This window comes from Erinaceus europaeus, chromosome 9, assembly GCF_950295315.1.
Source record: "Erinaceus europaeus chromosome 9, mEriEur2.1, whole genome shotgun sequence".
Lineage (NCBI taxonomy): Eukaryota > Metazoa > Chordata > Mammalia > Eulipotyphla > Erinaceidae > Erinaceus > Erinaceus europaeus.
This window is the reverse complement of record NC_080170.1, coordinates 18866038-19010216: the sequence shown is the minus strand read 5'-3', so window position 1 is coordinate 19010216 and position 144179 is coordinate 18866038.

Genomic DNA, 144179 nt, shown 5'->3' with positions numbered 1-144179 from the left:
TCCTTTTTCTTCTGTTATATTTTATATCACAGGACTGAGAGAAATAGGGAGGGGAAGGGAAAGAGAGAGAGGGAGAAGAGGAAAGGCAGGAGCAAGAAGGGAGGGGGTGAGAGAGAGCCAGAGAGAGAGAGAGAGGTACTACTTTCGGTGTTCTCTCTCTCCACCAGGTAGGGAGAAGGGACTTAACTTCCAGTCCTTATGCAGGTGCTTATGCACAGAAGTACACCTCCTGAATCAAGTTAATCACCACCCGGTTCCCCAGAAGTCTTTCCTACTAGATTCATGTTTATTTAGCATAAATAGAATGTGGGTCAGTAACCAAGAATTGGCATGATTCTCAGGTCTAATGCAACTCACCATATTTTCTTGGTAGTGAACCTTAAAACAAAGAAAAAGATAAATTAAATATTAGGAATTCAGGGTCAGATTGTGCTGTTGTTCATCTCACCAGAGATGCTTTCTTGATGCTGCAGGACAGACACAGGTTCTCAGACATCCCCCTTCTGATGTGGGAGGGGTTCTGAAATGACTTTGCTATGTAATATAGATCCAAATCTAGAGACAACTCAGTCAGGCAGGGATATTATGGTTGAAGGGTAACTAAGATTATACTTCTAATCAATTAAATGATGTTAATGATTTTTGCTTTCAGTGCACCCATCACAGATGATCTGTGAAGCACATTTATGATAAAAGCTATTATTAGCCTTCATCATTCGGACAAGGATATCAAGCCCAAACATACCTAGTTTTCTTCTAGTTCGTACAAAGAGAACACCGAAGGCTGCGGCAACAGCCAGGAGACACAAGGGCACAGCAAATCCCACTATCCAGGGCTGGAGCCTGGGGAACATGGCGTCTGAAACACAGGAATTATCTTCCTTGAGACAGAGCTTGACATGAGTGACCTGGCTGCCATGAACAAGCCCAAGTGCTTTCTCCTGGGAGATATGTGAACAGGATTCTCACACTAGAGGACACTGACCTGCCATAGAAACATGTGCTTCCTTCTCCTCACCAAGGACTGGGTTCCTTATGGCACAGGACAAATCTCTTAACCTGGTATCTACAGTGACAGATGTTTGCACATGAAACAGACCATCTCCTGTCTTTGTCTCAGAGGCTGGCTTCAAATACCGCAGTTCTGATACCTGCCCCTGGATATGCAGGTCAGCTTCACCTCCCCAGTGCCTCCAGGCTCAATGTGAATCTGAGTAGTTGTGCCTGAGGCTGGGAAGGAAAAAAGAGACTGAAAAATAGATTCTTCCAGAGGCTTATTGCCACCTGACTTTGGCTGTCAGCTTGTGTTTCCTAGTTAAACTCTATGAATCTCAACTCTGCTTTGTAAATGTGGAGGTTAAGAAACCTTAAACACAGTTGTTGGGAACATAGGCCTTTGGTGGGGGGTACGGTGTGAAGGTATACCTGCTACTTTTATAATCCTGTAAATCACTATTAAATAAAAAATTTTCAAAAGTGAAAACAGAATAAACACCACAGTCAAATTAGAAAAGAATAAATTAATTGATAAAGTACACAAACACTAATCATGTTCTTTCATTTTTACTGTTTCTGCATAATATGTTATTACTCATTTAGCTGATGATTAATTTTTTCATTATTCAGAATGTCTTAAAAGAAATAGAGATTAACGAAATCCAAGCTTTCCCTAGGACTCTGGCTGCTGGGCTCAAACCTGGTCATGCACAGGGAGAAGCAGACACGCTCCCAGGTGAGCTGTCACATCCCTTGTCTGATGATCCTTCAAGTGAATAGCAGAATATTCTATCAATCCTGGTGCAGCCTGGTGAGTAAAGACAGGCAGAGTGGGTGTTTTCTGTGACAAATCTTGCTCTTCACCAAATATCCACTTCCCCTTTCAGCAATACTTTCCAGTATGAGCATCTGGCATGCTGGGAATGTTCTCACCATCCCGTGACCCTGATGAACAGCCACAGGGAATTACTGAGCCTTTGACTCATTGGTCTGGTCTGTGGACAACCTGACTTTCACATTGTACCTAATATCAACTCACTGGAGGTGGAGTATGAGGCTAGTAGTTACCTTGCTGGCCTCTGTAGTTGCTAAGGAGACAATCTTAAAAGTAGGTGTGTCAGTCACTTAAGGCTTTGCATTCCAGACTCCTCTGCATTTAGGAGGCATTTGTGAAGGTGATGTGAAATGGGAACAGTGTATGTTCTAGAATATTTTCTAAAAGAAAGAGGGTCATCCTTCCCTTTTTCTGTTTTCAGGTGATTCATCTTTGAAAGTTAGTAAAGGGGCCCGGGGTGCTGCACAATGTTGAGCACACACATCACAGAGAGTGAGGACACTGGTTCAAATCCTTAGGGTCAAGTTCCCCACTTGTAAAGAGGAAACTTCATGGGTGGTGAAGCAGTAATGCAGTTCTCTCTCTCTCACACTCTCTCTCTCTCTCTCTATTTTTCTTTCTCTCTCTCTTTCTCTCTCTCTTTCCCCATTACCTCTAAATTTCTCTCTCTTTCTACCAAAGTTAAGAAATGAAGTGAATTAAGAGGGGGCTGTGCAGTGGCACACCCAGTAGATCACACACTTTACTATGTGCACAGAACCAGGTCCAAGCCCACAGTCCCCACTTGTAGGGGTGGAGCTGTAGTGGTTGTAAACAGGGCTGCAGGTGCCTCTATTTATATCCCCAAGCCAGTTTCCTCCTACACTCTGAATTTCTTTCTGTCCAATTGAAATACAAAGAAAGAAATAATTAATTGTGGCTGAGAACAATGGCTTTGTTACACAGGCACCAAACCTCTGTAGTAAACCTTGTGGAAATAAAAATGAATTATCAGTGGTATGGTAGACCAGGATGCATTTCTGTTACTGTGCAGAGCAGAATTTCCTGGAAACTTCTTCTATGTTCTCATTAATCATTTATATTGATAAATAAAGGAGAGGAGTATAGAATTCTACTGCAACCTGAAGTGTCAGAATTAGTATTTGGATAAACATTCCTTAACATATTGGCCTATGATAATCATATCTTTACTGTTACTCTCTACTGTTCAGTTTCTTTGCCAACACTATAGATGCTATTACCTAGATATTATTGAAAAATCCTAGAAATACTTTGAGAGATTTCATTTCAAAGACTCACCTGTGACCAGCACCTCAACTTGAGCTTCACTTTCAAATGTGGGGCTTGCAAAGTTATACCTGTACTCTCCACCATCTGAAGGAAGGATGGGATGGATCCTCAGGGCCACCTGCCCTGTGTTGATGTTGTCCTTCAGTAACTCTGTCCTCCCTCGGTACTGTGGGTTTTGCTGCCAAAGCTGATCCTGGGAATCAGCATAATAATGCACTAGAGCTGGAGGATCCATTTATTCCCAGGTCACCTCCATGTTCTCAACATCTGTCTCTGGGCTGAGGTAACAAGACAGCACAGCTTCTTCCCCAACTGAGGCAATGACAGGTGCTTCTGGGCCTACTGCATAGAATTGTCCTGCATGGAAAGGAGAATATGGTGACTGTTGCCAAAAGTGTGCTATGAAGAGTTTTTTCAAAAATTGTATTAGATTGATAACCAGTAAGCTATGCAATATTCTAAACAGAAACTGATATTCCCAGAGCACATTTTAAAACGATTAATTAAAGCTCCTTTGTGAAAAAAAAAGAGAGAAAGGACAAAAGAAAAGAAGAACTCCTTTGAGACCTAGGTGGTGAGTCAGCTGTGGAGCTCAGGCTCTGCCTGCTTGAGGCCTTGGGAAAGAGGAAGAGACTGAGCTCACAGGCTGGATCAGAGCTGTGGCCTCTCCCTCTATATCTCACTCTCTACTATTCACTCTCTTTAAATAGGGAAATTCATATTAAAAAATACATCTTATAAAATTGCATTACAGTGTTGATCATTAAATCATGTATTTAACAGGAAAAGAAAGGTATTAAGTGAACATTTCCTCAACTCATCAAGCTGTCCCATGACTTGAATGTCAGTGTCTTCTGTTCTGTGATTATAGCCCTCCATTCCTCCTCCCATCTCCCAACCCAGTGTGACATAGTCAGTTATTAGACAAGACTTGAATGGTAATCAGCTAGTTTAGTACTTAATTCACAACCATAGAATTGTCTTTAGAATAGCATGAATCACACTTGTTTAGTAGTATTACTGTTAGTATTGTCACCAGAGTTTGCATTCCTTCACAGCTCCTGAAAGACTGTTTGAATTTTGGGGGTGTTTTATTATTTACTTTGGAGTGTAAATTTTATTAGTTTCATGCACACAACATAATGGTTAGCTGTTTCTATATCCAGCAGAATGATTGACATTCTTACTCTTGGTAACATCCATCTCAAACATCACCCCTGTGTTTTTTTCTTTCCTTCTAAAGGAAAACATGCTTGAGTGAAACCCTAGAGAAGTGCTGAGAAACACAGAGGGCAGGGAATCTGCATGAGGCTGATGGAGAGACAGTTACATTTCAGCTCCAGGAATAAACTGAATCAGGGATGTGGAAGATGTGGTGGGAATATCCTCTTGAAAGTAGGGCTGAGAGGGGACCTCAGTGAAGGAGATGCAATGAAAACATGCAGGTGAGAAGCTGAAGGTCAAGTCCAGCTCCAGGGGGAGGAAGGGCAAGTCAAGACAGGGACACAGTGTTGGGTAGTATGCCACCTCCCCCTGGCTTCTGCTTAACCATATGCCTATATAGGGATTTACTGATCATTCAGAGCTTTGGTCTATTTACATAAATCACTTTTACATTTACATAAAGCACTCCCTCCAGGGCATTGGTGGTTCAGTGATAGGATTCTCGCCTGTTCCGCCCCCTCCTTGTCACACTCTGATTTTCACCAGTCACTTTTCTCTCCACCCTCTCTATATCACATCCTGTTTCCACCCTACTTGGAGAGTATAAAAACAGCTGCTCTTCTGATTAAAGACGCTTGGAAATTGCTTTCCGGCTCCAAGAGTTCCAGAGTGTATCTCCTGCAGAAGTTAGTGCAGCACGAGTTCCTGATCCCTCTCCCATGCAGCAGCCTAGATCTTCTCCAGTTGAGTTCTCTCCAAGCCAGAGAGCACTAGCTCGGGAAGAAGTACCCTCAGGCTATCCCGGCATCTGGCGCCCGAACAGGGACACGTAAGCAGCAGATTTACAAGAAGACATCTTAGATAAGTACACACCTTTTGGGTATCTGCAATATTGTGTTAAGGCACTGTGATTGTTTTCTTTCTTATTGTTTTCCTGAGATTTTCCACCATGGAAAATCTTTTCCAAATTCTGCATTCTTTTTCCAGTATACAATTTTTATATATCTCGGACATTTTTCTCGGGGCTTCACCTTATATCCTGTTGATCATCATAGCAGCTTTTAAGGGATATATAGGGCAACCTCTCAAAACGCTTAAGGACCTAGAGGCTGAGGTCCAAGTGATAAAGGAAGTGATCATAGAACTTAACCAGCACCTTAACAACAAGAAGAAGCAAAGGCCTGTCGTGATCTTGACCCACCCTAATTCCTCTGCATCTTGCCCTGAAGCCCCTATTTTGGCATCTTGCCCTGAGGCCCCTATTTTGGCATCTTGTCCTGAGGCCCCTATTTTGGCAGAAACGTGTCCAAATTCCCCTTTGGACTACACAGCCACTTCTTCGGCCACCCCCATTTTGGCAGACACGTGTCCGGAACCTCCTGCTGCCTCCACGGCTGCTTCTTTGCCCACCCCTGTTTTGACAGACACATGTCTGAATTCTCCTGTAGCCTCCAAAACCACTTCTTCGGCCACTTGTCCGGAAGCTTCCACTTCGGTGACTCCTCCTACCGCTACACACTTATCAGAGCAAGTCCACACATTTCCGGTCAATGTTGCCCCCAATAGACAAAAACCTCAGGCCTGGTATCCATATTCCGCCACAGACCTGAAGGAACTACGCCAAGCTATCAAGGATGACGGTGTTCATGCCCCATAGACCAGGTCCATTTTACAAGGCCTGCTTCAGAACCATAATACCACCCAAGATTGGAGGGATGTGACTCGTGCTACGGTCCCAGGCCCCCTCTTCCTGCAATGGGAGGCATTCTTTCGCGACGAATGTTTACAACAATCGCGGAAAAATATTCAAAATCAGCCAGAGGGTAATTTTGATGCATTGTTTGGAATAGGCCAATTAGAAACAGGGATTCACCAGGTGGAAGCCAAGTTTCCACCAGGGTATTTTTATCAGGTACGCCTGTGTGCATTAAAAGCATGGGAGCGATTAACACCACCCATGGGAGCAGCCTCAGCCCCCATTCTCTCCCTGCAACAAGAACCTGATGAATCCCTCGCTAAATTCATTGCCAGGGTCCAGTCGAGTTTGGAAAGGAAGATTTATAATCCTGACGCTTGTTTTCTCCTCCTGCGATCCATAGTCTGGGATGGAATGCTTCCGCATTTTCGACAGGCCTGTATCACTCTTAAAAACGAACACCCAGATAATTGGATTCTAGCTACACAGGATCTCAGATCAAGCTCTTTTCAAGGACCTATGTTACAAGCCTATGCAGCTACCTTATATAAGCAAAAAGGGGCTTGCTTTCAGTGCGGTCGCCAAGGGCATTGGCATAACCAATGACCAGAAAATAGACCGCGACCCCGCCTCCAGTCAGGGCAACCCCGCCTCCAGACAGGGAATCAGAGACCACGAATGCCTTGTCCCAGATGCCAGAAAGGATTTCACTGGAGGAGAGATTGTTGGTCAAGGTTCCATAGGAACGGCACGCCTCTGCCAAATGTAAACAGGGATTTAAACTAGGTATGGGGCTTCCCTTAGCCCCGCCCCCAAGAGGGAAGGAAGCAGGTCGCCTGCTTGCTGCTGTGCCCTTCTTCCACAAACAGAAGCCCTTCTTCCAGAAACAGAAGCCCAGCTTGGGACCCAATCCATAGCTACACCCACCACGCCAATTAACAATAACAGAGGGTGAGCAGAAGGAGGAACCCGCAGTATGTGGGAACTTCCAGCATAGAAATAACCGGCTGGAGCAAGAGAACAGCTCAAATTCGGAGCCTGAGATTTTATGGAACACCCCTGTTTTAGAAAGGGGTCACCCAACTATGACAGTAAAGATTGGTAATATTCCTTTTAAGTGTTTGATTGACACGGGAGCAGATAAGACAATATTAAGACAAGAAGAGGTTCCCCAGAGTTGGGAACTCCTCCCAGGACCACGCTTACATGGTGTTGGAGGATTGACTCAGGCATTCCGCACACGAGATTCCCTTGTGTGGGAAGATCCAGAAGGGACTACTGGACGCTTTCAGCCTTTAACAGCTGATATAAGCACCAATTTATTGGGAAGAGACTTGCTGGAATCTTTAGATGTAGTGATATCCTCAGACACCTCTGCAGACACCACACTCACTCCTGTGAGAGTGCTAGACCCAACCAGCACCCCCAATACTAACTGCCACTGTTCATAACAGATCTCCCTGCTTAGATTGGCTTTCTAATGAGCCTGTCTGGGTGGAACAGTGGCCTTTGCCTAGGGAGAAGCTAGAAATTTTAAAAGAACTCGTCCAAGAGCAGTTATCTTTGGGAAACATTCGTCATTCTCGGAGCCCATGGAATACTCCAGTCTTTGTGATTAAAAAGCGTTCAGGAAAATGGCGCCTCCTCCAAGACCTTCGTGCAGTTAATAAAACCATGCAGGTTTGGGGCTCCCCCCAAAGGGGTTTGCCTCTTGCTTCCACAATTCCCATAGAAATTCCAATCATAGCTATTGATATACAGGATTGTTTTTTCTCTATTCCCTTACACCCACAAGATTGTAAAAGTTTGGATTTCTCTGTTCCTTCTATTAATAATGCCAGCCCTGCCGATAGATTTGAATGGGTGGTACTGCCCCAGGGCATGGCTATTAGTCCTACTATTTGTCAAGAGGTTGTTAAATCTGCCCTTTTTCCATATATTCATAAGGGCCTTAAGGTTTTTCATTATATGGATGACGTTTTAATATGGCGAGAATTAGATACAGATCTCTCCGCCCTACGTGATTTTCTAATCCCTGCCTTAAAGAGAAGTGGACTTAATGTAGCTCCTGAGAAGATACAGCCAATCCCTCCAATATCTTTCTTAGGCTCAGAGATTTCCCTAACACAGATTCGTCCTTTAAAACCTTGTGTTACTTTTCCTTCTAATCTCACTCTTGCTTCTTTACAAAGTTTTCTTGGAAATTAGAATTGGCTTAGGCAGTATCTTTATCTGCCTACGAGCTGCCTGCAACCACTGTTCGATCTGTTAAAAGGAAACAAACAGCCCTCCTCAAAGTGTATGTTAACCCCCGAAGCCTCATTGGCACTGGAAAAAGTTAACCAGGCTCTCCAGGACGTGCACCTTGTTCGGTTCTCCCCCTCCTCTCCAGTAAATCTTCTAATCTTTAACTCAACCCCCACGGTAGTGGGAGCATTGTGGCAGAAACATGGCATTCTCGAATGGCTTCATACGCCAGTAGGCGGAGCTCCAAGACTCCTTACCGAGATTGATGCCTTAGCATTTATGGTTCGCCAAGGAAGAAACAGATCGGTTCAGGTCTTAGGAAGGGAACCAGATTCAGTCATTCTTCCCTTTTTTCTCACAGATACAGAATGGCTCATACGCCACCATTCTCGTTTTGCCATAAGTTTACTGGGATTTCAAGGACAATTAGATAATCATTTTCCCTCTAATAATTTGATAGCTTCTTTACCTCTGTTGCCTCTACTAGTACCTAAACTTTTCTCTCGAGATCCCATCCCCTCTGCTCCTACAGTGTTCACTGATGGTGGAAAAAAGGGAGCTGCTGCCCTTATATATTATCCAGACCAGCAATACCCCAAACCTCTCTTTACTGAACTTCCTAATAATTCCCCTCAGTACAAAGAACTGTATGCTGTTTTCCTTGCATTAAAAGCTGTACCAGAATCCTTCAACCTTTTTTCTGACAGTGTGTATACTGTTCACTTACTTCCATGGCTTGCTAGATCTTATGTAAGAATTGATGACAACCCACTTTCTCCTCTTTTAATTCAAATTGCCTCTATGCTCTGTTCTCGAACCCATCCACTGTATGTTTAGCACCTACGTTCCCACAGCCCTCTTCCTGGTCCCCTGTCTGAAGGGAATGCTGCAGCTGACCACCTTGCCTCCACAGGAATTCTCCTAGCCTCTGTCTCTAATCCTGCTGACTTTCATTCCCTAACCAATGTTAATCTTAAAGGTCTTCGAGCTCGATTTCCTGATATTCCTCTGCCACAGTTAAAACGTATTCTTGATACATGTTCCTCCTGTGCAGGTCTAATCAAACACCTGCTATTCAGACTCTGGGGGTTAATCCTCGAGGTTTAAAAGCCAACGCTCTTTGGCAAATTGATGTTACCCACATACCAAACTTTGGCAAACAAAAATATGTGTTTGTCTCAATTGATACCTTCTCTAAGTTTATGTGGGCTACAGCTCAGACTGGAGAAAACTCAAAAAAGCTTATAAGCCATATGCTCTCCTGTTTTGCTGTAATGGGCTTACCTCTTCAACTTAAAGCGGATAATGGACCTGCTTTTACCAGCGAACAATTTAAAGATTTTTGTTCCCTCTGGAACATTACTCATACTACAGGCATTTTGTATAATCCACAGGGACAAGGCATTGTTGAGAGGGCCCATCAAACTCTTAAGGCTCAATTAAATAAAGAAAAAGGGGAAATGTACCCCCCTAATATCCAGCTGGCAAAAGCCTTAACTACATTAAATCTCTTTAATATTTACAAAAAACTCAGACCAACCTCCTATTATTCTTCATTGGCAAACACCACCCACCCTCCCAGCTATTAAAGTCAAATGGAAAGACCCACTTGATAAAATTTGGAAAGGACCTGACCCCCTGTTGACTATGGGGAGGGGTTTCGCATGTATTTTTCCACAAAATTACTCCAAGCCTGTTTGGGTTCCTGCCCGCCATGTCGGGCAATACCCACATGATGGCGCTGATATCCCTGAAGAACAAGAAACACTTCAAGAAGACTGGCTGCAAGAGGACTAGCTACAGGATGCACCCCAGGATCCATAATACAGCATGGCAGAATAAAAAAAAATCTGATTCACAGAACTCCCCCCCTACCCCGAATGAATGTCTTACGCTATGACTGGCCAGTTGTGTTTTGTGAGTGAGTGGAAAAAAAAAATGAGTGAGTTGAGTGACCAAAATTTTTGTTTGACCCATTGTGCTCAGAGTACTCTGAAAGTTAACTTACTTTATATAAAACGGCTGGACGCAGCCATGGTTTCTGGAGACATCCAGAAACAGTCCAAAAATTGTTCATTCCCCCTTTTGATTTCTTTTTTAAGTCTTGATATCAATATGAAATGTTTAGTCTTAAACTGTGTGAGTAAAGATGGTTCAACTATGACAGTAGATCTAAATTCACATTTGAAATAATATGTCTTATTTACAAGTTTTTCTTCTCCTGTGTGTTATAAACTATATGTTTAATATGCGTGTTTCAAGTTTGGTAAACATTAACTTAACAGTTAAATTGTAACTTCGAAGCTACATTTTTACTAGAAGAGGTAAAATCAATTCATTTATGTAACTGAGTGTTTAAGGTAAAACTCTAAATATTCAATGTGACAATTCATCATCTCCTAAGTTAAAATACAAATCCTCTATACAGGACATTTTTGGAGGGCCCCCAAAAATGTCCTGTAAGCTATCTTGTGGAAATTAATCCACAACAAATTTGGCATCAATCCGATATTGTAAATGTACCAAAAAAATTGTCACTAAAATGTGTTAACTCTAGTAACTTGAGTTTGCTTAAAAACCCAATGTAAAAATAGTTAAGAATCAATATATGTGACTTAAATTCGGTATGAAAATTTTGCTATATAGAGACTGCTACATGAGGTCACATAAGATGACCTTTACACGAAATTATAAAGATACCTAAACCAATTATAATCATTGAGTTATCAATTTAGTAAACTTCTAATTTGTTACAAAGTTTTTTCATAAGTAATTGACTACAGCTATGACAAGCCTTCGCATAAAGAAGCATCTGCTCATATAGAATCCCCAGAAATCCATCTTGGACCCCTGACTTCTGAGATCACCCACAATTACAGCCATCCCCTGAAACCCATGATGTGACCTGACACGATCTGGAGAACCTGATTCACAGACTCCAAAGGACAAGACTTTCCTCCTGCCTTTCTCTCAACCATCGGTGTCTGCTCTTCCTGCTTCTGTTTCGCCCACCATGTTTTGGCGGTTCCAGGTCACTTTCTACAGAGAAGAAAAGTTCCAGTGGCTGTCCTCCTCCATCAAGATAGACGTGTGGCATTTATTTCCTGGCCATTGACATTGGACTGATGCTTCTATAGAACTTGCTGGACACTCCTTTTATACTGCTGGGCTTCTTGAAGAATAACTGTAGCAGTTCATAGAACTTTCCGCCAGCTGACTTGGGATTTTGCAATGCTAGATCACTAGCCCCTCGGCTTATCAGGCTCCCACTCCTCCACCCATCAGGCTCACTCTGTCTCTTGCTACTCTTACTTATCCCTCCCTGTCTTGTGCTAGTTCTTTTTGAAGACACTTACACACTATCATTCTGCTTTCTTCCCAACAGGTTTCTGTTCACCCCTACACTGCTATTCCCCTGACAGAGATGAAGCCTTTTACAGACATTGACCCAGTTATATATGGCCATTAAGTAAGAGGAAGATGTTGGGGAATTGTGAGGATATGGTTGAGCTTGGAAGGGCTTGAGCCTGAGGGGTGTGTCAATCCTGTTAGGCTCTCTCTCCACGGAGAGGTTGAGCAAGGAGGGACAGTAGAACCCCCAAAAAGGTGAGCCTCTTATCAGTCTCCCTGCCTCACAAAGTGCCCCGCACTCCTGATACTATGGCAAATAGTTAAAAAGAAAGGGGGAGATGTTGGGTAGTATGCCAGCTCCCCCTGGCTTCTGCTTAACCATATGCCTATATAGGGATTTACTGATCATTCAGAGCTTTGGTCTATTTACATAAATCACTTTTACATTTACATAAAGCACTCCCTCCAGGGCATTGGTGGTTCAGTGATAGGATTCTTGCCTGTTCTGCCCCCTCCTTGTCACACTCTGATTTTCACCAGTCACTTTTCTCTCCACCCTCTCTATATCACATCCTGTTTCCACCCTACTTGGAGAGTATAAAAACAGCTGCTCTTCTGATTAAAGACGCTTGGAAATTGCTTTCCGGCTCGAAGAGTTCCAGAGTGTATCTCCTGCGGAAGTTAGTGCGGCACGAGTTCCTGATCCCTCTCCCACGCAGCAGCCTAGATCTTCTCCAGTTGAGTTCTCTCCAAGCCAGAGAGCACTAGCTCGGGAAGAAGTACCCTCAGGCTATCCCGGCAACACAGGACACAGATCCTAGCTCAGCAGGGATGGCACTGAGACTCTCAGGGTGACAGGGGCCCAGGGCTGCTGAGTCCAGGTGCTTAGAGCAGTGGGCAGCACACACTGGCCTTTCCTTGTGCAGCTGTAGGAGGGGACATGGGACACTCAGCAAAATGAGCGAGTAAATTAGGAATTAACTCTAAGTTATTTAGTCACGTTAAACAAGATTTGCTTTAATTGGCTGGCTTTCTACTTAGAAATCCAAGTCAGACAATATAAAATGTAACAAGACTCAGCAATGCAAAGAAAAGCACAGCCTGGATGAGAAACAGCTTAAAGAATTCAGGAAACGACACAAAGCCCTGGGACCATCCCCTGTAACAGTGGCCCCCCCCTATCCCAGGCCTGGCCCCAGAGTCAAAGACAGTGAAGGCCCTTCCCACTCACCTGCACCTGGCCAGGGAAGCAGGGCTGACAGCAGTAGGGTGCTGATGCCCACGCACCAGGGCTGCATCTCACCTCAGGGCTCCTCTCAGTGTGCAGGGTCAGGTGCTCACAGCCCTGGGGGCTGCTCACTCCCTCCACACTCTTCCTGGAGCTCTGGGACCAGGAGTCCTGAGGAAAAAGCTGCCTGTCAGGACCACAGTCAGGACCCCCTCAGTGGGTGAGCAGTGAACAAACAGTGTGCATCCAACTACACAGTCATCACATAAGCTAATGGGATGGAATTACACACAGAGTGATTCAGATGAATTTCACTGGGATTGTACTGCAAGAAGGTGTCTGTGGCTCCTGTACCCGAAAATTTCATCAGACAGAAACAATGAATGTACTAATATTGCTTACTCTGTAATCTACTTACATAATACTTAAAAAATATATTGATTTATTGCAGAGTCAGCCAAACTTGAGAGGGAAAGGAATGAGAGAAGAGGGAGAGAGACACCTGCCATACTGCCTTCCCATTCACAAAGCTTTCAAACTGCAGGTGGGGACCGGGTCCCAAACTCAGGACCTTAAACATTTTAACATGTGTGCTCTACCAGGCACACCACCACCCCACCCTTCACACAGTACTGTAGAGACCAAAATTGGATGAAAGATAAGTTGTTGGTATCGGTTAGATGGTAACATCATTTTATTGTATTCAGAAAGGTGAACAGTAACATACATGCTAGAGAAAGGGATATTATAAACATTGGATATTTCCTGAGAAAATCTTGCATTGTAATTGGTGAGTTACTGGAAGGTGAGTGGGACGATCCTGAGCATCAGAAACTCTCAAGTGAACTTGCTTAATAGACCCACAGAGGGGGCCCACGTGGTGGTACACCTGTTAAGAGCACACAAAACAGTGCCTAGACCCAAGCCAAAAGCCATGATCTCTGCTGCAAGGGGAAAAATTAACAAGTGATGAAGAATTTTCTCTATCTCCCTTGCTCTCTCAATTTTTCTCTATATTTCCAATATTAAAATTAAAATTTTTTTTATAAAAATGTAGAATGCACAAACATCACAGAAGGCAAATTCTTACAGATCGTAATGGAGATAGGAAAATCTCTCTAAATCCTCAAAGACTAAGAATGGGAAACAGAAAGTGTTTACTGTGAAGTATCCTCTCTGAAAGGCTTAGAGCCAAAAGAAACACTTAGGAAAGCATAACAAATGGGGTCTTCCAATCCCTCAGTGACCTGAAGGATGGAGGTGGCTCTTTGTCATTAGTACAGTCCCCTGAGCAGTAGCCTGGATCTTTGCACAGCTATTTTTTCCTCTTTTGCTGCCCTTGTTGTTATTGTTACTATTATTATTGATGTTGATGTTGTTGTTGGATAAGACAGAAGGAAATCCATAGTGGAGGGGAACAAAGAAAGGGGTAGAGAAAGATAGACACCTGCAGACCTGCTTCACCACTTGTGAAGCGACTTCCCTGCTGGTGGGGAGCCTGGGGCTCGAACTGGGATCCTTATGCTGGTCCTTGTGCTTTGTGCCACCTGCACTTACCCTGACATGCTACCTTCCTGCACCCTATATTTTGGTATTTTTTATCTATTTGTTTATGAAATTGAAAGAAGAGAACCAAGAAAAAGAAGAGTGAGAACACTGGCATATGTAAGGATGGAGACTGAATCAAGACCTCATGTTTAGAGTTCAAAGCTTTAAGGGTGGGGTGTCTGATGGTCTCATGGCCCATGAGGATGCTCTGTGGTGTCTCAGCTATGTCCCCACAGTGATAATAGGAACTATCACTGACAGCTGGGGAGGTGGAGGCCCCTAGTTTCTTCCCGCAATGAAATATTCATGGTAGAAATATGGCTTCAGGGGTTCGATGAAAGTGCTTTTGAAAGTATAAAGCAGGCTGTACTCTCTCACATTGTAGAAAGAAATTAGACCTTTCTCATACTGCAGAAAAATACCCACGATTTGAATGTGTTTTGAAACTTAAGAATGGAAGGGGGAGTGGTAAGTTCCCTGAGTTCAGAATACCTTAAAGAAAGTGCCCAGAACCCATTTTCAGGACAAACAGTGATGTCTCCTTTCTGCTTAACTGACTCCACACACAGTCCTGTTTCGCACCTGGTGTTCGAAGACACATCCACCTCCCAGTAATGGTCACCAGCAGAGAAGCTGTTCTCCCCCAGAACAGCACGGAGAGTGTCAAACCGCTCAGGATTGTCAGGAACATCTTGTTGTTCATCAACATGTCTCACATATTTTCTGTTCTCTGACACCTTAAGGTAACGGTAAGCAATGTCCCGATCCAGGGTTATGTTGGCTGCAGAAGAAATACATCAGGAACACTGATAAGGGGAGAATGACATGTCACCACATGCTCCTGAGAGGCCTCAGCAACCATCCAAATCTTGGATCATTCTCTCTCTCTCTCTCTTTCTGTATCTCTGTCTCTCTGTCTCCCTATGCCCTCTGGCTCTCTGCCTCTCTGGTCCTATAAAATAACAAATTTTTCAGCAGGAGCCTAGAGCCTTGTGCCTACCATGAAAGCAGAGCAGAGGGCAGCACGGCCAGGTGAGCCCCATCTGCAGATACAGAAACTAAAGCATCCCAGAGCTTCAGGAGAGGACAGTGTCCAGATCAGCCAGAGGAGAGGAGGAGGGGAAGGGGTGGGGCCAGAGAAGCCCAGGGGAAGAGGGTGGGGGCATCACTGAGCCCCTGAGACCACTGGGGATTCTGCCCTTTCTCTGGGCAGATGGACACACAGGAGAACAGGGAAAGATTATTATGAACTAGTTCGCAGAATTCTGAGTATAAAAGAAAATAATGTTATAATCACACTTAGATTAAGTGTGGCTGCTATGGAGATCTGTCCAGGAGAGAGATTTGACAGCATATGTGCAGGCTGATGGCAACAACAGAAAGATGTGAGCAAATTGATTGTGGGGGGAGAGAACTGACAACAAATCTCATATTTTACCAGTCTTGTTTAGTCTCTGGAGCACTATTGATGCGAATTTGGGATTACTGTAGACTGAGGTCTACAGTACTTAATTGCCAGTACAGGCAATTAAGGAAACAATGCAGGAAATCGATAGGGTGAGACTTCCAATACACTGTGGTCCTATGCACCAGTACCAGGAGTCCAGGAGTGCAATGGTGCTTAGGGTAGGTCTCAGTTTTCTTTCGTGGAGAAAGAATAGTTTGGTGGGAGGTGAGGTGCACTGGCACTTCTCTCAGTGATGGGCAACACTGTCTTCATGACAAAGACTTTCTACTTTTAAAAAAGTTTTTTTTCTTCTTTTTATTGCCACCAGGATAATTGCTGAGCTCAGTATCTACATACATCTTAAATCCACCACTCCTGGCAGAGAAGGTCGTGCTGCATCCCGTGAGTACCCATTCATTGGGGAAACTGAGGATCCTTCCTAGCCGACTGAATCCTCATGGATCCCAGTCACTTTCAAAGCCAACAACAAGCAGCTCCTGACAGATTTCAACCTGACGCTGTTGACTGGCTATGGAAGAAGGGCAATGCTAGAAGAAGAAGAAGAGTGAGGGCAGGGTAGAGGGAGAGAAAGAGAGACAGCTTCAACACTGCTTTAGCACAGAGGAAGATTCCCTCCTGCAGGTGGAGACTGGGGACTCGAACCTGGGACCTCGCATACAGTAACCTGTGCACTCAACTGAGTATGTCACCACCCAGCCCCACAAAAGTCAGTTTTCTAAATTAACACACATCCCAATAAAGTGATCTTACAAAATGGATTCAGTGATAGCTTGTTTTCTCCCCCTATGTCTTGCAATTATATTTCAGGCAAATGACTCAATTTTATCACTGTTATCCAAGGCTTTAACATTCATTTAAATTTTTTTTCTGAAACAACACTTTCATATTTCATGACTTGGTTCTTTTCACTTCAGGTACATGTATGCAGAATTAACTGATTTTAGCCATAAAATCTGGAAATGGCCTAACCCCCATTGACCATGGGATAGGGTTTTTTTTTTTTTTTTTTTTTGTATGAGTGTTTCCAGAGGATTACTCAAAATCTTTCTGGCTTCTGCCCACCATTTCCTGCAATGCATACATGATGGCGCTGCTATCCCTAAGGAACAAGAAACACTACAAGAGGACTGGTTGCAGAACACACCAGAGAACCCATAATAACACATGGCGGGATCTGAAAAATCTGGTTCACAGAGCGCTCTCCTCCCCACCTTCTCTGTATATCTTATGCTATGACTGGCCAGCTGTGTTTTGTGAGAGAGTGATTTGAATGACAGTTTTGTACGACCCATTTTGCTCGGAGTACTCTGAAACTTAACTTTATATAAAAATGCTGGACACATCCATGATTTCTGTAGATGTCCAGAAACAATGCTAATTTTTTTTTCTTTTTAATTTTTTTTAAGTCTTGGTATAAATGTGAAACTTTTAGTCTTAAACTGTGTAAGTAAAAATGGTTCAACTATGACAGTACAGATCTAAATTTGTGTTTGACATCATATGTCTCCATAACAAAAGTGTTTCTCCTCCTGTTTGTTAAAGACTACATGTTTATGTGTGTGTTTGAAGTTTGGTAAACATTAACTTTTAGGTTAAAAGTGTAAGTTTGAAGCTAAATTCTTACCAGGGAAAGTTAAATGAAGGAGTTTTCAACACGATTCTTATAAAGGTAAAATTAATTTGCTAAAGTAACTTAGTATTTAAAGTAAAAGTCTAAATATTTAATATGACAATTCATCATCTCCAAAATCAAAATACAAATTGTCTATACAGGACACCTTTGGAGGGCCCTCAAAAGTGCCCTGTGAGCTATCTTGTGGAAATAAATCCATAACAAATCTGACATTGTAAATTGTTGCTGAGGAGTTATTCTGATGCAGTCTCTGCCCCCAGGTTTTTCTACGCCCCGCAAAATCCTAGAGTGCCCCCTTCAACCAATCCTGGTCCTACACGTCACCCCTGGTTGTCTCCCAATAAAAAGCCTCTCACCCCCCCCCCTTACTCTGCAGCTCTCCAACTCTGCAACTCTCGAACTCTGGCACTCTGGCGGGGTTCCTACGAGCGGGGCCAAGCGGGCCCACGAAATTAACAGGACTGATCCAATTCTCTTGGCGGGGGAGAACTAGAACCCAATGTAAAGCATACGACAATTCCCCCTTTTCTTTTAACTAAATGGCTACAGTATCAAGGGTGTGGGGTGAACAGAAACCTATATCATACAGGCATTTTTATAAAAAGAAACTGGCACAAACATGGAGAAACATGCAAGCAAGTAACAAGAACCAGTGTGCTGCTAAGGGAAGGCCTGAGGGGGCCATATCTGTCTCTGTGGGCTAAACTTTATCAGCTTAAAAAAAACATTTTTTGCCTCTGGGGGGCTACTTGCCTCGACGGGCATTTGTATGGGGCGGGGAATGGCCTAGAGTCCCAAAGGCAGCTGGCTGCAATTTACTTACTATGAAACAAAACTTGTTATTAGCAATAATAGAGAAGGAATTTGAGGCTTTTACATAGCAACAACGTCTTTTTAACCTTTTGTTACACCCATTCAAGATGGAGTCAGGAAAGGAAACCTCAGGCATAAGCATAATTAGCATAGCCATTGTGAGGATCTACCATTTCTAATAGAGAAGGTAATCGAGAGTTTTACACATCAACAAGTCTATTTAACCTTTTGTTTAGACCAACTTAGTTAAAATATATTGATTGTTAACTAATTTTTACCTCAGACTTTAAATGTAAGTTAATTTTATCTTTATGAGAATTACATTGAAAACCTTTTTTCATTTAACTTTGTCTAGTAAGAATTTAGCCTTAAAGTTATTGTTTACCAAACTTTAGAAGGTGTGGGCCTAGGTGCCCAGGGGTGGCGGCCATGATAGGCCGCCGCGGCCCTCCCCCATGGCCCTGCCATGTCTGCTGCCCTGCTCGCAGTGGCCAAGCAGCGTGGAGGGATCATGCATCCAGTGCCCTGCGCCACGCTGTGGAGAGCCAGCTCCTGTGGGCTGGCCTCAGGCTCTTGCGTGTTGGCATTGGGCTCCAGCGTGTTGGCATCGGGCTCCAGTGTGTTGGCATCGGGCTCCAGCGTGCTGGCATCGGACTCCAGCGTGTTGGCATCGGGCTCCAGCGTGTTGGCATCGGGCTCTTGCGTGCTCGTGTCGGCCTCCTGCGGGCTGCAGGGCTGTGGGGCTGCGGGCGCGGTGTGCGGGGTTGTCTGGGTGCAGCGGCTGGCTGGCTGTTTAACCAGGTGGAAACAGCAGCTCCATGCCTCGCCTCCGCCCGCTGGCTCTTCCCGCTGGCTGTTCTGAGTTCACCCGAGTGAGTGGAAACCACAGAGTGGTCCAGAGATAAATGTTCCAGAAACAGCAAAACAGTCTTATGAAGAAAGGGCAGAGGCCTTTGGAGATCTCTTCACAAGCAGAAGAGAAGGCCATAGTACACAGGTAGCCAAATTGTCTTCACTTATCTGAGAGATGCACAGGTCAGGTCCACGTGGGCGCCATTTGTTTAAAAAAAAAAACAAAAACATTGTCACTAACATATGTTAACTCTCTAAGTAACCTGAGTGTTCAAAGTCTAAGGTAAAAATGAGTTTAAAATCAATATATTTTAACTAAATCTAGTCTGAAGATCCTGCACATCTGGGGTGTGCCTCCATCTTAAATGAGTATAACAAAAGGAAGAAAAGACACCATTGATATGTAAAGCTTCATATACCTTCTCAATTAAAAAGCTAGCACCAGCCCCGGTGAATAATAGGTCACACAATGGTTATGCTAATGGTCCTCAAGCTTGAGGCTTCTAAGAATATTTCTTCTTTTTAACTGACCACATTTTATTGTGCTTAAATTATTTAAACAGCCTTAAAATCATACTAGAAAGGCCTTCCAAACTTATAAAGATACTTAAACTAATTCTAATAATTGAATTATTATAGTAAACTTCTAACTTGTTATAAGTTTTATTTTTCACAAATAAGTGAATTACAGCTGTCAAGTCTTCACATGAAAAAGCATTTGCTCATATAGTAAGATATTAAAGTATATAAGAAGTTCCCCCATATAAAACTTATGTAAATTAACAACATTCACATATTTTTTCTACACTTAACTGGTGTATATCATTTTGCCACTATAGGCCTGCCTTTGTCAGCCAACAATTTAAAGACTTTTTTCCTTTATAACGTCACCCAACCAGAGAAATCCGTTACAACCCCCAAGGACAAATGGTTGTTGAGAAGGCCCGCAAAACACCTATGCGCAATTAAGTAAAAAATATTCAGTTGTCTAAGGTACTAACTACATTAAACCTCTTTTAATATTTATAAAAATTTGATTCAGATGCCCTGCTAAACATGGGAAGCACATTTGTTTGTGTTTCTCTCACAGGAATCCCAGGAAAACCATCTGGACCCATGCACATTCTGACATCGCCACTAGATTGCATGACTACAGTGCCCCCCACCCAAAACCAATGATGTGACCTATCATGATTCACAGACTCCAAGGACATAACTTTCTTACTATCTTTCTCTCACCAATTGCCAGGATATCCTGAGGGTGCTTCTGCCTGAGCTAGTGATCTCTGGGTTGGAGAGAACTCAACTGGAGCCGATCTAGGCTGCTGCGTGGGAGAGGGATCAGGAACTCATGCCGCACTAACTTCACAGGAGATACACTCTGGAACTCTCAGAGCCGGAAAGCAATTTCCAAGTGTCTTTAATCAGAAGAGCAGCTGTTTTTATACTCTCCAAGTAGGGTGGAAACAGGATGTGACATAGATAGGGTGAAGCAAAAAGTGATTAGTGGAAGATCAGGGTGTGAGAAGGAGAGGATCAGGGTGTGACAAGGAGAGGGGGTGGAGCAGGTGAGAATTCTACCAGTAAACCACCAATGCCCTGGAAGGAGTGTGGTGCTTTATGTAAATGTAAAAGTGATTTATGTAAATAGACCAAAGCTTTGAATGGGATCAAATCTATCCCTATATAGGTATATGGTTAAGCAGAAGCCAGGGGGAGCTGGCATACTATCCAACATCTCCCCCTTTCTTTTTAACTTTTTGCCATAGTATCAGGAGTGCGGGGCACTTTGTGAGGCAGGGAGACTGATAAGAGGCACACTTTTGGGGGTTCTACTGTCCCTCCTTGCTCAACCTCTCCGTGGAGAGAGAGCCTAACAGGATTGACACACCCCTCAGGCTCAAGCCCTTCCAAGCTCAACCATATCCTCACAATTCCCCAACATCTCCCTCTTACTTAATGGCCATATATAACTGGGTCAATGTCTGTAAAAGGCTTCATCTCTGTCAGGGGAATAGCAGTGTAGGCGTGAACAGAGAAACCTGTTGAGAAGAAAGCAGAATAATAGCGTGTAAGTGTCTTCAAAAAGAACTAGCACAAGACAGGGAGGGATAAGTAAGAGTAGCAAGAGACAGAGTGAACCTGATGGGTGGAGGAGTGGGGGCCTGAAAAGCCAAGTGGCTAGAGGGTTGATCTGGCATTGCAAAATCCCAATTCAGCTGGTGGAAAGTTCTATGAACTGCTGAGTCATTCTTCAAGAAGTCCAGCAGTATAAAGGGAGTGTCCAGCAAGTTCTATAGAAACATCATTCCAATGTCAACAGCCAGGAAATAAATGCCACATGTCTATCTTGATGGAGGAGGATAGCCACTGGAACTTTTCTTCTCTGTAGAGAGTGACCTGGAACCACCAAAACATGATGGGCGAAACAGAAGCAGGAAGAGCAGACACCGATGGTTGAGAGAAAGGCAGGAGGAAAGTCTTGTCCTTTGGAGTCTGTGAATCAGGTTCTCCAGATCGTGTCAGGTCACATCATGGGTTTTGGGGGATGGCTGTAATTGTGGGTGATGTCAGAAGTCAGGGGTCCAAGATGGATTTCTGGGGATTCTATATGAGCAGATGCTTCTTTATGCGAAGGCTTGCCATAGCTGTAGTCAATTACTTATGAAAAAAAACTTTGTAACAAACTAGAAGTTTACTACAATTGATAACTCAATGATTATAATTGATTTTGGTATCTTTATAATTTTGTGTGAAGGTCATCTTATGTGACTTCATGTAGCATTCTCTATATAGCAAAATTTTCATACCGAATTTAAGTCACATATATTGATTCTTACCTTTTGTTTTATAGTTTTTTAAAAATATTTTATTTTATTTATTTATTCCCTTTTGTTGCCCTTGGTGTTTTATTGTTGTAGTTATTATTATTGTTGTTGTCGTTGGATAGGACAGAGAGAAATGGAGAGAGGAGGGGAAGACAGAGAGGAGGAGAGAAAGATAGACAACCTGCAGACCTGCTTCACCGCCTGTGAAGAGACTCCCCTGCAGGGGGGGGGAGCCAGGGTTCGAACCGGGATCCTTATGCAAGTCCATGTGCTTTGCACCACCTGCACTTGACCTGCTGTGCTACAGCCCGACTCCCGATTTTTAACTATTTTTACATTGGGTTTTTAAGCAAACTCAGGTTACTAGAGAGTTAACACATTTTAGTGACAATTTTTTTATATATATACATTTACAATGTCAGATTGATGCCAAATTTGTTGTGGATTAATTTCCACAAGATAGTTTACAGGACATTTTTGGGAGGCCTCCAAAAATGTCCTGTATAGAGAACTTTAACTTAGGAGATGATGAACTATCAAATTGAATATTTAGAGTTTTACCTTAAACACTCAGTTACTTTAATGAATTGATTTTACCTCTTCTCGTAAGAATGTAGCTTCAAAGTTACAATTTAACCGTTAAGTTAATGTTTACCAAACTTGAAACATGCATATTAAACATATAGTTTATAACACACAGGAGGAGAAAAGAAATCTAAATAAGACATATCATTTCAAATGCAAATTTAGATCTACTGTCATAGTTGAACCATCTTTACTCACACAGTTTAATACTAAACATTTCGTATTTATATCAACACTTAAAAAAGAAATAAAAAAAGGGGAATGAACAATTTCTGGACTGTTTCTGGACGTCTCCAGAAACCATGGCTGCATCCAGCCATTTTATATAAAGTCAGTTAACTTTCAGAGTACTCTGAGCACAATGGGTTGTACAAAAATTTTGGTCACTCAACGCACTCAATTTTTTTTTTTACTCACTCACAAAACACAACTGGCCAGTCATAGCATAAGACATTCGGGGGGGGGGGAGTTCTGTGAATCAGATTTTTTTCTTTGATTCTGCCATGCTGTATTATGGATCCTAGGGTGCATCCTGCAACCAGTACTCTTGCAGCCAGTCTTCTTGCAGTGTTTCTTGTTCTTCAGGGATATCAGCGCCATCATGTGGGTATTGCCGGACATGGCGGGCAGGAACCCAAACAGGCTTGAAGTAATTTTGTGGAAAAATGCATGCAAACCCCCTCCCCATAGTCAACAGGGGGTCAGGTCCTTTCCAAATTTTATCAAGTGGGTCTTTCCATTTGACTTTAATAGCTGGGAGGGTGGGTGGTGTTTGCCAATGAAGAATAATAGGAGGTTGGTCTGAGTTTTTGTAAATATTAAAGAGACTTAATGTAGTTAAGACTTTTGCCAGCTGGATATTGGTGGGGTACATTTCCCCTTTTTCTTTATTTAATTGAGCCTTAAGAGTTTGATGGGCCCTCTCAACAATGCCTTGTCCCTGTGGATTATACGGAATGCCTGTAGTATGAGTAATGATCCAGAGGGAACAAAAATCTTTAAATTGTTTGCTGGTAAAAGCATTTACATTATCCATTTTAAGTTGAAGAGGTAAGCCCATTACAACAAAACAGGAGAGCATATGGCTTATAAGCTTTTTTGAGTTTTCTCCAGTCTGAGCTGTAGCCCACATAAACTTAGAGAAGGTATCAATTGAGACGAACACATATTTTTGTTTGCCAAAGTTGGGTATGTGGGTAACATCAATTTGCCAAAGAGCATTGGCTTTTAAACCTCAAGGATTAACCCCCAGAGTTTGACTAGCAGGTGTTTTGATTAGACCTGCACAGGAGGAACATGTAGCAAGAATACATTTTAACTGTGGCAGAGGAATATCAGGAAATCGAGCTCAAAGACCTTTAAGATTAACATGGATTAGGGAATGAAAGTCAGCAGGATTAGAGACAGAGGCTAGGAGAATTCCTGTGGAGGCAAGGTGGTCGGCTGCAGCATTCCCTGCGGACAGGGGACCAGGAAGAGGGCTGTGGGAACGTAGTTGTTGAACATACAGTGGTTGGGTTCGAGAACAGAGCATAGAGGCAATTTGAATTAAAAGAGGAGAAAATGGGTTGTCATCAATTCTTACATAAGATCGAGCAAGCCATGGAAGTAAGTTAACAGTATACACACTGTCAGAAAAAAGGTTGAAGGATTCTGGTACAGCTTTTAATGCAAGGAAAACAGCATAAAGTTCTTTGTACTGAGGGGAATTATCAGGAAGCTCAGTAAAGAGAGGTTTGGTGTATTGCTGGTCTGGATAATATATAAGGGCAGCAGCTCCCTTTTTTCCACCTTCAGTGAACACTGTAGGAGTAGAGGGGATAGGATCTCGAGAGAAAAGTTTAGGTACTAGTAGAGGCAACGGAGGTAAAGAAGCTATCAATATTAGAGGGAAAATGATTATCTAAGTGTCCTGGAAAACCCATTAAATGTATGGCAAAAGGAGAATGGTGGCGTATGAACCATTCTGCATCTGTGAGAGAAAAGGGAAGAATGATTGAATCTGGTTCCCTTCCTAAGACCTGAACCGATCTGTTTCTTCCTTGGTGAACCATAAATGCTAAGGCATCAATCTCGATAAGGAGTCTTGGATCTCCACCTACTGGCATATGAAGCCATTCGAGAACGCCATGTTTCTGCCACAATGCCCCCACTACCGTGGGGGTGGAGTTAAAGATTAGAAGATTTACTGGAGAGGAAGGGGAGAACCAAATGAGGTGCATGTCCTGGAAAGTCTGGTTAACTTTTTCCAGTGCCAAGGAGGCTTCGGAGGTTAACATACGCTTTGAGGAGGGCTGTTTGTTTCCTTTTAACAGATCGAACAGTGGTTGCAGGCAGCTCATAGACAGATAAAGATACTGCCTAAGCCAATTCAAATTTCCAAGAAAACGTTGTAAAGAAGAAAGAGTGAGATTAGAAGGAAAAGTAACACAAGGTTTTAAAGGACAAATTTGCGTTAGGGAAATCTCTGAGCCTAAGAAAGATATTGGAGGGATTAGCTGTATCTTCTCAGGAGCTACATTAAGTCCACTTCTCTTTAAGGCAGGGATTAGAAAATCACGTAGGGTGGAGAGATCTGTATCTAATTCTCCCCATATTAACACGTCATCCATATAATGAAAAACCTTAAGGCCCTTATGAATATATTGAAAAAGGGCAGATTTAACAGCCTCTTGACATATAGTAGGACTATTATCCATGCCCTGGGGCAGTACCACCCATTCAAATCTATCGGCAGGGCTGGGATTATTAATAGAAGGAACAGAGAAAGCAAAACGTTTACAATCTTGTGGGTGTAAGGGAATAGAGAAAAAGCAATCCTGTATATCAATAGCTATGATTGGAATTCCTGTGGGAATTGCAGAAGCAAGAGGCAAACCCCTTTGGGGGGAGCCCCAAACCTGCATGGTTTTATTAACTGCACGAAGATCTTGGAGGAAGCGCCATTTTCCTGAGTCCTTTTTAATCACAAAGACTGGAGTATTCCATGGGCTCCAAGAATGACAAATGTGTCCCAAAGATAACTGCTCTTGGACGAGTTCTTTTAAAATTTCTAGCTTCTTCCTAGGCAAAGGCCACTGTTCAACCCAGACAGGCTCATTAGAAAGCCAATCTAAGTGGGGAGTTCTGTTACAAACAGTGGCAGTTGAGGGTGCTTCTTCCCAAGCTAGTGCTCTCTGGGCTGGAGAGAACTCAACTGGAGCTGATCTAGACTGCTGCGTGGGAGAGGGATCAGGAACTCGTGCCACACTAACTTCGCAGGAGATACACTCTGGAACTCTCGGAGCCGGAAAGCAATTTCCAAGTGTCTTTAATCAGAAGAGAAGTTGTTTTTATACTCTCCAAGTTGGTGGAAACAGCATGTGACATAGATAGGGTGGAGCAAAAAGTGGTTGGTGGAAGATCAGAGTGTGACAAGGAGAGGATCAGGGTGTGACAAGGAGAGGGGGTGGAGCAGGTGAGAATTCTACCACTAAACCACCAATGCCCTGGAGGGAGTATGGTGCTTTATGTAAATGTAAAAATGATTTATGTAAATAGACCAAAGCTTTGAATGGAATCAAATCTATCCCTATATAGGCATATGATTAAGCAGAAGCCAGGGGGAGCTGGCATACTATCCAACAATCAATCGCTGTTTGCCCCTCTTTCTTCTTCTTCTCTTGTCACATTTTTGCAGTTTCAGAGCACTCTCTACAGAGAAACAAAGTTCCAGTTGCTGTCCTCCCCCATCAAGATAGAGGTGTGGCATTACTTCCCCAGGTCATTGGCATTGTACTGACACTTGTAGGGGACTTGCTGGTACACTTTTGGATACTCATGTTACACTGCTAAACATCTTGATGATTGACTATAGCAGTCCATGGACTTTGTCTTGGTACTCTGCAATGCCAGATCACCCCTCTCAGCCCTCAGCCTATCAGGCTCCCACTCCTCTGCCTATCAGACAGCACTCCCTTCAACTCATCAGGCAGCCTCTATCCACCTACCAGGCCTCTCTTCAGTTTCACACTGTCCCTTGTTACTCTTACTTACCACTCCCTGTCTTATTCCAGTTCTTTTAAAAATGCCTGCATGATATCACTCAGGTTTCTGCCCAAAATGGTTCTGTTCACCCCTACACTGCTAATCCCCTGACAGAAATGGAGTGTTTTACAGGCATTCACCCATTTATATATGGCCATTAAGAAAGAGGGAGATGTGGGAAACTGTAAAGTTGTGGTTGAGCTTGGCAGGGCTTGAACGTGAGGGATGTGTCTATACTGTCAGTATCTCTCTCAACTGAGAGGTTGAGTAAGGAGGAACAGTAGTAACCCAAAGGTGTGCCTTGTCCTATCAGACTCCCTGCCTCACAAAGCACCACACATTACTGATACTATGGCCATTAGATAAAAATAAAGTGGGAGATACTATGGCCTATTTACATAATCGTTGTTTTGCCTGATGTATCTTCTTTCTCCCTCGAGACCCGCCCAGCCTGCAGGGTACATTAAGCCTGCCAGTTAATAAAAAGCCCTGGTAACCACTGCTATGTAAGCTTTCTACCTTCCCACTCATTCTTTTCTCTACCCCCTTTTCTAGCCATCTCCTTTCCCAACTTGCTACGACCGATTTTGCCCTATAAAGCACTTTTTTTTCCTGGTTTTGCTCTCTTCTTCTCTTTCTCTCTTTTCTCTCCCATGTCCCAACCTGGAGAAGAGCTGGTGTGCAGATTGGGAGGTGGCTATAGTGGTTTGGTACCACGTGGTTTAACCCACTGCACTCACGCCAGACTCTGGGATGCCTGCATGAATAAAGATTTGTATTGCTATCATCATGAGCTGTTTCCTGGATCCTCTCTCCTGATTGTGAAGCTAGCCTGGCAGTACAGAATATTATATAGTTTACTTGGGCAAAGCCTTTATTCTAAAAAGAGTTCCAGAAAGACACACAGAGAAAAAAAAAGTGCATGACACCAAAGTTTTCTTTAATGCAACGGGGGCCGGGCTTGAACCTGGGTTGCACACAAAGCTGAGGCTGCGCACCATCCTAGTGAGCTATTTACCAGCCAAAATATAGAATTTTAAAGTGATTCCTACTGAATTACCAGGGGTTGAGGAAATGGAAGCTCTCTGAGCATTTATACGTAACTGTGACATACACCAGACATCTTTTATTCCTCTACTTTTATTTATTTATATATTTTACTAAAGCACTGCTCAGCTCTGGGATATGCTTATCTGCATTATTGGACATTATTTGAGCTGCAGGCATGAGTCTATCTATTTGCATAATAGTTCATGGCAGTCATAAATCACACTTAATACTCATCACATTTGTACTTACCAGCAAATCTTCTGATGACACTTAGTCCTATAAGCAAACAAGAAAATGTAAAGTTAACTGAAAAGCTAGCAGGGCAGGAACTGGTATGAATAATGACATGTGGATGTCAATGTAGAGAATTCAGACTTTACTCACCCTCTGCTCTCAGGGCTTTGCTTTGGGCTGCAAGCAAACAGAGAAAGAGAGAGATCAGCATTCTGAGGGGACAATGGCTGTGTTTTCAACCAAGCATGAGGAGGAGAGACAGAACTTTCAAATGTGAAAATTTAGAGTCTAGTCTATTTTTCACTCAGATACAAGCTCAGAGAGGAAGAGTAAGCTAGATCAAGGAGGAAACCTAGAGCACAGAAATTTACATATTTGTACTGACACCTCCCACTTTTGCCAGGCTTCAGACTGGATTCCCAAACCAATGCAGGAAACCTACCTGGGGAGTTGTCTGTCTGGTCCTGGTTGTCTTATTAATGTGAATTACTGATATTTTTAGAAAACATTTAATAATAATCTAAATAGTGTTTGAAATTAAAACACATTTTCTCTAGTGACCTAAAATAGATTTTTTTTTTGTCTTTGTTTTTCCAAAGTTTTACAGTGATGTATTGTGTTGTGGGCCATTTTGACTTATAAACTCTGGCTGTTCTTTTGGCTTTCTTAATTCTTATACTTCTAGCAATTCCAAGGTGTGTGACAGGTTTACTCTATGACGTATTCAAATATCAACTCTGCTCCCTCTCCATCTCCTCAACTTCTGGAATTCAAGTTACTGTGATGTTAATATTTTTCTGCTGGCACCTGCTATTTCACCCAGAATTACCCCATTGTTCTGGATCCTCACTGTTAAGGAGCTTCAGACTAAGGAAAGTCGTGATTTTCTGTACTAACCATGCTGTCTAGTTTTAGAGCTCAAATATTCTATTTACAATGCCTCTAATACTCGCTCTAATTCCCTCCCCAGCCTCTTTAACTTCTTGAATTTCCATTTGAAGTTTTCTTTGTGAATTTTGTAGTTCTTTGCTGAAATAATAATTTGGATCATCAATTAGTGTTTGTAAGTTGTGCCTGGAGCCTTGAATTGCCTTTCTAAGAAGTTTTCAGATTTAAAGTCTCACAAATTCTCTAATTATTTCACAGCATTCATAATATGTTATCTGCTTGTCAGCCAAAAGTGGCACTGTGTCTATTTTTAAATTATTATTATTATTTCAATTTTTGTATCCTTGGATAATGTATGACACAGAGGTATAGAATTAGAAATACAAAGCAAGAACCATCAGACTATCTGCAGAGTTCTTATCACAGACACTAGAAACCAGAAGAGAGTGTAATGAAATATTCATTATACTAAAGGAATAGATTACCAGGCACAAATTCTCTCTACTGCTAAGCCATCTTTCATGTATGTAGGATAACTGAAAACATACAGTAACCAAGAATACAGAAACCAAAGGAATTAACCACCACCTGTCCACTCAGACAAGAATTTCTGAAAGGAGTCCTAAACTAATAGAAACAAACTCCTACTTTAAATGAGTTAATCTGTGACACCATACCATGGACATCTAATCTTTGACAAAGCTACTCAGACTATGAATTGGAGAAAGGAGTGCCTTTTCAACACATAAAGAATTCACCAAACTCAGCAACAAGAAAACTAATGACTGGGAGATGGGTGGTAACACAGTGGATTAAACTTATGTGGTGACAAGCACAAGGACAATAAAGAAGCCATTTGAGCCCCTGGATCCCCAAAGGCAGGAGACCCACTTCACAAGTGGTGAAGCATGTCTGCAGATGTCTATCTTTCTGTCCCCCTTTCTGTCTTCCCCTGTCTCCATTTCTCTCTGTCCTATCCAGGAATGAATAAGTCAATAACAACAATAACTACAACAATAAAACAACAAGGGCAACAGAAGGGAAAATTAATAAATATAAAAAACTTTAAAAAAGTAAACAAATGACCCCATCCAAAAATGGTGAGAGGATATGAACAAAATATTAAATAAAAAATATCTAAAGGTCAAGAAACATATGAAAACATGCTCCAATTCATTGATTATCAGAAAAATGCAAATAGAGACAACTATGAGATAGCACTTCACTCCTGTGAGAATGGTCTACATCAGAAACCATAGCAACACTAAATGCTGGAGAGGCTGTACAGAAAGAAGAACCTTCCTGCTCTTCTGTTGGGAGTAGAAGTTGTTCTGGCTCCCACATGTATCCATAACGTAGGGCAAATATATACTTGAAAGCAGAAGTACACTAGAGTTTGCACTGGGTACCCCCCAACACTTCATCTCCACTATTCCAACCCTTGGGTCCACGATTCTTCAACAATTTTCTTGGCTTTATATGTTAACAATCTTTTCAGCCACCAGGTTCCAGATGCCATCAGGATGCCAGCCAGGCTTCCTTGGACTGAAGACCCTTCCAAATCGTTCTGCAGCTCGGCTTCCCCAGAGACTCACCCTACTAAGGAAAGAGAGAGGCAGAGTGGGAGTATAGACCGACCATTCAATGCCCATGTTCAGTGTGGAAGCAGTTACAGAAGCCAGACCTTCCACCTTCTGCAACCCACAACGACCCTGGGTCCATGCTCCCAGAGGGATAGAGAATGGGAAAGCTATCGGGGAGGGGATGGGATATGGAGATTGAGTGGCGGGAATTGTGTAGAGTTGTAACCACCCCAAATCCTATGATTTTGTTAATGTCTCCTTTCTTAAATAAAAATAAGTAAAAAAAAAAAAAAGGCACGGGCTTTGAGCAGGGCGCTCTCTTTAGCTGCTGCTGCTTCTCCAGGTTAGATGCATCTCAACAGAGATGTGTCAGGTATCCGCCATGGCTACTTCTTCTTGGAACTGAACGTGTCTGACTCTGCTAGCTGGTAAACTTTTAGACCCCTCTATAGCCATGAGCAACCTTCACCAAGCAGATAATTGTTTATCTTATGGGACTAAACTTTTCATAACTATACTCAACCCTTAATGATAATTACTTATGTTGCCTCTAACTTGTTTCACACTAATAAACCTTGTGTTGGTTAAACCTAAAAAAAAAAAAAAAGAAGAAATTTTTCCGGCTCCTGTGGAGAGTAGACTGGAGAACTTTCAAAGGCTAGAAGTGGACCAACCTTATGACCCCAAAATTCCTCTTCTGGGGATACATGTTTAGGAACCAAACACACTCATCCAAAAAGATCTGTGTATATCTTAGTTTATAGCATCGCAATTTATGATAGTTTAAACCTGGAAGCAACTGAGGTGTCCAACATCAACAAGTAGTTGAGCAAGGTGTGGGTTATATACACAATGGAATACTATTAAGTTCCATGGTGCTGGCATTACCAACATACTGGTCACAATGCTATTTTTTCTTTTTTCTTCATTTCTATTTTATATGACAGGACAGAGAGAACTTGAGAGGGGAATGGAAAGAGAGAGGGAGCGATGAGGGAGAGAGATGTTGAGAGAGATAGACAGAGAGAATGAGAGAGATAGAGAGAGAGAAAGAGTGATATATATATATATATAGAGAGAGAGATATGTACTGCCTTCAGTGTTCTCCCTTTCCACCAGGTAAGGAGAAGGGGCTCAAATTCCAGTCCTTATGCAGGTGCTTATGCAAAGAACTACACCTGCTGAACCAAGTGGACCACCACCCGGCTCCCCTGAAGTCTTTCCTACTAGATTCATGTTTATTTAGCATAACTCGAATGTGGGTCAGTAACCAAGAATTGGCATGATTCTCTGGTCTAATGCATCTCACCATATTCTCTTGTTAGTGAGCCTGAAAATAAAGAAAAACATAAATTAATTATTAAGAAATCAGGGTCAGATTGAGCTGCTGTTCATCTCACTAGAGATACTCTCTTGATGCTGCAAGATAGACACAGGTTCCCAGACATCCCCCTTCTGATGTGGGAGGGGTTCTGAAATGACTCTGCTCTGTAATATAGATCCCAATCTAGAGACAACTCAACCAGGCATGGATATTATGGCTGAAGGGATAAACTAAGAGTTATATTTCTAATCAATTAACTGATGTTAACTATTTCTGCTTTCAATGCACCCATCATAGATATCTGTGAAGTACATTTATGTTAAAAACTATTATTAGGACAAGGACAAGAGTATCAAGCCCAAACATACCATGTTTTCTTCTAGTTTGTACAAAGAGAGCACCGAAGACTGTGGCAACAGCCAGGAGACATAGGGGCACAGTGAATCCCACTACGCAGGGCCAGAGCCTGGAGAACATGGCGTCTGAAACATAGGAATTTCATTCTTTGTGACTGAGCATGACATCAGTGACCTAGCCGCTGTGGACAAAACCAAGGGATTTCTCCTGGGAGGCATGTGAGCAGGGACAGCGATTATAAGCCTCACCCTTCCTCACTGCAATTCACAGTGACGCAGGAATCCCTGAGAGCTTCATGTTCTCTTGTACTTCCAAAGGGAGAGAGAGAAAATCACTTCTTATAGACCCACAATTAAAGCTGATGCATCAAATACCATTGTATTTTCATTCAGGAATGTCAAGCCTTGGTGTATGGATGCTTTCAACTATAATTCTCTTATAATCCCTAAAATGGTATGAATGCTCCAAAAGATTCCCTTATACTTAATTCTCCTCCCTCCCTTCTCAGTTTCCTCAATCAGACTTTGCCACTGTCCTCTCTACTCAGTGACCTTCCTAATGCCTTAATGGAAGTCTGACAAGCAAGCAATAGGCAGTACAGTCTAAGAGTGTGTGGGACTGTGAGATGCAGGAATTCAGAGTCTAGGTCAGGAAGGTTACTAGTTGCCTCAAATCACAAAGGTGGTAGGTGGAACTCACCAGATTGGCTTCATTTGACAGATGGGAAACATCAAATTATCTAAAAGGATGATTTCCCTTGGCAGTAGGAATAAGAGTGGTTTCGGAAAAAAAATGTAGATTACTCAAAATAATTAAATGTTCTTTGATACCTTGTGCAACCATAAAATCATTACTATAAAATAATGTAATGTAACCCGCTGTCACAAAGAAGTACAGAACAGACAAAAGATGAGTTTTCAAAAAGCCCTCCAATAACAATTACAGTGGATGGGGTAGAGCATCCTCCAGGCCCTTTACCCTCAGGTCTTGGATGCTGTCCCCTCCTTGCTCAGCAGAGATATCTCCGGATTCTCACACTGGAGGACACTGAAATGACATAGAAACGTGTGCTTCCTTTTCCTCACCGAGGACTGGGTTCCTTATCGCACAGGACACATCTCTTGACCTGGTGTTTACAGTGACAGATGTTTGCACATGAAACAGGCCATCTCCTGCCACTGTCTTTGTCTCAGAGGCCGGCTCCAAATACCGCAGTCCTTGTAGGTCCCTCTATTGCACCTCAGGCTCTGGGTACCAGCCCCAGGATGTGCAGGTCAGCTTCACCTCCCCTGTGCCTCCAGGCTCAACGTCAAACTGAGGAGCTGTGCCTGAGGCTGGGAAGGAAAAAAGAGTCTGAAAAAGTAGATTCTTCCACAAGTTTATTGCCACCTGACTTTGGCTATCTTCTTGTGTTTCCTAGTTAAACTCTATGAATCTCAGCTCTGCTTTATAAATGTGGTGGTTAAGAAGCCTTAAACACAGTTGTTGGGAACACAGGCCTTTGGTGGGAGTACAGTGTGAAGCTATACCTGCTACTTTTATAATCCTGTAAGTCACTATTAAATAAAGAATTTCCAAAAGTGAAAAGAGAATAAACACCACAGTCAAATTTAGAAAAGAATAAATTAATTGATAAGTCCACAAACACTAATCATGTTGTTTCTTTTTTACTGTTTCTGCATAATATGTTATTACTCATTTAGCTGATGATTAATTTTTTTCATTATTCAAAATGTCTTAATAGAAATAGAGATTAATGAAATCCAAGATTTCCCTAGGACCCTGTCTACTGGGCTCAAACCTGGTCATGCACATGGAGAAGCAGACACACTCCCAGTTGAGCTGTCACACCCCCTATCTGATGATCCTTCAAGTGAATAGCAGAATATTCTATCAATCCAGGTGCAGCCTGGTGAGTAAAGACAGGCAGAGTTGGCATTTACTGTGACAAATATCTTATTCTTTCCCAAATATCCACCTCCCCTTTCTGCAGTACTTTCTAGTACGACCTTCCTGGCATGCTGGGAATGTTCTCACCATCCCATGGCCCTGATGAATAGCCACAGGGAACTACTGAGCCTTTGACTCATTGGTCTGGACTGTGGACAACCTGACTTTCACATTGTACCTAATATCAACTCACTGGAGGTGGAGTATGAGGCTAGTAGTTACCTTGCTGGCCTGTGTAGTTGCTAAGGAGACAATCTTAAAAGTGGGTGTGCCAGTCACTTAAGGCTTTGCATTCCAAACTCCTCTGCATTTAGGAGGTGTTTGTGAAGGTGATGTGAAATGGGAACAATGTATGTCCTAGAATATTTCCTAAAAGGAAGAGAGCCATCCTTCCCTTTTTTGGTTTTCAGGTGATTCATCTTTGAAAGTGAATAAAGGGGCCCGTGGTGCTGCACCTGTTTGAGCACACACATCACAGAGAGTGAGGACACTGGTTCAAATCCTTAGGGGCAAGTACCCCAATTACAGAGAGGAAGCTTCATGGGTGGTGAAGCAGCTTTGCAATTCTCTCTCTCTCTCTCTCTCTCTCTTTCTCTCTCTCTCCCTATTTACTCCCTCCCTCTAAATTTCTCTCTGTCTCTACCAAAATTAAGAAAAGAAGTGAATTAAGAGGAGGCTGTGCAATGACACACCCAGTAGATCTCACACTTTACTATGTGCACAGAACCAGGTCCAAGCCCCTAGTCCCCACTTGCAGGGGTGGAGCTGTAATGGTTGTAAACAGGGCTGCAGGTGTCTCTCTTTACTTCCCCATGCCAGTTTCCTCCTACACTCTGAATTTCTCTTTGTTCAATCAAAATATAAAGAAAAAAAACAAAAACTAATTGTGGCTGGGAACAATGAATTTTTCACAAAGGCACCAAACTTCTGTAGTAAACATTGTGGAAATAAAAATGAATTATGGGTATTATGGTAGACCAGGATGCATTTCTGTTACTGTGCAGAGCAGAAATTACTAGAAACCTTCTTCTCTGTTCTATTCAGTCATTTATATTGATAAGTAAAGGAGAGGTGTATAGAATTCTACTGCAACCTGAAGTGTCAGAATGTAATATTTGGATTAACATTCCTTAACATATTTGCCTATAATAATAATATATTTACTGTTTCTATCTACTGTGCAGTTTCTTTGCCAACACTATAATGCTGTTACCTAAATACTATTGAAAAATCCTAGAAATCTTTGAGAGAGTCCTAGAAAAAATGCTAGAAATATTTGAGAGAATTCATTTGAAATACTCACCTGTGACAAGCACCTCAACTTGAGCTTCACTTTCAAATGTAGAGCTTGCAAAGTTACACCTGTACTCTCCATCATCTGAAGGGAAGATGGGATGGATCCTCAGGGCCACCTGCCCTGTGTTGATGTTCTCCTTCAGGAACTCTGTCTTCCCTCGGTACTGTGAGCTCTGTTGCCACTGATGATCCTGGGAAGCAGCATAGTGATGCACCAGAGCTGGAAGATCCATTCGGTCCCAGGTCACCTCCATGTTCTCAGCATCTTTCTCTGGGCTGAGGTGACAGGACAGCACAGCTTCTTCCCCACTGAGGCAATGACAGCTGCTCCTGGGCCTACCACAGAGAATTGTCCTGGATGGAAAGGAGAAAATGGTGACTATTGCCAAGAGTGTGCTATGCAGAGTTCTTCAAACTGTTTGTGTTACATTCACAACCAGTAAGCCATGCAATATTCTAAAAGGAAACTTATATTCCCAGAGTACATTGCAAAATGATTAATTAAACCCCTCATAAAAAAAAGAAGGAAAGAAATAAGAGAAAAGAAAAAAGAACTCCTTTGAGTTCTAGTCAGTTGTGGAGCTCAGGCTCTGCCTTCTTGAGGCCTTGGGAAAGAGGAAGAGCCTGAGCTCCACAGACTGGATCTGAGCTCTGGCCTCTCCCTCTCTATCTCCTTCTCTGCTATTCACTCTCTTTAAATGGGGAGATTCATCTTTAAAGATACATCTTATAAAAAATGTTTTACACTGGTATTTGGGCAGTGGGTTAAGCGACCGTGGTGCAAAGCGCAAGGACAGGTGTAAGGATCATGGTTCGAGCCTCCATCTCCCCACCTGCAGGGGACTTGTGTCCCAGGCAGTGTAGCAGGTCTTCAGGTGTCTGTTTTTCTCTCCTCCTCTCTGTCTTCCCCTCCTCTCTCCATTTCTCTCTGTCCTATCCAACAACGAACGACAATAACCACAAAGAAACTGCAACAACAAGGGCAACAAAAGGGGTAAAAATGGCCTCCAGGAGCAGTGAATTCATGGTGCAGGCACTGAGCCCAGTAATAACCCTGGAGGAAAAAAAAAAGAAAGAAAAAAATGCATTACAGTGTTGATCATTAAATCATGTATTTAACAGGAAAAGCAAGGCATGAAGTGAACATTTCCTCAGCTAACCAAGCTGTCCCATGACTTGAAAGTCAGTGTCTGAACAATGAATATTTTGCCTGGTTCTGTTCTGTGATTCTAACCCTCCCTTCCTCCTTCCTCCTTCCTCCACCCTCCTCCCAACCTAGGGTGACATAACCAGTTATTAGACAAGACTTGAATAATAATCAGCTAGTTTAATTCACAACCATAGAATTGTCTTTGAATAGCATGAATCATACTTCTTTCGTACTATTACTGTTATTATTGTCACCAGAGTTTGCATTCCTTCACAGCTCCTGCAAGACCCTTTTGAATTTGGGGGATATTTTATTATTTACTTTGGGGTATAAATTTTATTAGTTTCATGCACACAACATAATGGTTAGCTATTTGTATATCCAGAAGAATGATTGACACTTTCATTCTTGGTAACGTCCATCTCAGGCAATATCCCTGTGTCTTTATTTTTATTTTATTTTATTTTATTTTGCTTCTAAAGGAAAACATGCTTCAGTGAAACCCTAGAGCAGTTCTGAGAAACACAGAGGGTAGGAATCTGCCTGAGGCTGATGGAGAGACGGTGGCAGTTCAGCTCCAGAAATAAACTGAACCAGGGATGTGGAAGATGTGGTGGGAAGATGCTATTGAAAATGGGGATGAGAGGGGACCTCAGTGAAGGAGATGCAGTGAAAACATGCAGGTGAGAAGCTGAAGGAAGTCCAGCTCAAGGGGGAGGAAGGACAAGTCAAGACAGAGACATAGGACACAGCTCCTAGCTCAGCAGGGATGGCACTGAGACTTTCTGGGTGACTGGGCCCAGGGCTGCTGAGTCCAGGGGCTGAGAGCAGTGGGCAGCACACACACTGGCCTTTCCTAGTGCATCTGTAGGAGAACACATGGGACACTCAGCAAAATGAGCAACAGAGTAAACTAGGACTTAATGGTTAGTTTTTTAGTCATTTTAAACAAGAGCTGCTTTAATTGGCTGGTTTTCTACTTATAAATCCAAGTCAGAAAATATAAAATGTAACAAGACTCAGCAATGCAAAAGAAAAGCCTAGCCTTTATGAGAACCAGCTTAAAACCTTCAGGAAAAGAGGAAAAGCCCTGGGACCATCCCCTGTAACAGAGGCCACCCACTCCCGTCCCCAGCAGTGCCCCAGCATCAGCAGACAGGAAGGGCTCTTCCCACTCACCTGTGCCTGTCCAGGGAAGTAGGGCTGAGAGCAGGAGGGTGCTGATGCCCACGCACCAGGGCTGCTCTCAGCTCAGGGCTCCTCTCAGGGTGCAGGGTCAGGCTAACAGGCCTGGGGGCTGCTCACTCCCTCCACACTCTTCCTGGAGCTCTGGGACCAGGAGTCCTGAGGAGAAAGCTGCCTGGTCAGGACCAGAGTCAGGAGCCCCTCAGTGGGTAACCAGTTATCAAACATGGTGCATCCAACTAGAGTCCACACATCAGCTAATGGATGGAATTACACACAGAGCAATTTGGATGGATTTCACTGGGGTTTTACTGCAAGAAGGAGTCTGTGGCTCCTGTAACTGAAAATTTCATCAGACAGAAACAATGACTGTACTAATATTGCTTACTCTATGATCTATCACATAATACTTTAAAAAAATCTTGATTTTTTGCAAACAGTCAGCCAAACTTGAGAGGGAAAGGGGTGATAGAAGAGGGAGAGAGACACCAGCCATACTGCCTCCCCATTCGCAAAGCTTTCCCACTGCAGGTGGGGACTGGGGACCCAAACTTGGGATCTTGCACATTGTAACGTGTGCTCTACCAGGTACACCACCACTCGACCCTTCACATAGTACTTTAGAGACAAATATTTGATGAAAAATAAGTGGTTGGTATTGGTTAGGTGGTAACATCATTTTATTGTGTTCAGAAAGGTGAACAGTAACATACAATGATAGAGCAAGGGATATTCTACATTGGGTATTTCCTGAGAAAATCTTACATTGTAATTGATTGGTTACTGGAAGGTGAGTGGGATGAGCCTGAGTATCAGAAACTCTCAAGTGAACTTGCTTAATAGACCCACAGAGGGGGCCATGTGGTGGCGCAATTGGTTAAGCGCACACACTACAGTGCACAGAGACCTGGCCTCAAGCCCCTGGTCCCTGCCTGCAGGGGGAATATTCACGAGTGCTGAAGAATTTTCTCTATCTCCCTTTTCTCTCAATCTTTTCTTTATATTTCCATTATTAAAATTAAGATTAAATTTTTTAATAAAAATGTAGAATGCAGAGACCTCACAAAATGCCAATTCTTAGATATTGTAGTGGAGATAGGGAAATCTCTTCAAATCCTCAAAGAAGGGGAGCCAGAAAGTGGTTACTCTGAAGTATCCTTTCTGAAAGGCTTAGAGCCAAGAGAAACACTTAGCAAAGCATAATGAAAAGGGTCAACCAACCCTCAGTGTCCTGAGGTGGCTGGTTCTCGGTCATTAGTAAAGTACCCTGAGCCTGTATCTTTGCACAGTCAGTGACATTACTCACTCCATGTCAGGTCCTGCAAAGGAAGGCAAATGAGTGACTCACAGGCAGCAGAGTACAGGCACAGATGCAGGAGGGAGAGGTCCAGCAGGAGGGTCTCTCTGGAGAGCAGATGCTCAGAGCAGGGCTGTGGGCTCAGCTAGCTGCAAGAGGTAGAGGCCTGGGTTCCAGCAGGGCTGGCAGCTCTGGTCTCAGCCACTGGCTCAGGGCCTACAGAGGCAGAAGGTAGGAGCCAGGAGCACAGAGCCCTGCTGGGCCTCAAATGCCATCCTCAGACCTGGGGCATAGAACCAGTGCAGCTTCTGCCACTTGGAGAGCAGAGGGTTGTGTGGACTGGTGCTCAGATAGTGACAGTCTAACACTGGTCACCACCCAAAACTTCCTATCCCTGGGCAAAATTCCAAGGTCCAACAGACATTTAGAAGTTGTAGACAATCATCTGCAGGGGATGGGCCATGGGCACAGAAGGCCCTAATCACTTTGGGCACTCACCACAGGCTCCTTTTTGGCAGTCTTCTATCTTCATTTCCATGTTGTCAGAAAGACAGGTTCTCACTATGGAGCAGTTTATTCTCTGTGCTTCTCTCTCTCTCTGGGCTCTCAGCTCTCTCTCTCCTTCTCCTTCCTGCCTGGTGGTGAGGTAGCGGGGACGGCCATTGTTGGCTGACTCCACGTGGCCTGAGCCACCCCCCCCATCCTATAATAAAGATTTGTGTACCCCAGTTGCTCTGGACCTCCTCCCTCTCTCTCTCTTCTCTGTGGCGCAGCAGCCTGACACCTGGCCACAACCTCACTGGTGCCCATCGTGTCCCACACTCACGCCCCGCTGGATGTCCCTGCCTGAGTTCCCCAAAAGCTGCCCAGACACAGGTAAGTGGCATCCTCCTGCCTCTGTGGCCCCGCATTCCCCCCCACCATGGGATTTTTTAAATGTTATGAGGAGGTGTCCCAGACATTATATCCTTCTCTACTGGGACTCTCGAAATCAGACACGCTTTAATTTTCACTACACCATGGGTTTTTATGGCTATATTTGCTACCTACAAGATATGTACAAGGTGTTCTGCCATGAGGGTAAGCAAACTTGAGGCTGAAATATGAGAGTTAAAGCATATGTGCGCAAAATTTAACCACCTTAACTGATCAGCAGTTAGCCCTAAAACTTTCATTCCCACAAACACGTGTTCGGCGGCTCCTCCTTTGACCCCGCCCCCAGCTGACCCAGTTGTTCTGGCTTCCCCTTCTCTAACCCCGCCCCCAGCTGACTCCGTGGTTCCAGCTTCCGCCTCTCTAAACCTGCCTTCTGTCATCCCAGTTCCAGCTTCTGCTTATCTAGACCCTCCACCTGCTAATACCTCATCCTTAAGAGACCCTGTGGTTTTTTCTCCTTCGACTCCTCCCCCTGCTGACACTTCATCATTAAGAGACCTTGTGGCTGAGATACGAGAGTTAAAAGATATTTTTTTCAGCATTTAGGGAACTTAAACCATTTGCAGTCAACCCCGAGAGCTCCATCCCTGTAGATATGTGTTCAGTTTTCCCTGCGGCCGCCATGGCAGCTTCCACGGCACCTTCCTCTTCTGTAGCTCTCTCCCCCTTGTCATCAAACCAAGTCCACACCTTCCCGGTAAACGTGGCTCCAACGAGACAAAACCCTCAGGTGTACTCTAAAGAGCTCAGAGCTCAAGTACCTTTGCAGTGCCCACTCATTCAAAGTTGTAACTGGTATCTGTGTGAAAGAGCATAACACACTGTGTGTGTAGGTCTCCAGTCAGGGCACAGCCACTGGGCAACCTGCTGGCTCCTCATGGTGCCCACTCCTGTTGTAAGTCACACTCATGAGAAGGGCTCTTAGTTCCTATAAATTTTTCTTTGTGATTAATAATGATCTATGTGTTTACAAGATACTGAGGTGTATAGTTCTAAAATTCCTGCTACTCAAAATTGAGTAGGTACCTGGACCCTCCAATGAACCAGTGGCCATTAGAAGGGAGTGAATGATGCTAAAAGGCCAGCTCAGTTGGTAAAGCATGAGACCCTGAATCTCAGGGTGTTGGCTTTGTGTCCCACATTGGGTGACAGATGTTATCTTATATGGAAAAGTTTTTTTTGTGTTGACTTATAAATGTGACAGATTTATTAGGTACTTAAACACCATGGTGCCAAAATAAGCAAAAGAAGAAGAGACTATTCAGTGACATGCCTGAATCATGATTTTCTAAACATTTTCCAGCATTTATCTTCTATCATGAATGAGTCCCAGGAGAAACTATGTCAAATGACCAGGAACCAAGGGCAAGCAAGAGGGATTGAAGAAAAGGTAAAAGGCAAAAAAGGGGAATTATTTCTGCCAAACTCCCTTTAAATCCCTTCAGTTACATCATGTATGATTTCTGCCATGTATAATGATGTTTGCTGGCCATGCCCACATGGCCTAGCCTTCCTCATGTTACAGGCTAAACACAAAATAAAGCAAACACAAAGAATAACATTTATTAAGCAGAAATTTTAATTACAGGCAGTTTAATGGCTGTGACATAAATCTATAAGCACAGTGTTTTATTTCTCAGTGCCATGCTGCAGATCCTCTCAAATCTCAGATTCGTGGACCAGCACTGATCACAACTGTGAGTGTTCTCTCAGGGTGTCTGTAGTCAGAACTTCAGGATCTGGGTCACATGGCTGTGACTCTGACTCTCATGAAGTCGCAGGCAATGCTGTCTAGACTGGGCTGGGTCATGCACTTCAAGGTAATTTGTCCACAAGTCTACTGGCAGGCAGTCTCAGATCCTGTTTCCTGGAACTCTCCACAGTACCTCCTGAGTTTCCTCATGTCTTGGTGGCTGTCTTCCCCCAATGTGAGAGAGCCAGAGGGAAAGTGGAAGCTTCAATGCCTTTAGGACCTGACTTGGGGCATCTAAATCCACTTACTCTGCTGGCTACATAGGTGACTATCATTCCATGAGGAGTGTCTAGAAAAGGGCTTCAGTAACTTGAGAAAGACAGTAACTAGTGAAACACAGCAACTTTCAGTTTGCAGCCAATGATTTTGAGCTTATATGTCTGTTGCCCATGAAATCTTGATACTCATTACAAAGCATAGAACACATCTTTCACTTAGGAATATAGCCTGTGTGGTCTGGGAATTATTATGGTGGATAAGACATTCAACTCTCAAGTATGAGGGCCTGAGCTTAGTCCTTGGCATTATCTATGCTAGAGTCATAGATAATGTTATTTCTATTATTTCTGTTATTTCTCTCTCTCTTTCTCCCCTGCCTTCTCTTTCTCTCATCTACTTCTCTATCTCTCATAGATATGTAATAATTATCAATTGCAAAAATATAATACAAGAAAAACTTTACTGTGTTCTTTCATAAAAAAAACTAACCCCAAAGCAATTAATTACCTGATTGTTTAATGATATGCTTATTTTGCCTTTTCATAATATTCATTTATAATATGGTATTTCCTTTTTTTTTTCTCCAGGGTTATCTCTAGGATTTGGTGCATGCAATATTAATACACTGTTCCTGGAGGCCATTTTTTTCTTTTGTTACCCTTGTTGTTATTGTTACTGTTATTTTATGTTGTTGTTGTTGTTGTTGGATAGGACAGAGGGAAATCCATAGTGGAGGGTAAGACAGAAAGGGGGAGAGAAAGATAGACACCTGCAGACCTGCTTCACCACTTGTAAAGTGACCTCCCTGTAGGTGGGGAGCCCGGGACTCGAACTGGGATCCTTATGCTGGTCCATGTGCTTTGTGCCAACTACAATTAACCTGCCATACTACCGTCCAGCACCCTATATTTTGGTATTTCTTTTTTATTTGTTTATGAAAGTGAAAGAAGAGAAGGGAGAAAAAGAAGAAGTCAGAACACTGACATATGTAAGGGTGGAGATTGAAATCAAGACCTCATGCTTTAGGGTTCAAAGCTTTATGCACCGTAACAATTTATGGCAGAAATATTTTCTTTCTTTCTTTCTTTCTTCCTTCCTTCCTTCCTTCCTTCCTTTCTTTCTTTATCCTTCCTTCCTTTATTTCTTCCCTTCTTATTAAAAACACTGCATTTCTAAGTTCATTCTCTGAATTCAGCATCAAATCTCTGAAAATTAATTAAGTGTGAGTACCCTGTAATGTGTATTAGATGCTGCAGTATACAGGAGACTCTAGCACATACTGCAATTCTAGATATACCATGTAGCAATATAAATTATCTCCACATATGATGCATTCATATTTTCTTGCTAAGTAATATTTCCCTTTAGGATTATAATCCAGTATAGAGCCATCTGAGTTAGCCAGGAGACTCACGAGACCTGACAATAGGACCATGGACAGTGATAGAAGCTACATTGGAAGCGTGAGTCTTTCAAAGTGTGAGTCAGTCTAGTTAGTGACTGGATTCAATTTCATTAAGTCTGTGCCATTCAATATTATGTTGAATACAAGGCACTGATCTCGACACATGGTCAATGAAATGAACAGCATGTAGCCTCTACCCTTGAGGAACCCCAGCTTTTGGTGAACTAGAAAAAGAGAGTTGGATGCAGATAGAAATATCTTAGAAGGTGGGCTAGAGAGGAAGAAGACACCAGCAGTACTGCATCAGCACTTGTGAAGCTCCCTTCTGTAGGTGGAGATGAGAGTCTTAAACCCAGGTCTTTGTGCTTGGTAACATGGGCATTCAAGGGGGTGTCAGTGCCCAGCCATCAAATCTGTGTTTTGAGGAAAGTAGATAAGTTGTTTCAGACTATCAACTAATATCTGGCAATGTATCATTATTATTATCATTATTATTTTGTTTTTACAGAATTTTGCTTTTTTTGTCACTAAAGCAAAAAAGTAATAAGAAATCAGATTCTAGGAGAATAGGGAATAGATATGGGCAGCACAGAGTGGACAATGCAAGGGGTCACTCTGAGTTTCCCCAAAGGTTGGAGGAGTCTGGGCCTGAGGCAGATCGTGGTTCCCCTGACTGCAATTTCCTGGGTGGGGTGTATGATGGTCTCATGGGCCATGAGGACACACTGTGGTGTCTCAGCTGTGTCCCCACAGTGATGACAGGATTGGTCACTGACAGCTGGGGAGGTAGAGGCCCCTGTTTCTTCCCCAAATGTAATAATCAGTGTAGAAATATGGCTTCAGGGGTTTGGTAAAGGTGCTTTTGAAAGTATAAAGCAGGCTGCACTCTGTCACATTGTAAAAAGAAATTAAACCTTTCTCATACTGCAGAAAAATACCCACAAGTTGAATGTCTTTTGAAATCTTAAGAATGGAAGGGGGAATGGTACATGCTTTGAGTTCAGAATACCTTAGAGAAAGTACCCAGAACCCATTTTCAGGACAAACTTGGATGTAACTTTTCTGCTTGACTGACTCCACACACAGTCCTGTTTCCCACCTGGTGTTTGAAGCCACATCCACCTCCCAGTAATGGTCACCAGCAGAGAAGCTGTTCTCCCCCAGAACAGCACTGAGAATGTCAAACCGCTCAGGATTGTCAGGAACATCTTGTTTTTCCAAAACAGGTCTCACATGTTTTCTGTCCTCAGATAATTTGAGGTAAGGGTGAGCAGTGTCCTGATCCAGGATTATGTTGGCTGCAGAAGAAGTACATCCATTAACTGTAGGACTGAAAGTAAGTCCTACCTTAATGCTCACAGGCTTTACATAAAGGTCTTTGATGCCTATAACACAGGGTCTGTAAGTGAAGGATGCAAATAAGAGTGAGAAACAAATGTGCCTGCCATGAAGCCAAGAAGAGTGCAGCACAGCCAGTTGAGCCCCATCTACAGATACAGAGGCTGAAGCCCTCTGGGTGCTCCAGGAGAGGACAGTGTCCAGTGCAGCCAGAGGAGAGGAGGAGGGGAAGGGGCGGGACCAGGGAAGCACAGGGGAAGAGGGCGGGGTCACTGAGACGCTGAGACCACTGGGGATTCTGCCCTTTCTCTGGGCAGATGGACACACAAGGGAGGACAGAAAGACTGTTATGGACTAGTTCACAGAATTCTGTGTATAAAAGAAAATAATTCTTTGTATAAAAGAAAATAATGTTATAATCACACTTAGATTAAGTGTGGCTGCTATGGAAATCTGTATTTTCCAGGAGGTAGATTAGACAGCATATATGCAGGCTGATGGCAACAACAGAAAGATGTGAGCAAATTGATTGTGATGGCGAGAAAATTGATAAAAAAATCTCATATTTTCCAGTCTGTTTAGTCTCTGGAGTGCTGTTACTGTGAATGTGGATTAGTGTAGACTGAGGTCACTAGTGCGAATTAAGGAAACAAAGCAGGAAATCCATAGGGTGAGACTTCCAATAAACTGTGGGCTTTTGCAGCAGTATCAGGAGGCCAGGAGTGGAATAGGGATTAGGGTGGGGCTCAGTTTCCTCTAGTGGAGAAAGAATAGTTTGATGGAGGGTGAGGTGTACTGGCACTTCTCTTGGGGATGGGCAATGCTGCCTCTGTGAAAAAGTCTGTCTACTTTAAAAAAAAAGGTTTTTTTTCTTTTTCTTTTTATTGCCACCAGGATAACTGCTGCTTTCAGTAACTGCATCTTAAATCCACCACTCCTGGCAGTATTATTATTATTTTTTTATAGAGGCAGAAATTGAGAGTGAGAGGAGGGTACAGGGAGAGAAAGAGAGACACCTGCAGCACTGCTTTAGCACAGAGGAAGCTTCCCTCCTGCAGGTGGAGACTGGGAACTCGAACCTGGGACCTTGCATACAGAAACCTGTGCACTCAACTGAGTATGTCACCACCCAGCCCTACAAAAGTCAGTTTTATGAATTAACACATTTTCCAATAAAGTGACCTTACAAAATGGATTCAGTGATAGCTTTTTTTCCTCTAATGACTTAACAGCTACATTTCAGGAAAATGACTCAATTTTATCACTGTTATTCAAGGCTTTAACATTCATTTAATTTTTTTTTCTGAAACAACATTTCGTATTTCATGATTTTGTTCTTTTTACCTCAGGTAAATTTATGCAGAATTAACTGATTTTAGCGATGAAAGTTGGAAATGGCCTAACCCCCTATTGACCATGGGATAGGTTTTTTTTGTATGAATGTTTCCACAGGATTACTCAAAACCTGTCTGTCTTCCTAGACACCATTTCTGGCAATACTCGCATGAATGCACTGCTATCCCTGAGGTACAAGAAACACTGTAAGAGGACTGGTTGCAGGACACACCCCAGGATTCATAACACGACATGGAGCGATCTGAAAAATCTGGTTCACAGAGCCCTCTCTTCTCCACCTTCTCTGAATATCTTTTGCTATGACTGGCCAGTTGTGGTTTGTGAGAGAGTGATTTGAATGTCAGTTTTGAACGACCCATTTTACTCAAAGTACTCTGAAACTTAACTTTATATAAAAATTCTGAATGCAGCCGTGATTTCTGGAGATGTCCAGAAATAATCTTAATTTTCTTTCTTTTTTAATTTACTTTAAGTCTTGGTAAAAATGGTTCAACTAAAACAGAACAGATCTAAATTTGTGTTTGAGATGATATGTCTCTGTTACAAAAGTTTTTCTCCTCCTGTGTGTTAAAGACTACATGTTTATGTGTGTGTTTGAAGTTTGGTAAACATTAACTTTTAGGTTAAAAGTGTAACTTTGAAGCTGCATTCTTACCAGGAAAAGTTAAATGAAGGATTCTTATAAAGGTAAAATTAATTTGCTAAAGTAACTTAGTATTTAGGTAAAAGTCTAAATATTTAACATGACAATTCATCATCTTGAAAATTAAAATATAAATTCTCTATACAGGACACCTTTGGAGAGCCCTAAAAAGTGCCCTGTGAGCTATCTTGTAGAAATAAATCCATAACAAATCTGACATTGTAAATGTTCTAAAAAAAAAAGACAAAAAACATTGTCACTAACATGTGTTAACTCTCTAAGTATCCTGAGTTTCTTTAAAGTCTAAGGTAAAAATTAGTTTAAAATCAATATATTTTAACTAAACCTAGTCTGAAGATCCTGCATACATCTCGGGTGTGTCTCCATCTTAAATGAGTGTAACAAAAGGTAGAAAAGACACTATTGATATGTAAAGCTTTCATATACCTTCTCAATTAAGAAGGTAGCAACAGCCCCGGTGAATAATAGGTCACAGGATGTTTATGCTAATAGTCCTCATGCTTGAGGCTTCTAACAATGGATCTTCTCTTTAACTGACCACATTTTATTGTGCTTAAATTGTTTAAACAGCCTTAAAATCATACTAGAAAGGCCTTACAAAATTATAAAGAAACTTAAACCAATTATAATCATAAAGTTATTATAGTAAACTTCTAACTTGTTACAAGTTTTATTTTTCACAAATAAGTGAATTACAGCTGTCAAGTCTTCACATGAAAAAGCATCTGCTCATAAAAATTTGATCCAGATGCCCTGCTAACCATAGGAAGCACCCAAAACCAATGATGTGACCTGACATGATTCACAGACTCCAAGGACAGAGCTTTCTTACTGTCTTTCTCTCACCAATCGCTGTCTGCCCTTCTTGCTTCTTCTTCTCCTGTCACATTTTGGTGGTTTCAGTGCACTCTTTACAGAGAAGCAAAGTTCCAGTTGCTGTCCTCTCCCATCGAGATAGACGTGTGGCATTTCTTCCCCTGGTCATTGGCATTTTACTGACGCTTCTAGGGGACTTGCTGGTACACTTTTGGACACTCCCGTTACACTGCTAAACATCTTGAGAACTGACTATAGCAGTCCATGGACTTTGCATCCAAAGTCCATGGACTTTGTCTTGGGACTCTGCAATGCCAGATCACCCCTCTCGCCCCTCAGCCTATCAGGCTCCCACTCCTTTGTTTATCAGACAGCACCCCCTTCAACTCATCAGGGAGCCCCTCTCCACCTACCTGGCCTCTCTTCAGTTACACACTGTTCCTTGTTACTCTTACTTACTGCTCCCTGTCTTATTCCAGTTCTTTTAAAAACACCTGCATGATATCATTCAGGGTTCTGCCCAAAATGTTTCTGTTCGCCCCTACACTGCTATTCCCCTGACAGAAATGGAGTATTTTACAGACATTTACCCACTTATATATGGCCATTAAGAAAGAAGGAGATGTGGGAAACCATAAAGATGTGGTTGAGCTTGGAAGGGCTTGAACTTGAGGGATGTGTCTATACTGTCAGTATCTCTCTCAACTGAGAGGTTGAGTAAGGAGGGACAGTAGTAACCCAAAGGTGTGCCCTGTCCTATCAGACTCCCTGCCCCACAAAGCACCACATATTACTGATACTATGGCCATTAGATAAAAACAAAGTGGGAGATACTATGGCCTATATACATAATCATTGTTTTGCCTGATGTATCTTCTTTCTACCTTGAGACCTGCCCAGCCTGCAGGGTTTATTAAGCCTGCCAGTTAATAAAAAGCCCTGGCAACCATTGCTATGGAAACTTTCTACCTTCTCATTCTTTTCTCTACCCCCTTTTCAAGCCATCTCCTTTCCCAATTTGCCACTACCGGTTTTGCCCTATAAAGCACAGTTCTTTTCCTGGTTTTGCTCTCTTCTCCTCTTCTCTTCCTCTCTATTCTCTCCCATGTCCCAACCTGGCGAAGGGCTGGTGTGCAGATTGAGAGGTGGCCATAGTAGTTTGGTACCACGTGGCTTAACCCACTGCACTCACGCCAGACTCTGGGATGCCTGCATGAATAAAGATTTGTATTGCTATCACCATGAGCTTGGTTCTTGGATCCTCTCTCCTGCCTGTGAATCTAACTTGGCAGTACAGAATATTATATAGTTTACTTGGGCAAAGCCTTTATTCTAAAAAAGAGTTACAGAAAGAGAAAAAAAAGATCATGGCACCAAAGTTTTCTTTAATGCAATGGGGGCCAGGCTTGAACCTGGGTTGCACACAAAGCAGAGACAGTGCACCTTCTTAGTGAGCTATTTACCAGCCAAAATATAGGATTTTAAAGTGATTCTTACTGAATTACCAGGGGTTGAGGAAATGGAAGCTCTCTGAGCATTTATATGTAACTGTGCCATACACCAGACATCTTTTATTCCTCTACTTTTATTTATTTATATATTTTACCAAAGCACTGCTCAGCTCTGGGTTATACTGATCTGCAGCATTGGACCTGGGATTTTAAGCTGCAGGCATGAGTCTATCTATTTGCATAATAGTTCATGGCAGTCATATATCACACTTAATACTCATCACATTTGTACTTACCTGCAAATCTTTGGATGACACTTAGTCCTACAAACAAACAGAAAATGTAAAGTTAACTGAAAAGCTAGCAGGGCAGGAACTGGTATGAATAATGACATGTGGATGTCAATGTAGAGAATTCAGACTTCACTCACCCTCTGCTCCCAGGGCTTTGCTTTGGGCTGCAAGCAAACAGAGAAAGAGAGAGATCAGCATTCTGAGGGGACAATGGCTATGTTTTCAACCTAGCATGAGGAGGAGAGACAGAATTTGCAAATGTGAAAATTCAGAGTCTAGTCTATTTTTCACTCAGATACAAGTTCAGAGAGGAAGAGTGAGCTAGATCAAGGAGGAAACCCAGAGCACAGAAATTTACCTGTTTGCACTGACACCTCCCACTTTTGCCAGGCTTTAGACTGGATTCCCAAACCAATGCAGGAAACCTACCTGGTGAGTTGTCTGGTCCTGGTTGTCTTATTAATGTTAATTACTGATATATATAGAAAACATTTAATAATAATCTAAATAGTGTTTAAAATTAAAACACATTTTCTCTAGTGACCTAAAATAGATTTTTTTTTTGTCTTTGTTTTTCCAAAGTTTTACAGTGATGTATTGTGGTGTGGGCCATTTTGACATATAAACTCTGGCTGTTCTTTTGGCTTTCTTAATGCTTATACTTTCAGCAATTCCAAGGTGTGTGACAGGTTTACTTTATGACATATTCAAATATCAACTCTACTCCCTCTCCATCTCCTCAACTTCTGGAATTTAAGTTACTGTGTTGTTAATATTTTTCTGCTGGTGCCTGCTATTTCACCCAGAATTACCCCATTGTTCTGGAATCCTCACTGTTCAGCAGCTTCAGACTAAGGAAAGTGGTGATTTTCTCTACTATCCCTGCTAGATACTTATGGAGCTGAAATATTCTATTTACAATGTCTCTAATACTCGCTCTAATTCCCTCCCTTTAACTTCTTGAATTTACATTTGAAGTTTTCCTTGTGAATTTTGTAGTTCTTTGCTGAAATTGCCGGGATAGCCTGAAGGTGCTTCTTCCCGAGCTAGTGCTCTCTGGGTTGGAGAGAACTCAACTGGAGCCGATCTAGGCTGCTGCGTGGGAGAGGGATCAGGAACTTGTGCTGCAATAACTTCGCAGGAGATACACTCTGGAACCCTAGGAACCGGAAAGCAATTTCCAAGTGTCTTTAATCAGAAGAGCAGCTGTTTTTATACTCTCCAAGTAGGGTGGAAACAGGATATGATATAGAGAGGGTTGAGTGAAAAGTGACTGGTGGAAGATCAGGGTGTGACAAGGAGAGGATCAGGGTGTGACAAGGAGAGGGGGTGGAGCAGGTGAGAATTCTACCACAAAACCACCAATGCCCTGGAGGGAGTGTGGTGCTTTATGTAAATGTAAAAGTGATTTATGTAAATAGACCAAAGCTTTGAATGGGATCAAAGCCATCCCTATATAGGCATATGGTTAAGCAGAAGCTAATGGGAGCTGGCATACTATCCAACATCAATAATATTTTGGATTGTGAATTAGTGTTTGTAAGTTACGGCTGGAGCCTTGAATTGCCTTTCTAAGAAGTCTTCCCAAAGTTAAAGTCTAACAAATTCTCTAATTATTTTACAGTGTTCATAATATGTTATCTGCTTGTCAACCAAATGTGGCACTAAGTCTATTTTTTAATTATTATTATTATTTCAATTTTTGTATCCTTGGATAATGCATGACACAGAGGTATAGAATTAGAAATGCAAAGCAAGAACCATCAGACTATCTGCAGAGTTCTCATCACAGACACTAGAAACCAGAAGAGAGTGGAATGAAATATTCACTATACTAAAGGAACAGATTACCAGGCACAAATTCTCTCTAATTCTAAGCCATCTTTCATGTATGTAGGATAACTGAAAACATACAGTAACCAAGAATACAGAAACCAAAGGAATTAACCACCACCAGTCCAGCCAGGCAAGAATTTCTGAAAGGAGTCCTACACTAATAGAAACAAACAAACTCCTACTTTAAATGAGTTAATCAGTGACACCATACCATGGACATCTAATCTTTGACAAAGCTGCCCAGACTATGAATTGGGGAAAGGAGTGCCTTTTCAACATATAAAGAACTCACCAAATTCAGCAACAAGAAAACAAATGACTGGGAGATGGGTGGTAACACAGTGGGTTAAGCTCATGTGGTGACAAGCACAAGACAATAAAGAATCCATTTGAGCCCCTGGATCCCCAAAGGCAGAAGACCCACTTCACATGTGGTGAAGCATGTCTGCAGTTGTCTATCTTTCTGTCCCCCTTTCTGTCTTCCCCTGTCTCCATTTCTCTCTGTCCTATCCAGGAATGAATATGTCAATAACAACAATAACTACAACAATAAAACAACAAGGGCAACAGAAGGGAAAATTAATAAATATAAAAAACTTTAAAAAAGTAAACAAATGACCCCATCCAAAAATGGTGAGAGGATATGAACAAAATATTAAATTAAAAATTCTAAATGTCAAGAAACATATAAAAACATGCTCCAATTCATTGATTATCAGAAAAATGCAAATAGGGACAACTATGAGATAGCACTTCACTCTTGTGAGAATGGTCTACATCAGAAACCACAGCAACACTAAATGCTGGAGGGGTTGTAGGGAAAGAAGAACCTTCCTGCTCTTCTGGTGGGAGTAGAAGTTGTTCCGGCTCCCACACGTATCCATAACCTAGGGCAAATATATACCTGAAAGCAGTAGTACACTAGAGTTTGCATTGGGTACCCCCCAACACTTCATCTCCACTATTCCAACCTTTGGGTCCATGATTCTTCAACAATTTGCTTGGCTTTGTATGTTAACAATCTTTTCAGCCACAGGTTCCAGATGCCATCAGGATGCCGGCCAGGCTTCCCTGGACTGAAGACCCCACCAAATCGTTCTGCAGCTCAGCTTCCCCAGAGACTCATCCTACTAGGGAAAGAGAGAGGCAGACTGGGAGTATGGACTGACCAGTCAATGCCCATGTTCACGTGGAAGCAATTACAGAAGCCAGCCCTTCCAACTTCTGCAACCCACAATGACCCTGTGTCCATGCTCCCAGAGGGATAGAGAATGGGAAAGCTATTGGGGAGGGGATGGGATATGGAGATTGGGTGGTGGGAATTGGGTGGAGTTGTACCCACCCCCCCATCAATGATTTTGTTAATGTCTCCTTTCTTAAATAAAAATAAGTAAAAAAATAGTAATAAATAAGGGCATGGGCTTTAAGCAGAGCGCTCTCTTAAACTGCTGCTGCTTCTCTGTTGGTACGCATGAGACCCCTTCTGTTTCATTTGGTTTAAATCCCCCCTGATTAACACTATTCTATTTACATAACCACTTCATTCTATTTACATAACCACTGTTAACAAGTTCCACCCTCCCTCCAGGGCATTTGTGGTTCAGTGATAGGATTCTCGCCTAATCTGCCCCCTCTTTGTCACACTCTGATTTTCACCAGTCACTTTTCTCTCCACCCTCTCTATGTCACATCCTGTTTCCACCTTACTTGGCAAGTATATATAAAGACAGCATTGTGAGTTGTACTTTACCTTTAGTTTAGCTTAGCTCGGCTTAGATTGTGCTGCATCCTGCATGAATAAAGAGATACTGCCTACAGCTCAACCATGAATCCCTGGTCGTCTGTTACCCGCCTGTGAAGCCAGCCCTGCGAAAACAACCTAGCCCAGCAAAAACAACATATGGCGCCTGAACAGGGACTGAAATAAGCCCTGAAACATGGACTGGCATCAACGCGGGACCCTACCCACCCATCGTCCAGATAAGTAAACTTGGCTACCCATCCACCATGGGTTGCCTTTCTACTTATGAAGAGGTTTGCCAAAGCCTCTACTGTTTCATCATGAGACAGTTACTCTGTCTCTGGAACATTTTACTCTGGGCCACATTTCGGTTCCCTGACCGGGAACTTTGGTTTCTTATGACCGGGATCATAGAGCGTGGGAGATGCATGGAGATTTTTCCTTGGACTTTCTGGATTCCCTCTCCCATGTTTCCTGAGGAAAAGGACTACATTTTGCTCCGGGCCACAATTTGGTTCTTTATGACCATGATCGTAGACCTTGGGATATGCATGGGGATTTCCACTGTGACTTTCTGGACTTCTTCTTGCATGTTTCCCATGGAGAAGGACTACTCTAATTTGAAGAACATTCTCGAGTACCCTGGCAGTTCCCAAGTATGGAGACACGTGGTTAGTTCTACTCTCCTGATTGGATTCTTTCTTCGATGGGAAGACGCTTTTAAAAATGGGTGCCTGAAGCAATCCAGCAGGAACAGTCAGAAGCACCCTAAATGGAATTTCCAGGAGCTTTTTTGGACTAGGATGCCCTCTGGGGATTCTTAATCCTACATGGTGAGATCTTGATAATCTGGTTCAAGTTGCATTTCATAAGAGAATGATTTGAATGACTGAATTTTTGTTTGACATTGACTTAAAAAAAAATGCTGGACGCAGCCATGATTTCTAGAGACATCCAGAAACAATCCAAAAAGTTGTTTTTTTCCTCCTTTGATTTCTCTTTTACATCTTGACATGAATCTGAAACTTTTAATCCTGAAAACTATATGAGTTATGGGTGGGGCAGATAGTGCAATGATTATGTTAATTATTCTCATGCCTGAGGCTTTTAACCGTGGTTCTTCTGTTTACCTTTCCACATTTTATTGAGTTTAAACTGTTTAAACAACCTTAAAATCATACTAGAAAGGACTTCCAATTATAATGGAGTTATCAATTATAGTAAACTTCTAATCTGCTACAAGTTTTGTTTGACAAGTAAGTGAATTTCAGCTGTCAAAGTCTTCACATGAAAAAGCATCTACTCAAATGGAATTCCTGGAAATCCATTTGGATCCTGTTCTCTTACATTGCCCACAAGATGGAATGACTACAACACACCCCCGGAAACCAATGATGAGACCTGGCATGACCTGAAGAAACAGATTCACAGACTCCAAAGCTCACTCTCTACAGAAAAGCAGAATTCTGGTGGCCGACATTCCCCATCAAGACAGACGTACAACGTTTCATTCCTTGGCATTTTCTTCTGTGGTCAGCTACTTTGGACTGACACTTCCATCGGACTTACTGGTACACGCTGCTGTGTTTCTCAAAGACTAACTTCAGCCAATTGCCTTGAGACATTATAGACCATGTCCCCTCACCTGCAGGCTCTTCCCCAGAGGCAGAAAACTCCCCCTCCTTATTAGGTTATGCCCACAGAGGCATGAAGCGCCCCAAGAGGCAAGAGATGCCCACAGAGGCAGGAAACGCCCTTTGAGGCAAGAGATGCCCCCAGAGGCATGAAGCATTCCCAGAGGCAAGAAATGCCATTTCACCTGCTAAGCCTTTCCCTTTGAGGTAAGAAACTATCCCTTTGACATCACATTGGTTATTGCTGCTCACCTATTTTGTTTTCCATGTCTTATGCCAGTTCTTTTGAAAACGCCTGTACGATATACATTTCTGTTCACCCCACAATGGCCATTAGTTAAAAAGAAAGGGGGAATTGTTGGTATGCATGAGACCCCTTCTGTTTCATTTGGTTTAAATCCCCCCTGCTTAACACTATTCTATTTACATAACCACTTCATTCTATTTACATAACCACTGCTAACAAGTTCCACCCTCCCTCCAGGGCATTTGTGGTTCAGTGATAGGATTCTCGCCTAATCTGCCCCCTCTTTGTCACACTCTGATTTTCACCAGTCACTTTTCTCTCCACCCTCTCTATGTCACATCCTGTTTCCACCTTACTTGGCAAGTATATATAAAGACAGCATTGTGAGTTGTACTTTACCTTTAGTTTAGCTTAGCTCGGCTTAGATTGTGCTGCATCCTGCATGAATAAAGAGATACTGCCTACAGCTCAACCATGAATCCCTGGTCGTCTGTTACCCACCTGTGAAGCCAGCCCGGCGAAAACAACCTAGCCCAGCGAAAACAACACTTCTCCACGTTAGATGCATCTCAACAGAGATGTGTCAGGTATCTGCCTGACACATGACTACTTCTTCTTGGAACTGAACACGTCTGACTCTGCTAGCTGGTAAACCTTTAGACCCCTCTATAGCCATGAACAACCTTTACCAAGCAGATAATTGTTTATCTTATGGGACTAAACTTTTCATAACTATACTCAACCCTTAATGACAATTACTTATGTTGCCTCTAACTTGTTTCACACTAATAAACCTTGTGTTGGTTAATCCTGAAAAAATAAAAGAGAAATTTTTCTGGCTCCTTTGGAGAGTAGACTGGAGACCTGTCAAAGGCTAGAAGTGGACCTACCTTATGACACCAAAATATCTCTTCTGGGGATATATGTTTAGGAACCAAACACACCCATCCAAAAAGATCTGTGTATATCTTAGATTATAGCATCACAATTTATGATAGTCTAAAGCTGGAAGCAACTGAGGTGTCCAAAATCAACAAGTAGCTGAGTAAAGTGTGGGCTATATACACAATGGAATACTATTAAGCTCTGTGTTGCTGGCATTACCAACATACTGCTCATGACACTATTTTTTCCTTTTTCTTCATTTCTATTTTATATGACAGGATAGAGAGAAATTGAGAAGGGAATGGAAAGAGAGAGGGAGAGATGAGGCAGGGAGGGAGGAAGGGAGGGAGGTGGAGATATATATATCGAGAGAGAGGTACAGCCTTCGGTGTTCTCTCTTTCCACCATATAGGAAGAAGTTGCTTAAATTCCAGTCCTTATGCAGGTGCTTATGCACAGAACTACATGTGCTGAACCAAATGCACCACCACCCAGCTCCCCTGAATTCTTTCCTACTAGATTCATGTTGATTTAGCATAACTAGAATGTGGGTCAGTAGCCACGAATTGGCATGATTCTCAGGTCTAATGCAACTCACCATATTCTCTTCGTAGTGAACCTGAAAATAAAGAAAAATATAAATTAAGTATTAAGAACTCAGGGTCAGATTGAGCTGCTGTTCATCTCACCAGAGATTCTATATTGATGCTGAAAGACAGACACAGGTTCCCAGACATCCCCTTTCTTATGTGGGAGGGGTTCTGAAATGACTCTGCTCTGTAATATAGATCCCAATCTAGAGACAGCTCAACCAGTCAGGCATGTTATGGTTGAAGGGTAAAACTAAGAGTTATATTTCTAATCAATTAACTGATGTTAACTATTTCTGCTTTTTCTGAACCCATCACAGATGATCTGTGAAGTAAGTTTATGGTAAAAGCTATTATTAGACCAAGGAAAAGAGTATCAAACCCAAACATACCTAGTTTTCTTCTAGTTCCTACAAAGAGAGCACCAAAGACTGTGGCAACAGCCAGGAGACACAGGGGCACAGCGAATCCCACTATCCAGGGCCAGACCCTGGAGAACATGGCATCTGAAACACAGGAATTTCTTTCTTTGTGACTGAGCTTGACATCAGTTACCTAGCCGCTGTGGAAAAACCCAAGGCCTTTCTCCTGGGAAGCATGTGAGCAGGGACAGTGATTTTAAACCTCACCTTTCCTCACTGCAATTCACAGTGACCCAGGAATCCCTGAGAGCTTCATGTTCTCTTGTACTTCCAAGGGGAGAGGAAAATCACTTCTTATAGACGCACAAGTAGAACTGATCCATTAAATACCATTGTATTTTCATTCAGGAATGCCAAGCCTTGGTGTATGGATGCTTTCAACTATAATTCTCCTATAATTCCTAAAATGGTACAAATGCTACAAAGGATTCCCCTATACTTAATTCTCCTCCCATCCTTCTCAGTTTCCTCAATCAGACTTTGCCATTGTCCACTCTACTCAGTGACCTTCCTAATGCCTTTATCAGAGTCTGACAAGCAAGCAATAGGCAGGACAATCTAAGAGTGAGTGGGACTGTGAGATACAGGAATTCAGAGTCTAGGTCAGGAAGGTTAGTAGTTGCTTCAAGTTACAAAGGTGGTAGGTGGAATTCACCTGATTGGCTTCATTTGTCAGCTGGGAAATATCAAATTGTCTAAAAGGATGATTTCCCTTAGCAGTAGGAATAAGAGTGGTTTTAAAAAAAATGTACAAGATTACTCAAAAATAATTAAATGTTCTTTGATACCTTGTGGAACCATAAAATCATTACTATAAAATGATGTAATGAAACCCCCTGTCACAAAGAAGTACAGAACAGACAAAAGAGGAGTCTTCAAACAAGCTCTCCAATAACAGCTACAGTGGGTGGAGTAGAGCAACTCCAGACCCTTCACCCTCAGGTGTTGTATGCTGTCCCTTCCTTGCTCAGCAGAGAACTCTCAGGATTCTCACACTAGAGGACACTGACCTGCCATAGAAACCTGTGCGTACTTCTCTTCACTGAGGACTGGGTTAATTATGGCACAGGACACAGCTCTTGTCCTGGTGTCTGCAGTGACGGATGTTTGCACTTGAAACAGGCCATCTTTTGCCACTGTCTTTGTCTCCGAGGCCGGCTCCAAATACCGCAGTCCTTGTAGGTCTGTCCATTGCACCTCAGGCTCTGGGTACCAGCCCCTGGATGTGCAGGTCAGCTTTACCTCCCCTGTGCCTCCAGGCTCAATGTGAATCTGAGGAGCTGTGCCTGAGGCTGGGAGGAAAAAAGAGTCTGAAAAAATAGATTCTTCCAAGGTTTATTGCCACCTGACTTTGGCTGTCTTCTTGTGTTTCCTAGTTAAACTCTATGAAGCTCAGCTCTGCTTTATAAATGTGGAGACTAAGAAGCCTTAAACACAATTGTTGGGAACATAGGCCTTTAGTGGTGGGTATGGTATGAATCTATACCTGCTACTTTTATAATCCTGTAAATCACTATTAAATAAAGAATTTTCAAAAGTGAAAAGAGAATAAACACCATAGTCAAATTTAGAAAAGAATAAAATAAATGATAAAATACACAAACACTAATCATGTTCTTTCTTTTCTACTGTTTCTGCATAATACGTTATTACTCATTTAGCTGATGATTAAGGTTTTTCATTACTCAAGATATCTTAATAGAAATAGTGATTAATGAAATCCAAGCTTTCTCTAGTACCCTGTCTACTGGGCTCAAACCTGGTCATGCACATGGAGAAGCAGACACACTCCCAGGTGAGCTGTCACAGCCCCTATCTGATGATCCTTCAAGTGAATAGCAGAATATTCTATCAATCTAGGTGCAGCCCGGCGACTAAAGACAGACAGAGTTGGTGTTTTCTGTGACAAATATCTTGTTCTTACCCAAATATCCACCTCCCCTTTCAGCAGTACTTTCCAGTATGACCTTCCTGGCATGCTGGGAATGTTCTCACCATCCTGTGGCCCTGATGAACAGCCACAGGGAACTACTGAGCCTTTGACTCATTGGTCTGGTCTGTGGACAAACTGACTTTCACACTGTATCTAATATCAACTCACTTGAGATGGAGTATGAGGCTACTAGTTACCTTGCTGGCTGGTGTAGTTGCTAAGGAGACAATCTTAAAAGTGGGTGTGCTAGTCACTTAAGGCTTTGCATTCCAAACTCTGCATTTGGAGGTGTTTGTGAAGGTGATGTGAAATGGGAACAGTGTATGTCCTAGAATATTTCCTAAAAGGAATAGAGCCATCCTTCCTTTTTCTGTTTTCAGGTGATTAACCTTTGAAAGTGAATAAAGGGGCCCGTGGTTCTGCACTTGCTTGAGCACACACATTACAGAGAGTGAGGACACTGGTTCAAATCCTTAGGGGCAAGTACCCCAGTTGCAGAGAGGAAGCTTCATGGATGGTGAAGCAGTGATGCAGTTCTCTCTCTCTCTCTCTTTCTCTCTCTCTCTCTCTCCCCCTTTACCCCCTCTCCTCTAAATTTCTCTCTGTCTCTACCAAAATTAAGAAAATAAGTGAATTAAGAGGAGGCTGTGCAGTGGCCCACCCAGTAGATCACACACTTTACTATGTGCACACAACCAGGTCCAAGCCCCTAGTCCTCACTTGCAGGGGTGGAGCTGCAGTGGTTGTAAACAGGGCTGCAGGTGTCTCTCTTTGCTTCCCCATGCCAGTTTCCTCCTCCACGCTGAATTTCTCTCTGTCCAATCAAAATATAAAGAAAAAAAACCCTAATTGTGGCTGGGAACAATGGATTTGTCATACAGGCACTAAAACTCTGTAGTAAACGTTGTGGAAATAAAAATGAATTATGGGTAGTATGGTAGACCAGGATACATTTCTGTTACGGAGCAGAGCAGAAATTACTAGAAACCTTCTTCTCTGTTATCTTCAATCATTTATATTGATAAATAAAGGAGAGGTGCATAGAATTCTACTGCAACCTGAAGTGTCAGAATATAATATTTGGATAAACATTCCTTAACATATTGGCCTAAAATAATCATATTTTTACTGTTACTCTCTACTGTTCAGTTTCTTTGCCAACACTATAGACGCTGTTACCTAAATACTATTGAAAAATCCTAGAAATACTTTGAGAGATTTCATTTCAAAGACTCACCTGTGACCAGCACCTCAACTTGAGCTTCACTTTCAAATATAGAGCTTGCAAAGTTACATCTGTACTCTCCACCATCTGAAGGGAGGATGGGATGGATCCTCAGGGCCACCTGCCCTGTGTTGATGTTCTCCTTCAGGAACTCTGTCCTCCCTCGGTACTGTGGGCTCTGTTGCCACTGCTGATCCTGGGAAGCAGCATAGTGATGCACCAGAGCTGGAGGATCCATTCGGCCCCAGGTCACCTCCATGTCCTCAGCATCTGTCTCTGGGCTAAGGTGACAGGGCAGCACAGCTTCTTCCCCAACTGAGGCAATGACAGCTGCTCCTGGGCCTACCACAGAGAATTGTCCTGGATGGAAAGGAGAAAATGATGACTGTTGCCAAGAGTGTGCTATGCAGAGTTCTTCAAACTGTTTGTGTTACAGTCACAAGCCATGAGCCATGCAATATTCTAAAACGAAACTTATATTCCCAGAGTACATTACAAATTGACTAATTAAACCCCTCATGAAAAAAAAAGAAGGAAAGAAATAAGAGAAAAGTAAAAAGAACTCCTTTGAGTTCTGGGTGTTGAGTCAGCTGTGGAGCTCAGGCTCTGCCTGCTTGAGGCCTTGGGAAAGAGGAAGAGCCTGAGCTCCACAGACTGGATCTGAGCTCTGGCCTCTCCCTCTCTAGCTCCTTCTCTGCTATTCACTCTCTTTAAATAGGGAAATTCATCTTTAAAGATACATCTTATAAAAATGCTTTACACTGGGGTTGGGCGGTAGCACAGTGGGTTAAGCAACCATGGTGCAAAGCGCAAGGAAAGATGTAAGGTTCCTGGTTCGAGCTCCCGGATCCCCACATGCAGGGGACTTGCTTCCCAGGCAGTGTAGCAGGTCTGCAGGTGTCTGTTTTTCTCTCCTCCTCTCTGTCTTCCCCTCCTCTCTCCATTTCTCTCTGTCCTATCCAACAATGAACGACAACAATAACCACAACGAGGCTATGACAAGGCCAACAAAAGGGGGAAAAATGTCCTCCAGTAGCAGTAATTCATGGTGCAGGCACCGAGCCCAGCAATAACCCTGGAGGAAATAAAAAAAAGAAAAAAATGCATTACAGTGTTGATCATTACATAATGTATTTAACAGGAAAAGCAAAGTATGAAGTGAAAAATTCCTCAGCTAATCAAGCTCTCCCATGACTTGAATGTCAGTGTCTGAACAATAAATATTCTGCCTGGTTCTGTTCTGTGATTCTAGCCCTCCCTTCCTCCTCCGTCCTCCCAACCAAGAGTGACATAACCAGTTATTAGACAAGACTTGAGTATTATTAATAATCAGCTAGTTTAGTCCTTAATTCACAACCATAGAATTGAATTTAGAATAGCACGAATCACACTTGTTTAGTACTATTACTGTTATTATTGTCACCAGAGTTTGCATTCCTTCACAGATCCTGCAAGACCCTTTTGAATTTTGGGTTTTTTTATTATTTACATTGGAGTCTAAATTTTATTAGTTTCATGCACACAACATAATGGTTAGCTATTTGTATACTGGCAGAATGATTGATACTCTCATTCTTGGTAACGTCCATCTCAGGCATTATTCCTGTGTTTTTATTTTTTTTTCCTTCTAAAGGAAAACATGCTTGAGTGAAACCCTAGAGCAGTGCTGAGAAACACAGAGGGCAGGAAGTCTGCCTAAAGTTGACGGAGAGATGATGGAAGTTCAGCTCAAGGAATAAACTGAACCAGTGATGTGGAAGATGTGATGGGAAGATGCTATTGAAAATGGGGCTGAGAAGGGAGACCTCAGTGAAGGAGATGCAATGAAAACATGCAGGTGTGAAGCTGAAGGGCAAGTCCAGCTCCAGGGGGAGGAAGGGCAAGTGAAGACAGGGACACAGGACACAGCTCCTAGCTCAGCAGGGACGGCACTGAGACTCTCAGGGTGACAGGGCCGAGGGCAGCTGAGTCCAGGTGTTGAGAGCAGTGGGCAGCACACACACTGGCTTTTCCTAGTGCAGCTGTAGGAGGGGACATGGGACACTCAGAAAAATTAACAACAGAGTAAATTAGGACTTAATGGTAAGTTATTTAGTCATGTTAAACAAGAGTTGCTTTAATTGGCTGGTTTTCTACTTAGAAATCCAAGTCAGAAAACATAAAATGTTACAAGACTCAGCAATGCAAAAGAAAAGCCTAGCATTTATGAGAACCAGCTCAAAACCTTCAGGAAAAAAGGCAAAGCCCTGGGACCATCCCCTGTAACAGTGTTCCCCCACCCCACACTCAGTCAGGTGCCAGATTAATCAGACAGTGAAGGCCCTTCCCACTCACCTGCGCCTGGCCAGGGAAGCAGGGCTGAGAGCAGGAGGGTGCTGATGCCCACGCACCAGGGCTGCATCTCAGCTCAGGGCTCCTCTCAGTGTGCAGGGTCAGGTGCTCACAGGCCTGGGGGCTGCTCACTCCCTCCACACTCTTCCTGGAGCTCTGGGACCAGGAGTCCTGAGGAGAAAGCTGCTCGGTCAGGAGCAGAGTCAGGACACCCCTCAGTGGATGAGCAGCGAACAAACATGGTGCATCCAGCTACAGAGTCCACACATCAGCTAATGGGATGGATTTACACACAGAGCAATTTGGATGAATTTCACTGGGATTGTACTGCAAGGAGTCTGTGGCTCCTGTAACCGAAAATTTCATCAGGCAGAAACAATGACTGTACTAATATTGCTTACTCTATGATCTATACACATAATACTTTAAAAATAAACTTGATTTATTGCAGAGTGTCAGCCAAATTTGAGAGGGAAAGGGCTGATAGCAGAGGGAGAGAGACACCTGCCATACCACCTCCCCATTCGCAAAGCTTTCCCACTGCAGGTGGGGACCGGGGACACAAACTTGGGACCTTGCACATTATAACATGTGTGGTCAACCATGTACACCACCCTTCCACCCTTCACACAGTATATTAATGACCAAACTTTGATGAAAGATAAGTGGTTCATATCGGTTAGATGGTAACATCATTTTATTGTGTTCAGAAAGTTGAACAGAAACATACAATGATAGAGCAAGGGATATTCTACACATTGGGTATTTCCTGATAAAATCTTGCATTGTAATGGGTTAGTTACTGGAAGGTCAGTGGGATGGGCCTGAGCATCAGAAACTCTCAAGTGAACTTGCTTAATAAACCCACAGAGGGGGGCAGTTGGTGGCTCACCTGGTTAAGCGCACACAGTACAGTGCACAAGGACCTGGCCTGAAGCCCCTCCCTGCCTTCAGGGGGAAAAATTCAGGAGTGCTGAAGAATGTTCACTTTCTCCCTTCCTCTCCCAATTTTTTTCTATATTTCCAATATTAAAATTAAGACTAATTTTTTTAATAAAAATGTAGAAGGCACAGACATCACAGAATCCAAATTCTTACAGATTCTCAATGGAGATAGGGTAATCTCTCCAAATCCTCAAAGACTAAGAAGGGGAACCAGAAACTGTTTACTCTGAGGTATCCTTTCTGGAAGGTTTAGAGCCAAGAGAAACACTTAGCAAAGCATAACAAAAGGGGTCTAGCAACCCCTGAGTGACCTGAAGGAGGGAGGTAGCTCTCTGTCATTAGTGCAGTCCCTGAGCAGTAACCTGTGTCTTTGCACAGTCAGTGACATTACTCACTCCGTGTCAGGACCCCCAGAGGAAGGCAAATGAGTGACTCACAGGCCTCAGAGCACAGGCACAGAATCAGGAGTGGAGGTCCAGCAGGAGGGTCTCTCTGAAGAGCAGAGGCTCAGAGCAGGGCTGGGGGCTCAGCTCAGCTGCAGGAGGCAGAGGCCTGGATCCCAGCAGGGCTGCAACTCTGTTCTAAGCCACTGCCTCAGGGGCTGCAGAGGCAGAAGGCAGGAGCCAGGGAGCACAGAGCTATGCTGGGCCTCAGATGCCAACCTGAGACCTTGGGCCTGAGAGCCAGTGAAGCCTCTGCCCCTTGGAGAGCAGCGGGATGTGTGGACTGGTGCTCAGAGAGTGATAGTCTTACATTGGTCACCACCCCAAGCTTCCTATCCCTGGGCAAAATTCCAGGGTCAAACAGACATTTAAAAGTTGTAGATAAACACCTGCAGGGAGGGGACATGGGCATAGAAGGCCCTAATCACTTTGGGCACTCACCCCAGGCTCCTTTTTGGCGGTCTTCTTCTATCTTCATTTCTATGTTCTCAGAAAGACAGGTCCTCTCAATGGAGGAGTTTATGCCCTGTGCTACAACTCAACCCCTTTCTAGCTCAGCTGCCTCAGCTCAGCACAAGGCAGGGGGACAGCAGAGGCTGGAGCAGTGCTCACACCAACCTCCCCTTCAGGAGGGGCAGCCTTTCTCACAGCTGGGAGTGGGGAGAGGCAGGGAGCCAGCAGCTGGGTGTGGGGTGAGCAAGGAGGAGTGAGAGCCACCAGATCTTCCTACCTCTCCCAACTCCTTCCAGTCCATCAAAAGGCAGGGCTTGTGGGACCTGGGGGTGGGAAAGCACTTCAGGTAATGTAACCACCCCTTCCCCAGCCTCAGGGCTGCTGCAGGAATTCCAAGACCAAGGTTGCTGTGGTCATTTCATTTCTGTTTTGTAATTTCCAGTCTTTTAGCACCTCAAGAGTTTTTTTTTTTCTAAACCCTACAACATTCAGATGGAAACATTTAACTAACTATAGATCATTTCCATAAGATCTGAGAAATCACACTTTGATTTCACAGCAAATTTGTCTTTTCATTTTAATATAATGTACTTTTTCATTATTTATTATTTTTATTTAGTTATTTTGTATTAACTTTATTTATTGGATAGACAGCCAAAAATTGAGAGTAAGGGGGATTTAGAGAGGAAGAGAGACAGAGAAATACCTGCAGCTCTGCTTTACCACTTGTGAAGCTTTCACCCTGAAGGTGGGTGCCAGAGGCTTGAAGCTGGGTCCTTGTTCTTTGTCACCTGTGCACATAACCAAATGTGCTAACTGAGCACAGCATTCATTATTTATTATCAAAAGAACCAGAGAATCCTCAGTCACAGGTGACACTGTGGGTGGGTTGAACTTCTCTCCTAATGCTTTCAAGTCCTGCACTCTATTCAGTGTGTCCCCCACCTGGTTGTGGATTGGTTTTTTCATATGAGCTACAGGAAAAATTATCAGCTATTTACACCCTAATTCCTCAGGGGACAAAATAGTTCAATGTGTTATTTTGTCTTGAAAACCACAATTTGACAGAGAGGTTGAAAAAACCACCACCCATATTAAAATCTCAGTTGTTACCTTATTAATAACTATCACTTCAGAGGCTGGAATTCGAATGACTGTACAGTACACACTATTATACCATACAGGAAAATAAGTTTTAATTTCTGAGCCAGCATACAATGACACCATGCAAAGTGGATACTTCACTAGTAATGGAACATTGCTGTGGTGTCTCTCCTCTCTCTGTCTCTCATCTAGCACTCTCATTTTTATAGGGAAAAAAGAGAAAAATAAAAACCAGTTCACTTAGTAGCTGTTTCCAAAGGGAGACCCCAAATTCATCCACTATATTATTACCTTCATGTTTCTTACTACATAATTTTTTTTCTCTGCTTTATATCTTAATGCTTTTGCAACCACCAAATTGTAGATGCTACCATGACACCAATCTGACTTGCCTGGGAAGATGAGTCCTGGAGCTCACCTCACCAATGAGTCCTGGAGCACCACCTCTCCAGAGCACTGCCCCACTAGGGAAAGATGGAAACAGGCTAGGAGTATGGATCCACCTGTCAACACCCATGTCCAGTGGAGAAGCAATTACATAAGTCACACTTTCCACCTTCTGCACCCCATAATGATCCTGGCTCCATACACCCAGAGGGACAATGAGTAGGAAAGTTTCTATTGGAGGGGATGGGATACAGAACTCTAGTGGTGGGAATTGTGTGAAATTGACTACTCTTATCAGATGTTCTTCTTGATATTATTAAAAACAAACAAAAAATTAAGCAGTTTACCAAAAGCAGTAGAATCATAGTCTTAAGGCCCCAGCATAGGCTTATTTTTTAAAAAAATCTCTTTCTCCTTTTTATCTCAGCATGTTTCAGCTACTCAGACTATTTTTCTATTCTGAAAGCTGTATTTTTGCTTCTTAAAAAGATGCATTACAATTTTTGTGTTGTATGTTAATATAAACCAAATAGTAAAAACAGCACAGTTTTCAAATACCTTTGCAGTGCCCATTCATTCAAAGTTGTAACTGGCATCTGTGTGAAAGATCATAACACACTGTGTGTGCAGGTCTCCAGTCAGGGCACAGCCACTGGGCAACATGCTGGCTCCTCATGGTGCCCACTCCTGGTGTAAGTCACACTCATGTGAAGGACTCTTAGTTCTTAAAATTTTTTCTTTGTAATTAATAATGATCTACGTGTGTATAAGATACTGAGGTGTATGGTTCTAAAATTCCTGCTACTCAAAATTGGGGGGTACCTGGACCCTCCAATAAACCAGTGGCCATTAAAAGGGAGTGAATGATGCTAAAAGGCCAGCTCAGTTGGTAAAGCAGGAGATCCTGAATCTCAGGATGTTGGCTTTGTTTCCCACTTTGGGTGACAGATATTATCTTATATGGAAAAGTCTCCTTTTTGTTGGTTTATAAATGTGACAGATTTATTAGGTACTTAAACACCATGGTGGCAAAATAAGTAAAAGAAGCAGAGCCTAGTCAGCCACATCACCCGAGTCACGAGTTTCTAAACATTCTCCAGCATTTAGCTTCCATCATGTATGGGTCCCAGAAGAAACCATATCAAATAACCAGGAACCAGGGGCAAGCAAGAGGGAATGAAGAAAAGGTAAACGGCAAAAAAGGGGAATTATTTCTGCCAAACTCCCTTTAAATCCCTTCAGTTACATTGTGTATGGTGTCCTCCCTGTACTAATGATGTTTGCTAGCCACTCTCATATGGCCCAACCTTCCTCATATTTACAGTCAAAAAAAAAAATTTCCAAACACAAAGAATAGCATTTATTAAGCAGAAATTTTAATTATAGGCAGTTCATTGTCTGTGACACAAATCTATAAGTACAGTGTTTTATTTCTCAGTGCCATGCTGTAGATCCTCTCAAATCTCAGATTCGTGGACCAGCACTGACCATGACTGTGAGTGTTCTCTCAGGGTGTCTGTAATCAGAAAGTCAGGAGCTGGGTCACATGGCTGTGACTCTGACTCTCAGGAAGTTGCAGGCAAAGGTGTCTATACTGGGCTGGGACATGCACTTCAAGGTAACTTGTCCACAAGTCTACAGGCAGGCAGTCTCAGATCCTTTTCCTGGAACCCCACACAGGACCTCCTAGTGTCCTCATGTCTTGGTGGCTGACTTCCCCCGGAGTCAGTGATGCAAGAGGGAAAGTGGAAGCTGCAATGCCTTTAGGATCTGACTTGTGGCATCTAACTCCACTTAGTCTGATGGCTACACAGGTGATTCTCATTCCATGAGCAGTGTCTAGATAAGGGCTTCAGTAACTTGAGACAAGGGCATGGGCCGCCTCTGAGAAAGACAGTCACTAGTGAAACACAGCAACTTTCAGTGCACAGCCAATGAACTTGAGCTTATATGCCTGTTGTTCATGAAATCTTGATACCCATTATAAAACACAGAACACATCTTTCACTTAGGAATATATCCTGTGTGGTCTGGGAATTATTATGTTGGATAAGACATTCAGCTCTCAAGTATGAGGGCCTGAGCTTGGTCCTTGGCATGATCTATGCTGGAGTCATGTGCTGATCTTTCTCTCCCTCTCTGCCCTGCCTTCTCTTTCTCTCATCTACTTCTCTATATCTCATAGATATGTAATAATTATTAAATGCAAAAATATAATACACTAGGAAAGATTACTCTGTTCTTTCATAAAAAAACTAAATTCAAAGCAATTAATTGTTTTTAAGTTCGGAGGCTCCAGCAGGCTGGGCTAGCGTCGCGGTGGTAGACAGAGACAGAGACTCGGGGGACACACGGCTGGGCCGAGAAGCTGCAGTTTAATCTTTATTCACGAGTGGACAAATCACCACACCATGTGCTTCCCCATCATTCTCCCTCCGTGGATGCTGCTGGGACTCTGGAGGTCCTTAGCATAGGAGGCGGGGAGAAAGCGGGGCACAAAACTAGCAAGGGTCAAGCCAATTCTTCTCAGAGGTGGGGGCGAAGGGGAGCAAACAAATATGAAACATACCAACAATTAATTACTTGATTGTTTAATTATATACTTATTTTACCTCTTATAATCTTCATATATAAAATGGCATTTCCTTTTTTTTTTCTTTAGGGTTATCTCTGGGATTTGGTGCCTGCACTACGAATATACTGCTCCTGGAGGCCAATTTTTTTCCTCTTTTGTTGCCCTTGTTGTTATTCTTACTGTTATTATTGATATTATCATTGTTGTTTGATAAGACAGAAGGAAATCAGTAGTGGAACAGAATACAGACAGGGGGAGAGATACATAGACACCTGCAGGCCTGCTCCATTGCTTTTGAAATGACCTCCCTGCAGGTGGGTAACTGGGGCTCAAACCAGGATCCTTACATTGGTCCATGTACTTTGTAACATCTGCACTTAAACCGCCATATTACTGCCAAGCACCCTATATTTTGGTATTTCTTATCTATTTGTTTATGAAAGTAAATGATAGAAGGGAGAAGAAGAAGAAATGATAACACTGACATACGTAAGGATGGAGATTGAAATCAAGACCTCATGCTTTAGGGTTCAAAGCTTTATGCACTGTAACAGTTTCCAGCAGCAATATTGCCTTTCTTTCTTTCTTTCTTTCTTTCTTTCTTTCTTTCTTTCTTTCTTTCTTCTTTCTTTCTTTCTTTCTTTCTTTCCTTTCTTCCTGCCTGCCTTCCTTCCATTTTTTCTTTCTTTATCCTTCCTTCATTACTTCCTTTCTTCCCTTTTTTCTTATTTAACACTGCATTTCTAAGTTCATTCTCTGAATTCAGCATCAAATATCTGAAAATCAATCAAGTGTGAGCACCCAGTAATGTGTATTAGATACTGCAGTATATAGGAGACTCTAGCATATGTGGCAATTCTGTATATACCATGTAGTAAAATAAATTACTTCCACATATGATGCATTCATATTTTATTGTGAAGTAATATTTCCCTCTAGGATTATAATCCAGTATAGAACCATCTGACTTAGCCAGGAGACTCACAGGACCTGACAATAGGACCATGGACAGTGACAGAAGCTGCATTGAAAGCATGAGTCCTTCAAGGTGTGAGTCAGTCTAGTTAGTGACTGCATTCAGTTTCACTGAGTTTGTGTCAGCCAATATTATATCGAATACAAGGCACTGATCTCAGACAAATTTGGTCAATGAAATGAACACATGTAGCCTCTACCCATGAGGAACCTCAGCTCTTTGTGAAGCAGAAATACAGACTTGGATGCAGATAGAAAAATCTGAGAAGAAGGTGGGATAGAGAGGAAGAAGATACCAGCAGTACTGCATCACCACTTGTGAAGCTCCCGTCTGTAGGTGGAGATGAGAGTCTTAAACCCCAATGCTCGGTCACATGGGATCCCAAGCAGGTTTGTCAGTGCCCAACCACCAAATCTGTATTTTTGAAGTAGATAAGTTATTTCAGACTACCAACTGATATCTGGGAATGTATTATTATTATTATTTTGTTTTTTACAGAACTTTGCTTTTTTTTTTTTTCCCTAAAGCCAAAGGGTAACAAGAATTCAGATTCTAGGAGAATGGGGAATAGAAATGTGCAGCACATGGTAGGCACTACAAGGGGTCACTCTGTGTTTCCCCAAAGGTTGGAAGAGTCTGGCCTGAGGCAGATCCTGGTTCCCCTGACTGCAGTTTCCCGGGTGGGGTGTCTGATGGTCTAATGGACCATGAGGACATCCAGTGGTGTCTCAGCTGTGTCCCCACAGTGATGACTGGATCTGTCACTGACAGCTGGGGAGTTGGAGGCCCCTGTTTCTTCCACATCTGAAGTATCCATGGTAGAAATATGGCTTCAGGGGTTCTGTAAAGGTGCTTTTGAAAGTATAAATAAGGCTGCACTCTGTCACATTGTAGAAAGAAATCAGACCTTTCTCATACTGCAGAAAAATACCCATAATTTGAATGTCTTTTGAAACATTAAGAATGGAAGGGGGAGTGGTAAGTGCCATGAACTCACCAAACTTTAGGGAAAGTACCCAGAACCCATTTTCAGGACAAACAGTGATGCCTCCTTTCCGCTCCACTGGCTCTGCACACAGTCCTGTTTCCCACTTGGTGTTTGAAGCCACATCCACCTCCCAGTAATGGTCACCAGCAGAGAAGCTGTTCTCCCCCAGAACAGCCCTGAGAGTGTCAAACCGCTCCGGATTGTCAGGAACATCTCGTTTTTCATCAACACATCTCACATATTTTCTGTCCTCTGACACCTTAAGGTGAGGGTGAGCAGTGTCCCGATCCAGGGTGATGTTGGCTACAGAAGAAGAAGTACAACCATTAACTATAGGACTGAAAGTAAGTCCTACCTTAGGGCTCACAGGCTTTACATAAGGTCTTCAATGCCTATCTAACAGGATTTATAAGTGAAGGATAAAAATAAGAGTGAGAAACAAATGAGGGGCCAGAGAGAAAGAGAGCTCACTGGGTCAGTGATGCCAGGACAGGTAGTTGGCCCAGGTTACAGCCCCAGGCCCTCTGGGGAGGTGCGGTGTCACCAGGAAAAGCAATAGCTGGAGGTAGGGCTTCCCCTCTCATCATCTCTCTGTGAGTATTTGAATTACAAAGAAAATATAGGTGGCCCAGAGCTGTGAAATATTTCATATGAGAAATATTTAGAGAGAAAGAAGAAATATTGAATACTCCTGGATACTTTTCAAAACCTGAGAGAGATCAAAACAATTATCATTCCACACCCCTGCCCACAAAGCCATTAAATTCCCATATCTGAAGAATGTATTTATAGAAGTTATTAAAACATCTCATCTGTGAAATGGACACATCCCATCAGAGGGTCTAGAGGGAACACTGATAAGGGGAGAATGACATGTCACCACCTGCTCCTGAGAGGCCTCAGCAACCATCCAAATCTTGGGCCATTCATTCTCTCTCTCTCTCTCTCTCTCTCTCTGTATCTCTGTCTCTCTCTCTCGGTCTCCCTATGCCCTCTGGCTCTCTGCCTCTTTGGTCCTGTAAAATAACAAATTTTTCAGCAGGAGCCTAGAGCCTTGTGCCAGCCATGAAAGCAGAGAAGAGGGCAACAAGGCCAAGTGAGCTCCATCTGCAGACATAGAAACTGAATCACCCCAGGAGCTCCAGGAGAGGACAGTGTCCAGATCAGCCAGATGAGAGGAGGAGGGGAAGGGGTGGGGCCAGGGAAGCCCAGGGGAAGAGGGTGGGGATATCACTGAGCCCCTGAGACCACTGGGGATTCTGCCCTTTCTCTGGGCAGATGGACACACAGGGGAGCAGGGAAAGACTATTATGAACTAGTTCGCAGAATTCTGAGTATAAAAGAAAATAATGTTATAATCACACTTAGATTAAGTGTGGCTACTATGGAGATCTGTTTGTCCAGGAGAGAGATTTGACAACATATGTGCAGGTTGATGGTAACAACAGAAATATGTGAGCAAATTGATTATGGAGGGAGAGAAGTGACAACAAATCTCATATTCTACCAGTCTGTTTAGTCTCTGGAGTGCTATTGATGTGAATTTGGGATTACTGTAGACTGAGGTCTACATTACTTAATTGCCAGTACTGGATATTAAGGAAACAAAGCAGGAAATTGATAGGGTGAGACTTCCAATACACTGTGGTCCTTTTGCAGCAGTACCAGGAGTCCAGGAGTGCAATGATGCTTAGGGTGGGTCTCAGTTTTCTTTAATGGAGAAATAATATTTTGGTGGAAGGTGAGGTGCACTGGCACTTCTCTCGGGATGGGCAACGCTGTCTTCATGACAAAGACTGTCTACGGATAATTGCTGAGTTCAGTATCTACATCTTAAATCCACCACTCCTGGCAGTATTTTTTTATAGGTGCAGAAATTGAGAGTGAGAGGAGGGTAGAGGGAGAGAAAGAGAGACACCTGCAGCACTGATTTAGTACAGAGGAAGCTTCCCTCCTGCAGATGGAGACTGGGAACTCGAACCTGGGACCTTGCATACAACAACCTGTGCACTCAACTGAGTATGTCACCACCCAGCCCCACAAAACTCGTTTTCTAAATTAACACATATCCCAATAAAGTGATCTTACAAAATGGATTCAGTGATAGCTTTTTTTCTCCCTCAATGACTTACAATTACATTTCAGGCTAATGACCCAATTTTATCACTGTTATCCAAGGCTTTAACATTCATTTAAAATTTCTTTTTTTCTGAAACAACAGTTTTGTATTTCATGACTTGGTTCTTTTTAACTTCAGGTACATTTATGCAGAATTAACTGATTTTAGAAATAAATATTGGAAATGACCTAAACCCCTACTGACCATGGGATAGTTTTTTTTTTTTTTTTTTTTTTTGTATGAGTGTTTCCAGAGGATTACTCAAAACCTGTCTGGCTTCCTGCCTGCCATTTCCAGAAATACCCACATGATGGCGCTGCTATCCCTGAAGAACAAGAAACACTGCAAGAGGACTGCTTGCAGGATGCACCCCAGGACCCATAATAAGACATCTCAGATCAGAAAAATCTGGTTCACAGAGCCCTCTCTTCTCCACCTTCTCTGAATATCTTATGCTATGACTGGCCAGTTGTGGTTTGTGAGAGAGTGATTTAGTGATTTGAATAACTGAAATTTTTGTACGACCTATTTTGCTCAGAGTACTCTGAAACTTAATTGACTTTATATAAAAATGCTGTACACAGCCATGATTTCTGGAGATGTCCAGAAATAATCCTAAAAATTTTTTTCTCTTTTGATTTTTTTAAGTCTTGGTATAAATGTGAAATGTTTAGTCTTAAACTGTGTAAGTAAAAATGGTTCAACTAAGATAGTAGAGATCTAAATTTGTGTTTGACATGATATGTCTCCGTAACACAAGTTTTTCTCTTCCTGTGTGTTAGAGACTACATGTTTATGTGTGTGTGTGAAGTTTGGTAAACATTAACTTTTAGATTAAAAGTGTAACTTTGAAGCTAGATTCTTACCAGACAAAGTTAAATGAAAGTCTTCAACACGATTCTTATAAAGGTAAAATTAATTTGCTAAAGTTACTGAATATTTAAGGTAAAAGTCTCAATATTTAACATGACAATTCATCATCTCCAAAATTAAAATACAAATTGTCTATACAGGACACCTTTGGAGGGCCCTCAAAAGTGCCCTGTGAGTTATTTTGTGGAAATTAATCCACAACAAATCTGGCATCAATATGACATTGTAAATGTTCTTAAAAAAAAAAACCAAAAAACAGAAAAGCAAATTCTCTAAATAACCAGAGTGTCTTTAAAGTCTAAGGTAAAAATTAGTTAAAAATAAATTTATTTTAACTAAATCTGGTCTGAAGATCCTTTGCATATCTAGGGTGTACCTCCTTCTTAAATGGGTATAGCAAATGGTAGAAAAGATGCTATTGATATGTAAAGCTCTCATATACCTACTCAATTAAAAAGGTAGCACCAACCCTGGTAAATGATAGGTCACACAATGTTTATGCTAATGGTCCTCATGCTTGAGGCTTCTAACAATGGATCTTCTCATTAACTGACCACATTTTATTGTGCTTAAATTGTTTAAACAGCCTTAAAACCATACTAGAAAGGCCTCTCAAAATTATAAAGATACGTAAACCAATTATAATCATCGAGTTATTATAGTAAACTTCTAACTTGTTACAAGTTTTATTTTTCACAAATAAGTGAACTACAGCTGTCAAGTATTCACATGAAAAAGCATCTGCTCATATGGTAAGATATTAAACTATATAAGAAGTCCCCCCATATACAACTGATGTAAATTAACAACACCATTCACATATTTTTCTACACTTAACTGGTGTAACTCTTTTTGCCATTATAGGCCTGCCTTTGTCAGCCAACAATTTAAAGACTTTTTTCCTTTATAATGTCACCCATACCAGTGAAATCCCTTACAAACCCCAAATATAAATGGTTGTTGAGTAGGCCCACCAAACACCTAGGCAAAATTAAGTAAAGAAAAATGAGGATACATCCACCCAATATTCAGTTGGCTAAGGTACTAACTACATTAAACCTCTTTTAAAATTTATAAAAATTTGATCCAGATGCCCTGCTAACCATGGGAAGCTGATTTGTTTATGTTTTTTTCATAGGAATCCCAGGAAAACCATCTGGACCCATGCACATTCTGACATGGCCCACTAGATTGCATAACTACAGTGCACTCATGCCGGACACTGGAGCGCCTATACAAATAAAGATTTGTCTTGCTACCACCATGAGCTTGGTTCCTGGATCCTCTCTCCTGCCTGCGAAGCTAGCCTGGAAGTACAGAATATTATATAGATTACTTGAGCAAAGCCTTTATTCTAAAAAGAGTTCCAGAAAGACAGAAAAGGGAAGAAAAAAAAAAAAGCGATACCATGGCACCAAAGTTTTCTTTAATGCAATGAGGTCCGGGCTTCAACCTGGGTTGCACTCAAGGCAAAAGTAGTCACCATCCACATGAGCTATTTCCCTGCCCAAATGGAGGATTTTAAAGTGATTCTTATGGAATTACCAGGGGTTGAGGAAATGAAAGCTCTCTGAGCATTTATATGAAACTGTGACTGAAGCCAGACATCCTTAATCCTCTCCTTTCATTTATTTATATATTTTACCAAAGCACTGCTCAGCTCTAGCTTATGATCTGCAGCACTGGATCTGGGATTTTAAGCCTCAGGCAGTCATAAATGGCAGTCATAAATCAGACTTAATACTCATCACATTTGTACTTACCTCCAAATCTTCTAATGACATTTAGTCCTACAAACAAACAGGAAAATGTAAAGTTAGTTGAAAAACTAACAGGACTGGTATGAATAATGACATTTGGATGTCAATGTAGAGAATTCAGACTTCACTCACCCTCTGCTCCCAGGGCTTTGCTTTGGGCTGCAAGCAAACAGAGAAAGAGAGAGATCAGCATTCTGCAGGGACACTGGCTGTGTTTTCAACTGAGCATGAGGAGGAGAGATAGAACTTTCAAATGTGAAAATTCATAGTCTAGTCTATTTTTAACTCAGATACAAGGTCAGAGAGTAAGAGAGAACTAGACCAAGGGGGAAACCCAGAGCACAAAAGCTTCCTTAGTTGCACTGGCACCTACCTCTGCTTCCAGCCTTCAGACTTGATTCCCAAACTAACACAGGAAACCTACCTTGGGAGTTGTATATCTGGTCCTGGGTATCTTATTATTGTGAATTATTAATATATTTAGAAAACATGTAATAATAATCTAAATAATGTTTAAAATTACAACACATTTCCTGTAGTGACCTAAAATAGATTTTATTTTTGTCTTTGTTTTTCCAAAGTTTCACAGTGATGTGTTGCGGTGTGGGACTTTTAACTTATAAACTCTGGCTATACTTTTGGCTTCCTTAATGCTTATACTTAGCAATTCTCAGGTATGTGACAGGTTTCCTCTTTGACATATTCTAATATCAACTCTGCTCCCTCTCCATCTCCTCAACTTTTGAAATTCCAAAACAAATGACCCCATCTGAAAATGGGAAGAGTGTATGAAAGGAAGAAATTATGAACAGAATATTCAGCAACAAAAATGTTCCAAATGTCAAGAAACTTATGAAAAAAGCTCCAAGTCATTGATTATCTGAAAAATGCAAATAGAGACAACTATGAGATAGCACTTCACTCCTGTGAGAATGGTCTACATCAGAAACTAGAGCAACACTAAATGCTGGAGAGGTTCTAGGGACAGAAGAACCTTCCTGCTCTGCTGGAGGGAATGTAAATTGGTCCAGCTCCTGTGGAGACCACTCTGGAGAAGTGAACCTACTCTATGACCCCATAATTCCTCTTCTCAAGATATATGTTAAGGAATCAAACACACCCATCCAAAAAGATCTGTGTATATAGTAGTGAATAGCAGCACAATTTATAATAGTCAAAACCTTAAAGCAACTGAGGTGTTCAGCATCAACAAGTAGCTGCTTAAGTTGTGGGCTATATACACAATGGAATACCATTAAGCTCCTTGGTGTTGGGATTACCAACACACTGCTCCCAACACTATTTTTCACCTTTTTCTTCTGTTCTATTTTATATGACAGAACAGAGAGAAATTGAGAGGTTAAGGGAAAGACAGAGAGAGAGATAGAGAGAGAGACAGAGAGAGAGACTGCTTACTTCCTGTGAAGCCTCTGCACCAGTTAGGGAGAAGGGTCTTAAATTCAGTCCTTATACACGTGCTTATGCACAGAACTACACCTGCTGAACCAAGTGTACCTCAACCCGGCTCCCCTGAAGTCTTTCCTACTAAATTCATGTTTATTTAGCAGAACCAGAATATGGGTCAGTAACCAAGAATTGGCATGATTCTCAGGTCTAATTTAACTCACCATATTCTCTTTGCAGTGAACCTGAAAATCAATAAAAAGATAACTGAATTATTAGGTATTCAGGGTTGTTGTATGCTTTACATTGGGTTGCTCTAGCTCTCCCCCGCCAAGAAAATTGGATCAGTCCTACTAGTTTCGCGGGCCCGCTTGGCCCCGCCCCTAGGAACCCCGAGAGGGTTCCAGAGTTCCAGAGTTCGAGAGTGCTTGGTGCCGCCGTGGGGGAAAGAGGCAGCAGAGTTCTGTTTGGTGATTAGTTTGGTTTAGTTTATGAATCGTTGTTCCTGAATAAAGAAATACAGCTTCCCTGCCCAGCCGTATGTCTCTGGTCATCTCTGTTACCCGCCCATGAAGCTAGCCTGGCCAGCTGGAGCCACCGAATTTTAACAATACAGGTTCAGTTTGAACTGCTGTTCATCTCACCAGAGATACTATCTTGATGCTGTTAGACAAACACAGGTTCCCAGACATCCCCCTTCTGATGTGGGAGGGGTTCTGACATGACACTGCTCTGTAATAGAGATCCCAATCTAGACACAACTCACCCAGGCAGGGATGTTATGGTTGAAGGGTAAAATTAAGAGTTATATTTGTAATCAATTACCTTATGTAAACTAATTCTGGTTTCAGGTTTCATAATATGGTATCTGCTGTCAACCAAAAGTGACGCTGTGTCTGTTTTTAAAATTATTAGTATTAGTAGTATTTCAATTTTTGTATCCATGGATATGCAAGACACATGGGAAAAAGAATTTGAAATACAAAACAAGACTATCTACAGTGTTCTTATCACAGACACTAGAAACCACAAGACAATGGAATGAAACATTCACTGTACTAAAGGAATAGATGACCAGCCACAAATTCTGTCTACTGCTAAACCATCTTTCATGTATGTAGGATAACTTAAACCCTTCCCAAAATAAAGAGTCCAAAGGAATTCACCACCACCAGTCCAGCCTGGCAAGAATTCCTGAAAGGAGTCCTACACTAAAAGAAACAAACAAGCACCTACTTTACATGAGTTCATCGGTGACACCATACCATAGGCATCTAATCTTTGACAAAGAAAGATTGATATATATATATGGAGAGAGAGAGAGAGAGAGAAAGATATATATATATATATATATATATATATATATATATATATATATATATATATATAGAGAGAGAGAGAGAGAGAGAGAGAGAGAGAGAGAGAGAGAGAGAAAGGTACTGCTTACTAATTGTGAAGACTCTTCACTGGGTAGGGAGAAGGGTCTTAAATTCCAGTCCTTATGCAGGTGCTTATGCACAGAACTACACCTGCTCAACCAAGTGCACCACCACCGGGCTCCCTTGAAGTCTTTCCTACTAGATTCATGTTTATTTAGCATAACTAGAATGTAGGTCATTAACCAAGAATTGGCATGATTCTAAGGTCTAATGTAACTCACCATATTCTCTTCGAAGTGAACCTGAAAATGGAGAAAAAGATAAATTAATTATTAGGAATTCAGGGTCAGATTGAGTTGCTGTTCATCTCACCAGAGATGCTCTCTTGATGCTGCAAGACTGACACAGGTTCCCAGACACCCCCCTTCTGATGTGGGAGGGGTTCTGAAATGACTCTGCTCTGTAATATAGATCCCAATCTAGAGACTACTCAGCCAGGCAGGGATGTTATAGTTGAAGGGTAAAATTAAGAATTATATTTCTAGTCAATTACCTGATGTTAGCCATTTCTGCTTTCAGCTTTCATAATATGGTATCTGCTTGTCAGGCAAAATTAACACTGTGTCTGGTTTTAAAATTATTATTATTACTATTATTATTATTATTAAAATTATTATTATTACTACTATTTCAGTTTTTGTATCCATGGATATGCAGGACATAGGGGGAAGAGAATTTGAAATACAAAGCAAGAACCATCTGTAGAATTCTGTATAATTCTCATCACAGACACTAGAAATGAGAAGAGAACGGAATGAAACATTCACTATACTAAAGGAATAGCTTACCAGTCACAAATTCTCTCTACTGCTAAACCATCTTTCGTGTATGCAGGATAACTTAAAACCTTCTCAAACATACAGAATCCAAAGGAATTCACCACCACCAGACCATCCTGGCAAGAATTCCTGAAAGGAGTCCTACACTAAAAGAAACAAAAAAGCTCCTACTTTAAATGAGTTCATCGGTGACACATCGGTGACATCTAATCTTTGACAAGCTGCCCAGACTATGGAATAGGGAAAGGAGGGTCTTTTCAACAAGTGGTTTTGAGACATTGGGTTGAAACACGCAGAAGAATGAAACTGAACCACAAAATTTCACCCAACACAAAAGTAAATTTTAATTGGATCAAAGACTTGGATGTTAGGCAATAAAGTGTCAAACACTTAGAATAAAATATTGACAGAACTCTTTAAAGACATCTTTAATGGAAGAAATTTAACTAAGAAGACTGAATCAAAAATGAACCAATGGAACTACAACAAATTTAAAAGCTTTAGTATAGCAAAAGTAGCCACCACACAAACATAGAAACCACTTACACAGTGGGAGAAATTATTTTTATGCCATTTATTAGACAACAGCATAGTAACCAAAATATATAAATAATTCACCAAACTCAGCAACAGGAAAATAAATGACTGGGTAATACAGCGGGTTAAGTACACGTGACGCCAAGCGCAAGGAACATAAGGATCCCGATTGGAACACCAACTCCCCACCTGCAGGGGAGTCTCTTCAAAGACCATGAAGCAAGTCTACAGGTGTCTATCTTTCTGTCCCCCTCTCTGTCTCCCCCCTCTCCATTTCTCTGTCCTATCCAACAGCGAATACATCAATAATAGAAATAACTATAATAAAACAAGGACAACAAAAGGGAAAATAAATAAAAATAAAATTATAAAAAAGAAAACATGACTCCATCAAAAATGGGGAGAGAATATTTCAGAATGTTCAACAAAAAAATATTCTAAATGTCAAGAATCATGGAAAAATGCCCCACTTTGCTGGGCTGGGATAGCTTCATGGGCAGTAGAGAAATGACCAGGGACTCATGACTGAACTGGGAAGCTGTATCTCATTTATTAATCAGATACATCGCCCTTTATGCATCTCTTCACCAGAAGTGGCAAGGGAAAGGAAATGACTAATAGAGGGGGCAGAGCAAAAAAGCCCAAGAACAGAACATAGTAAACTTCCATCTAACCAGTGGGGATTTAACCAATAACTTGCAGGAAGGGTGGGACCCAGGGAAAACAATGATTATGTAAATAGACCACACTGTAAGTAATACAAGCAAACCTAATGTAATGATCAAAATACAAGGTCTTATAAGGAGAATTTAGAAGCATACCAAAACCAAGTCACTGATTCCTAGAAAAATACAAATAGAGACAACTATGAGATTGCACTTCATTCCTGTGAGAATGTTCTACATCAGAAAACACAGCAACAATAAATGGTGGAGAGGTTGTGGGGACAGATAAACCTTCCTGTACTGCTGGTGGGAGTAGATATTGGTCCAGCTCCTATAGAGAGCTGTCTGTAGAACTCTCAAAGGCTAGAAGTGGACCTACCCTATGACCCCACAATTCCTCTTCTGGGGATATATGGTAAGGAATAAAACACTCCCATCCCAAAAGATCTGTGTATATCTTAGTTTATAGCAGCACAATTTATAACAGTTTAAACCTAGAAGCAACTGAGGTATTCAACATCAAGAATTGGCTGAGTAATGTGTGGGCTATATACACAATGGAATACTATTAAGCTCCTTGGTGCTGGCATTTTCAACACAATGGTCGCGACATTATTTTATCCTATTTCTTCTGCTCTATTTTACATTACAGGACAGAGAGAAATTGAGAGGGTAATGAAAAGAGAGAGGGAGTGAAGAGGGAGGGAAAGAGGGAGGGAGAAAGTGAGAGAGAGAGGAGAAAGAGAGAGAGAGGAAACTGCATATTACATGTGAAGCCTCTCCACCAGGTAGAGAGAAGGGGATCAAATTCCAGTCCTTATGTAGGTGCTTATGCACAGTACTATATGTGCTGAACTAAGTGCATCACCACCCGGCTCCCCTGAAGTCTTTCCTAACAGATTCATGTTTCTGTATCTTAACTAGAATGTGGGGTCAGTAACCAAGAATTTGCATGATTCTCAGGTCTAATACAACTCACCATGTTCTATTTGTAGTGAACCTGAAAATAGAAAAAAAGATAAATTAATTATTAGGAATCCAGGGTCAGATTGAGCTGCTGTTCCTCTCACCAGAGATGTTCTCTTGATGCTTCAAGACAAACAAAGGTTTCCAGACATCCCCCTTCTGATGTGGGAGGAGTTCTGAAATGACTCTGCTCTGTAATATAGATCCCAATCTAGAGACAACTCAACCAGGCAGGGATGTTATGGTTGAATGGTAAATCTAAGAGTTATATTTCTAATGAATTAAATGATGTTAACTATTTCTGCTTTCAGTGCAACCATCACAGATAATCTGTGATAATTTATGGTAAAAGCTATTATTAGCCTTTATCATGAGGACAAGGATATCAAGCCCAAACATACCTAGTTTTCTTCTTGTTCGTATAAAGAGAACACTGAAGGCTGCGGCAACAGCCAGGAGACACAGGGGCACAGCGAATCCCACTATCCAGGGCCAGAGCCTGGAGAACATGGCGTCTGAAACACAGGAATTATCTTCCTTGAGACTGAGCTTGACATCAGTGACCTGGCTGCTGTGGACAAACCCAAGGGCTTTCTCCTGGGAGGCATGTGAGCAGGGACAGTGAATCTAAGCCTCACCTTCCTGCCCTGCAATTCACAGTGACCCAGGACCCCCCGAGATCTTAATGTTCTCTTGTACTTCCAAAGGGAGAGAGAGAAAAATCACTTCTTACAGACCCACAACTAAAGCTGATGCATCAGATACCATTGTATTCTCATTCAGGCATGTCAAGCCTTGGTGTACGGACCCTTACAATTATAATTCTCCTATAATTCCTAAAATGTTACAAATGCTACAAAGCATTTCTTTAATTCTCCTCCCTCCCTTCTCAGTTTCCTCAATCAGACTATGTCACTGTCCTCTCTATTCAGTGACCTTCCACATGCCTGTATGTGAGCCTGACAAGCAAACAATAGGCAGGGAAGTGTAAGGCTGTGGGGGACTGTGAGATGCAGGACTTCAGAGTCTAGGTCAGGAAGGTTAGTAGTGGCCTCAAGCCACAAATGTGGTAGGTGGAACTCACCATATTGGCTTCATTTGACAGCTTGGAAACATCAAATTGTCTAAAAGGGTGATTTGCCTTGGTAGTAGGAATAAGGGAGGTTTAGAAAAATATGTAAAAGAGTACTCATAATAATTAAATGCTCTTTGATACCTTGTGCAACCATAAAATCATTACTATGAAGTAATGCAATGATACCCCCTGTCACAAAGAAGTACAGAACAGACAAAAGATGAGTTTTCAAACAAGCTCTCCAGTAACAACTACAGTGGGTGGAGTAGGGCATCCTCCAGGCCCTTCACCCTCAGGTCTTGGATGCTGTCCCCTCCTTGCTCATCAGAGATATCTCTCAGGATTCTCACACTGGAGGACACTGACCTGCCATAGAAACATGTACTTCCTTCTCCTCACTGAGGACTGGGTTCCTTATGGCACAGGACAAATCTCTTGACCTGGTGTCTACAGTGACAGATGTTTGCACATGAAACAGGCCATCTTCTGCCACTGTCTTTGTCTCAGATGCTGGCTCCAAATACTGCAAGTCTTCTAAGTCCCTCCATTGCACCTCAGGCTCTGGGTACCAGCCCCTGGATGTGCATGTCAGCTTCACCTCCCCAGTGCCTCCAGGCTCAATGTGAATCTGAGGAGTTGTGCCCGAGGCTGGGAAGGAAAAAAGAGACTGAAAAATTAGATTCTTCCACAGGTTTATTGCTACCTGAATCTGGCTGTCAGCTTGTATTTCCTAGTTTACCTCTATGAATCTCAACATTGCTTCGTAAATGTGGAGGTTAAGAAACCTTAAACACAGTTGGGAATATAAGCTTTTGGTGGTGGTTACAGTGTGAAGCTGTACCTGCTACTTTTATAATCCCATAAATCACTATTAAAAAGGTGAAAAGAGAATAAACAACACAGTCAAATTTAGAAAAGAATAAATTACTTGATAAAGTCCACAAACACTAATAGTGTTCTTTCTTTTTTAGTGTTTCTGTATAATACGTTATTACTCATTTAGCTGATGATTATTTTTTTTCATTACTCAAAATGTCTTAATAGAAATAGAGATTAACAAAATCAAAGCATTCCCTAGGACTCTGGCTGCTGGTCTCAAACCTGGTCATGCACACGGAGAAGCAGACACACTCCCAGGTGAGCTATCACATCCCATATCTGATGATCCTTCAAGTGAATAGCAGAATATTCTATCCATCCTGGTGCAGCCTCATGAGTAAAAGCAGAGTGGGTGTTTTCTGTGACAAATTTCTTGCTCTTCCACAGATATCCACCTCCCCTTTTAGCAATACTTTGCAGTATTGCTGTATTCCAGTATTGCTGTATTCCAGTATTCCAGTATTGCACACCCAGTAGATCACACTCTTTACTATGTGCACAGAACCAGGTCCAAGCCCCTAGTCCCTACTTGCAGGGGTGGAGCTGCAGTGCTTGTAAACAGGGCTGCAGGTCTCTCTCTTTCCTTCCCCATGCCATTTTACTACTACACTCTGAATTTCTCTCTGTCCAATCAAAATACAAAGTAAAAAAAAAACTAATTGTGGCTGTGAACAATTCATTTGTCACACAGGCAACAAACCTCTGTAGTAAACCTTGTGGCAATAAAAATGAATTATGAGTAGTATGGTAGACCAGGATGCATTTCTGTTGCTCTGCAGAGCTGAAATTTCTAGAAACGTCTTCTCTGTTCTCTTTAATCATTTATATTGATAAATAAAGGAGAGGTGTATAGAATTCTACTGCAACCTGAAGTGTCAGAATATAATATTTGGATAAACATTCCTTAACATATTGACCTATAACAATCATATCTTTACTGTTACTCTCTACTGTGCAGTTTCTTTGCCAAAACTATAGATGCTGTTACCTAAATACTATTAAAAAATTCTAGAAATAATTTGAGAGAATTCATTTCAAAGACTCACCTGTGACCAGCACCTCAACTTGAGCTTCACTATCAAATGCAGAGCTTGCAAAGTTACACCTGTACTCTCCACCATCTGAAGGGAGGATGGGATGGATCCTCAGGACCACCTGCCCTGTGTTGATGTTCTCCTTCAGGAACTCTGTCCTCCCTTGGTACTGTGGGTTTTGCTGCCACTGCTGATCTTTGGAAGCAGCATAGTGATGCACCAGGGCTGGAGGATCCATTCGTTCCCAGGTCACCTCCATGTCCTCAGCATCTGTCTCTGGGCTGAGGTGACAGGACAGCAAAGCTTCTTCCCCAACTGAGGCAATGACAGGTCCTCCTGGGCCTACTGCATAGAATTGTCCTGGATGGACAAGCATAAAATGGTGACTGTTTCCAAGAGTGTGCTATGCAGAGTTTTTCAAACTATTTGTGTTACATTCAAAACCAGTAAAACATGCAATATTCTAAAAGGAAACTTATATTCCCAGAGTACATTGCAAAATGATTAATTAAAGCTCCTTTGTGAAAAAAAAGAAAGAGAGAAAGGAAGAAAGAAAAGAAGAACTCCTTTGAGTCCTAGGTAGTGAGTGAGCTGTGGAGCTCAGGCTCTGCCTGCTTGAGGCCTTGGGAAAGAGGAAGAGACTGAGCTCACAGGCTGGATCAGAGCTCTGGCTTCTCCCTCTCTATCTCCCTCTCTGCTATTCACTCTCTTTAAATAGGGAAATTCATCTTAAAAAATACACCTTATAAAATTACATTACAGTGTTGATCATTAAATCACGTATTTAATAGGAAAAGCAAGGTATTAAGTGAACATTTCCTCAACTAATCAAGCTGTCCCATGATTTGATTGTCAGTGTCTGAACCATGAGGATTCTGCCTGGTCCTGTTCTGTGATTATAGCCCTCCCTTTCTCCTCCCATTTCCAACCCAGGATGACATAGTCAGTTATTAGACAAGACTTGAATGGTAATCAGCTAGTTTAGTACTTAATTCACAACCTTAGAATTGTCTTTAGAATAACATGAATCACACTTGTCTAGTAGTATTACTGTTAGTATTGTCACCAGAGTTTGCATTCCTTCACAGCTCCTGAAAGACCGGTTTGAATTTTGGGGGTATTTTATTATTTACTTTGGGGTGTAAATTTTATTAGTTTCATGCACACAACATAATGGTTAGCTATTTCTATATCCAGCAGAATGGTTGACACACTTACTCTGGTAACATCCATCTCAAGCATCATCCCTGTGTTTTTTTCCTTCTAGAGGAAACATGCTTGAGTGAAACCCTAGAGCAGTGCTGAGAAACACAGAAGGCAGGAAATCTGCCTGAGGCTGATGGAGAGATAGTGGCAGTTCAGCTCCAGGAATAAACTGAACCAGGGATGTGGAAGATGTGGTGGGAAGATACTATTGAAATAGGGCTGAATGGGGGGACTTCAGTGAAGGAGATGCAATGAAAACATGCAGGTGTGAAGCTGAAGGTCAAGTCCAGCTCCAGGGGGAAGAAGGGCAAGTCAAGACAGGGACACAGGACACAGCTCTTAGCTCAGCAGGGATGGCACTGAAACTCTCAGGGGCCCAGGGCTGCTGAGTCCAGTTGCTGAGAGCAGTGGGCAGCACACACACTGGCCTTTCCTAGTGCAGCTGTAGGAGGGGACATGGGACACTCAGAAAAATGAGCAACAAAGTTAATTAGGACTTAACTGTAAGTTAAACAAGATTTGGTTTAATTGGCTTGTTTTCTACTTACAAATCCAAGTCAGAAAATATAAAATGTAACAAGACTCAGCAATGCAAAGGAAAAGCCTAGCATTTATGAGAACCAGCTGAAAACCTTCAGGAAATGAGGCAAAGCCCTGGGACCATCCCCTGTAACAGAGTTCCCCCACCTGACCCTGTTGTTAAAATTCAGAAGGCTCTATCTGGCCAGGCTAGCTTCACGGGCGGGTAACAGAGATGACCAGAGACATATGGCTGGGCAGGGAAGCTGTATTTCTTTATTCAGAAACAACGATTCATAAAATAAACCAAACTAATCACCAAACAGAATTCTGCTGTCTCTTTGTGGAGGTGCAAGCACTCTCTCTTACTCTGGAACTCAGGAACCCTCTCGGGTTCCTAGGGGCGGGGCCAGCAGGCCCATGAAACTAACAGGACTGATCCAATTCTCTTGGCGGGGGAGAACTAGAACCCAATATAAAGCATACAACACAACCCCAGGCCTGCCCCCAGAATCAAAGACAGTGAAAGCCCTTGCCACTCACCTGTGCCTGGCCAGGGAAGCAGGGCTGAGAGCAGGAGGGTGCTGATGCCCACGCACCAGAGCTGCATCTCAGCTCAGGGCTCCTCTCAGGGTGCAGGGTCAGGTGCTCACAGGCCTGGGGCCTGCTCACTCCCTCCACACTCTTCCTGGAGCTCTGGGACCAGGAGTCCTGAGGAGAAAGCTGCTTGGTCAGGACCAGAGTCAGGACACCCTCAGTTGGTGATCAGTGAACAAACAGGGTGCATCCAACTACAGAGTCCACACATCAGCTAATGGGATGGAATTATACACAGAGCAATTTGGATGGATTTGACTGGGATTGTGCTGCATGAAGGAGTCAGTGGCTCCTGTAACTGAAAATTTCATTAGACAGAAACAATGACTGTACTAATATTGCTTACTCTATGATCTACACACATAATACTTAAAAAAATATTGATTTATTGCAAAGGGTCAGCCAAATTTGAGAGTGAAAGGGAAGTGAGAAGAGGGAGAGAAATACCTGCCATACTGCCTCATCATTTGGAAAATTTCCCATTGTAGTTGGGGACCGGGGACCCAAACTTGGGACCTTGCACATTGTAACACTTGTGTTCAACCAGGTACACCAACACTCCACCCTTCACACTGTACTTTAGAGAACAAAATTCTATGAAAGATAAGTGGTTGGTATTGGTTAGATGGTAACATCATTTTATTGTGTTCAGAAAGGTGAACAGTAAGATACAATGATGGAGCAAGGGATATTCTACACATTGGATATTTCCTGAGAAAATCTTGCATTGTAATTGGTGAGTTACTGGAAGGTGAGTGGTATGAGCCTGAGCATCAGAAACTCTCAAGTGAACTTGCTTAATAAACCCACAGAGGGGGCCTGGTGGTGGCATACCTGGTTAAGAGCACACACTACAGTGCCTAGAGACCAGGCCTAAAGCCCTGATCTCTGCTGCAGGGGGAAAAATTAACAAGTGATGAAGAATTTTCTCTATCTCCTTCCTCTCTCAAATTTTTCTCTGTATTTCCAATATTTAAATTAAGATTGTTTTTTTATAAAAATGTAGGATGCACAGACATCACAGAGGGCAAATTCTTAAAGACTGTAATGGAGATAGGAAAATCTCTCTAAATCCTAAGAGACTAACAAGGGGAGCCAGAAAGTGTTTACTCTGAAGAATCCTTTCTGAAAAGTTTAGAGCAAAGACAAACACTTAGCAAAGCATAATAAAAAGGGTCTACCAACCCCTGAGTGACCTGAAGGAGGGAGGTGGCTCTCTGTCATTAGTACAGTCCCCTGAATAGTAACCTGTGCCTTTGCACAGTCAGTGACATTACTCACTCCATGTCAGGTCCTGCAGAGGAAGGCAAATGAGTGACTTACAGGCAGCAGAGCACAGTCACAGAAGCAGGAGGGAGAGGTCCAGCAGGAGGGTCTCTCTGGAGAGCAGAGGTTCAGAGCAGGGCTGTGGGCTCAGCTCAGCTACAGGGGGCAGAGGCCTAGGTCCCAGCAGGGCTGGCAGCTCTGGTCTCACCCACTGGCTCTGGGGCTGCAGAAGCAGAAGGCAGGAACCAGAGGGCACAGAGTCCTGCTGGACCTCAGATGCCAGCCTGAGACCTTGGGCCTGAGAGCCAGTGCAGCTTCTGCCCCTTGGAGATCAGTAGGCTGTGTGAACTGGTGCTCAGATAATGACAGTCTTACATTGGTCACCACCCAAAACTTCCTATTCCTGGACATAATTCCAGCATTCCAACAGACATCTAGAAGTTGTAGATAACCACCTGCAGGGTGGGGGACATGGGCACAAAAGGCCCAAATCACTTTGAGCACTCACCCCAGGCTCCTTTTTGGCGGTCTTCTTCTATATCATTTCTAGGTTTCAAAAAGACAGGTTATCCCACTGGAGGAACTTATGCTCTGCTCTGCAACTTCCTCCCCTTCCAGCCCACGTGCCTCTGGTTAGCACAGGACAAGGGGACAGTAGAGGCTGGAGAAGTTCTCACAACAAACTGCCCTTCAGGAGGGGCAGCTTTTCACACATCTGGGAGTGGGAAGAGGCAGGGAGCCAGGAGACGAATTTGGGGTGAGCAAGGAGGGCTGAGAGCCCCCAGATCTTCTTGCCTCTCCAAGCTCCCTTTTCCAGTCCATCAACAGGCAGGGCTTGTGGGATCTGGGGGTGGGAAAGCACTTTTTGTAACGACCACCTCCCATCCCTCAGGGTCACAGCAGGAAGTCCAAGACTAGGGTTGCTGTGGTCATTTCATTTTTGTTTTGTTGTTTCCAGTATTCTAGCATCTCAAGAGTTTTTTTTTTTAAATCCTACAACATTCGGATGCACAAATTTTAACTCACTACAGATCAATTCACTAAGATATGAGAAATTGAACCTTGATTTTACATCCAAATTTGCCTTTTCATTTTAATATAATGTACTTTTTCACTAGTTATTATTTTTTATTTAGTTAGTTTATATTTTCATTACTTATTGGATAGAGACAGCCAAATATTGATAGTAAGGGGTAGTTAGAGTGGAAGAAAGACAGAGAAACACCTGCAGCTCTGCTTTACTGTTGTTTTTGATGGGTTATGTTGTTTTCACCGGGCTAGCTTCACGGGCGGGTAACAGACGACCAGGGATTCATGGTTGAGCTGTAGGCAGTATCTCTTTATTCATGCAGGACGCAGCACAATCTAAGCCGAGCTAAACTAAAGTACAGTACTCTAAAACTCACAATGCTGTCTTTATATATACTTCCCAAGTAGGGTGGAAACAGGATGTGACATAGAGAGGGTGGAGAGAAAAGTGACTGGTGAAAATCAGGGTGTGACAAAGAAGGGATCAGGGTGTGACAAGGAGGGGGGGTGGAGCAAAAAACATATCATGAAACAGTGGGGATTGAACCAATGCCCTGGAGGGAGGTGCTTGTTAACAGCGGTTATATAAATAGAATGAAGTGGTTATGTAAATAGACTAGTGTTAAGCAGGGGGGATTTAAACCAAATGAAACAGAAGGGGTCTCATGCATACCAACAATTCCCCCTTTCTTTTTAACTAATGACCATTGCGGGGTGAACAGAAACGTATATCGTACAGGTGTTTTCAAAAGAACTGGCATATGACATGGAAAATAAAATAGGCGAGCAGCAATAACCAGTGTGATGCCAAGGGGAGCTTTTCTTGCCTCAAAGGGCAAGGCCTAGCAGGCAAAAGGGCATTTCTTGCCTCTGGGAACGCTTCATGCCTCTGGGGGCATCTCTTGCCTCAAAGGGCGTTTCATGCCTCTGTGGGCATAACCTAATAAGGAGGGGGAGTTTTCTGCCTCTGGGACAGAGCCTGCAGGCGAGGGGACATGGTCTATAAAGTCTCAATGCAATTGGCTGAAGTTAGTCTTTGAGAAACACAGCAGCTTGTACCAGTAAGTCCGATGGAGGTGTCAGTTCAAAGTAGCTGACCACAGAAGAAAATGTCAGAGGATGAAACGCTGTATGTCTGTCTTGATGGGGAATGTCGGCCACCAGAATTCTGCTTTTCTGTAGAGAGTGAGCTTTGGAGTCTGTGAATCTGTTTCTTCAGGTCGTGCCAGGTCACATCATTGGTTTCCGGGGGCGATGTCAGAGAACAGGGTCCAAATGGATTTTCAGGAATTTCATTTGAGTAGATGCTTTTTCATGTGATGATTTGACAGCTGAAATTCACTTACTTGTCAAACAAAACTTATAGCAGATTAGAAGTTTACTATAATTGATAAATCCATTATAATTGGAAGTCCTTTCTAGTATGATTTTAAGGTTGTTTAAACAGTTTAAACTCAATAAAATGTGGATAGGTAAACAGAAGAACCACGGTTAAAAGCCTCAGGCATGAGAATAATTAACATAATCATTGCATTATCTGCCCCACCCATAACTCACACAGTTTTCAGGATTAAATGTTTCAGATTCATGTCAAGACGTAAAAGAGAAATCAAAGGAGGGAAAAAACAATTTTTTGGATTGTTTCTGGATGTCTCTAGAAATCATGGCTGCGTCCAGCTTTTTTTTTTTTTAAGTCAATGTCAAACAAAAATTCAGTCATTCAATTCATTCTCTTATGAAACGCAACTTGAACCAGATTATCAAGATCTCACCATGTAGTATTAAGAATCCCCGGAGGGCGTCCTACTCCAAAAAGCTCCTCGAAATTCCATTTAGGGTGTTTCTGACTGTTCCTGCTGGATTGCTTCAGGCACCCATTTTTAAAAGTGTCTTCCCATCGAAGAAAGAATCCAATCAGGAGAGTAGAACTAACCACGTGTCTCCATACTTGGGAACTGCCAGGGTACTTGAGAATGTTCTTCAAATTAGAGTAGTCCTTCTCCATGGGAAACATTCGAGAAGAAGTCCAGAAAGTCCCAGTGGAAATTTCCATGCATATCCCAAGGTCTATGATCACGGTCATAAAACACCAAATTGTGGCCCGGAGCAACATGTAGTCCTTTTCCTCAGGAAACATGGGAGAGGGAATCCAGAAAGTCCAAGGAGAAATCTCCGTGCATCTCCCAAGCTCTATGATCCCGGTCATAAGAAACCAAAGTTCCCGGTCAGGGAAACAAAGTTTGGCCCAGAGCAAAATGTTCCAGAGACAGAGTAACTGTCTCATGATGAAACAGTAGAGGCTTTGGCAAAACTCTTCATAAGTAGAAGAGAAGACCATAGTGCAGAGGTAGGCAAAGTCTTCACTTATCTGGGAGTTGCGCAGGTCTGGTCCCACGTTGTGGCGCCATATGTTGTTTTCGACGGGTTATGTTGTTTTCGCCAGCCTAGCTTCATGGGCGGGTAACAGACGACCAGGGATTCATGGTTGAGCTGTAGGCAGTATCTCTTTATTCATGCAGGATGCAGCACAATCTAAGCCGAGCTAAACTAAAGTACAGTACTCTAAAACTCACAATGCTGTCTTTATATATACTTCCCAAGTAGGGTGGAAACAGGATGTGACATAGAGAGGGTGGAGAGAAAAGTGACTGGTGAAAATCAGGGTGTGACAAAGAAGGGATCAGGGTGTGACAAGGAGGGGGGGTGGAGCAAAAAACATATCATGAAACAGTGGGGATTGAACCAATGCCCTGGAGGGAGGTGCTTGTTAACAGCGGTTATATAAATAGAATGAAGTGGTTATGTAAATAGACTAGTGTTAAGCAGGGGGGATTTAAACCAAATGAAACAGAAGGGGTCTCATGCATACCAACACTTTACCGCCTGTGAAGCTTTCACCCTGGAGGTGGGTAACAGGGGATTGAACCTGTATCCTTATGCTTTGGCATCTGTGCACATAACCAGATGTGCCACTACCTGAGCACAGCATTCATTATTTATTATCGAAAGAACAAGTGAATCACTCAGTCAGAGCTGAAACTGTGGGTGGATTGAACTTCTCACCTCATGCTTTCAAGTCCTGCACTCTAGCCACTGTGCCACCCACCTGGTTGCTGATTTCTTTGTTTTTTCATATGAGCTACAGGAAAAATTATCAGCTCCTTACACCTTCATTCCTCAAGGGACAAAATAGTTCAATGTGCTATTTTGTCTTGCTAATTTGAAAAACACAATTTGACAGAGAAACTGAGAAAAACACCACCCATATTAAAGTCTCCGTTGTTACTTTATTAATAACTATCACTTGAGAGGCTGGAAGTTGGATGTCTGTACAGAACCTACTATTATACCATGCATGAAAATAAGTATTAATTTCTAAGCCAACACATGATGACACCATGCAAAGAGGAAACTTCACTAATAATGAAATATATCTGTGGTGTCTCTCCTTCTTGCTGTCTCTCTATCTAGCTGTCTCTCATTCTTTATCAGGAAAAAAGGAAAAAAATAAAAAGCAGCTCACATAGTAGCTGTTTCCAAAAATAGAAACCACAAATCTCATCCACTATAATATTACCTTCATGATCCTGATTATAATAAAAAAATTTCTCTTCTTTAGATCTTAATGCTTTTTCAGCCACCAAATTGTAGATGCTTCCATGACACCAATCTGACTTGCCTGGGTAGATGTCTTTGCCAATATGTCCTGCAGCACCACCTCTCCAGAGCCCTGCCCCACTAGGGAAAGATAGAAACAGGCTAGGAGTATGGATCCATGTATCAACGCCCATGTCCAGTGGAGAAGCAATTGTAGAAGTCACACTTTAGACCTTCTGCACCCCATAATGATCCTGGGTCCATATACCAAGACGTACAAAGAATAGGAAAGCTTCCATTGCAAGGGATGGGATACAGAACTCTAGTGGTGGGAATTGTTGGAAATAGACCACTCTTATCAGATGGTCTTCTTGATCATTGTTAAAAAACAAACAAACAGGAGGTTCCCGGAAGATGGCAGACTGAGAAGCCACTAGCGGCGTGGGCTCTGATCACATCTTCTGGAAACAGTAGGATTTTCTGCCTTTAGCAGGCCACTCAATAAGGGGCCCTATCGGTGACACCAAGGAGGTGACTATAACTTAATTTGGGTTAAGAATTAGAGTAAAGGTGGCACGAACTAGCGGGCGGCTGCTAGAGACTTCCCAGGCGGTGCCGGGCAAGGCAGGTGCGCCGGGCATTGTCCTCCGCCCGGGAAGGCGGCTCCTCCGCCGGTTGCAGAGCGCTGCTGGGTGGCCGGCAGAGGACCCGGAGGGGGCACTATAGCTCAGGGGCTTTCTCTTGGGAGTCTCCAGGGACCACTGCGACCCTGAGGGTGGATCCAAAGACTTCTTGAGTATAGCTCTCATTGGATCAAAGGACTTGGAGCTAGTTTTAATTTTCAAGGAATCCTTTAAAAAATTCTGGAGAAGGGTGTTTCCGGGAAGATGGTGGACTGAGAAGCTGCTAGCCGCTGAGCTCCGAACACATCACCTGGAAACAATAGGATTTTCTACCTTTAGCAGGCCAGCCAGTAAGGGGTCCTTAGACACCAAGGAGGTGACTATAACTTAATTTGGGTTAAGAATTAGAGTAGGGAAAAAAGGGGAAAGAATTCTTTTTTCTCCTTTTTAATTTTCAAGCATACCTCCTTCCTGCCCCCCCCATAAACAGTCCCTGGGGACCAGCTCCTAGCAGGATACGCCACACCACCAAACAGGGTGCTTTTTTGAATTCACTGATACACATTTGGGGATCTCCTTTCACTGCTCTTTAATTACAACTCTTTTACTTATCTTCTTCCTTTTCTCTCTCTTGTCTCTTTTTTTTAAAAATCCTGTCATACACTTCTTACTTCTTCTTCGCCTTTCTGAATTTGTGAATTATTTTGGGGAAGAAATATGACTCAGAGTGGACTCTCTATGTGTGTATCTCTGCTCTAGTTCCCTTTTCCCTCTTGTTACCCCTAGAATATACAGTGGATAGTAGATTTGCATAACTGTCTATCCTTGCTATCTTCTCTTTCTTTTCTCTTTCTTCACTGGGATCTGGTTACTATTATTTCACGGACTAGAGAAATTGTTTGGCTAACTGGTAATGATTAAACTACTTCAATAATTACTTCAGTTGCTACTGTAATTCCTGACGTTGGTGAGTGCAATTGTCATAAAGGTATTTAGTACAGTGTTACTTGTACTCAAGACACAACAACTGAGGAACAACAGAGCATAAAAAAGAAACACATAAATAAAAAAAATGGGTAGATCAAAACCTAATAAAACTGCTACCCCAATGAATGAAGACAAGAGCCCAGAAGAAACTACAAATCAGCCAGAAGTAACCATAGATAAGAAAAGTATGCAAGCAATAATAAACTTATTAATCACAGAAATGAAAACAATATTGGAGGAAAGGAATGGAAGTATTAGGGAAACAACAGTTGAGACCACCAAGGAAAATACTGATTATCTTGAGGCAATCAGAGAACTGAAAGCTGAAATAGCTGTAATGAAGAAAGAAGCTGAGGCAAGGGAAAGCAGACTAACAGAAGCAGAAAACAGAATTAGTCAGACAGAGGATGAGTTAGAGAAAACAAAGAAAGAGGTGAAAGAGCTTAAAAAGAGATTGAGAGACACTGAAAACAACAACAGAGACAAATGGGATGATCTCAAAAGAAGTAACATTCGTATAATTGGCCTGCCAGAAGAAGAAAGAGAGGAAGGGGAAGCAAACATTCTACAGGAAATAATACAAGAAAACATCCCAGACCTGAATAACAGAAAGGATATCAAGATTCAAGAGGCACAGAGAGTACTAAACAGAATCAACCCAGACCTGAAGACACCAAGACACATCATAGTCACAATGAGAAGAAGTAAGGATAAAGAAAGGATCCTAAAAGCTGCAAGAGAGAAACAAAAAGTCACATACAAGGGAAAACCCATAAGATTATCTGCAGACTTCTCCACTCAAACTCTAAAAGCCAGAAGGGAGTGGCAAGATATCTATCGAGCCCTGAATGAAAAAGGGCTTCAACCAAGGATAATATATCCTGCTAGACTTTCATTCAAACTAGATGGAGGGATCAAAACCTTTTTAGACAAACAACAGTTAAAGGAGGCAACCATCACCAAACCGGCCATGAAAGGGGTTCTAAAAGACCTCTTATAAATAAGAACATCACTATAATATTTACAATATATCAGTACAAACAGAAAATGTTTTCAACAATGGCACTAAAATACATTAAATCCATAATATCAATACATGTCAATGGCTTAAACTCACCCATCAAAAGGCACAGGGTGGGGGGATGGATCAGAAAACATAACCCAACCATATGCTGCTTGCAAGAATCCCATCTGTCACAACAAGATAAACAAAGACTTAAAGTGAAAGGATGGAAAACTATCATACAGGCTAATGGACCACAAAAAAGGGCAGGAACAGGCATTCTCATCTCAGATACGATAGATTTTAAATTAAAGTAATAAAAGATAGGCAAGGACATTACATAATGATTAGAGGATCAATCAGCCAAGAAAACTTAACAATTATTAACATCTAGGCACCCAATGAGGGACCATCTAAATACATTAAGCATCTACTGAAAGAATTTCAAAAATACATCAATAGTAATATAATAATAGTGTGAGACTTCAATACCCCACTCTCACACTTAGACAGATCAACAAAGCAGAGAACCAATAAAGATACAGAGAATTGAATGAAGAGATCAACAGACTAGACCTCTTGGACATTTTCAGACTCCTCCACCCCAAAAAACTGGAATACACCTTCTTTTCAAATCCACATAACACATACTCAAGGATAGACCACATGTTAGGCCACAAAGACAGCATCAATAAATTCAAGAGCATTGAAATAATCCCAAGTATCTTCTCAGACCACAGTGGAGTAAAACTAACATTTAACAACAAATAGAAAATTATTAAAGACACAGAATTTGGAACCTAAACAACATGCTCCTTAAGAACCACTGGGTCAGAGACTCACTCAAGCAGGAAATTCAAATGTTCCTGGAAACAAATGAAAACGAAGACACAACCTATCAAAATATTTGGGACACAGCTAAAGCAGTACTGAGAGGGAAACTTATAGCCATACAATCACATATTAAACATAAAGAAGAAGCTCAAATGAACGACCTTACTGCACACCTCAAGGATCTAGAGGAAGAGGAACAAAGGAATCCTAAAGCAACCAGAAGGACAGAAATCACTAAAGTTTGAGAAGAAATAAACAACATCGAAAATAAAAGAACCATACAAAAGATCAATGAAGCCAAATGTTGGTTCTTTGAAAGATTAAATAAAATTGACAAACCCCTAGCCAGACTCATCAAACAAAAAAGGGAGAAGACTAAAATTAATAGAATTGTAAACGATGGAGGAGATATCACAACTGACACCACAGAAATCCAGAGAATCCTGCGAAACTTCTATAAAGAACTATATGCTACCAAGCTAGAGAATCTGGAAGAAATATAACAATTCCTAGAAACCTATGCACTTCCAAAACTGAACCAAGAATAACTACAAAATCTAAATGCACCAATCACAGACAAAGAAATTGAAACCGTTATTAAGAATCTCCCCAACAACAAAAGTCCTGGACCAGATGGCTTCACAAACGAATTCTACAAAACTTTCAGGAAACAGTTAATACCCATACTTCTTAAGCTATTCCATAAGATTGAAGAAACAGGAATACTCCCTTCCACCTTTTATGAAGCCAACATCACACTGATACCAAAAGCTGATAGGGACAGAACAAAAAAGGTAAACTACAGACCAATATCTCTGATGAACATAGATGCCAAATATTAAACAAGATCTTGGCCAACCGGATACAGCAACACATCAAAAAGATTGTTCATCATGACCAAGTGGGATTCATCCCAGGAATGCAAGGCTGATTCAACATCCGTAAGTCAATCAATGTCATTCACCACATCAATAAAAGCAAAGCCAAAAACCACATGATTATCTCAATAGATGCAGAGAAAGCCTTTGACAAAATCCAACACCCATTCATGCTCAAAACTCTACAAAAATGGGAATAGATGGGAAATTCCTCAAGATAGTGGAGTTTATATATAGCAAACCTACAGCCAACATCATACTCAGTGGACAGAAGCTGAAACCATTCCCCCTCAGAATGGGGACTAGATAGGGCTGTCCACTGTCACCGTTACTCTTCAACATGGTATTGGAAGTTCTTGCCATAGCAATCAGGCAAGAGAAATAAATCAAAGGAATATAGATTGGAAGGGAAGAAGTGAAGCTCTCACTATTTGCAGATGATATGATAGTATACATAGAAAGACCTAAATAATACAGTAGTAAATTACTGGAAGTTATTAGGCAATATAGCAAGGTATCAGGCTACAAAATCAATGTACAAAATCAGTGGCATTTCTTTATGCAAACACTAAATCTGAAGAATTAGAAGACATCCAGAAATCACTCCCATTTACTGTTTCAGCAAAATCAATCAAATACCTAGGAATAAAGTTGACCAAAGAAGTGAAAGACTTGTATGCTGAAACTATGAGTCGCTACTCAAGGAAATAGAAACTGATACCAAGAAATGGAAAGATATCCCATGTTCACGGATTGGAAGAATAAACATCATCAAAATGAATATTCTCCCCAGAGCCATATACAAATATAATGGAATACCCATCAAAATTCCACCAAGCTTCTTTAAGAGAATAGAACAAACACTACAATCATTTATCTGGAACCTGAAAACACCTAGAATTGCCAAAAGCATCTTGAGGAAAAGAAACAGAAATGGAGGCATCACACTCCCAGACCTTAAACTATATTATAAATCCATCATCATCAAAACAGCATGGTACTGAAACAAAAATAGGAACACAGACCAGTGGAACAGAATTGAAAGCCCAGAAATAAATCCCAACACCTATGGGCATCTAATCTTTGATAAGGGGGTCCAAAGGATTAAATGGAAAAAAGGAGGCTCTCTTCAATAAATGGTGCTGGGAAAACTGGATTGAAACATGCAGAAGAATGAAATTGAACCACTTTATCTCACCAGAAACAAAAATCAACTCCAAATGGATCAAAGACCTAGATGTCAGACCAGAAACAAACAAACACTTAGAGGAAAACATTGGTAAAACACTTTCCCACATATACCTCAAGGACATCTTTGATGAATCAAACCCAATTGCAAGGAAGAATAAAGCAGAAACAAACCAATGGGACTACATCAAATTGAAAAGCTTCTGCACATCCAAAGAAACTATTAAACAAACAGAGAGACCCCTCACAGAATGGGAGAAGGTCTTCACATGCCAGACATCAGACAAGAAACTAATCACCAAAATATATAAAGAGCTCAGCAAACTTAGCACCAAAAAAGCAAATGATCCCATCCAAAAATGGGCAGAGGATATGAACAAAACATTCACCTCAGAGGAGATCCAAAAGGCTAACAAACATATGAAAAACTGCTCTAGGTCACTGATTGTCAGAGAAATGCAAATTAAGACAACACTAAGATACCACCTCACTCCTGTAAGATTGGCATACATCAAAAAGGACAGCAGCAAATGCTGGAGAGGATGTGGGGACAGAGGAACCCTTTTACATTGCTGGTGGGAATGTAAATTGGTACAGCCTCTGTGGAGAGCAGTCTGGAAAACTCTCACAAGGCTAGACATGGACCTTCCATATGATCCAGTAATTCCTCTCCTGGGGTTATACCCCAAGGACTACATAACACCCAACCAAAAAGAGGTGTGTACTCCTATGTTCATAGCAGCACAATTCATAATAGCTAAAACCTGGAAGCAACCCAGGTGCCCAACAATAGATGAGTGGCTGAGAAAGCTGTGGTATATATACACAACGGAATACTATGCAGCTATCAAGAACAATGAACCCACCTTCTCTGACCCATCTTGGACAGAGCTAGAAGGAATTATGTTAAGTGAATTAATTCAGAAAGATAAAGATGAGTATGGGATGATCCCACTCATCAACAGAAGTTGAGTAAGAAGATCTGAAAGAGAAACTAAAAGCAGGACCTGACCAAATTGTAAGTAGGGCACCAAAGTAAAAACCCTGTGGTGAGGGGTAGACATGCATCTTCCTGGACCAGTGGGGGGTGGGAGTGGGTGGGAGGGATGGGTCACAGTCTTTTGGTGGTGGGAATGGTGTTTATGTACACTCCTAGCAAAATGTAGACATATAAATCTGTAGTTAATTAATATGAGAGGGGGAATATTAGTTGTATGTCTCAAAGTTTCTCAAAACACAAACTGAATCTTTTTAATATGTAGGCTGTGTATTTGATATACGGACTATCTCAAAAGCCTAGACCAAGTAGATTAGAAGCATCCTATAGCACAGCTATATACAAGATACTGGATACTGTACAGCAAACCGTAACAAAAGGACTTTTCAAAGTTAACCCAATTACCAAATAATGTGATGATAACATTAACTATCGATTGTCTTTTTGAACTCTAAGACAGCAGGAAACTCACATCTCCACTATAGAGCCGCTACTTCCCCCAGTCCTGGAACCCTTGGACAGGGCCCACTTTCCCGTATGCGTCTCCCAATCCAAACCTAATAATATTGCATCCGCCGATCACAACCTAACCAATGCAACGATTGCCACCTCAACATGCTTCACCTCAGACTGTGTCCAGAGACTTCACATGTGGAAAGACAACCCTTCAGCTTCATTACTCGGGTGAGACCTTTCCTTTTATAGTACACTCTAATTTCATCTCAGGTAGTTCACTTTCTAACGAAGTCCCATAACCTAGATATACACCAGTTTCTGTGAGAGAGAGCTTATGTTCACACGTATCCATAAACTACTGCAAAATATATACCTGAAAGCAGAAGTACACTAGAGTTTTCAGTGAGAACCTCCCTAACACTTCCTCTCCACTATTCCAAGCTTGGGATCCATGATTGCTCAACAAATTGTTTGGCTTCGTGTGTTAACTCTCTTTTCAATCACCAGGTTCTAGATGCCACCAGGATGCTGGCCAGGCTTCCCTGGATTGAACACCCCACCAATGTGTCCTGGAACTCTGCTTCCCCAGAGACACACCTTACTAGGGAAAGAGAGAGACAGACTGGGAGTATGGACCGACCAGTCAACGCCCATGTTCAGCGGGGAAGCAATTACAGAAGCCAGACCTTCTACCTTCTGCAACCCTCAATGACCCTGGGTCCATGCTCCCAGAGGGCTAGAGAATGGGAAAGCTATCATGGGAGGGGGTGGTTTATGGAGATTGGGTGCTGGGAATTGTGTGGAGTTGTACCCCTCTTACCTTATGTTTTTGTTCATTAATCCTTTCTTAAATAAAAAATTAAAAAAAAAGAAAAGCCCTGTATAGAAATGGCACATAGTAGGGATTTCATAACTATTTGTTGGACAAAATAATTTATTTTTGCATTTCTTAGTTTCCCTGCTGCAGCTGGCTGTTTTACATATTTTAATAAATAAGTTTTGCAATTTAAAACAAACAAACACACAAACAAAACAGTTAACCCAGTGCAGTAGAATCATAGTCTTAAGGCCCCAGCATAGGCTCACTTTAAAAAAATATCTTTCTCCTTTTTATATCAGCATATTTCAGCTACTCTGACTGTTTTTCTATTCTGAAAGCTATGTTTTTGCTTCTTAAAGATGCAATTTTTGTGTTGTATGTTAATATAAGCCAAATAGTAAAAACAATGCAGTTTTCAAATACCTTTGCAGTGCCCATTCATTCAAAGTTGTAACCGGCATCTGTGTGAAAGAGCATAACACACTGTGTGTGCAGGCCTCCAGTCAGGGCACAGCCACTGGGCAACGTGCTGGCTCCTCATGGTGCCCACTCCTGGTGTAAGTCACACTCATGTGAAGGGCTCTTAATTATTATAATTTTTTCATTGTGATTAATAATGATCTATGTGTTTACAAGATACTGAGGTGCATAGTTCTAAAATTCCTGCTACTCAAAATTGAGTGAGTACCTGGACCCTCCAATGAATCAGTGGCCATTAAAAGGGAGTGAATGATGCTAAAAGGCAGCTCAGCTGGTAGAGCATGAGACCCTGAATCTCAGGGTGTTGGCTTTATGTCCCACATTGGGTGACACATATTATCTTATATGGAAAAAGCTCTTTTGTATTGACTTATAAATGTGACAGATTTATTAGGTACTTAAACTCCATGGTGGCAAAATAAGCAAAAGAAGAAAATCCTAGTCAGCCACATCGCCTGAGTCATGAGATTCTAAACATTCTCCAGCATTTAGTTTCCATCACATATGGGTCCCAGGAGAAACCATGTCAAATGACCAGGAATCAAGGGCAAGCAAAAGGGAATGAAGAAAAGGTAAAAAGCAAAAAAAGGGGAGTTATTTCTGTAAAACTCCCTTTAAATCCCTCCTGTTAAATCCTTTATGGCATCTGCCCTGTACAAATGATGTTTGCTTCCCATGCCCACATGGCCCAGCCTTCCTCATGTTACAGGCAAAACACAAAATATTCCCAAACACAAAGAATAGCATTTATTAAGCATGAATTTTAATTATAAGTAGTTCATCGGCTGTGACATAAATCTAAATGCACAGTGTTTTATTTCTCCATGCCATGCTGCAGATCCTCTCAAATCTCAGATTCGTGGACCAGCACGGACCATGACTGTGAGTGTTCTCTCAGGGTGTCTGTAATCAGAAAGTCAGGAGCTGGGTCTCATGGCTGTGGCTCTGACTATCATGAATTTGCAGGTAAAGGCATCTAGACTGGGCTGGGTCATGCACTTCAAGGTGACTTGTCCACAAGATTACTGGCAGGCAGTCTCAGATACTGTTTCCTGGAACCCCCATAGGACCTCCTGAGTGTCCTCATGTCTTGGTGGCTGATTTCCCCCAGAATGAGTGATGCAAGAGGGAAAGTAGAAGCTGAAATGCCTTTATGACCTGACTTGTGGCATCTAACTCCACTTACTCTGCTGGATACTCAGGTGACTCTCATTCCATGAGGAGTGTCTAGATAAGGGCTTCAGTAACTTGAGGCAAGGACATGGGCTGCCTCTGAGAAAGACAGTCACTAGTGAAACACAGCAACTTTCAGTGCGCATTCCAATGGACTTGAGCTTATATGTCTGTTGTCCTTGAAATCTTGATACCCATTACAAAACATAGAACACATCTTTCACTTAGGAATATACCCTGTGTGGTCTGTGAATTATTGGGGTGGATAAGACATTCAACTCTCAATTATGAGGGCCTGAGCTTGGTCCTTGGCATGATCTATGCTGGAGTCATGTGCTGATCTTTCTCTCCCTCTCTCCCCTGCCTTCTCTTTCTCTCATCTACCCTCTATCTCTCATAGATATGTAATAATTATTTAAAAAATATATAATACAAGGAGAAGCATAATCTGTTCTTCATAAAAGAAAAAAACTAAGCCCAAAGCAATAAATTACCTGATTGTTTAATGGTATGCTTATTTTGCCGCTTCATAATCTTCATATATAATATGGTATTTCTCTTTTTTCTCAGGGTTATCTCTGGGATTTGGTGCCCGCACTACAAATACACTGCTCCTGGAGGCCATTTTTTTCCTCTATTTTTGCCCTTGTTGTTATTGTTATACTTATTTTTATGTTGTTGTTGTTGTTGGATAGGACAGAGGGAAATCCATAGTGGAGGTAAAGACAGAGAGGGGGAGGGAAAGATAGACACCTGCAGGACTGCTTCACTGCTTGTAAAGTGACCTCTCTGCAAGTGGGGAGCCAGGGGCTCTAACTGGTATCCTTACAGTGGTCCATGTGCTTTGTGCCAACTGCAATTAACCCACCATGCTATTGCCAAGCAGCCTATATTTTAGTATTTCTTATCTATTTGTTTTGAAAGTGAAGGTAGAGAAGGGAGAAAAAGAAGAAGCAAGAACACTGACATATGTAAGGATGGAGATTGAAATCAAGACCTCATGCTTTAGGGTTCAAAGCTTTATGCAGTGTAACAATTTCTGGCAGTAATATTCCCACTCTTTCTCTTTCTTTCTTTCTTTCTTTCATTCTTTCTTTCTTTCTTTCTTTCTTTCTTTCTTTCTTTCTTTCTCTCTTTCATTCTTTCTTTCTTCCATTCTTCCTTCCTTCCTTTCTTTTTTCCTTTCTTTTTGTTCTTTCTTTCTTTATCCTTCCTTTATTCCCTCCTTTATTCCATTCTGTCTTGTTTAACACTGCACTTCTAAATTCATTCTCTGAATTCAGCATCAAATCTCTGAAAATTAATCAAGTGTGAGTACCCTGTAATGTGTATTAGATGCTGCAGTATACAGGAGACTGTAGCATATATGGTGTTTCTAGATATACCATGTAGTAATATAAATTATTTCCACATATGATGCATTCATATTTTCTTGCTAAGTAATATTTCCCTGCAGGATTAAAATCCAGTATAGAGCCATCTGATTTAGCCAGTAGACTCACAGGACCTGACAATAGGACCACGGACAGTGATAGAAGCTGCACTGAAAGCATGAGTCCTTCAAGGTTTGAGTCAGTCTAGTTAGTGACTGGATTCAATTTCACTGAGTCTGTGTCAGCCAATATTATATTGAATACAAGGCACTGATCTTACACCAATGTGGTCAATGAAATGAATAGCATGTAGCGTCTACCCTTGAGGAATCCCAGCTTTTGCTGAAGCAGAAATAGAGAGCTGGATGCAGATAGAAAAATCTGAGAAGAAGGTGGGCTAGAGAGGAAGAAGACACCAGCAGTATTGCATCAGCACTTGTGAAGCTCCCTTCTGTAAGATGAGATGAGAGTCTTAAACCCAGGTGCTTGGTTGTTGGGGAGTATGCCAGCTCCCCTGGCTTAAAGCTTCTGTCTCTAATCCTACTTAACTAAGCACTGGCATGCCTGCAGGGCATTGGCTTGATCCCACTTAAAGCTGCGGTCTATTTACATAAACCACTGTTAAGTAAGCACCACCCTCCCTCCAGGGCATTAGTTTAATCCCCACTGGTTCAAGATGTCTTTTTGCTCAGTCCCCTCTCATAGTACACCCTGATTTCCATCACTGTCTTTTCGTTCCACCCTCTATACGTCACAACCTGTTTCTACCCTACTTGGCTAGTATATATACAAGCTGCTTTTCTGAGTGAAAACACTTGGAATTCCCTTCCAACTCTGAGAGTTCGAGAATGTATCTCCTGCTACATTAGCTCCACAGGAGATCCTGATCCCTCTCCCACACAGCAGCCTAGATTGGCTCCAGTTGAGTTCTCTCCAACCCAGAGAGCACACTTGCTTGGGAAGAAGCACCCTCTGGCTATGCAGGGACTTGGTAACATGGGCACCCAGGCTGGTTGTTAGTGCCCAGCTACCAAATCTGTATTTTGAAGAAAGTATATAAGTTGTTTCAGACTATCAACTGATATCTGGGAATATATTATTATTTTTATTATTATTTTGTTTTTACAAAATTTTGATTTTTTTTCCTTAAGCCAAAGAGTAACATGAAATCAGATTCTAGAAGAATGGGGAGTAGATGTGGGCAGCAAAGAGTGGACACTACAAGGGCTCACTCTGAGTTTCTCCAAAGGCTGTAGGAGTCTGGGACTGAGGCAGATCCTGGTTTCCCTGACTACAGTTTCCTGGGTGGCGTGTCTGATGTTCTCATGGCCCCTGAGGACACCCTGTGGTATCTTAGATGTGCCCTCACAGTGATGATAGGATCAGTCACTGACAGTTGGGGAGGTGAAGGCCCGTGTTTCTTCCCGAAGTGAAACATCCAGGGAAGAAAAATGGCTTCAGGGCTTCTGTAAAGGTGCTTTTGAATGTATAAAGCAGGCTGCACTCTGTCACATTGTAGAAAGAAATCAGTCCTTTCTCATACTGCAAAAAAATACCCACAATTTGAATGTATTCTGAAACCCTAAGAATGTAAGGGTGAGTGGTAGGTGCCATGAACTCATTAAACTTTAGAGAAAGCGCCCAGAACCCATTTTCAGGACAAACAGTGATGCCTCCTTTCCGCTTGATTGACTCCACACACAGTCCTATTTCCCACCTGGTGTTCCAAGCCACATCTATCTCCCAATAATGGTCACCAGCAGAGAAACTTTTCTCCCCCAGAACAGCCCTGAGAGTGTCAAAGCGCTCTGGATTGTCAGGAACATCTTGCTTTTCCAAAACACGTCTCACATGTTTTCTGTCCTCAGATAACTGAAGGTAAGGGTGAGCAGTGTCCTGATCCAGGGTTATGTTGGCTGCAGAAGAAGAAGTGCATCCATTAACTGTAGAACTGAAAATATGTCCTACTTTAGGGCTCAGAGGATTTACATAAGGTCTTCAATGCCTATCTAACAGGGTCTGTAAGTGAAGGATTAAAACAAGAGTGAGAAACAAATGATGGGCCAGAGTGAAAGAGAGCTCACTGGGTGGGTGATGCCTGGACAGGCACTTGGTCTAGGCTATAGCCCCAGCACCACTGGGGAGGTCCTGTGTCACCAGGAAAAGCAAGAGCTGGTAGGAGGGCTTCACCTCTCATCATCTCTCTGTGAGTATTTGCATTACAAAGAAAATATAGATGTCCCAGAACTGTGAAAAATTTCGTACGAGAAATATTTAGAGAGAAAGAAAAAAAAAACCTGAATACTCCTGGGTACTTTTCAAAACCTGAGAGAGATCAAAGCAATTATCATTCCACACTGCTGCCCTCACAGCCATTACATTTCCAAATCTGTAGAATGTATTTGTAGAAGTCATTAAACCATCTCATCTGTGGAAGGGACACAACCCATCAGAGGGTCTAGAGGGAACACTGATAAGGGGAGAATGACATGTCACCACCTGCTCCTGAGAGGCCTCAGCAACCATCCAGATCTTGAACCATTCTCTCTCTCTCTCTTTCTCCCTCTCTCTGCCCTTTTGTCTCTCTCTGCCTCTATGCCTCCTGTAACATAACAAATATTTCAGCAAGTGCTTACAGCCCAGTGCCTGCCATAAAGCAGAGCAGAGTGCAGTGCAGCCAGGTGACCCCCATCTGCAGACACAGAGGCTGAAGTGCCCCAGGTGCTCCAGAAGAGGACAGTGTCCAGTGCAGCCAGAGGAGACTAGGTGGGGAAGGGGCGCGGCCAGGGAAACCCAGGGGAAGAGGGTGGGGTCACTGAAACTTTGAGATCACTGGGGATTCTGCCCTTTCTCTGGGTAGATGGACAGCAGGGAAAGACTATTATGAACTAGTTTGTAGAATTCTGAGTATGAAAGAAAATAATGTTATAATCACACTTAGATTAAGTGTGGCTGCTATGGAGAGCTGTTTTGTCCAGGAGGGAGATTTGACAGCATATGTGCAGGCTAATGGTAACAACAAGAAGATGTGAGCAAATTTATTGTGAGGGTGAGAGAATTGATAACAAATCTCATATTTTACCAGTCTGTTTAGTCTCTGGAGCACTGTTACTGTGAATTCAGATTAGTGTAGACTGAGGTTACAAGTGGGAATTAAGGAGATAAAGCAGGAAATTGATAGGGTGAGTAAACTGTGGTCCTTTGCAGCAGTACCCGGAGTCCAGGAGTAGAATGGGGCCTATGTTGTGACTCAGTTTCCTCTCGTGGATGAAGAATAGTTTGATGGAGGGTGAGGTGCACTGGCACATCTCTCAGGGATGGGAATGATTCATTTGGGACAAAGACTATCTACTTAAAAAAATAAGTTTTTTTTTTATTGCCACCAGGATAATTGCTGAGTTAAGTATCTGCATCTTAAATCCACCACTCCTGGCAGTATTATTATTATTTCTTATAGAGGCAGAAATTGAGAGTGAGAGGAGGGTAGAGGGAGAGAAAGAGAGACACCTGCAGCACTGCCTAAGCAGGGAAGAAGGTTCCCTCATGCATGTGGAGACTGGGGACTGGATCCTGGGACCTTGCATACAGCAACCTGTGCACTCAGCTGACCCACAAAAGTCAGTTTTCTAAATTAACACATATCTCAATAAAGTGATCTTACAAAATGGATTCAGTGATAGATTCAGTGATAGATTGTTTTTTTTCCCCATTAACTTACAATTACATTTTAAGCAAATGACTCAATTTTATCACTGTTATCCAAGGCTTTAACATTCATTTAAAATTTTTTTTTCTGAAACAACACTTTTGTATTTCATTACCTGGTTCTTTTTAATTCAGGTACATGTATGCAGAATTAACTGATTTTAGCTATAAAATTTGAAAATGCCTAATCCCCTATTGACCATGGGATAGGTTTTTTTTAATTTATTTTTTTATGAGTGTTCCCACAGGATTACTCAAATCCTGTCTGGCTTCCTGCCCACCAAATACAGCAATACCCCCATGATGGCGCTGCTATCCCTGAGGAACAACAAACACTGCAAGAGGACTGGTTACAGAACACACCACAGGACTCATAATACCACATGGCGGGATCTGAAAAATCTGGTTCACAGAGCCCTCTCTTCTCCACCTCTCTGAATATCTTATGCTATGACTTACCAGTTTGGTTTTATGAGAGAGTGATTTGAATAACTGAAATTTTTGTATGACCTATTTTGGTCAGAGTACTCTGAAACTTAATTGACTTTATAAAAAATGCTGGATGCAACCATGATTTCTGAAGATGTCCAGAAACAATCATTAATTTTTTTTCTCTCCTTTGACATTTTTTTAAGTCTTGGTATAAATGTGAAATGTTTATTCTTAAAGTGTGTTAGTAAAAATGGTTCAACTAAACAGTACAGATCTAAATATGTGTTTGACATGATATGTCTTTGTAACAAAAGGTTTTCTCCTTCTGTGTGTTAAAGACTACATGTTAATGTGTGTGTTTGAAGTTTAGTAATCATTCACTTTTAGGTTAAAAGTGTAACTTACCAGGCAAAGTTACATGAAGGACTTTTCAACACAATTCTTATAAAGGTAAAATTAATTTGCTAAAGTAACTCAGTATTGAAGGTAAAAGTCTAAATATTTAACATGATAATTCATCATCTCCAAAATTAAAATACAGATTCTCTATACAGGATACCTTTGGAGGGCCCCCAAAGTGCCCTGTGAGCTATCTTGTGGAAATTAATCCACAACAAATCTGGCATCAATCTAATATTGTAAATGTTCTAAAAAAAAAAACATTGTCACTAACATGTGTAACTCTCTAAGTAACCTAAGATTGTTTATGTCTAAGGTAAAAATTAGTTAAAAATGAATATACTTTAAATATGGTCTGAAATTCCTGTGCACATCTGGGGTGTGTCTCCATCTTAAATGGGTGTAACAAAAGGTAGAAAAGACATTATTGATATGTAAAGCTTTCATATACCTTCTCAACTAAAAGGGTAGCACCAGCCCAGGTGAATGATAGGTCACACAATGGTTATGCTAATGGTCCTCATGTCTGAGGCTTCTTACAATGGTTCTTCTCTTTAACTGACCACATTTTATTGTGCTTAAATTGTTTAAACAACCTTCAAACCATACTAGAAAGGCCTTCCAAAATTATAAAGATACTTAAACCAATTATAATCATCAAGTTATTATAGTAAACTTCTAACTTGTTACAAGTTTTATTTTTCACAAATAAGTGAATTACAGCTGTCAACTCTTCACATGAAAAAGCATCTGCTCATATGGTAAGATATTAAACTATATAAGAAGTTCCCCCATATATAACTGATGTAAATTAACAACAGCATTCACATATTTTTCTACACTTAACTGGTGAATCTCGTTTTGCCACTATAGGCCAACCTTTGTCAGCCAACAATTTAAAGACTTTTTTCCTTTATAACGTCACCCATACCACAGAAATCCGTTACAACCTCCAAAGACAAATGGTTGTTGAGAAGACCCACCAAACAACTAGGCAGAATTAAGTAAAGAAAAAAATGGGATACATCCCCCCAATATTCAGTTGGCTATAGTACTAACTACATTAAAACTATTTTAATATTTATAAAAATTTGATCCATATGCCCTGCTAACCATGGGAAGCAGTTTTGTTTGTGTTTCTTTCACAGGAATCCCCAGAACACCATCTGGACCCATGCACATTCTGACATGGCCCACTAGATTGCATGACTACAGTGCCCCCCCCAAAAAAAACAATGATGAGACCTGAGATAGTCTAAAGAACCTAATTCACAGACTCCAAGGACAGAAATTTCTTACTGCCTTTCTCTCACCAATCGCTGTCTGCCTTTCTTGCTTCTGCTTCATCTGTCACATTTTGGTGGTTTCAGCTCACTCTCTACAGAGAAGCAATTTTCCAGTGGCTGTCCTCCCTCATCGAGATAGACATGCAGCATTTCTTCCCCTCTTTGTTGGCACTAGACTCTCGCTTCTATTGGAATTGCTGGTACACCTTTGGACACTCCAGTTACACTGCTGGATTTCTTGAGACTGACTGAAGCAGTCCTTGGACATTGAGCCAGCTTTCTCAGGACTCCGCAATGCCAGATCACCCCTCTCACCCCTTGGCCTATCAGGCCCCCACTCCTCTACCTATCAGGCAGTGCTCCCTTCCATCCATCAGGCAGCCCCTCTCCCCTACCAGGACTCTCTTCAGTCTCATGCTGTCCCTTGCTACTCTTACTTAAAGCTCCCTGTCTTATTCCAGTTCTTTTAAAAATGCCTGTGTGATATCATTCAGGTTTCTGCACAAAAGGTTTCTGTTCACCCCTACACTGCTATTCCCCTGACAGAAATGGAGTCTTTTATAGACATTCACCTATTTATATATGGCCATTAAGAAAGAGGGAGATGTTGGGAAACTGTGAGGATGTGGTTGAGCTTAGCAGGGCTTGGACTTGAGGGGTGCATCTATCCTGTCAGTTTGTCTCTCCTGAGAGGTTGAGCAAGGAGGGACAGTAGTAACCCCAAAGGTGTGCCTTGTCTTATTGACTCCTTGCCTCACAAAGCACCACACGTTACTGATACCATGGGCATTAGATAAAAAGAAAGTGGGAGATGTTGTGCAGTCCCCCTGCTTCACCTTCCATTGCTGATACTATGGCCTATTTATATAATCATTGTTTTGCCTGATGTATCTTCTTTCTACCTTGAGACCCACCCAGCCTGCAGGGCACATTAAGCCTGCCAATAAAAAAAAAAAAACCTGGGAGTCGGCTGTAGTGCAGCGGGTTAAGCACAGGTGGCACAAAGCACAAAGACCTGCAGGGGAATCGCTTCACAGGCGGTGAAGCAGGTCTGCAGGTGTCTGTCTTTCTCTCCTTCTCTCTGTCTTCCCCTCCTCTCTCCATTTCTCTCTGTCCTATCCAACAATGACCACAACAATAAAACAACAAGGGTAACAAAGGGAATAAATAAATAAAATAAAATAATAAATAAATAAAATTTAAAAAACCCGGCAACTGTTGCTATGGAAGCTTTCTACCTGCCCACTCATACTTTTCTCTACACCCTTTTACAGCCATCTCCTTTACCAACTTGCCACTACTGGTTTTGCCCTATAAAGCCCACTTCTTTTCCTGGTTTTGCTCTCTTCTCCTCTTCTCTTCCTCTCTTTTCTCTCCCATGAACAGACCTGGAGATGGGCTGGCATTCAGAGCAGGAGGTGGCCATTGCAGTTTCATGCCATGGGGCTTAACCCACTGCACTCACACCCGACTCTGGGGTGTCTGCACAATAAAGATTTGTATTGCTACCACCAGGAGCTTGGTTCCTGGATCCTCTCTCCTGCTTGTGAAGCTAGCCTGGCAGTACAGAATATTATATAGTTTACTTGGGCAAAGCCTTTATGCTAAAATAGAGTTCAGTAAAGACAGAGAGAGAGAAAAAAAGAGATCATGGCACCAAAGTTATCTTTAATGCAATCGGGGTCGGGCTTGGACCTGGGTTGCATACAAGGCAAAAGTAGCCACCATCCACATGAGCTATTTCCCAGCCCAAATGTAGCATTTTAAAGTGATTCTTACTGAATTACCAGGAGTTGAGGAAATGAAAGCTCTCTGAACATTTATATGGAATTGTGCCTGACACCAGACATCTTTTATCCCTCTACTTTTATTTATTTATATATTTTACCAAAGCACTGTTCTGCTCTGGCTTATGCTGATCTGCAGCACTGGACCTGGGATTTTGAGCCTCAGGCATGAGTCTATCTATTTGCATAAGAGTTAGTGGCAGTCATAAATCACACTTAATACTCATCACATTTGTACTTACCTGCAGATCTTCTGATGACACTTAGTCCTACAAACAAAAAGGAAAATGTAAAGTTAGTTGACCAGCTAGCAGGACAGGGATTGGCATAAATAATGACATGTGGATGTCAAAGTAGAGAATTCAGACTTCACTCACCCTCTGCTCCCAGGGCTTTGCTTAGGGCTGCAAGCAAAAAGAGAAAGAGATTGATCAACATTCTGAGGGACACTGGCTGTGTTTTCAACCATGAGGAGGAGAGACTGAACTTTCAAATGTGAAAATTCATAGTCTAGTCTATTTTTCATTCAGATAGAAGGTCAGAGAGGAAAAGGCAGCTATGCCAAAGGGGGAACCCAGAGCACAGATGCTTCCTTAGTCGCATTGGCACCTCCCTATGCTGCCAGGCCTCAGACTCAATTCCCTCACCAATGCAGGAAACTTACCTGGGGAGTTGTCTCTCTGGTCCTGGGTATCTTTTTAATGTGAATTATTAATATATTTAGAAAACATGTAAGAATAATTTAAATAGTGTTTAAAATTAAACACACATTTCCTCTAGTGACCTAAAATAGATTTTTTTTTGTCTTTGTCTTTCCAAAGTTTCATAGTGATGTATTGTGGTGTGGACCATTTTGACTTATAAACTCTGGCTGTTCTTCTGGCTTCCTTAATGCTTATACATTCAGCAATTCCCAGGTATGTGACAGGTTTACCTTATGCCTTATTCAAATATGAATTCTGCTCCCTCTCCATCTCTTGATACTTTGGAGTTCCAGTTATTCTCATGTTAATATTTTTCTGCTGGTTCCAGCTATTTCACCCAGAATTCCTCCATTGTTCAGGAATCCTCATAGTTCAGCAGCTTCAGACTAAGAGACTAAGAGAGCTCCTAGCCTTGCTATCCAGTCCTAGAGCTGAAAGATTCTATTTACAAGTCCTCTTATACTAGCTTTAATTCTCTCCCGAGCCTCTTTAACTTATTGAATTTCCATTTGAAGTTTTCATTGTGACTTTTGTAATTCGTTGGTGAAATGGTATTTAGGATTGTGAATTTGTGTTTGTAAGTTGTACCTGGAGCCCCGAATTGCCTAAGAAATTTTCTGAAGTTAAAGTCTAACAGTTTCTCTAATTATTTTACAGTGTTCATAATACGGTATCTGCTTGTCAGCCAAAAGTGGCACTGTGTCTGGTTTTTAAATTGTTATTATTATATCAATTTTTGTATTCTTGGCTAATGGATGACATGGGGGAAAAGAATTTGAAATACAAAGCAAGAACCCTCAGACTATCTGCAGAGTTCTCATTACAGACACTAGAAACCAGAAGAGAACGGAATGAAACATTCACTATACTAAAGGAATAGATTACCAGCCATAAATTCTCTCTACTGCTAAACCATCTTTCATGTATGTAGGATAATAAAACCTTCTCAAACATACAGAAACCAAAGGAATTTACCACCATCAGTCCACTGGCAAGAATTCCTGAAAGGAGTCCTACACTAAAAGAAACAAACAAACTCCTACTTTAAATGAGATCATCGGTGACACCATACCATGGACGTCTAATCTTTGACAAAGCTTCCCAGGATATGGAATGGGGAAAGGAGGGTCTTTTCATATACAAAGAATTCACCAAACTTAGCAACAAGAAAACAAATAACTGGGAGAAGGGTGGTAACATAGCGGGTTAAGCTCAAGTGGTGCCAAGCACAAGGACCATAAACCTCTCCACCTGCAGGAGAGTCACTTACAGGCAGTGAAGCAGGTCTGCAGATGTCTATCTTTCTGCCCCCTTCTCTGTCTTCCCCTCTCTCCATTTCTCTCTGTCCTTTCCAAGAATGAATACATATATAAAAACAATAACTACAACAATAAAACAACAAAAGCAATAAAAGGGAAAATAAATAAATGTAAAAAAATTAAAAAAAGGAAAACAAATGACCCCTCTTGAAAATGGGAAGCGTGTATGAACAGAATATTCAGCAACAAAAACATATCTAAAGGTCAAGAAATATATAAAAATGCTCCAAGTCATTGATTATCAGGAAAATGCAAATAGAACAACTATGAGATAACATTTCACTCCTGTGACAATGGTCTACATCAGAAAACACAGCAACTATAAATGCTGGAGAGGTTCTGGGGACAGAAGAACCTTCCTGCTCTGCTGGTGGGAGTGTAAATTGGTCCAGCTCCTGTGGAGAGCTGTCTGGAGAACTCTCAAATGCTAGAAGTAGATCTACCGTATGACCCCACAATTCCTCTTCTTGAGATATATGGTAAGAAACCAAACACACCCATCCAAAAAGATTTGCGTATATCTCAGTTTATAGCAGCACAATTTATAATAGACTAAATCTGGAAGCAACTGAGGTTTCCAACATCAACAAGTATCTGAGTAAGGTGGGGGCTATATACACAATGGAATACTATTAAGCTCCGTGGTGCAGGCATTACCAACACTGTGCTCCTAACACTATTTTTCTCCATTTTCTTCTGTTCTATTTTATATGACAGGACACAGAGAAATTGACAGGGAAAGGAAAATAAGAGGGAGAGAGTCTGGAGGAAAGGAGAGAGAGATAGAGAGGGGGAGAGACAGAGAGAGAGACAGAGAGACACACACAGAGAGAGAGACTGCTTATTACCTGAAGCCTCTCCACCAGGTAGGGAGAAGAGGCTCAAATTCCAGTCCTTATGCAGGAGTTTATGCACAGAAATTACACCTGCTGAACCAAGTGCACCACCACCCGGCTCCCCTGAAGTCTTTCCTACTAGATTCATGTTTATTTAGCATAACTAGAATGTGGGTCTGTAACCAAGAATTGGCATGATTCTCAGGTCTAATGCAACTCACCATGTTCTATTTGTAATGAACCTGGAAATAGAGAAAAATATAAATTAATTATTAGGAATTCAGGGTCAGATTGAGCTGCTGTTCTTCTCACCAGAGATGCTCTCTTGAGGCTGCAAGACAGACACAGGTTCCCAGACATCCCCCTTCTGATGTGGGAGGGGTTCTGAAATGACTCTGCTCTGTAATATAGATCCCAATCTAGAGACAACTCAACAAGGCAGGGATGTTATGGTTGAAGGGCAAAACTACGATTTATATTTCTAATCAATTAACTGATGTTAGCTATTTCTGCTTTAAGCTTTCATAAAATGGTATCTGCTTGTCAGCCAAAATTGACAATGTGTCTGGTTTTTAAATTATTATCATTATTATTATTTCAATTTTTGTATTCTTGGATATGCACAACACAGGGGGAAAAGAATTAGAAATACAAAGCAAGAACCATCTGACTATCTGCAGAGTTCTCATCACCGACACTAGACCACAGGAGAATGGAATGAAACATTCACTGTACTAAAGGAATAGATGACCAGCTATAAATTCTCTCTACTGCTAAACCATCTTTCATGTATGTAGGATAACTTAAAACCTTCTCAAACATACAGAATCCAAAGGAACTCACCACCACCAGTCCAGCCTGGCAAGAATTCCTGAAAGGAGTCCTACACTAAAAGAAACTAACAAACTCCTACTTTAAATGAGTTCATCAGTGACACCATACCATGGACATCTAATTTTGACAAAGCTGCCCAGACTATGGAATGGGGAAAGGAGGGTCTTTTCAACAAGTGGTGTTAAAAAATTGGGTGAAAAATGAAGAAGGATGAAACTGAACAACTAAATTTGCCCAAACACAAAAGTAAATTTTAAGTAGACAAAGACTTGAATGTTAGGCCATAAACTATCAAACACTTAGAGTAAAATATTGGCAGAACTCTTTAAAGACATCTTTATTGATAGAAATTTAACTAAGAAGATTAAATCAAAAATAAACCAATGGGACTATAAAAAATTAAAATGCTTTAGTATAGCAAAAATCACCACCACACAAACATAGAGACTGCTTACACAGTGGGAGAAGATATTTGTATGCTAATCATTAGACAACAGATAATAACCAAAACATATAAAGAATTCACCAAAGTCAGCAACAAGAAAATAAATGATTGGAGACGGGTGGTAACACAGTGGGTTAAGCACACATGACACCAAGCACAAGGGCCATAAGGATCCCGATTGGACACCTCGGCTCCCTATCTGCAGGGGAGGCACTTCACAGGCGGTGAAGCAGGTCTACAGGTGTCTATCTTTCTGTCCCCCTCTCTGTCTTCCCCTCTCTCCATTTCTTTCTTTCTGACACAAAAATGAATATACCCATAGCAACAATACCTACAACAATAAATAAACAAGGGCAAGAAAAGGGACAACAAATAAATATTTAAAAATTAATAAAAAAAACAACCCCATCCAAAAATGGGGAGAGAATATGAACAGAATATTAAACAAAAAATATTCTAAACTTCAAGATACATGAAAAAAATGCACCAAGTCATTGATTATTAAAAGAAAAACGCAAATGGAGACAACTATGAGATATCAAATAACTCCTGTGGAATGTTCTACATCAGAAATCACAGCAAGAATAAATGCTGGAGAGGTTGTGGGGACAGAGAAACCTTCCTGCACTACTGGTGGGAGTGCAAATTGGTCCAGCTCCTGTGGAGAGCAGTCTGGAGAACTCTCAAAGGCTATAAGTGGAGCTACCCTATGAAAACACAATTCCTCTTCTGGGGATATATGGTAAAGAATGAAACACACCCATCCCAAAAGATCTGTGTATATCTTAGATTATAGCAGCACAAATGTTATCAGTCCATAACTGGAAGGCACCCAGTTGTCCAACATCAAGTAGCTGCTTAAGGAGTGGGCTATAGACACTTTGGAATACTATTAAGCTACTTGTTGCTGGCATTACCAACACACTGCTCCTGACACTATCTTCCACCTTTTCTTCTGTTTTATTTTATATATGACTGAAAAGAGAGAAATTGAGAGGGGAAGGAGAAGGGAGAGGGAGAGACTAGGAGAAAGAGAGGGGGAGAGAGAGAGAGAGAGAGAGAGAGAGAGAGAAAGAGAGAGAGAGAGACTGCTTACTACATGTGAAGCTTCTCCAACAGGTAGGGAGAATGAGCTCATAATTCCAGTCCTTATGCAGGTGCTTATGCACAGAACTACACCTGCTGAACCAAGTGTACCACCACCCGGCTCCCTTGAAGTCTTTCATACTAGATTCATGTTTATTTAGCATAACTAGAGTGTGGCTCAGTAACAAGGAATTGGCATGATTCTCAGATCTAATTTAACTCACCATATTCTCTTTGCAGTGAACTTGAAATAGAGAAAAAGATAAATTAATTATTAGTTATTCAGAGTCAGTTTGAACTGCTGTTCATCTCACCAGAGATGCTCTCTTGATGCTGCAAGACAGACACAGGATCCCAGACATCCCCCTTCTGATGTGGGAGGGGGTTCTGAAATGACTCTGATCTGTAATATAGATCCCAATCTAGAGACAATTCAGCCAGGCAGGGATGGTATGGTTGAAGGGTAAAAGTACGATTTATATTTCTGATCATTTAGCTGATGTTAGCCATTTCTGCTTTCAGCTTTCATAAAATGGTATCTGCTTGTCAGCCAAAAGTGACACTGCTTCTGGTTTTAAAATTATTATTATTACTATTATTTCAATTTTTGTATTCTTATATATGCACAACACAAGGGGAAAAGAATTAGAAATACAAAGCAAGAACCATCTGACTATCTGAAGAGTTCTCATCACAGACACTAGAAACCACAAGAGAATGGAATGAAACATTCACTATACTAAAGAATAGATTACCAGCCGTAAATTCCCTCTACTGCTAAACCATCGTTTATGTATGTAGGATAACTTAAACCTTCTCAATCATACAGAAACAAAAGGAATTCACCACTACCAGTCCAGCCTGGCAAGAATTCCTGAAAGGAGTCCTTCACTAAGAGAAACAAACAAACTCCTACTTTATATGAAATCTTCAGTGACAACATACCATGGACATCTAATCTTTGACAAAGCTGCCCGCTCTATGGAATGAGAAAAGGAGGATCTTTTCAACAAGTGTTGCTGAACATTGGGTTGAAAAATAAAGAAGAATGAAACTGAAGCACTAAATTACCCCAAACACAAAGGTAAATTTTAAATAGATCAAAAACTTGGATGTTAGGCCATAATCTATCAAACACTTAGAGTAAATTATTGGCAGAACTCTTTAAAGACCTCTTTGAAGACTGAAATTTATCTAAGAAGACTAAATAAAAAATAAACCAATGGGACTACAACAAATTAAAAAGTTTTAGTATAGCAAAAATAACCACCAAACAAACATAGAGACCGCTTACACAGTGGGAGAAGTTATTTGTATGCCATTCATTAGACAACAGGATAATAACCAAAACATTTAAAGAATTCACCAAACTCAACAACACGAAAACAAATGACCCCATCCAAAAATGGGAGAGGATATGAACAGAACATTCACCAAAAGATAAAATATTCTAAAGGTCCAGAAACGTATGAAAAAATGCTCCAAGTCATTGATTATCAGGAAAATGCAAATAGAGAGCACTATGCAATAAAGCAATAAAGAGCAATAAAGACAACTGTGAGATAGTACTTCACTCCTGTGAGAATGGTCTACATCAGAAACCACAGCAACACTAAATGCTGGAGAGGTTGTGCGGACAGAAGAACCTTCCTGTACTACTGATGTGAGTGTAAATTTTCCAGCTCGTGTGGACAGCCGACTGGAGAACTCTCAAAGGCCAGAAGTGGGCCTTCCCTGTGACCCCACAATTCCTCTTCTGGGGATATATGGTAAGGAATCAAACACACCTATCCAAAAAGATCTGTTATATCAGTTTATAGCAGCACAATTTATAATAGTGTAAACATGGAAGCCAACCAGGTGTCCAACATCAACAAGTAACTGAGTAAGGTGTGGGCTATATACACAATGGAATACTATTAAGCTCCATGGTGCTGGCATTACCAACCAACTGCTCCCGACACTATTTTTTCCTTTTTCTTCTGTTCTATTTTATATAACAGGACAGAAAGAAATTGAGAGGGGATGGGAAAGAGAGAGGGAGAGAGGAGGGAGTGAGGAAAGAAAGTAGGGAGGGGGGAAGAAGGGAGGGAGGGAGAGAAAGAGAGAGAGAGAAAGAGAGAGAGATACTGTCTTCAGTGTTGTCTCTCTACACCAGGTAGGGAGAAGGGGCTCAAATTCCTGTCCTTCTGCAGGTGCTTATGCACAGAACTACACCTGCTGAACCAAGTGCACCACCACCCGGCTCCCCTGAAGTCTTTCCTACTAGATTCATGTTTCTGTATCATAACTAGAATGTGGGTCAGTAACCAAGAATCGGCATGATTCTCAGGTCTAATGCAACTCACCATGTTCTATTTGTAGTGAACCTGAAAATAGAGAAAAAGATAAATTAATTATTAGGAATTATTAGATTGAGCTGTTGTTCATCTCACCAGAGATGCACTATTGATGCTGCAAGACAGACACAGGTTCCCAGACACCCCCCTTCTGATGTGGGAGGGGTTCTGAAATGACTCTGCTCTGTAATATAGATCCCAATCTAGAGACAACTCAACCAGGCAGGGATGTTATGGTTGAAAGGTAAATCTAAGACTTATATTTCTAATCAATTACATGATGTTAAATATTTCTGCTTTCAGTGCAACCATCAAAGATGATCTGTGAATAACATATATGGTAAAAGCTGTTATTAGCCTTTATCACAAGGACAAGGATATGAAGTCCAAACATACCGAGTTTTCATCTACTTCGTACAAAGAGAACACCGAAGGCTGCAGCCACAGCCAGGAGACACAGGGGCACAGCGAATCCCACTATCCAGGGCCAGATCCTGGAGAACATGGCGTCTGAAATCAGGAATTATCTTCCTTGAGACTGAGCTTGAGATCAGTGACCTGGCTGCTGTGGACAAACCCAAGGGCTTTCCACTGGGAGGCATGTGAGCAGGGACAGTGATTCTAAGACTCACCCTCCCACCCTGCAATTCACAGTGACACAGGAATTCCTAAGAGCTCAATGTTCTCTTGTACTTCCAAAGGGAGAGAGAGAAAAATCACTTTTTATAGACCCACAAGTAAATCTGATGCATTAGATACCATAGCATTTACATTCAGGAATATCAAGCCTTGTGTATGGACACTTTCAAGTATAATTCTTCTATAATTCCTAAAATGCTACAAATGGTAATAAAGGATTCCCTTATATTTAATTCTCCTCCCTCCCTTCTCAGTTTCCTCAGTCAGACATTGCCACTGTCCTCTCTCCTCAGTGACCTTCCATATGCCTGTATGTGAGCCTGAGAAGCAAGAAATAGACAGGGCAGTGTAAGACTGTGGGACTGTGAGATGCAGGACTTCAGAGTCTAGGTCAGGAAGGTTAGTAGATGCCACAGGCCACAAAGGTGGTAGGTGGAACTCACCAGATTGCCTTCATTTGACAGCCGGGAAACATCAAATTGTCTAAAAGGGTGATTTCTCTTGGCAGTAGGAATAAGAGAGGTTTAAAAAAAATGTAAAAGATTACTCAAAATAATTAAATGGTCTTTGTTACCTTGTGCAACCATGCAATCATTACTAGAAAATAATGTAATGAAACCCCCTGTCACAAAAAAGTACAGAACAGACAAAGATGAGTTTTCAAACAAGCTCTCCAATAACAGCTACAGTATGTGAAGTAGAGCATCCTCCTGACCCTTCACCCTTAGGTCTTGGATGCTCCCCCCTCCTTGCTCAGCAGAGATCTCTCAGGATTCTCACACTAGAGGATACTGACCTGCCATAGAAACGTGTGCTTCCTTCTCCTCATTGATGACTGGGCTCCTTATGACACAGGACACTTCTTTTGACCTGTTGTCTACAGTGACTGATGTTTGCACATGAAACAGGCCATCTTCTTCCCCTGTCTTTGTCTTAGAGACCAGCACAAAATACCTCAGTTCTTTAGGTCTATCCATTGCACCTCAAGCTCTGGGTACCACCAGCCCCTGGATTGTAGGTCAGACTCACCTCTCCCATGTCTCCAGGCTCAATGTGAATCTGAGGAGTTGTGCCTGAAGCTGGGAAGGAAAAAAGAGACTGAAAAAGTAGATTCTTCCAGAGGTTTATTGCCACATGGCTTTGGCTGTCAGCTTGTGTTTTCTAGTTAGCTTCTATGAATCTCAAATCTGATTTATAAATCTGGAGGTCCTTTGCATCCTAAGTGGTGAGTCAGCTGTGGAGCTCAAGCTCTGCCTTCTTGAGGCCTTGGGAAAGAGGAAGAGCCTGAGCTCCACAGGCTGGATAAGAGCTCCGGCCTCTCCCTCTCTATTTTGCCCACTGCTATTCACTCTCTTTAAATAGAGAAATTCATCTTTAAAAATACATCTTATAAAAATGCATCCCAGTGTTGATGGTTAAATCATATATTTAACTCAAAAAGAACAATATGAAGTAAACATTTCCTCAACTAATCAAGCTGTCCCATGACTTTATTGTTAGTTTCTGAACAATGAATATTCTGCCTGGTTCTGTTCTGTGATTCTATCTGTCCCTTCCTCGTCCCTCCTCCCAACCCAGGGAGCAGTTATTAGACAAGACTTGAATAGTAATCAGCTAATTTAGTACTTATTTCACAACCATTGAATTGTCTTTAAAATTCCATTAGTCATGCTTGTTTAGTACTATTACTGTTATTATAGTCACCAGAGTTTTCATTCCTTCATAGCTACTGCAAGACCCTTTTTAAATTTTGAGGGTATTTATTATTTACTTTGGGGTGAAAATTTTATTAGTTTCATGCATGCAACATAATGGTTAGCTATTTGTATATCTAGCAGAATGATTGACACTCTCACTCTTGGTAACATCCATCTCAGTCATCATCTCTTATGAGTTTTTTTTTTTTCTTCTAAAGGAAAACATGCTTGAGTGAAACCCTAGAGCAGTGCTGAGAAACTTACAGGGAATCTGCCTGAGGCTTATGGAGAGTTGTTGGCAGTTCAGCTCCAGGAATAAGCTGAACCAGGGATGTGAAAGATGTGGTGAGATAATCCTATTGAAAATGGGGCTTAGAGGGGACCTCAGTGAAGGAGATGCAATGAAAACATGCAGGTGAGAAGCTGAAGGTCAAGTTCAGCTCCAGGGGGAGGAAGGGCAAGTCAAGACAGGGACACAGGACACAGCTCCTAGCTCAGCAGGGACGGCACTGAGACTCTCAGGGAGACAGGGGCCCAGGGCATCTGAGTCCAGGTACTCAGAGCAGTGGGCAGCACACACTGGCCTTTCCTAATGCAGCTGTAGGAGGAGACATGGTACACTCGGCAGAGAAAGCAACAGAGTAAATTAGGAGTTAATTGCAAGTTATTTAGTCATTATAAACAAGATTTGCTTTAATTATTTGGTTTTCTAATTACAAATCCATGTCAGAAAATATAAAATGTAACAAGAATCAGCAATGCAAAGAAAAGCACAGCCTGAGTGAGAACCAGCTTAAAGCCTTCAAGAAAAGAAGCAAAGTCCTGGGGACATTCCTTGTAACAGAGTCCCCGCACACGACCCCCAGCCAGGCCCCAGCATCAGCAGACAGTGACAGCCCTTCCTACTCACCTGCGACTGGCCAGGGAAGCAGGGCTGAGAGCAGGAGGGTGCTGATGCCCATGCACCAGGGCTACATCTCAGCTCAGAGCTCCTCTCAGTGTGCAGGGTCAGGTGCTCACAGGCCTGTGGGCTGCTCACTCCCTCCACACTCTTCCTGGAGTTCTGGGACTAGGAGTCCTGAGGAGAAAGCTGCCTGGTCAGGACCAGAGTCAGGACCCCCTCAGTGGATGAACAGTGAACAAACACGATGCATCCAGCTACAGAATCCACACATCAGCTAACGGGGTGGAATTATACACAGAGCAATTTGGATATATTTCACTGGGATTGTGCTGCAAGAAGGAGTCTGTGGTTCCTGTAACCCAGCATTTCACCAGATAGAAAAAATGTCTGTACTAATACTGCTTACTCTATGATCTATTCACAGAATACTTTTTTTTTAAAAAAAAGATTTATTGGAGAGAGACAGCCAGAAATCGAGAGGGAAAGGGGTGATAGAAGAAGGAGAGAGACACCAGACTTACTGCCTCCGCGTTCACAAAGCTTTCCCACTGCAGCTGGGTACCGGGGACCTAAACTCGGGACCTTGCCCATTGTAACATTTGCGCTCAACCAGGTACCACCACTCCACCCTTCACACAGTATTTTTAAGACCAAAATTTGATGAATGATAAGTGATTGGTATCTGTTAGATGGCAACATCATTTTATTGTGCTCAGAAGGGTGAACAGAAACATACAATGATAGAGCAAGGGATGTTCTACACATTGGATATTTCCTGAGAAAATCTTGTATTGTAATGGATGAGTTACTTGAAGGTGAGTGGGATGATCCTGAGCATCAGAAACTCTCAAGTTAACTTGCTTATTAGACCCACAGAGGAGGCCATGCGGTGGCTCACCTGGTTAACTGCACACACTACAGTGCACAAGGACCTGACTTCAAGTTCCTGATCCCTGCCTGCAGGGGGGAAATATTCACGAGTGCTGAAGAATTTTCTCTATCTCCCTTCCTCTATCAATTATTTTCTCTATATGTTCAATATTAAAATTAAGATGAAATTTTTTTTTAAAATGTAGAATGGACAGACATCACAGAATCCAAATTCTTACAGATTCTCAATGGAGATAGGGAAATCTCTCCTCAAAGACTAAGAAGGGAACCCAGAAAGTTGAAGCCAGAAAGTTGTTACTCTGAAGTATCCTTTCTGAAAGGCTTAGAGCAAGAGAAACACTTAGCAAAGCATAACAAAAGGGGTCTACCAACCCCTGAGTGACCTGAAGGATGGAGGTGGCTCTCTGTCATTAGTACAGTCCCCTGAGCAGTAACCTGTGTCTTTGCACAGTCAGTGACATTACTCACTCCGTGTCAGGACCCCCAGAGGAAGGCAAATGCATGACTCACAGACAGCAGAGCACAGGCACAGAAGCAGGAGGGAGAGGTCCAGCAGGAGGGTCTCTCTGGAGAGCAGAGGCTCAGAGAAGGACTGTGGGCTAAGCTCAACTGCAGGGGGCAGAAGCCTGGGTCCCAGCAGGGCTGGCAGCTCTGGTCTCACCCACTGGCTCAGGGGCTGCAGAGGCAGAAGGCAGGATCCAGAGGGCACAGAGCCCTGCTGGGCCTCAGATGCCAGCCTGAGACCTGGGGCCTGAGAGCCAGTGCAGCCTCTGCCCCTTGGAGAGCAGCAGGATGTGTGGACTGGTGCTCAGATAGTGACAGTCTTACATTGGTCAGCACCCCAAGCTCCCATACCATGGGCAAAAGTCCAGGGTCAAGCAGACATTTAGAAGTTGTAGATAACCATCTGCAGGGTGGGAGACATGGGCACAGAAGGCCCTAATCACTGGGCACTCACCCCAGGCTCCTTTTTGGCGGTCTTCTTCTATCTTCATTTCCATGTTCTCATAAAGACAGGTTCTCCCAATGGAGGAGTTTATGCTCTGTGCTCCAACTCAATCCTTTTCCAGCCCAGCTGCCTCTCCTCAGCACAGGGCAGGGGGGCAGCTGAGGCTGGAGCAGTGCTCACACCAACCTCCCCCTTCAGGAGGGACAGCCTCTCAGACAACTAGGAGTGGGGAGAGGCAGGGAGCCATGAGCTGAGTTTGGGGTGAACAAGGAGGGTTGAGTGCCCCATATCTTCCTTCCTCTCCCAGCTCCTTCTCCCAGACCATCAAAAGGCAGAGCTTGTGGGATCTAGGGGTGGGGAAGCTGTTACCACCCTTTTCCCTGCCTCAGGGCCACAGCAGAAAGTCCAAGACCAGTGTTGCTGTGATCATTTCATTTTTGTTTAGTAATTTCCAGTCTTAAAGCACCTCAGGAGTTAAAAATAAAACCGAGAAATTGCACCTTGGTTTCACATCCAAATTTGCCTTTTGATTATAAGGCAACGTATTTTTTCTTTATTGATTATTTTTTATTTAGTTTATATTGTCATTACTTATTGGATAGAGACAGCTAAAAATTGAAAGTAAGGGGGAGTTAGAGAGGAAGAGAGACAGAGAAACACCTGCAGCACTGCTTTACCACTTGTGAAGCTTTCACCCTGGAGGTGGGTACCAGAGGCTTGAACCTGGGTCTTTGTGCTTTGGCATTAATGCACATAACCAGATGTGCCACCACCTGAGCACAGCATTTATATTTATTATCAAAAGAACCAGAGAATCACTCAGTCAATCACAGGTAACACTGGGGGTGGATTAAACTTATAACCTCATAATTTCAAGTCCTACACTCTAGTGACTGTGTCACCAAACCTGGTGGCTAATTTCTTTGTTTTTTCATATGAGCTAAAGGGAAAATTATCAGCTCTTTACAAACTAATTTTCAGGGTCAAAATAGTTCAGTGTGTTAATTTGTCTTGCAAAATTTGAAAAACACGAATTGACAGAGAAATTGAGAATCACCACCCATATTAAAGTATCAGTTGTTACCTTGTTAAAACTATCACTTGAGAGGCTGGAAGTTGGAGGAGTGCACAGTAAGCACTATTATACCATGCAGGAAAATAAGTTTTAAGTTCCAAGCCACCACGTGATGACACCATGCAAAGAGGAAACTTCACTAGTAATGGAACATTGCTGTGGTGTCTCTCCTTCTCTTTGTCTCTCTATCTAGCTGTCTCTAATTCTTTATAGAGAAAAAAGAAAAAAAATATTTAAACCAGTTCACTTAGTAGCTGTTTCCAGAAAGGGAGACCCCAACTCTCATCCTCTATATCATTACCTTCATGTTCTTAATCATAAAAAAATTGCTCTGCTTTATATCTTAAAGCTTTTTCAAGCACTAACTTGTAGATACTACTATGACACCAATCTGACTTGCCTGGGAAGATGACCTTACCAATGAGTCGTTGAGCACCACCTCTCCAGAGCCCTGACCCACTAGGGAAAGATAGTAACAGGCTAGGAGTATGGATCCACCTGTCAATGCCCATGTCCAGTGGAGAAGCAATTGCAGAAATCACACTTTCCACCTTCTGCACCCCATAATGATCCTGGCTCCATACACCCAGAGGAATAATGAGTAGGATAGCTTCCATTGGAAGGGATGGGATACAGAACTCTGGTGGTAGGAATTGTGTGAAATTGACCACTCTTACCAGATGGTCTTCTTGATCATTGTTAAAAACAAACAAACAAACAAACAAACAGTTCACCAGGGGCAGTAGAATCATAGTCTTAAGGCCCCAGCATAGACTCTTTTTTAAAAAAATATCTTTCTCCTTTTTATTTCAGCATATTTCAACTACTCTGACTGTTCTTATATTCTGAAAGCTATCTATTTGCTTCTTAAAGATGCATTAAAACTTTTGCATTGTATGTTAAAATAAGCCAAACAGTAGAAACAGTACAGTTTTCAAATACCTTTGCGGTGCCCATTCATTCAAAGTTGTAACTGGCATCTGTGTGAAAGAGCATAACACACTGTGTGTGCAGGTCTCCAGTCAGGGCACAGCCAGTGGGCAATGTGCTGGCTCCTCATGGTGCCCACTCCTGGTGTAAGTCACACTCATGTGAAGGGCTCTTAATTTTTAATATTTTTTCCTTTGTGATTAATAATAATCTATATGTTTATAAGACATGGAAGTATACAGTTCTAAAATTCCTGCTACTCAAAATTGAGTGGGTACCTGGACCCTCCAATGAACCAGTGACCATTAAAAGGGAGTGAATTATGCTAAAAGGCAGCTCAGCTGGTAGAGCATGAGACCCTGAATCTCAGGGTCTTTATGTCCCACATTGGGTGACAGATATTATCTTATATGGAAAAAGCTCTTTTGTGTTGATTTATAAATGTGACAGATTTATTAGGTACTTAAACTTCATGATGGCAAAATAAGCAAAAGAAGAAGAGGCTAGTCAGCCACATCGCCTGTGTCATGAGTTTCTAAACATTCTCCAGTATTTAGCTTCCATCACCTATGGGTCCCAGGAGAAACAATGTCAAATGATCAGGAACCAAGGGCAAGCAAGAGGGAATGGAGAAAAGGTAAAGGCAAAAAAGGGGAATTATTTCTGTCAAACTCCCTTTAAATCCCTTCAGTTACATCGTGTATGATGTCTGCCCTGTACTAATGATGTTTGCTAGCCACGCCCACATGGCCCAGCCTTCCTCATGTTTACAGGCAAAACACAAAATGTTCCTAAACACAAAGAATAGCATTTATTAAGCAGAAATTTTAACTATAGGCAGTTCATTGGCTGTGACATAAATCTGTAATTACAATGTTTTATTTCTCAGTGCCATGCTGCAGATCCTCTCAATCTCAGATTCTTGGACCAGCACTGACCATGACTGTGAGTGTTCTCTCAGGGTGTCTGTAGTCAGAAAGTCAGGAGCTGGGTCACATGGCTGTGACTCTGACTCTCAGGAAGTTGCAAGCAAAGGTGTCTAGACTGGTCTAGGTCATGCACTTCAAAGTGACTTGTCCAGAAGACTATTGGCAGGCAGTCTCAGATCTTGTTTCCTGGAAACTTTCCACAGGCTGACTTCCCACAGAATGACTGATGCAAGAGGGAAAGTGGAAGCTGCAATGCCTTTTGGACCTGACTTGGGGCATCTAACTCCACTTACTCTGCTGCCTACACAGGTGACTGTCATTCCATGAGGAGTGTCTAGAACAGTGCTTCAGTAACTTGAGGAAGGACATGGGGTTGCCTCTGAGAAAGACAGTCACTAGTGAAACACAGCAATTTTCAGTGCACAGCCAAGGGACCTGAGCTTATATGTCTGTTGTCCATGAAATCTTGATACACATTACAAAACATAGAACACATCTTTCACTTAGGAATATACACTGTGTGGTCTGGTAATTATTATGGTAGATCAGAAATTCAGCTTTCAAGTATGAGGGCCTGAGCTTGGTCCTTGGCATGATCTAAGCTGGAGTCATGTGCTGATCTTTCTCTCCCTCTCTGCCCTGCCTTCTCTTTCTCTCATATACTTCTCTATATCTCATAGATATCTAATAATTATTAAATGCAGAAATATAATACAATAGGAAACATTACTCTGATTTTTCATAAAAAACTAAACCTAAAACAATCAATTATTTGATTGTTTAATGATATATTTATTAATGATATACTTATTTTGCCTCTTCATAATTGTCATATATAATATGGTATTTCCTTATTTTTTCTTTAGGGTTATCTCTGGGATTTGGTGCCTGCTCTATGAATACACTGCTCCTGGAGGCCATTTTTTCCTCTTTTGTTGCCCTTGTTGTTATTGTTACTGTTATTTTTATGTTGTTGCTGTTGGATAGGGCAGAGATAAATCATTAGTGGAGTGGAAGACAGAAAGGGGAAGAGAAAGATAGACACCTGCAGGTCTGCTTCACTGCTTATAAAGTGACCTCCCTGCAGGTGGGTAACGGGGGCTCAAACCAGGATCCTTACACTGGTCCATGTACTTTGTACCACCTGCACTTAAACCGCCATACTACTGTCAAGCACCCTGTATTTTGGTATTTCATATCTATTTGTTTATGAAAGTAAATGATAGGAGGGAGAAGAAGAAGTGATAACACTGACATATGTAAGGGTGGAGATTGAAATCAAGACCTCATGCTATAGGGTTCAAAGCTTTATGCACTGTAACAATTTCTGTCAGCAATATTGCCTTTCTTTCTTTCTTTCTTTCTTTCTTTCTTTCTTTCTTTCTTCCTTCGTTCCTTCTTTCTTTCCTTCCTTCCGTCCTTCCTTCCTTTCTTCCTTCCATTCTTTCTTTCTTTATCCTTCCTTTCTTCCTTCCTTCCTTTGTTCCCTTCTGTCTTATTTAACACTGCATTTCTAAGTTCATTCTCTGAATTCAGCATCAAATCTCTGAAAATTAATCAAGTGTGAGCACCCATTAATGTGTATTAGATACTGCAGTATATAGGAGACTCTAGCATATGTGGCAATTTTGTATATACCATGTAGTAAAATAAATTACTTCCACATATGATGCATTCATATTTTATTGTGAAGTAATATTTCCCTGTAGGATTATAATCCAGTATAGAGCCATCTGACTTAGCCAGGAGACTCACAGGACCTGACGATAGGACCATGGACAGTGACAGAAGCTGCATTGAAAGCATGAGTCCTCCAAGGTGTGAGTCAGTCTAGTTATTGACTGGATTCAATTTCACTGAGTTTGTGTCAGCCAATATTATATTGAATACAAGGCACTGATCTCAGACAAATTTGGTCAATGAAATGAACAGCATGTAGCCTCTACTCGTGAGGTACCACAGCTCTTTGTAAAGCAGAAATACAGACTTGGATGCAGATAGAAAAATCTGAGAAGAAGGTGGGGTAGAGAGGAAGAAGACACCAGCAGTACTGCAGCACCACTTGTGAAGCTCCCTTCTCTAGGTGGAGGTGAGAGTCTTAAACCCCAATGCTTGGTCACATGGGATCCCAAGCGGTTTGTTAGTGCCCAACCACCAAATCTGTATTTTGAAGTAGATAAGTTATTTCAGACTATCAACTGATATCTGGGAATGTATTATTATTATTATTTTGTTTTTTACAGAATTTTGCTTTTTTCTTTTTCCCTAAAGCCAAAGGGTAACAAGAATTTGGATTCTAAGATAATGGGGAATAGAAATGGGCAGCACATGGTGGGCACTACAAGGGGTCACTATGTGTTTCCCCAAAGACTGGAGGATTCTGGGCCTGAGGCAGATCCTGGTTCCCCTGACTGCAGTTTCCTGTGTGGGTGTGTCTGATGGTCTCATGGCCCATGAGGAAGCCCAATGGTGTTTCAGCTGTGTCCCCACAGTGATGACAGGATCTGTCACTGATAGCTGAGGAGTTCGAGGCCCATGTTCACTCCCCATCTGAAGTATCCATGGTAGAAATATGGCTTCAGGGGTTCTGTGAAGGTGCTTCTGAAAGTATAAATAAGGCTGCACTCTGTCACATTGTAGAAAGAAATCAGACCTTTCTCATACTGCAGAAAAATACCCACAATTCGAATGTCTTTTGAAACCTTAAGAATGGTTGGGGGAGTGGTAAGTGCCTTGAGTTCAGAATACCTTAGAGAAAGTGCCCAGAACCCATTTTCAGGACAAACAGTTATGCCTCCTTTCCACTTAACTGACTCCACACACAGTCCTGTTTCCCACCTGGTGTTCAAAGACACATCCACCTCCCAGTAATGGTCACCAGCAGAGAAACTGTTCTCCCCCAGAACAGCCTTGAGAGTGTCAAACCGCTCCAGATTGTCAGGAACATCTTGTTTTTCGTCAACATTTTTCACATATTTTCTGTTCTCTGACACCTTAAGGTAACAGTAAGCAGTGTTCTGATCCAGGGTTATGTTGGCTGCAGAAGAAGAAGTACATCTATTAACTGTAGGACTGAAAGTAAGTCCTACCTTAGGGCTCACAGGCTTTACATAAAGGACTTTGATGCCTATCTAACAAGATTTATAAGTGAAGGATGAAAATAAGAGTGAGAAACAAATGAGGGGCCAGAGAGAAAGAGAGCTCACTGGGTGGGTGATGCCAGGCCAGGCACTTGGCCCAGGTTATAGTCCCAGGCCCTCTGGGGAGGTGCTGTGTCACCAGGAAAAGCCAGAGCTGGAGGTAGGGCTTCCTCTCTCATCATCTCTCTGTATTTGAATTACAAGGAAATATAGGTGGCCCAGAGCTGTGAAATATTTCATATGAGAAATATTTAGAGAGAAAGAAAAAAAATTGAATACTCCTGGATACTTTTCAAAACCTGAGAGAGATCAAAACAATTATCATTCCACACCCCTGACCACAGAGCCATTAAATTCCCATATCTGAAGAATGTATTTATAGACGTTATTAAACCATTTCATCTGTGAAATGGATACATCACATCAGAGGGTCTAGAGGGAATACAGATAAGGGGAGAATGACATGTCACCACCTGCTCCTGAGAGGCCTCAGCAACCATCCAAATCTTGGATCATTCTCTCTCTCTCTCTTTCTGTCTCTGTCTCTCTCTCTGTCTCCCTATGCCCTCTGGCTCTCTGCCTCTCTGGTCCTGTAAAATAACAAATTTTTCAGCAGGAGCCTAGAGCCTTGTGCCTGCCATGAAAGCAGAGCAGAGGGCAGCACGGCCAGGTGAGCTCCATTTGCAAATACTGAAACTGAAGCACCCCAGGAGCTTCAGGAGAGGACAGTGTCCAGTGCAGCCAGAGGAGAGGAGAGGAAGGGGCAGGGCCAGGGAAGCCCAGGGGAAGAGGGTGGGGGCATCATTGAGCCCCTGAGACCACTGGGGATTCTGCCCTTTCTCTGGGCAGATGGACACACAGGGTAACAGGGAAAGATTATTATGAACTAGTTCGCAGAATTCTGAGTACAAAAGAAAATAATGTATAATCACACTTAGATTAAGTGTGGCTGCTATGGAGATCTGTTTGTCCAGGAGAGAGATTTGACAGCATATGTTCAGGCTGATTGTAACAACAGAAAGATGTGAGCAAATTGATTGTGGGGGGAGAGAACTGACAACAAATCTCATATTTTACCAGTCTGTTTAATCTCTGGAGCACTATTGATGCAAATTTGGGATTACTGTAGACTGAGGTCTACAGTATTTAATTGCCAGTACCGGGAATTAAGGAAACAAAGCAGGAAACTGACAGGGTGAGACTTCCAATACACTGTGGTCCTATGCACCAGTACCAGGAGTCCAGGAGTGCAATGGTGCTTAGGGTAGGTCTCAGTTTTCTTTCGTGGAGAAAGAATAGTTTGGTGGGAGGTGAGGTGCACTGGCACTTCTCTCAGGGATGGTCAACACTGTCTTCATGACAAAGACTGTCTACTTTAAAAAAAAAGTGTTTTTTCTTCTTTTTATTGCCACCAGGATAATTCCTAAGTTCAGTATCTACATATATGTTAAATCCACCACTCCTGGCAGTATTTTTTTTTATAGGTGCAGAAATTGAGAGTGAGGGTAGGGTAGAGGGAGAGAAAGAGAGACACCTGCAACACAGCTTTAGCACAGAGGAAGATTCCCTCCTGCAGGTGGAGACTGGGGACTCGAACCTGAGACCTCGCATACAGTAACCTGTGCACTCAACTGAGTATGTCACCACCCAGCCCCACAAAAGTCAGTTTTATAAATTAACACACATCCCAATAAAGTGATCTTACAAAATGGATTCAGTGATAGCTTGTTTTCTTCCCCAATGTCTTGCAAGTATATTTCCGGCAAATGACCCAATTTTATCACTGTTATCCAAGGCTTTAACATTCATTTAAAAATTTTTTTCTGAAACAACACTTTCGTATTTCATGACTTGGTTCTTTTTGACTTCAGGTACATGTATGCAGAATTAACTGATTTTAGCCATAAAATCTGGAAATGGCCTAACCCCCATTGACCATGGGATAGTTTTTTTTTTTTTTTTTTTTTTTTGTATGAGTGTTTCCAGAGGGGAAACAAAATCTGTCTGGCTTCCTGCCCAGCATTTCCTGCAATGCGTATATGATGGCGCTGCTATCCCTGAGGAACAAGAAACACTACAAGAGGACTGGTTGCAGAACACACCACAGGACCCATAATACCACATGGCGGGATCTGAAAAATCTGGTTCACAGAGCTCTCTCTTCCCCGAATATCTTATTCTATAACTGGCCAGTTGTGTTTTGTGAGAGAGTGATTTGAATGACAGTTTTGTACGACCCATTTTGCTCCGAGTATTCTGAAACTTAACTTTATATAAAAATGCTGGACACATCCATGATTTCTGGAGATGTCCAGAAACAATCCTAAATTTTTTTTTAATTTTTTAAAAGTCTTGGTATAATTGTGAAACATTTAGTCTTAAACTGTGTATGTAAAAATGGTTCAACTAAGACAGTACAGATCTAAATTTGTGTTTGACATGATATGTCTCCATAACAAAAGTTTTTCTCCTCCTGTTTGTTAATGACTACATGATTATGTGTGTGTTTGAAGTTTGGTAAACATTAACTTTTAGGTTAAAAGTGTAAGTTTGAAGCTACATTCTTACCAGGGAAACTTAAATGAAGGAGTTTTCAACACGATTTTTATAAAGGTAAAATTAATTTGATAAAGTAACTTAGTATTTAAGGTAAAAGTCTAAATATTTAACATGACAATTCATCATCTCCAAAGTCAAAATACAAATTCTCTATACAGGACACCTTTGGAGGGCCCTCAAAAGTGCCCTGTGAGCTATCTTGTGGAAATAAATCCATAACAAATCTGACATTGTAAATGTTTTAAAAAAAAAAACATTGTAACTAACATATGTTAACTCTCTAAGTAACCTGAGTGTTTAAAGTCTAAGGTAAAAATTAGTTTAAAATCAATATATTTTAACTAAATCTAGTCTGAAGATCCTGCACACATCTGGGGTGTGTCTCCATCTTAAATGAGTATAACAAAAAGGTAGAAAAGACACTATTGATATGTAAAGCTTCATATACCTTCTCAATTAAAAAGCTAGCACCAGCCCCGGTGAATAATAGGTCACACAATGGTTGTGGTAATGGTCCTCATGCTTGAGGCTTCTAAGAATGTTTCTTCTTTTTTTTTTTTTTTTTTTTCATGTTTCTTCTTTTTAACTGACCACATTTTATTGTGCTTAAATTATTTAAACAGCCTTAAAATCATACTAGAAAGGCCTTCCAAACTTATAAAGATACTTAAACTAATTATAATCATTGAGCTATTATAGTAAACTTCTAACTTGTTATAAGTTTTATTGTTCACAAATAAGTGAATTACAGCTGTCAAGTCTTCACATGAAAAAGCATCTGCTCATATGGAAAGATATTAAATTATATAAGAAGTTCCCCCATATAAAACTTATGTAAATTAAGAACAACATTCACATATTTTTCTACACTTAACTGATGTATATCATTTTGCCACTATAGGCCTGCCTTTGTCAACCAACAATTTAAAGACTTTTTTCCTTTATAACATCACCCGTACCAGAGTAATCCGTTACAACCCCCAAGGACAAATGGTTGTTGAGAAGGCCCTCAAAACACCTATGCGCAATTAAGTAAATAAAAAATATTCAGTTGGCTAAGGTACTAACTACATTAAAACTCTTTTAATATTTATAAAAATTTGATCCAGATGCCCTGCTAACCATGGGAAGCACAATTGTTTGTGTTTCTCTCACAGGAATCCCAGGAAAACCATCTGGACCCACACACATTCTGACATCGCCACTAGATTGCATGACTACAGTGCCCTCCCCCCCCAAAAAAAAAACCAATGATGTCACCTGACATGATTCACAGACTCCAAGGACATAACTTTCTTACTATCTTTCTCTCACCAATCGCTGTCTGCCCTTCTTGCTTCTTCTTCTCCTGTCACATTTTTGCAGTTTCAGAGCACTCTTTACAGAGAAGCAAAGTTCCAGTTGCTGTCCTCCTCCATCGAGATAGAGGTGTGGCATTTCTTCCCCTGGTCATTGGCATTGTACTGACACTTCTAGGGGACTTGCTGGTATATTTTTGGATACTCCCATTACACTGCTAAACATCTTGATGATTGACTATAGCAGTCCATGGACTTTGTCTTGGTACTTTGCAATGCCAGATCACCCCTCTCAGCCTATCAGGCTCCCACTCCTCTGCCTATCAGACAGAACTGTTGGTATGCTTTTAAAAACCTTTTCTGTTTCATTTGGTTTAATCCTCCCTGCTTAACACTATTCTATTTACATAACCACTTCATTCTATTTACATAACCTCTGTTAACAAGCACCACCTTCCTTCCAGGGCATTGGTGGTTTAGTTCTAGAATTCTCACCTGCTCCACCCCCTCTCCTTGTCACACCCTGATCCTCTCCTTGTCACACTCTGATTTTCACCAGTCACTTTTCTCTCCACCCTCTCTGCGTCACATCCTGTACACACCCTACTTGGGAAGTATATATAAAGACAACATTGTTCGTTTTAGTTAGTTGTTAGTTTAGTCTAGCTTGGTATAGATTGCGCTGCGTCCTGCATGAATAAAGAGATACTGCGTACAGCTCAACCATGAGTCCCTGGTCGTCTGTCTCCCGTCAGTGAAGCTCAGCCCGACACAGCACCCCCTTCAACTCATCAGGCAGCCTCTCTCCACCTACCAGGCCTCTCTTCAGTTTCACACTGTCCCTTGTTACTTTTACTTACCACTCCCTGTCTTATTCCAGTTCTTTTAAAAATGCCTGCATGATATCATTCAGGTTTCTGCCCAAAATGGTTCTGTTCACCCCTACACTGTTAATCCCCTGACAGAAATGGAGTGTTTTACAGACATTCACCCATTTATATATGGCCATTAAGAAAGAGGGAGATGTGGGAAACTGTAAAGATGTGGTTGAGCTTGGCAGGGCTTGAACTTGAGGGATGTGTCTATACTGTCAGTATCTCTCTCAACTGAGAGGTTGAGTAAGGAGGGACAGTAGTAACCCAAAGGTGTGCCTTGTCCTATCAGACTCTCTGCCCCACAAAGCACCACACATTACTGATACTATGGTCATTAAATAAAAATAAAGTGGGAGATACTATGGCCTATTTACATAATCGTTGTTTGCCTGATGTATCTTCTTTCTACCTCGAGACTCGCCCAGCCTGCAGGGTACATTATGCCTGCCAGTTAATAAAAAGCCCTGGTAACCATTGCTATAGAAGCTTTCTACCTCCCCACTCATTCTTCTCTCTACCCCCTTTTCTAGCCATCTCCTTTCCCAACTTGCCACTACCGATTTTGCCCTATAAAGCACTTTTTTTTCCTGGTTTTGCTCTCTTCTCCTCTTCTTCTCTTTCTCTCTTTTCTTGCCCATGTCCCAACCTGGTGAAGAGCTGGTGTGCAGATTGAGAGGTGGCCATAGTGGTTTGGTACCATGTGGCTTAACCCACTGCACTCAAGCCAGACTCTGGGATGCCTGCATGAATAAAGACTTGTATTGATATCATCATGAGCTTGTCTCCTAGATCCTCTCTCCTGATTGTGAAGCTAGCCTGGCAGTACAGAATATTGTATAGTTTACTTGGGCAAAGCCTTTATTCTAAAAAGAGTTCCAGAAATACAGAGAGAGAAAAAAAAGATCATGGCACCAAAGTTTTCTTTAATGCAAGGGGGGCCGGGCTTGAACCTGGGTTGCACACAAATCAGAGGCAGCGCACCATCCTAGTGAGCTATTTACCAGCCAAAATATAGAATTTTAAAGTGATTCATACTGAATTACCAGAGGTTGAGGAAATAGAAGTTCTCTGAGCATTTATATGTAACTGTGCTGTACACCAGACATCTTTTATTCCTTTACTTTTATTTATTTATATATTTTACCAAAGCACTGCTCAGCTCTGCAATATGCGGATCTGAAGCATTGGACCTGGGATATTGAGCTGCAGGCATGAGTCTGTCTATTTGCATAATAGTTCATGGCAGTCATATATCACACTTAATACTCATCACATTTGTACTTACCAGCAAATCTTCTGATGACACTTAGTCCTACAAACAAACAAGAAAATATAAAGTTAATTGAAAAGCTAGCATGGCAGGAACTGGTATGAATAATGACATGTGGATGTCAATGTAGAGAATTCAGACTTCACTCACCCTCTGCTCCCAGGGCTTTGCTTTGGGCTGCAAGCAAACAGAGAAAGAGAGAGATCAGCATTCTGAGGGGACACTGGCTATGTTTTCAACCGAGCATGAGGAGGAGAGACAGAGCTTTCAAATGTGAAAATTCAGAGTCTAGTCTATTTTTCACTCAGATACAAGATCAAAGAGGAAGAGTGAGCTAGTTCAAGGAGGAAACCTAGAGCACAGAAATTTACATATTTGTACTGACACCTCCCACTTTTGCCAGGCTTTAGACTGGATTCCCAAACCAATATAGGAAAGGTACCTGGGGAGTTGTCTGTCTGGTCCTGGGTGTCTTATTAATGTGAATTACTAATATATTTAGAAAACATTTAATAATAATCTGAATAGTGTTTAAAATTAAAACACATTTTCTCTAGTGACCTAAAAGATTTTTTTTTGTCTTTGTTTTTTCAACATTATACAGTGATGTATTTTGGTATGGGCCATGTTGACTTATAAACTCTGGCTGTTATTAGGACAAGGCTATTATCTGGCTATTATTAGGACAAGGACAAGAGTATCAAGCCCAAACATACCTAGTTTTCTTCTAGTTCATACAAAGAGAACACCAAAGACTGTGGCAACAGCCAGGAGACACAGGGGCACAGCGAATCCCACTATCCAGGGCCAGAGCCTGGAGAACATGGCATCTGAAACACAGGAATTATCTTCCTTGAGACTGAGCTTGACATCAGTTACCTAGTGGCTGTGGACAAACCCAAGGGATTTCTCCTGGGAGGCATGTGAGCAGGGACAGTGATTCTAAGCCTCACCCTTCCTCACTGCAATTCACAGTGACCCAGGAATCCCTGAGAGCTTAGTGTTCTCTTGTACTTCCAAAGGGAGAGGAAAATCACTTCTTATAGACCCACAAGTAAAGCTGATGCATCAGATACCATTGTCTTCTCATTCAGGGATGCCAAGCCTTGGTGTATGGACGCTTTCAACTATAATTCTCCTATAATTCCTGGTACAAATGCTACAAAGGATTCCCTTATACTTAATTCTCCTCCCTCCCTTCTCAGTTTCCTCAATCAGACTTTGCCATTGTCCTCTCTACTCAGTGACCTTCCTAATGTCTTTATGGTAGTCTGACAAGCAAGCAATAGGCAGGCCGGTATAAGAGTATGGAGGACTGTGAGATGTAGGAATTCAGAGTCTAGGTCAGTAAGGTTAGTAGTTGCCTCAAGTCACAAAGGTGGTAGGTGGAATACACCAGATTGGCTTCACTTGACAGCTGGGAAACATCAAATTGTCTAAAAGGGTGATTTCCCTTGGCAGTAGGAATAAGAGTGGTTTCGAAAAAAATTGTACAAGATTACTCAAAAATAATTAAATGTTCTTTGATACCTTGTGCAACCATAAAATCATTACTACCCCCATCACAAAGAAGTACAGAACAGACAAAAGATGAGTTTTCAAACAAGCTCTCCAATAACAGCTACAGTAGGTGGAGTAGAGCATCCTCCAGGCCCTTCACCCTCAGGTCTTGGATGCTGTCCTCTCCTTGCTCAGCAGAGAACTCTCAGGATTCTCACATTAGAGGATACTGACCTGCCATAGAAACATGTGCTTCCTTATCTTCACTCAGGACTGGGTTTATTATGCCACAGGACACATCTCTTGACCTGGTGTCTACAGTGACGGATGTTTGCACTTGAAATAGACCATCTTTTGCCACTGTCTTTGTCTCAGAGGCTGGCTCCAAATACCACAGTCCTTGTAGGTCCATCCATCGCACCTCAGGCTCTGGGTACCAGCCCCTGGATGTGCAGGTCAGCTTCACCTCCCCGGTGCCTCCAGACTCAATGTGAATCTGAGGAGCTTTGCCTGAGGCTGGGAAGGAAAAAAGAGACTGAAAAAGTAGATTCCTCCACAGGTTTATTGCCACATGACTTTGGCTGCCTTCTTGTGTTTCCTAGTTAACCTCTATGAATTTCAGCTCTGCTTTATAAATGTGGAGGCTAAGAAACCTTAAACACAATCGTTGGGAACATAGGCCTTTGATCGTGGGTACAGTGTGAATCTATACCTGCTACTTTTATAATCCTGTAAATCACTATTAAACAAAGAATTTTCAAAAGTGAAAAGAGAATAAACACCACAGTCAAATTTAGAAGAGAATAAATTAATTGATAAAATATACAAACACTAATCATGTTCTTGCTTTTTTACTGTTTCTGCATAATACGTTATTACTCATTTAGCTGATTAAAGTTTTTTATTACTCAAGATATCTTAATAGAAATAGTGATTAATGAAATCCAAGCTTTCTCTAGGACCCTGTCTACTGGGTTCAAATCTGGTCATGCACATGGAGAAGCAGACATACTCCCAGGTGAGCTGTCACACCCCCTATCTGATGATCCTTCAAGTGAATAGCAGAATATTTTATCAATCCAGGTAGAGCCTGGCGAGTAAAGATAGACAGAGTTGGTGTTTTCTGTGACAAATATCTTGTTCTTCCCCAAATATCCACCTCCCCTTTCAGCAATACTTTCCAGTATGACCTTTCTGGCATGCTGGGAATGTTCTCACCATCCCATGGCCCTGATGAACAGCCACAGGGAACTACTGAGTCTTTGACTCATTGGTCTGGTTTGTGGAAAACCTGACTTTCATATTGTACCTAATATCAACTCACTCGAGACGGAGTATGAAGCTAGTAGTTACCTTGCTGGCCTATGTAGTTGCTAAGGAGACTATCTTAAAAGTGGGTGTGCCAGTCATTTACTGCTTTGCATTCCAAACTGCTCTGCATTTAGGAGGTGTTTGTGAAGGTGATGTGAAATGGGAACAGTGTATGACCTAGAATATTTCCTAAAAGGAAGAGAGCCATCCTTCTCTTTTTCTGTTTTTAGGTGATTCACCTTTGAAAGTGAATAAAGGGGCCCGTGGTGCAGCACCTGCTTGAGCACACACATCATAGAGAGTGAGGACACTGCTTCAAATCCTTAGGGGCAAGTACTCCACTTGCAGAGAGGAAGCTTCATGGGTGGTGAAGCAGTGATGCAGTTCTCTCCCTCTCTACCTTTCTCTCTCTCCTTCTCTCTCTCCCTATTTACCCCCTCTCTCTAAATTTCTCTCTGTCTCTACCAAAATTAAGAAAATAAGTGAATTAAGAAGGTGCTCTGCAGTGGCACACCCAGTAGATCACACACTTTACTATGTGCACAGAACCAGGCCCAAGCCCCTAGTCCCCACTTGCAGGGGTGGAGCTGCAGTGGTTGTAAACAGGGCTGCAGATGTCTCTCTTTACTTCCCCATGCCAGTTTCCTCCTACACTCTGAATTTCTCTCTGTCCAATCAAAATGCAAAGAAAGAAAAAAAAAAACTAATTGTGGCTGGGAACAATGGGTTTGTCATACAGGCACCAAAACTCTGTAGTAAACATTGTAGAAATAAAAATTAATTATGGGCATTATGGTAGACCAGGATGCACTTCTGTTACTGTGCAGAGCAGAAATTACTAGAAACCTTCTTCTCTGTTCTCTTCAATCATTTATATTGATAAATAAAGGAGAGGTGCATAGAATTCTGCTGCAACCTGAAGTGTCACAATATAATATTTGGATAAACATTCCTTAATATATTGGCCTATAATAATCATATTTTTACTGTTACTATCTACTGTTCAGTTTCTTTGCCAACACTATAGATGCTGTTACCTAAATACTATTGAAAAATCCTAGAAATACTTTGAGAGAATTCATTTCAAAGACTCACCTGTGACCAGCACCTCAACTTGAGCTTCACTTTCAAATGTGGAGCTTACAAAGTTACACCTGTACTCTCCACCATCTGAAGGGAGGATGGGATGGATCCTCAGGGCCACCTGCACTGTGTTGATGTTCTCCTTCAGGAACTCTGTCTTCCCTCGGTACTGTGGGCTCTGTAGCCACGGATTATCCTGGGAAGCAGCATAGTGATGCACCAGAGCTGGAGGATCCATTCGGTACTAGGTAACCTCCATGTTCTCAGCATCTGTCTCTGGGCTGAGGTGACAGGACAGCACAGCTTCTTCCCCAACTGAGGTAATGACAGCTGTTCCTGGGCCTAACACAGAGAATTGTCCTGTATGAAAAAGGAGAAAATGGTGACTGTTGCCAAGAGTGTGCTATGCAGAGTTCTTCAAACTGTTTGTGTTACAGTCACAAGCCATGAGCCATGCAATATTCTAAAACGAAACTTATATTCCCAGAGTACATTGCAAAATGATTAATTAAACCCCTTATGAAAAAAAAAGAAGGAAAGAAATAAGAGAAAAGAAAAAAGAACTCCTTCGAGTTCTAGGTGTTGAGTCAGCTGTGGAGCTCAGGCTCTGCCTGCTTGAGGCCTTGGGAAAGAGGAAGAGCCTGAGCTCCACAGACTGGATCTGAGCTCTGGCCTCTCCCTCTCTATCTCCTTCTCTGGTATTCACTCTCTTTAAATAGAGGAATTCATCTTTAAAGATACATCTTATAAAAAATGTTTTACACTGGTATTTGGGCAGTGGGTTAAGCGACCGTGGTGCAAAGCGCAAGGACAGGTGTAAGGATCCTGGTTCGAGCCCCGGCTCCCCACCTGCAGGGGACTTGCTTCCCAGGCAGTGTAGCAGGTCTGCAGGTGTCTGTTTTTCTCTCCTCCTTTTCTGTCTTCCCTTCCTCTCTCCATTTCTCTCTGTCCTATACAACAACGAATGACAATAATAACCACAACGAGGCTACAACAACAAGGGCAACAAAAGGGGGAAAATGGCCTCCAGGAGCAGTGAATTCATGGTGCAGGCACTGAGCCCAACAATAACCCTGGAGGGAAAAAAGGCAAAAATGCATTAAGGTGTTGATCACTAAATCACGTATTTAACAGGAAAAGCAAGGTATGAAGTGAACATTTCCTCAGCTAATCAAGTTGTCCCATGATTTGAATGTCAGTGTCTGAACAATGAATATTCTGCCTGGTTCTGTTCTGTGATTCTAACCCTCCCTTTCTCCTCCCTCCTCCCAACCAAGGGTGACATAACCAGTTATTAGACAAGACTTGAATAGTAATCAGCTAGTTTAGGACTTAATTCACAACCATAGAATTGTCTTTAGAGTAACATGAATCACACTTGCTTAGTACTATTACTGTTATTATTGTCACCAGAGTCTGCATTTAGTCACAGCTCCTGAAAGACCCTTTTGAATTTTGGGGGGATTTTATTATTTACTTTGGGGTGTAAATTATATTAGATTCATGCAAACAACATATTGGTTAGCTATTTGTATACTAGCAGACTGACTGATACGCTCATTCTTGGTAACGTCCATCTCAGGCATTATCTCTGTGTTTTTATTTATTTTTTCATTCTAAATGAAAACATGCTTGAGTGAAACCCTAGAGCAGTGCTGAGAAACACAAAGGGCAGGGAGTCTGCCTGAAGTTGATGGAGAGACGGTAGAAGTTCAGCTCCAGGAATAAACTGAACGTGGGATGTGGAAGATGTGGTGGGAAGACACTATTAAAAATGGGACTGAGAGGGGACCTCAGTGAAGGAGATGCAATGAAAACATGAAGGTCATCAGCTGAAGGTCAAGTCCAGCTCCAGGGGGAGGAAGGGCAAGTCAAGACAGGGACACAGGACACAACTCCTAGCTCAACAGGGATGGCACTGAGACTCTCAGGGTGACAGGGGCCCAGGGCTGCTGAGTCCAGGTGCTGAGAGCAGTGGGCAGCACACACACTGGCCTTTCCTAGTGCAGCTGTAGGAGGGGACATGGGACACTCAGCAAAATGAGCAACAGAGTAAATTAGGACTTAACTGTAAGTTATTTAGTCATGATAAACAAAATTTGCTTTAATTGGCTGGTTTTCTACTTAGAAATCCAAGTCAGAAAATATAAAATGTAGGAAGAGTCAGCAATGCAACAGAAAAGCCTAGCATTTGTGAGAACCAGCTTAAAGCCTTCAGGAAAACAGGCAAAGCCATGGGACCATCCCCTGTACAGAGTCCCCCCACTCCACCCTCAGTCAGGCGCCAGATTAATCAGACAGTGAAGGCTCTTCCCACTCACCTACGCCTGGCCAGGGAAGCAGGGCTGAGAGCATGAGGGTGCTTATGCCCACGCACCAGGGCTGCATCTCAGCTCAGGGCTCCTCTTAGTGTGCAGGGTCAGGTGCTCACAGGCCTGGGGGCTGCTCACTCCCTCTATACTCTTCCTGGAGCTCTGGGACCAGGAGTCCTGAGGAGAAAGCTGCCTGGTCAGGAGCAGAGTCAGGACCCCCTCAGTGGGTGAGCAGTGAACAAACACGGTGCATCCAACTACAGAGTCATCACATCAGCTAATGGGATGGAATTACACACAGAGCAATTTGGATGAATTTCACTGGGATTGTACTGCCAGAAGGAGTCTGTGGCTCCTGTAACCAAAAATTTCATCAGGCAGAAACAATGACTGTACCAATATTGCTTACTCTATGATCTACACACATACTACTTAAAAAATAAACTTGATTTATTGCAGAGTGTCAGCCAAATTTGAGAGGGAAAGGGCTGATAGAAGAGGGAGAGAGACACCTGCCATACTGCCTCCCAATTCGCAAAGCTTTCCCACTGCAGGTGGGGACCAGGGACACAAACTTGGGACCTTGCACATTGTAACATGTGTGGTCAACCATGTACACCACCACTCTACCCTTCACACAGTACATTAACGACCAAAATTTGATGAAAGATAAGTGGTTGGTATTGGTTAGATAGTAACATCATTTTATTGTGTTCAGAAAAGTGAACTGTAACAAACAATAATAGAGGAAAGGATATTCTACACATTGGGTATTTCCTGAGGAAAATCTTGCATTGTAATGGGTGAGTTACTGGAAGGTCAATGGGATGAGCCTGAGCATCAGAAACTCTCAAGTGAATTTGTTTAAGAGACCCACAGAGGGGGCCAGGCATTGGCTCACCTGGTTAAGCACACAGAGTACAGGACACAAGGACCTGGCCTAAAGCCCCTGATCCCTGCCTTCAGGGGGAAAAATTCAGGAGTGCTGAAGAATTTTCACTATCTCCATTCCTCTCCCAATTTTTGTCTATATTTCCAATATTAAAATTAAGACTAAATTTTTTTATAAAAATGTAGAATGCACAGACATCACAGAATCCAAATTTTTACAAATTCTCAATGGAGATAGGGTAATCTCTCCAAATCCTCAAAGACTAAGAAGGGGAGCCAGAAACTGTTTCCTCTGAAGTATCTATTCTGAAAGGCTTAGGAGCCAAGAGAAACACTTAGCAAGGCATAATGAAAGGGGTCTACCAACCCCTGAGTGACCTGAAGGAGGGAGGCAGCTCTCTGTCATTAGTACAGCCCCTGAGCAGTAACAGGTGACTTTGCACAGTCAGTAACAAAACTCACTCCTTGTCAGGTCCCCCAGAAGAAGGCAGATGAGTTACTCACAGGCAGCAGAGCACAGGCACAGAAGCAGGAGGGAGAGGTCCAGCAGGAGGGTCTCTCTGGAGAGCAGAGGCTCAGAGCAGGGCTGTGGGCTCAGCTCAGCTGCAGGGGGCAGAAGTCTGGGTCCCAGCAGGGCTGGCAGTTCTGGTTTCAGCCACTGGCTCAGGGGCTGCAAAGGCAGAAGGCAGGAGCCAGAGAGCACAGAGCATGCTGGGCCTCAGATGCCAGCCTGAGACCTGGGGCCTGAGAGCCAGTGCAGCCTCTGCCCTTGGAGAGCAGCAAGCTGTGTGGACTGGTGCCAGATAGTGACAGTCTTACATTGATCACCACCCCAAGCTTCTGATCCCTGGGTAAAATTCCACGGTCCAACAGAATTTAGAAGTTGTAGATAAACACCTGCAGGGAGGGGACATGGACACAGAAGGGCCTAATCACTTTGGGCACTCACCCCAGGCTCCTTTTTGGCGGTCTTCTTCTATCTTCATTTCCATGTTCTCAGAAAGACAGGTTCTCTCAATGGAGGAGTTTATGCCCTGTGCTCCAACTCAACCCCTTTCTAGTTCAGCTGCCTCTGCTCAGCACAAGGCAGGGGGATAGTAGAGGCTGGAGCAGTGCTCACACCAACCTCCCCTTCAGGAGGGTCAGCCTTTCACACAGCTGGGAGTGGAGAGAGGCAGGGAGCCAGCAGCTGGGTGTGGGGTGAGCAAAGAAGAGTGAGAGAGCCTCTCCCAGCTCCTTCTCCCAGTCCATCAAAAGGCAGGGCCTGTGGGACCTGGCGGTGGGAAAGCCCTTCGGGTTCTGTAACCACCCCTTCCCATGCCTCAGGGCTGCAGCAGGTAGTCCGAGACCAGGGTGCTGTGGTCATTTCATTTTTGTTTTGTAATTTCCAGTCTTCCAGCACCTCAAGAGTTTTTTTAAAAAAAACTTTACAAAATTCAGATGCAAACATTTAACTAACTACAGATCATTTCCATAAGATCTGAAAAATCACTCTTTGATTTCACAGAAAATTTGTCTTCTTATTTTAATATAATGTACTTTTTCATTATTCATTATTTTTTATTTAGTTAGTTTGTATTAACTTTACTTATTGGATAGAGACAGCCAAATATTTAGAGTATGGGGAGTTAGAGAGGAAGAGAGACTATACTTGCAGCTCTGCTTTACCACTTGTGAAGCTTTCACCTGGAGGTGGGTACCAGAGGCTTGAACTTGGGTCCTTGTACTTTGTTACCTGTGCACATAACCAAATGTGCTACCACCTGAGCACAGCACTCATCATTTATTATCAAAAGAACCAGAGAATCCTCAGTCACAGGTGACACTATGGGTGGGTTAAACTTCTCTCCTTATGCTTTCAAGTCCTGCACTCTAGTCAGTGTGTCCCCCACCTGGTGAGTGATTTCTCTGTTTTTTCATATGAGCTAAAGGAAAAATTATCAGCTCTTTTCACCCTAATTCCTCAGGGGACAAAATAGTTCAATGTGTTATTTTGTCTTGAAAAACCACAATTTCACAGAGAAATTGAGAAAACCACCTCCCATATTAAAGTCTCAATTGTTACTTTGGTAATAACTATCACTTTAGGTGCTGGAATTTGGATGTCTGTACAGTACACACTATTATACCATACAGGAAAATAAGTTTTAATTTCTGAGCCAGCACGCAATGACACCATGCAAAGTGGATACTTCACTAGTAAAGGAACATTGCTGGGGTGTCTCTCCTCTCTCTGCCTCTCTAGCACTCTCTCATTTTTATAGGGAAAAAAGGGAAAAAATAAAAACCAGTTCACTTAGTAGCTATTTCCAAAAAGGGAGACCCCAAACCTCATGCACTATATTTCTGATTATACAGAAACATTCCTCTGCTTTATA